At 34.8% G+C, this 121,896-nt stretch overlaps 1 protein-coding gene across 1 annotated transcript; it reads left to right on the top strand.

Moving 5' to 3' along the window:
• The first annotated feature begins 72,277 nt into the window (after window positions 1-72,277).
• LOC148950038 (uncharacterized) lies at window positions 72,278-120,697 on the top strand. Its single transcript, XM_089091769.1, has 3 exons — window positions 72,278-72,363; window positions 90,014-90,152; window positions 119,979-120,697. Exons 2-3 carry the CDS (start codon window positions 90,110-90,112, stop codon window positions 120,695-120,697), a joined length of 762 nt encoding a protein of 253 aa, XP_088947895.1. The 5' UTR covers window positions 72,278-72,363; window positions 90,014-90,109.
• The last annotated feature ends 1,199 nt before the right edge of the window (window positions 120,698-121,896 follow it).

Raw genomic sequence — 121,896 nt, forward strand, 5'->3', positions numbered from 1 at the left:
TAAATGTGGCCTCTTCTTTCATAAGCTATCTGGAGATCAGATTCCTTTGGAGCATTTACCTTGGAGACTCACGAACTAATTACCTATTATTGGGCTAGACGCAGACATATACATGAAAAAAACACAGATAAAAAGACAATAGATTTATTGAACTTACATGCTTAGTTGCACAGGAACGGGTCACTTCAATGACAATAACGGTGACCAAAATACAATAATTTCGTCTGAGTCTCTCTAGGTCTGATGTACTAATCGTTTCAGATCTGACTTAAGATTAAAATTAAAAAGGCACATTTACCCCACTCCCAAACGCAGTTCTTTCCAAACGCAGTTCTTTCGTCCTGCGCTGTAAGGACTGCCCGCCATTGGCCCAGAGGACAAAGGATGTAAATCTTTCGTCTAATGAATTCTTTAAGATTTTTCAGATGATTCAGGCGTTCACACAATTTTTTTGCCATTTAAACTTCCTTAGAAATATTGTACGTAGCGCTTTTTTTGATACTCATTACCTGAGCAAAATTCAAATAACCAGCGTCGTTGTTTTGTTTGATGCTTGACCGCAGGTTCTATTTTTTCTTTTTAAAAGATTAGACTCAATGAAACGGTATTTTTAATCAATTAGGGGACGTTTAATCTATACCCGAATAATCTTTAAAAGGAAAGAATCTTGTATTTTAAATATAAAGTATTCTACTGCTGGTGCAGTAGCGCACAGTCCCCCCATATAGCTATAATGACAAGTAGAGCACAGTCCCAGCATATAGCTATAATGATAAGTAGCGCACAGTACACCCGCCAATACAAGCAGACAGTGTAATGACCGGAATCCAACCACCGTGAAAATTAGTCGTGCGTGTTTTTCATGGTAGTGATTCGTTTCCTTTGGATGAAATTGTGAAATTCTTTCTGTAATTTAATTTGTTTCATTAATTTACATAAATTAAAATTATTATTAATTAATTTACATAGTTATATTAATTTTTTCTTTTTAATTTTAATAGCTTTTTTTTTATTGATGACATTTTATTGTACTCTAATGATGATATTTTTCTTTTCCAATGATACGATTTTTTACATTCTAAGTATCTTCCCATTGATTTATATGAAATTTGTGTTTGATGTAGGAATCGAACTTGAGACCCGTGATTTCCTAAGGTAAAAGAACGAAACGTTAATTGACTGAACCAACAAGTCATTGAACATATTATGATTTTAGAAATACATCCAATGAATTGTTTCTGGGACATTGCCCAACTGATGTTAAGCGTCACAATATCGTAGCAGGTTCATTCCATTGAACTGGAACAAGTATAAGCACATTCGATTTATCAATTAGATTTTTGATAGGTGTTAAGTGACATTTTTCGGGGCATTTTTATGACATCATCATGAGAATATGCATACCACGATGATTTGAGATGCATAATAGACAAACAATTTCTTCTGATACTTGGGCCCCAAGTCCTACCCCTATCCCTCAACCATATCCCTCCACCATCCCTCCAACCCCTATCCCTCCATCCTCCCTCCAACCCCCCACCCCCCAACATTTTTTTTTACTATTAGAAAAATAATGTTTGTAGTGACCAATTTTTGTTTTAACTTTTTTTTAACTTTTTTTCAACTTTTTTTACATCTCTAAATCATATCAGAGTAATAGACTGAAACTTTTGATTTAAGTGTTTAAACATATTCTTGTGCATACTGTTGATGAGAACAGATTGTTCTCTTTCAAGATTTTTTTTCATGAAAAACAAATTATTTTTTCTTCTTTTTTTAAGGTCAATTATGAAGAATGGGTTATAAAAGAATAAAACACACAAACACACACACAAACAAAAACTTAAACACATAAAAAAACTTACACACACACAAAAAATAACACAAACACAAAAACTTACACACACACAAAAACTTACAAACAAAAAAAAAATTAAACACACAAAAAAATTAAAAACACAAAAAAACTTACAAACAAACAAAATTACACAAACACAAAATTACACACAAACAAAAACTTACAAACACACACAAAAACTTACACACATACAAAAACTTACACACACACAAAAACTTACACACACATACACAAACTTACAAACACACAAGAACTTACACACACAAAAAAACTTACACACACAAAAAAACTTACAAACGCACAAAAACTTACACACACACACAAAAAAACTTACACACACACAAAAAATAATACACACACAAAAAAACTTACAAACACAAAAAAAATAAGACACACACAAAAAATTACACACACAAAAAAACTTACACACACACAAAAAATCACACACACACAAAAACTTACACACACACAAAAACTTACACACACACATAAACTTACACACACACAAAAAATTACACACACACAAAAACTTACACACACACAAAAACTTACACACATACAAAAAAATACACACACACAAAAAAAATAACACAAACAAAAAAAAAAACACACACAAAAACATAAACACAAACAAAAAATTACACACAAACAAAAAATTACACACACACACAAAAAATGAAAAACACACAAAAACAAACACACATACAAAAACTTACACACAAGAAAAAACTTACAAAAAAAAAATTACAAACAAAAAAAAACTTACACACACACAAAAAATTACACACACAAAAAAACTTCCACACAAACAAAAAATAACACACAAAAAAACTTACACACACATAAAAACTTACACACACACACAAAAAAACTTACACACACAAAAAAAACATACACACACGACAAAACGTACACACACACAAAAACTTACACACAAAAACATACTTACACACACACAAAAACATACACACACACACAAAAACTTACACACACACAAAAACGTACACACGTACCCGAGCTTACACAAATACAAAAACTTACAGACACACGAAAACTAACAGACAAAAACTTAAACACACACAAAAACTTACACACACACACACAAAAACTTACACAAACAAAAAAACTTAAACACACACAAAAACATACACACATAAACTTACACACACACAAAAACATAAACAAACAAAAAAAATTACACACACACACAAACAAATACACACACACAAAAACTTACACACACACACAAATACAGAAACACACAAAAAAACTTACACACACAAAAAAACTTACACACACACAATAACACGCAAAAAGAAACAGACACACAAAAACAACATAACACACATACAAAAAAACATACAAAAACAAAAAAGAAATTACACGTAAAAAAACAATTCAAAAAACTCAAAAACTGCCAAAAAAAAAAAAATCCAAACAAATAAAAAAAATTACACACACACAAAACTTACAAAAACACAAAATCTTACACACACATAACAACTTACACACACACACAAAAACCTAAACACAAGACAAAACTTACACACACACAAAAACATAAACACAAACGATTACACACACACAAAACATTACACACACACAAAAACTTACACACAAAAACTTACACACACACACAAATACTAAAACACACAAAAAAACTTATACACACACAAAAACTTACACACAAACAAAAAACTTACACGGATAAAAAAATATACACACACACAAAAAATAAAACACACACAAACAAACAAACACTCACAAACAGAAACTTACATACACACACAAAAACTTACACACACACACTAAAACTTTCACGCACACAAACACAAACATACACACACACACAAATTAACACACACACAAAAACTCACACAAACACAAACACAAAAACTTACACACACAAAAAAAATTACACACACAAAAAAAACTTACACACACACAAAAAAACTTACACACACACACAAAAACTTACACACACACACACAAAAACTTACACACACACAGAAATTTACACACACACACACACAAAAGCTTACACACACAAACACACACAAACTTGCACACACACACACACACACACTTACACACAAAAAAAAGAAACTTACACACACAAAAAACTTACACACACACACAAACTTACACACACACAGAAACTTACACACACACAAAAACTTACACACACACACACAAAACTTACAGACACACAAAAACTTACACACACACAAAAAACTTACACACACACACACAAGAAACTTACACACACACAAAAAGCTTACACACACACAAAAAAACTTACACACACACAAAGAACTTACACACACACACAAAAGCTTACACACACAAACAAAACATACACACACACACAAAAACTTACACACACACAAAAAAACTTACACACACACACACACACAGACACACACACAAAAAAACTAACACACAAAAAAAAACTTACACACACACACACAAAACTTACACACACACACACAAAAACTTACACACACACAAAAACTTACACACACACACACAAAGCTTACACACACACACACAAACTTACACACACACAAAAAAAACTTACACACACAAACAAAACTTACACACACACAAAAAACTTACACACACACAAAAACTTACACACACACAAAAGACTTACACACACACACAAAGACTATACACACACACAAAAACTTACACACACACACAAAAACTAAACACACACACCAAAAAACAAACACACACAAAAAAACTAAGACGCACAGAAACACTTACACACACACACACAAAAACTTACACACACATAAAAACTTACACACACACACAAAACTTGACACACACACACAAAAACTTACACACACATAAAAACTTACACTAACACACACACACAAAAAAACTTACACGCAAACATAAAATTACACACACACAAAAAAATGACACACACACAAAAACTAACACACACAAAAAACTTACACACATACAAAAACTTACACACACACACAAACACACACTAAAGCACAAACACACACACAAAACTTACACACACACATAAAAATTTCACACACACACAGACTTACACACACACAAAAACTTACAAACACACACAAAAAATCACACACACACACAAAAAAATGCACACACACACACAAAACTTACACACACACAAAAAATTGCGCACACACACGAAACTTACACACACACAAAAATTTCACACACACACAAACTTACAAACACACAAAAACTTACACACACACAAAAACTTACACACACAAAAAAAACTTACGCACACACAAAAACTTACACACACACAAAAAACTTACACACACAAAAAAACTTACACACACACAAAAACTTACACACACAAAAAAACTTACACACACACAAAAACTTTCACACACACACAAAACTTACACACACACAAAAAAACTTACACAAACACAAAAAAACTTACACACACAAAAAAACTTAAACACACACAAAACCTTACACACACAAAAAAACCTACACACACACGCACAAACGTACACGCACACAAAAACTTACACACACACAAAAACTTACACACACACACACACAAAACTTACACACACACAAAGACACACACACACACACACAAAACTTACACACACACAAAAACTTACACACACACACAAAAACTTACACACACACAAAGAAAATTACACACACAAAAAAAAACTTACACAAAAAAAAAAAACTTACACACACACAAAAAAAATTACAAACACACAAAAAAACTTACACACACACACACACACAAAAACTTACAAACACATAAAATCTTACACACACACACAAAAACTTACAAACACATAAAAACTTACACACACACAAAAACTTACACACACACAAAAACTTACACACAACACAAAATCTTACACACACACAAAAACTTACACACGCACAAAAACTTACACACATTCAAAAAAACTTACACACACAAAAAAAACTTACACACACACAAAAACTTACACAAACACAAAAAATGTTTTTGTGTGTGTGTAAGTTTGTGTGTGTGTGTAAGTTTTTGTGTGTGTGTGTGTGTGTTAGTTTTTGTGTGTGTGTGTGTGTCAGTTTTTGTGTGTGTGTAAGGTTTTGTGTGTGTGTAAGTATTTGTGTGTGTGTAGTATTTGTGTGTGTGTAAGTTTTTGTATGCGTGTAAGTTTTTGTGTGTGTGTGTGTGTGTGTGTGTGTGTAGATTTTGTTTTTTTGTGTGTGTAAGTTTTTGTGTGTGTGTAAGTTTTTGTGTGTGTGATTTTGTATGTGGTGTGTTGTGTGTGTGTGTGTGTGTGTGTGTGTGTGTGTGTAAGTTTTTGTGTGTGTGTGTAAGTTTTTTTTGTGTTTTTAATTATTTTTGTGTGTGTGTAAGTTTTTGTGTGTGTGTGTGTGTGTGTAATTTTTTTTGTGTGTGTGTAAGTTTGTTTGTGTTTTTAAGTTTTTTTGTTTGTTTAATTTTTTGTCTGTGTGTGTGAGTTTTTGTGTGTGTGTGTGTGTGTGTAAGTTTTTGTGTGTATGTGTGTAAGTTTTTGTGTGTGTGTGTGTGTAATGTTTTTGTGTGTGTTTTAGTTTTTTTGTGTCTTTTAGTTTTTTCGTTCGTGTTAGTTTTTGTTTGTATGAAAGTTTTTGTGTGTGTGCGTTTGATTGTTTGTGCGTTTAAGTGTGTTTGTGTATTTAAGTTTTGGTGTATGTTTTAGTTTTTGTGTGTGTGTGTGTAATAGTATATATGTTTGTAAGTTTTTGTGTGTGTGTGTAAGTTTTTGTGTGTGTGTATGTGTTTTTTAGCTTGTGTGAAAATTTGTGTATGTGTTTGTAAGTTTTGTGTGTGTGTAAGTTTCTGTGTGTGTGTCAATTTTTTGGTGTGTTTAAGTTTTTGTGTGTGTGTAAGTTTTTGTGTGTGTGTAAGTTTTTGTGTGTGTGTAAGTTTGAGTGTGTGTGTGAGTTTTTGTGTTTGTGTAAGTTTTTGTGTGTGTGTGTAAGTTTTTTGTGTTTGTAAGTTTTTTTGTGTGTGTGTAGTTTTTGTGTGTGTGTAAGTTTTTGTGTGTGTGTTAGTTTTTGTGTGTGTGTAAGTTTGTGTGTGTGTGTTAGTTTTTTGTGTATTTATAAGTTTTTGTGTGTGTGTAATGTTGTATGTGTTTGTGAGCTTATTTATTTGTGTAAGTTTTTTGTGTGTGTAAGTTTTTGTGTGTGTGTAAGTTTTTGTGTGTGTGTAAGTTTTTGTGTGTGTGTAAGTTTTTGTGTGTGTGTAAGTTTTTGTGTGTGTGTAAGTTTTGTGTGTGTGTGTGTATGTTTGTGTTGTAGTTTAAGTTTTTGTGTGTTTGTATTTTATTGTTTTGTTTTATGTGTGTTTTTGCTTTTTTAATTTTTTGTGTTTTTGTAAGTTTTTGTGTGTGTGTGTAAGTTTTGTGTGTGTGTGTAAGTTTTTGTGTGTGTGTGTAAGTTTTTGTGTGTGTGTAAGTTTGGTGTTGTGTGAAAGTTTTTGTGTGTGTGTAAGTTTTTGTGTGTGTGTGTATTCTTTTTTTTGTGTGTAAGTTTTTGTGTGTGTGTATGTTTTTGTGTTTTTTTAAGTTTTTGTGTGTGTGTGTAATTTTTTTTTTTTTTTTGTAATTTTTTGTTTGTGTATAATTTTTTGTGTGTGTGTATATTTTTGCGTTATTGTAAGTTTTTGTGTGTGTAAGTTCCTGTGTTTGTGTCAGTTTGTGTGTGTGTGTGTAATTTTATATGCGTGTGTTAGTTTGGGTGTGTGTGGGTGTAAGTTTTTGTATGTGTGTAAGTTTTTTTGTGTGTATAAGTTTTTGAGTGTGTGTAAGTTTTTGTGTGTTTGTTCGTTTTTGTTTGTGTGTAAGTTTTTGTGTTTTTTTTAGTTTTTGTGTGTGTGTGTGGAAGTTTTGTGTGTATGTGTAAGTTATTGTGTGTTTGTAAATTTTTGTGTTTTTGTGAGTTTCTGCGTGTGGTTAAGTTTTTGTGTGTGTGTAAATTTGTGTGTGTGTGTGTAAGTTTTTGTGTGTGTGTAAGTTTTTGTGTGTGTGTGTGAGTTTTTGTGTGTGTGTAAGTGTTTGTGTGTGTGTTATTATGTTTGTGTGTGTTTTTTTTTGTGTTTGTGTTTGTTTTTGTTTGTGTGTAAGTTAGTGCTTTTTTTTGTAAGTTTTTTTGATCTTTTAAGTTTTTGCGTGTGTTGGTAAGTTTTTGTGTGTGTGTAAGTTTGTGTGTTTGTGTAAGTTTGTGTGTGTGTGTAAGTTTTTGTGTGTGTGTAAGTTTTTGTGTGTGTGTAAGTTTTTGTGTGTGTGTAAGTTTTTGTGTGTGTGTAAGTTTTTGTGTGTGTGTAAGTTTTTGTGTGTGTGTAAGTTTTTTCGGTTTCTTAATTTTTTTTGTGTGTGTAAGTTTTTTTTTGTGCGTTTGTAAGTTTTTTTGTGTGTGTGTAAGTTTTTGTGTGTGTGTATGTATGTGTGTGTGTTTAAGTTTTTGTGTGTGTGTAAGTTTTTGTGTGTGTGTAAGTTTTTGTGTGTGTGTAATTTTCTGTGTGTGTGTGTGTAAGTTTTTTTGTGTGTGTAAGTTTTGTATTGTTTTGTGTAAGTTTTTGTGTGTGTTTGGGTAATTTTTGGTTTTTTTTTAAGTTTGTGTGTGTGTGTGTGTGTGTAAGTTTTTTGTGTGTGTGTAAGATTTTTTGTGTGTGTGTGTGTGTTTGTGTGTGTGTGTAAGTTTTTGTGTGTGTGTAAGTTTTGTGTGTCTGTGTAAGTTTTTTTGTGTGTGTAAGTTTTTTTGTTTGTGTAAGTTTTTGTGTGTGTTTTATTTTTTGTGTGTGTGTATGTTTGTGTGTGTTTTCAAGTTTTTTTTGTGTTGTGAATTTTTTGATTGCTGGAATGTTTCTGGGTGCTTGTAAGTTATTTGTGTGTGTGTAATATTGGTTTTGTGTATAAGGGTGTTAGGGCGCATAAGTTTTTTGTGTGTGTGTAAGTTTTTTGTGTGTGTGTATATTGGTTTTGGTTTGTTCGTAGTTGTGGTTTTTTAAGTTTTTTGTGTGTGTGAGTTTTTGGGTGTGTGATAGTATTTTTGTGTTTATGTGTGAGTTTTTTTGTGTGTGTAACTTTTTCTTTGTGTTTAAGTTGTTGTGTGCGTGTAAGTTTTTGTGTGTGTTTAAGTTTTTGTGTGTGTGTGTAAGTTTTTGTGTGTGTGTAAGTTTTATGCGTGTGTGCAAGTTTTTGTGTGTGTGTAAGTTTTTTTGTGTGTGTGTAAGTTTTTGTGTGTGTGTAAGTTTTTATGTGTGTGTAAGTTTTTGTGTGTGTGTTAGTTCTTGCGTGTGTTTCAGTTTTTGTGTGTGTTTTAGTTTTTTTGTGTGTGTGTAAGTTTTTGTGTGTGTGTAAGTTTGTTTGTTTGTGTAAGTTTTTGTGTGTGTCTAAGTTCTTGTGTGTGTGTGTAAGTTTTTATGTGTGTGTAAGTTTCTGTGTGTGTGTAAGTTTGTGTGTGTGTGTGTGTAAGTTTTTTTGTGTGTGTAAGTTTTTGTGAGTGTGTAATTTTTTTTTTGTGTGTTATTTTTTATGTGTGTTTAAGTTTTTTTTTGCGTGTGTAAGATTTTGTGTTTGTGTAAGGTTTTGTGTGTGTGTGTAAGTTTTTTTGTGTGTGTTAGTTTTTGTGTTTGTAAAAGTTTTTGTGTGTGTGTAAGTTTTTGTGTGTGTGTAAGTTTTTGTGTGTGTGTAAGTTTTTGTGTTTTTGTAAGTTTTTGTGTGTGTGTAAGTTTTTGGTTTTGTGTGAGTTTTTGTGTGTGTGTATGTCTTTTTGTGTGTGTATGTTTTTGTGTGTGTGTAAGTTTTGTGTGTGTGTGTCAGTTTTTGTGTGTGTGTAAGTTTTTTTGTGTGTGTAAGTTTTTGTGTGTGTGTAAGTTTTTTTTTTTGTGTAAGTTTTTTTTGTGTGTAATTTTTTGTTTGTGTTTAAGTTTTTGTGTGTTTGTAAGTTTTTTTTTGTATGTCAGTTTTTGTGTGTGTTTATTGTTGACTATGTTATTAATTTTTTGTGTGTGTAAGTTTTGGGGAGTTTTAAGTTTTTGTGTGTGTGTATTTTTTTCTTTGTTTGCTAGTTTGTTTTAATGTGTGTAAGTTTGTATGTTTTTGTAAGTTGTATATTGGGTTTAATTGTTAGTGTGGTATGAAGTTTTTGTGTGTGTGTAAGTTTTTGTGTGTGTGTGTAAGTTTTTGTGTGTGTTTGTTTGTAAGTTCTTGTAGTTTTGTGATTTTTTTTGTGTGCGTGTAAGTTTTTGTGTGTGTGTAAGTTTTTGTGTGTGTGAAAGTTTTTGTGTGTATGTAAGTTTATGTGTGTGTGTAAGTTTTTATGTGTGTTTCAGTTTTTGTGTTGGTGCAAGTTTTTGTGTTTTTTGTAGGTTATGTGGGTTTGCAAGTTTTTGTTTGTGTGTGTAAGTTTTTGTATGTCTATAAGTTTTTCTGTGTCTCTTAATTTGTGTGTGTTTGTAAGTTTTTGTGTTTATTTGTTTTTTTTTGTATTTGTGTTAGTTTTTGTGTGTGTAAGTTTTTTTGTGTTTGTAAGTTTTTTGTGTTTATAAGTTTTTGTGTGTTTGTTAGTTTTTGTGTGTGTGTAAGTTTTAGTGTGTGTGTAAGTTTTTGTGTGTGTGTTAGTTTTTTTGTGTGTGTGTAAGTTTTTTTGTTTGTGTAAGTTTTTGTGTGTGTAATGTTTTTTTTTTTGTTTTAGTTTTTGTGTTTATTTATGTTTTTGTGTGTGTTCTAGTTTTTGTGTGTGTGTGTAAGTTTTTTTATCTATGTAAGTTTTTTTGTGTGAGTTTGTTTTTGTGTCTTTCTAAGTTTATGTGTGTGTGTGTGTTATCTTTCTTGTATGTTTATAATTTTTTGTTTGTTTGTTAGTTTGTGTGTGTGTGTGTGTAAGTTTTTTGTGTGTGTGTGAGTTTTGTGTGTGTGTGTGTGTAAGTTTTTGTGTGTGTGTGTCAGTTTTTTTGTGTTTGTATGTTTTTGTGTGTGTGTGTTAGTTTTTGTTTGTGTGTAAGTTTGTGTATTTATTTAAGTTTTTGTGTGTGTGTAAGTTTTTGTGTGTGTGTAAGTTTTTGTGTGTGTGTAATTATTTTTGTGCGTATGTAAGTTTTTGTGTGTGTGTGTAATTTTATTTGTTTTTTTAAGTTTTTGTGTGTAATTTTCTTTGTGTGTTTTATTTTTTGTGTGTGTGTAAGTTTTTGTGTGTGTAAGTTTTGTTTGTGTGTAAGTTTTTTTATGCGTGTGTAAGTTTTTGTGTGTGTAAGTTTTTGTGTGTGTGTGTAAGTTTTTGTGTGTGTGTAAGTTTTTGTGTTTGTGCAATTTTTTTGTGTGTGTGTAAGTTGTTGTGTGTGTGTAAGTTTTTGTGTGTGTTTAAGTTTTTTTGTGTGTGTAAGTTTGTTTTGTGTGTGTGTAAGTTTTTTTGTGCGTTTTAGTTTTTGTGTGTGTGTAAGTTTTTGTGTGTGTGTAATTTTTTGTGTGTTTGTAAATTTATGCGTGTGTGTTAGTTTTTGTGTTTTGTTCTGTATTTGTTTTTTTTTAAGTTTGTTTTTTTGCTTTTTTTTTTTTGTGTGTGTTTAAGTTTTTGTGTGTTTGTAAGTTTTTTGTTTGTGTGTAAGTTTTTGTTTGTGTGTAAGTTTTTTTGTGTGTGTGTGTAAGTTTGTGTATGTGTGTGTGTAAGTTTTTGTGTTTTTGTAAGTTTTTGTGTTTGTGTGTAACTTTTTGTGTGTGTTTGTCAGTTTTTGTGTGTGTGTAAGATTGTTCTTTCTTTTAAGTTTTTTTGTTTGTTTAATTTTTTTTTTGTTTGTTCGAATTATTTTGTGTGCCAGTTTTTTTGTGTGTGTGTAAGTTTTTGTGTGTGTGTAAGTTGTTGTGTCTGTATAAGTTTTTATGTTTTTGTAATTTTTTGTGTGTGTGTAAGTTTTTGTGTGTGTAAGTTTTTTGTGTGTGTAAGTTTTTTTGTGTGTATGTGTGTAAGTTTTTGTGTGTGTGTAAGTTTTTTTGTGTGTGTAAGTTTCTTTGTGTGTTTGTAAGTTTTTTTGTGTGTGTGTAAGTTTTTTTTTGTGTGTGTAAGTTTATGTATGTGTGTTAGTTTTTTTGTGTATGTGTAAGTTTTTGTGTGTGTGTAAGTTTTTGTGTGTGTAAGTTTGTGTGTGTGTGTATGTTTGTTTGTGTTTGTAAATTTGTGAGTGCTTGTAAGATTTTGTGTTTGTGTGTGTGAGTTTTTGTGTGTTTGTGTAAGTATTTGTGTGTGTGTAAGTCTTTGTGTGTGTGTGTGTGTGTAAGTTTTTTTTTTTGTGTTAGTTTTTTTGTGTGTATGTGTAAGTTTTTGTGTGTTTGTGTTAGTTTTTATGTGTGTGTGAGTTTGTATGTGTGTGTAAGTTTTTGTATGTTTTGAGTTTTTGTGTGTGTGTGTAAGTTTTTTTGTGTGTGTGAGTTTTTGTGTGTTTGTGTGTGTGTGTAAATTTTTTTGTGTGTTTAAGTTTTTGTGTGTAAATTTTTTTGTATGTGTCAGTTTTTGTGTGTTTGTAAGATTTTGTGTGTTTTTTATTTTTTGTGTGTAAGTTATTGTGTGTGTGTAAGTTTTGTATGTGTGTAAGATTTTATGTGTTTTTTAGTTTTTTTGTGTGTGTAAGTTTTTGTTTGTTTTTAAGTTTTTGTGTGTGTGTGTAAGTTTTTGTTTATGTGTGTAAGTTTTGTGTGTGTGTGTTAGTTTTTATGTGTGGGTAAGTTTTTGTGTGCGTGTTAGTTTTTGTGTGTCTTGCTTTGTTTTTGTGTGTGTTTTAGTTTTTGTGTGTGTGTGTAAGTTTGTTTTTTTGTTTGTAAGTATGTTTATGCGTGCATTTTTTTGTATGTGTTTGAGTTTTTGTGTTTGTGTAAGTTTTTGTATGTGTGTAAGTTTCTTTATATTTGTAATTTTTTTGTGTTTTTAAGTTTTTTTGTGTGTTTGTTATTTTTTTTTTTTGTGTAAGTTTTTGTGTGTGTGTAAGTGTTTGTGTGTGTAAGTTTTTTGTGTGTGTGTAAGTTTGTGTGTGTGTGTTTGTTTTTGTGTGTGTGTAAGTTTTTGTGTGTGTGTGTGTGTAAGTTTGTGTGTGTGTGTGTGTATGTAAGTTTTTGTGTTTTTGTAAGTTTGTGTGTGTGTGTGTAACTTTTTGTGTGTGTTTGTAAGTTTTTGTGTGTGTGTAAGTTTTTGTGTGTGTGTAAGTTTTTTTTGTGTGTGTAAGTTTTTGTGTGTGTGTAAGTTTTTTAGTGTGTTTAAATTTTTTTTTATTTTTAAGTTTCTGTTTGTGTTCAAGTTATTTTGATTTTTTTTGTTTGTTTTTTTTTTATTGTATTTTTTTGTTTGTAATTGCGTGTTTGGGTGGAAGTTTGTGTGTGTGTGTGTAATTTTGAGTGTGTTTTTATTTTTGTTTGTGTGTTTTAGTTTTTGTGTTCGTGTTTGTTTGTTTGTGTGTGTGTATGTGTAAGTTTTTTGTGTGTGTGTAAGTTTTTGTGTGTGTGTAAGTTTTTGAGTGTGTTTAAGTTTTTGTTTGTTTGTAAGTTTTTGTGTGTGTGTAAGTTGTTTTGTGTGTGTGTAAGTTTGTGTATGTCTGTAAGTTTTTGTGTGTGTTTGTAAGTTTTTTTGTGTGTGTAAATTTATGTGTGTGTGCAGTTTTTTTGTGTGTGTGTAAGTTTTGTGTGTGTGTGTGCAATTTTGTGTGTGTGTGTAAGTTTTTGTGTGTGTAAAATTTTTGTGTGTGTAAGTTTTTGTGTGTGTGTAAGTTTTTTTGTGTGTGTGTGTGTAAGTTTTTTTGTGTGTGTAAGTTTTTTTGTGTGTGTTACAGTTTTTTTGTGTGTTTTAGTTTTTTGGGTGTGTTTAATTTTTTTTGTGTGTTTGTAAGTTTTTTTGTGTGTGTAAGTTTTTTTTGTGTGTGTAATTTTTTTTTTGTGTGTGTAAGTTTTTGTGTGTGTGTGTAAGTTTTTGTTTGTGTGTAAGTTTTTTGTGTGTGTGTGTAAGTTTTTTTTGTGTGTGTAATTTTTTGTGTGTGTATAAGTTTTTTTGTTTGTGTAAGTTTTTGTGTGTGTGTAAGTTTTTGTGTGTGTTAGTTTTTGTGTGTGCGTAAGCTTTTTTGTGTGTGTGTGTAAATTTTTGTGTGTGAGTGAGTGTTTGTGTGTGTGTGTAAGTTTTTGTGTGTGTGTAAGTTTTTATGTCTGTGTAAGTTTTTGTGTGTGTGTAAGTTTTTTGTGTGTGTTTAAGTTTTTTGTGTGTGTAAGTTTTTTTGTGTGTATGTGTAAGTTTTTGTGTGTGTAAGTTTTTTTTGTGTTTATGTGTAAGTTTGTGTGTGTGTGTGAGTTTTTGTGTGTGTGTAAGTATTTTTGTGTTTGCGTAATTTTTTTTGTGTGTGTTAGTTTTTTTGTGTGTGTAAGTATTTGTGTTTGTTTATAAGTTTTTTTGTGTGGTTTAGTTTTGTTGTGTGTGTTTGCAAGTTTTTTTTGTGTGTGTAATTTGTTTTTCGTGTGTGTGAGTTTATATTTGTGTGCAATTGTTTTTTTGTTTTTAAGTTTTTTTTTGTTTGTTATTTTCTTTTTGTGTGTGTTATTTTTTTTGTGTGTGTAAGTTTTTGTGTGTGTGTGTTAGTTTTTGTGTGTGTGTGTGTGTAAGTTTCTGTGTGTGTGTGTAAGTTTTATTTTGTGTGTAAGTTTTGTGTGTGTGTGTAAGTTTTTGTGTGTGTGTAAGTTTTTGTGTGTGTGTTAGTTTTTGTGTGTGTGTGTGTGTGTAAGTCTTTTTGTGTGTGTAAGTTTTTGTGTGTGTGTGTGTAAGTTTTTATGTGTGTGTATGTTTTTATGTGTGTATAAGTTTTTGTGTGTGTGTGTAAGTTTTTTGTGTGTGTGTGTGTAAGTTTTTGTGTGTGTGTAAGTTTTTGTTTGTGTGTTAGTTCTTTTTTGTGTGTGTTTAAGTTTCTGTGTGTGTGTGTAATTTTTTGTGTGTTTGTAAGTTTTGTGTGTGTGTGTATGTTTTTGTGTTTGTATAAGTTTTTGTGTGTTTTTAATTTTGTGTGTGTGTGTTTGTGTGTGTGTCTGTAAGTTTTTTTGTTTTTGTAAGTTTTTGTGTGTGTGTAAGTTTTTGTGTGTAAGTTCTTGTGTGTGTAAGTTTTTTTGTGTGTGTAAGTTTTTGTGTGTGTGTGTGTGTAAGTTTTTGTGGGTGTGTAATTTTTTGTGTGTTTGTAAGTTTTTGTGTGTGTGTTTCAGTTTATGCGTATTTGTTATTTTTTTTGTTTGTGTTATTTTTTTTGTGTGTGTGTTATTAGGTGTATTTTTATAGTTTCTTGTGTGTGTGTAAGTTTTTGTGTGTGTGTAAGTTTTTGCTTTTTTGTTAGTGTTTTTTTTTTTTTTATTTTTTGTGTGTGTGTAAGTATTTTTGTGTGTTCTTTTTTTTGTGTGTAAGTTTTTGCGTGTCTGTATTCAGTTTTATGTTTGTAAGTTTTTGTGTGTGTGTAATTTTGTGTTTTTTTTTTAGTTTTTGTTTTTTTTTAAGTTTTTTTGTGTTTGTAAGTTTTTTGTTTGTGTGTAAGTTTTTGTATGCGTGTAAGTTTTTGTGTGTGTGTAAGTTTTTGTATTTGTTTAAGTTTTTGTGTGTGTTTAAGTTTATGTTTGTGTGTGTAAGTTTTTGTATGTTTTTTGTAAGTTTTTGTGTGTGTGTAAGTTTTTTTTGTGTGTGTAAGTTTTTGTGTGTGTTTAAGTTTTTTTGTGTGTGTAATTTTATTTTTTTGTTTAATTTTTTTTGTGTGTGTTAGTTTTTGTATGTTTAAGTTTTTGTGTGTGTTTTATTTTTTGTATGTGTGTAAGTTTTTTTGTGTGTTTTAGTTTTTTTGTGTGTGTAAGTTATTGTTTGTTTTTTATTTTTTTTTTTGTTTTTAGTTTTTTTTTGGTTTTTAAGTTTTTTTATGCTTGTAAGTTTTTTTGTGTTTGTAAGTTTTTTTTTGTTTGTAAGTTTTTTTGTGTGTAAGTTTTTGTATGTGTGTAAGTTTTTGTATGTGTGTAAGTTTTTGTGTGTGTGTAAGTTTTTGTGTGTGTGTAAGTTTTTGCGTGTGTGCAATTTTTTTTTGTGTGTGTGTAAGTTTTTGTGTGTGTGTAAGTTTTTGTGTGTGTGTAAGTTTTTGTGTTTGTGTAAGTTTTTGTGTGTGTGTAAGATTTTGTGTGTAAGTATTTTGTGTGTGTAAGTTTTTTTTTGTGTGTGTAAGTTTTTGTGTGTGTGTAAGTTTTTTGTTTGTGTGTTATTTTTTTCCTGTTTGTTATTTTTTGTGTTTGTGTAAGTTTTTGTGTGTGTGTATTATTGTTATTTTTTGTAAGTTTTTTTGTGTGTGTGTACTTTTTTTTTTGTATGTTAGTTTTTGTTTTTTTTTTATTTTTTTTGTGTTTGTGTATTATTTTGGAGTGCGTGTAAGTTTTTGTGTATGTGTAAGTTTTTGTGTTTATGTAAGTTTTTGTTTGTGTAATTTTTTGCGTGTGTGTATTTTTTTTTTTGTGTGTAAGTTTTTTTTTGTGTGTAAGTTTTTGTGTGTTTGTTTGTTTTTTTGTTTTTGTAATTTTTTTTGTGTGTTTTAGTTTTGTGTGTGTGTGTAAGTTTTTTTTTGTGTGTAAGTTTTTGTAGTGCGTGTAAGTTTTTGTGTGTGTGTAAGTTTTTGTATGTGTGTAAGTTTTTGTGTGTGTAAGTTTATGAGTGTGTGTAAGTTTTTGTGTGTGTGTAAGTTTTTTTTTGTGTGTAAGTTTTTGTGTTTATTTTTGTTTTTTTGTGTGTTTTAGTTTTTGTGTGTGTGTTTGTAAGTTTTTGTGTGTGTGTTTTTAAGTTTTTGTGTGTTTTTTAGTTTGTGTGTGTGTGTGTGTGTTTGTAAGTTTTTTTTGTGTGTGTTAGTTTTTGTGTGTGTGTATGTTTTTGTTTGTGTGTGTTTGTTATTGTGTGTGTGTTTGTTTTTTTTTGTGTGTTTGTAAGTTTTTTTGTGTGTGTGTTAGTTTCTTTTTGTTTGTTAGTTTTTGTGTGTTTGTTAGTTTTTTTGTTTGTGTAAGTTTTTGTGTGTGTGTAAGTTTTTTTTTGTTTGTGTATAAAATTTTTTTTGTGTTTACGTTTTTGTGTGTTTGTAAGTTTTTTTGTGTTTGTAATTTTTTTGTGTGTTTAAGTTTTTGTGTGTGTGTAAGTTTTTGTATGTGTGTAAGTTTTTGTGTGTGTGTAAGTTTTTGTGTGTGTGTAAGTTTTTGTGTGTGTGTAAGTTTTTGTATGTGTGCAATTTTTTTTTATGTGTGTTAAATTTTTTTTTTGTGTGTAAGTTTTTGTGTGTGTGTTAGTTTTTGTGTGTTTGTAATTTCTTTTGTGTGTGTAAGTTTTTGTGTGTGTTTAAGCTTTTGTGTGTAAGTATTTTTTGTGTGTTAGTATTTTGTGTTTGTAAGTTTTTGTGTGTGTGTATTTTTTTGTTTGTTTGTAAGTTTTTGTGTGTGTGTAAGTTTTTGTGTGTGTGTAAGTTTTTTTTGTGTGTGTGTATTTTTCTTCAGGCTTTTTATTTAGTTGTTTTTTTTTAGTTTTTGTGTGTTTGTAAGTTTTTGTGTGTGTGTAATTTTATGCGTGTGTGTAATTTTTTGTGTGTGTTTAAGTTTTTGTGTGTGTTTAAGTTTTTGTGTGTGTGTGTAATTTATTTTGTGTGTTTAAGTTTTTGTGTGTTTGTATGTTTTTGTGTGTGTGTAAGTTTTTGTGTGTGTGTGTAAGTTTTTGTGTGTGTGTGTAAGTTTTTGTGTTTTTGTTAGTTTTTGTGTTTGTTTGTGTGTATCTTTGTATGTGTGTGTGTAATTTATTTTGTCTGTTTTAGTTTTTGTGTGTGTGTGTAATTTTTTTTGTTCTTTTATTTTTTTTGTGTGTGTACTTATTTTTGTATTTGTAATTTTTTTGTTTGTTTTATTTTTGTGTTTGTCAATTTTCTTTTTTTTGTGTAAGTTTTTGTATGTGTGTAAGTTTTTATGTGTGTGTAAGTTTTTGTGTGTGTGTAAGTTTTTTTTTGTGTGTAAGCTTTTGTGTGTGTGTAAGTTTTTTTTTGTGTTTGTAATTATTTTTGTGTGTGTGTAAGTTTTTTTGTGTGTGTGTTAGTTTTTGTGTGTGTGTGTGTTAGTTTTTATTTTTGTGTAAGTTTTTATGTGTGTTTAAGTTTCTGTGTGTCTAAGTTTTTTGTGTGTGTGTGTAATTTTTTGTGTGTGTGTAAGTTTTTGTGTGTGTGTAAGTTTTTGTGTATGTGTGTGTAAGTTTTTGTGTGTGTAAGTTTTTGTGTGTGTGTAAGTTTTTGTGTGTGTTAGTCTTGTGTGTGTGGTTAAGTTTTTTTGTGTGTGTTAGTTTGTGTGTGTGTGTGCGTGTAATAGTGTGTTTGTTTTTAAGTTTTGTGTTCTAGTTAGTTTTTGTGTTTGTAAGTTTTTGTGTGTGTGTAAGTTTTTTGTGTGTGTGCAAGTTTTTGTGTGTGTGTAAGTTTTTGTGTGTGTGTAAGTGTTTTTGTGTGTGTAAGTTTTTGTTTGTGTGTAAGTTTTTTTGTGTCTGTGTAAGCTTTTGTATGAGTGTAAGTTTTTTGTGTCTGTGTAAGTTTTTGTATGCGTGTAAGTTTTTGTGTGTGTGTAAGTTTTTGTATGTGTGTAAGTTTTTGTGTGTGTTCAAGTTTATGTGTGTGTGTAAGTTTGTGTGTGTGTGTAAGTTTTTGTGTAAGTTTTTGTGTGTGTGCAATTTTTGTGTGTGTGTGTGTAAGTTTTTGTATGCGTGTAAGTTTTTGTGTGTGTTTTATTTATTATGTGTGTGTTAGTATTTTTTTGTGTGCGTATAATTTTTTGTGTGTGTGTTAGTTTTTTTTTGTTTTTAAGTTTTGTTTTTTTTCTAAGTTTCTTTTTGTGTGTGTAATTATTTTTGTGTGTGTGTGCAAGTTTTTTTTGTGTGTTTTATTTTTTTTTTTGTGTGTTAGTATTTGTTTTTGTGCAAGTTTTTATGTGTGTGTAAGTTTTTGTGTGTGTCTAAGTTTTTTGTGTGTGTGTGTAAGTTTTTGTGAGTGTGTAAGTTTTTGTTTGTGTGTAAGTTCTTGTGTGTGTGTGTTTAAGTTTCTGTGTGTGTATGTAAGTTTTTGTGTGTTTGTAAGTTTTTTGTGTGTGTGTAATTTTTTGTGTGTTTGTAATTTTTTTTTTGTGTGTAAGTTTTTGTTTGTGTGTGTGTGTTTAAGCTTTTTTGTGTGAGTTTGTTTTTATGTTTGTGTTAGTTTTTATTTGTGTGTAAGTTTTTGTGTGTGTGTGTAAGTTTTTTTGTGTGTTTGAGTTTTTGTAGGTTTGTAATTTATTGTTTGTGTGTAAGTTTTCGTGTGTGTTTAATTTTTTATGTCTGTGTAAGTTTTTTTTTTGTGTGTAAATTTTTGTGTGTGTTTAAGTTTTTGTGTGTGTGTAAGTTTTTTTGTGTCTGTTTAAGTTTTTGTCTGAGTTTAAGTTTTTGTGTCTGTGTAAGTTTTTTTATGTGTGTAAGTTTTTTTGTGTGTTTATGTTTATTTGTGTGTTTAAGTTTGTGTTTTTGTGTAAGTTTTTTTGTGTGTGTAAGTTTTTGTGTAAGTTTTTGTGTGTGTGCAATTTTTTTTTGTGTGTGTAAGTTTTTGTATGCGTGTAAGTTTTTGTGTGTGTAAGTTTTTGTGTGTGTTAGTTTTTGTTTGTGTTTAAGTTTTTGTGTTTATATTTTTGTTTGCGTGTTAGTTTTTGTTTTTGTCTAAGTTTTTTTGTGTGTGTATGTTTATGTGTGTTTGTTTATGTTTTTTTTCTGTGTGTGTTTAAGTTTTTGTTTGTGTTTTATTTTTTTTTTGTTTGCAATTTTTTGTTTTTTGTTTTTTAGTTTTTTTATTTGTGTAAGCTTTTGTGTGTGTGTAAGTTTTTGTTTGTTTGTATTTTTTTTTGTGTGTGTAAATTTTTTGTGTGCGTGTTAGTTTTTGTGTGTGTGTGTAAGTTTTTTTTTGTGTGTTAGTTTTTCTGTTTAAGTTTTTGTGTGCGTGTAAGTTTTTGTGTGTGTAAGTTTTTGTCTGTGTGTAAGTTTATGTGTGTGTTTAAGTTTATGTGTGTGTGTGTGTAAGTTTCTGTGTGTGTGTAAGTTTCTTTGTGTGTGTAAGTTTTTGTGCGTGTTTAAGTTTATGTGTGTGTGAAGTTGTTGTTTGTGTTTTTGTAATTTTTTGTATGTTTTTAAGTTTTTGTGTGTGTGTAAGCGCTTATGTGTTTGTTATTTTGTGTGTGGGTGTAAGTTTTTGTGTATGTGTAAGTTTTTATGTGTGTTTAAGTTTTTGTGTGTGTGTAAGTTTTTTTTGTGTGTGGGTAATTTTTTTTGGGCGTGTAAGTTTTTGTGTGTGTGTAAGTTTTTGTTTGTGTGTAAGTTTGTTTGTGTTTTTTTTTTTGTTTTTTTTTGTTTTTTTTTGTGTGTGTGTTAGTTTTTGTTTGTGTTTTAGTTTTGTATGGTTTTTAGTTTTTGTGTGTAAGTTTGTGTGTGTGTGTTAGTTTTTGTGTGTGTGTTTGTTTTTTTTTGTGTGTTTTAGTTTTTGTGTGTTTTTTTGTTTTTGTGTGTGTGTATTTTTTTTTGTGTGTGTGTTAGTTTTTGTGTGTTTGTAAGTTTGTGTGTGTGTGTAAGTTTTGTGTGTGTTTGTGTGTGTAAGTTTTTGTGTGTGTGTGTAAGTTTTTATGTGTGTGTCAGTTTTTGTGTGTGTGTGAGTTTTTGTGTGTGTGTAAGTTTTTGTGTGGGTGTCTAAGTTTTTGTGTGTGTGTGTAAGTTTTTGTGTGTGTGTAAGTTTGTTTGTGTTTGTGTATAAGTTTTTGTGTGTGTGTAAGTTTTTTTTTGTGTGTAAGTTTTTGTGTGTGTGTAAGTTTTTTTTTGTGTGTGTTAGTTTTTATGTGTGTGTGAAAGTTTTTTTGTGTGTGTGTAAGTTTTTGTGTGTGTGTGTGTAAGTTTTTATGTGTGTGTAAGTTTTTATGTGTGTGTAAGTTTTTGTGTGTGTGTAAGTTTTTTGTGTGTGTGTGTGTAAGTTTTTGTGAGTGTGTAAGTTTTTGTTTGTGTGTAAGTTTTTGTGTGTGTGTGTTTAAGTTTCTGTGTGTGTATTTTAGTTTTTGTGTGTGTGTAAGTTTTTTTTGTGTGTGTAAGTCTTTTGTGTGTGTGTAAGTTTTTGTGTGTGTGTTATTTTTTTTGTGGGTGTGTTAGTTTTTTTGTTTGTGTAAGTTTTTTTGTGTGTGTAGGTTTATGTGGGTAAGTTTTTTTGTGTGTGTAAAGTTTGTTTGTGTGTGTAAGTTTTTGTATGTGTGTAAGTTTTTGTGTGTTTGTAATTTTTTTTGTGTGTGTGTAAGTTTTTGTGTCTGTGTAATTTTTTTTTTGTGTGTAAGTTTTTTTGTGTGTGTAAGTTTTTGTGTGTGTGTAAGTTTTTTTTTGTGTTTGTAAGTTTTTGCATGCGTGTAAGTTTTTGTGTGTTTGTAAGTTTTTGTGTGTGTGTAAGTTTTTGTGTGTGTGTTAGTTTATGTGTGTGTGTAAGTTTTTGTGTGTGTGTAAGTTTTTTTGTGTGTGTAAGTTTTTGTGTAAGTTTTTGTGTGTGTGCAATTTTTTGTGTGTGTGTGTGTAAGTTTTTGTATGCGTGTAAGTTTTTGTGCGTGTGTAAGTTTTTCTGTGTGTGTATGTTTTTGTTTGTGTGTAATTTTTTGTGTTTTAGTTTTTGTTTGCGTGTATGTTTTTTTGTGTGTGTAAGTTTTTGTATGTGTGTTATTTTTTTTGTGTGTGTTATTTTATGTGTGTGTGTGTGTAATTTTTTTTGTGTGTTTAATTTTCTTTGTGTGTAAGTTTTTTTTTGTTTTTAATTTTTTTTGTTTGTGCAATTTTTTGTTTTTTTTTTTTCAGTTTTTTTATGTGTGTAAGCTTTTTTTTGTGTGTAAGTTTTTGTGTGTGTGTAAGTTTTTGTGTGTGTGTAAGCTTTTTTGTGTGTGTAAGTTTTTGTGTGTGTTTAAGTTTTTGTGTGTGTGTAAGTTTTTTGTGTGTGTGTAAGTTTTTGTATGCGTGTAAGTTTTTGTGTGTGTTTAAGTTTTTGTGTGTGTGTAAGTTTTTGTGTGTGTGTAAGTTTTTGTGCGTAAGTTTTTGTGTGTGTGTAAGTTTTTTTGTGTGTGTAAGTGTTTGTGTGTGTGTGTGTAAGTTTTTGTGTGTGTGTAAGTTTTTGTGTGTGTGTAAGATTTTGTATGTGTGTGTAATATTTTGTGTGTGTGTAAGTTTTTTTTATTGTTTTATTTTTTGTGTGTGTGTGTGTAATTTGTTGTGTTTGTATAAGTTTTTTTTTGTGTGTAAGTTTTTTTTGTGTGTGTAAGTTTTTTTGTGTGTGTGTAGGTTTTTTTGTGCGTTTATGATTTTTTGTTTGTGTCTGTTTTTTTTTGTTCCTAAATTTTTGTTTGTGTGTAAGTTTGTTTATGTTCGTTTAAGTTTTTGTGTGTGTGTAAGTTTTTGTGTGTGTGTAATTAATCTTGTGTGTGTATGTAAGTTTGTTGTGTGTGTATAAGTTTTTTGTATGTATGTAAGTTTTTGCGTGTGTATAAGTTTGTGTGTTTGTGTAAGTTTGTGTGTGTGTGTAAGTTTTTTTGTGTTTGTGTGATTTTGTGTGTGGTCGTAATTTTTTTTGTGTGTGTGTGTAAGTTTTTGTGTGTGTGTAAGTTTTTGTTTGTTTAAGTTTTTTTGTGTGTGTAAGTTTTTTCGTGTGTGTTAGTTTTTGTATGTGTGTAAGTTTTTGTGTGTGTTTAATTTTATGTGTGTGTGTGTAAGTTTTTGTGTGTGTGTAAGTTTCTGTGTGTGTTTTAGTTTTTTTTGTTTGTGTGTAAGTTTTTGTGTGTGTGTTAGTTTTTTTTTTGGTTTTTGTTTTTTTGCGTTAGTTTTTGTGTGTGTGTAAGTTTTTTGTGTGTGTTAGTTTTTTTGTGTGTGTGTGTATTTTTGTGTGTGTGTTTTAGTTTTTGTGTGTGTTTTATTTTTTTTATGTGTGTGTAAGATTTTGTATGTGTGTGTTAGTTTTTGTGTGTGTTTAAGTTTTCGTGTGTGTGTGTGTAAGTTTTTGTGTGTGTATAATTTTTTTTATGTGTGTAATTTTTTTGTGTGTGTATAATTTTTTGTGTGTGTGTAAGTTTTTGTGTGTTTTTTATTTTTTGTGTTTGTGTAATTTTTTGTGTGTGTGTTTGTGTTTGTGTGTGTTTGTGTAAGTTTTTGTTTGTGTGTTAGTTTTTGTGTTTAAGTTTTTTTGTGTGTGTAAGTTTTTATGTTTGTGTAAGTTTTTGTGTGTGTGTAATTTTTTGTGTGTGTGTAATTTTATGTATGTGTGTGTGTAAGTTTTTGTGTGTGTGTAAGTTTTTTTGTGTGTGTAATTTTTTGTGTGTGTTTAAGTTTTTTTTTGTGTGCAATTTTTTTTTTTGTGTGTTTAATTTTTTGTATTTGTGTAAGTTTTTTTGTTTTTTTAAGTGTGTTCGTTTTTTTAAGTTTTTGTGTGTGTGTTATTTTTTTTTTTTTTTTAAGTTTTTGTTTTTGTTTAATTTTTTGTTTTTTTTTAAGTTTCTGTGTTTTTTTATGTTTTTGTTTGTGTTTAAGTTTTTGTGTGTGTTCAATTTTTTGGTGTGTTTGTGTATGTTTTTGTTTGTGTGTAAGCTTTTGTGTTTGTGTAAGTTTTTTTGTGTGTGTAAGTTTTTGTGTGTGTTTAAGTTTTTTTGTGTTTTTAATTTTTTGTGTGTGTGTAATTTTTTTTGTGTCACACAAACACACAAACACTTACACACACACAAACACACACATACAAACACACACACAAAAACACGCACACACACAAGCGCACGCAAAGCGCACACACACAAACACACACACAAAGCACTGCGCACACAACAGCACACACACACAAACACACACACAAAACTACACACACACAAAACATACACACACAAAACACACACACAAACTATGCACACACAGCAGCACGCGCACACACACAGCGCGCACGCACACACACACGAACACACACACACAAACACGCACACACAAACTCGCACGCGCACACAAACAAACACACACAAAAGCACGCGCATGCAGCGCACACACACACAAAACACACACACACACAAACAAACACACACAAGCACACACACACAAGACGCACACACAACACACGCACACACAAAGCTGCGCGCGCAAACACACACACAAAGCGCGCACACAGAGCACGCACGTACAAGAGCTTGCGCAGACACGCAAAGGTGCACGCACGAAGCTGCGCGCACACAAACACAGACGCGCGGGACTGCGCGCACAAAGACTTGCGCGCACGCAAGCAGACGCACACAGAGGCTGCGCGCACGCGGCCGCGCGCGCGCAGAGTGCGCGCGCGCGAAGCACGCACGTGCAGAGACTGCACAGACACACAAGGGTGCGCGCGCAGGGGCTCGCGCGCGCAAGGGCTCGCGCACCTGAGGCTGCGCGCGCGCGAGCGCGCGCGCGCGCACATGGACCGGAGCGCGCACAGAGAGCTCGCACATGCAGAGGCGCGCGCACCTGAAAGACGCGCGCGCAAGATAGACCTGGGGCTTGCGCACAGACAGAGGCTCGCGCACACACTACCTAAGACGGACACGCGGAGACGCGCACACGAAACTGCGCGCACAAGACTGCACCGGACGCTAGAGCTGTGCACAGAAGACTTGCGCACGTATAAAGACTTATGCGCGCACGAGTGGCTGCGCGCGCGCACAAGGCTTGCGCGCGCAAGGACTTGCGCGCACACAGGGCTTGCGCGCACGTGCAAGGCTTGCGCGCGCATAAGCTTACACGCGCGCAGAACACGCGCACACAAAGCGCACGCAAGTTGCGCACACACACAAATGCGCGCACAAGATATGCGCACGCAGAGCACACGCGCACAAAACAGACACACGCAAGACTTACGCGCGTACTAAAGAGTTGCGCGCGCGAAAGATAGACACGCGCAAGACATAGACTACGCACAAGACACGCGCACACGCATAGATAGACACACGCAAGACTACGCACGTACAAGACTGCGCGCACACAAGACTACGCGCACAGAGTACAAGCCTGGGCTGCACACAGATAAAGACTTGCGCGCACACACAAAGACTTGCGCGCACAAAGACTTACACACACGCAAGGTTACACACACAAGACTGCGCGTGGCACAAAAACTTATGCACACACAAAACTTACACACACAAAACTATGCACACACAACACACACACACACACACACAAAAGTTGCGCACACACAAAACTTACACACACACAAGACTGCACACACATACAAGGCACACACACACAAACACACACACACAAGACTTACACACACACACAAACTTACTAACATAAAGCTTAAACACACACAAAAGCTTACACACACACAAGACTTACACACACAAAAAACTTACACAAACACAAAAGCTTATGCACACACAAAAACTTACACACACAAAGACTTATACACACGACAACTTCACACACACACAAAGACTTACACACACACAAAACTTACACACACATACAAAATCTTGCACACACACAAAACTTACACACACACAAACCACACACACAAACTTGCACACACACAAAGCTTGCACACACACAAAACAAACACACACACACACATACAAAAACTTACACACACACAAAACTTACACACACACAAAAACTTACACACACACAAAAACTTACACACACAAGCACACACACACATTACACACACACAAAGCTTACACACACACAAAGCACACACACACAAACTTACACACACAAGAAACACACACACACAACAACACACACACAAACACACACACAAAAGCTTACACACATACAAAAACTTACACAAACACACAACAAAATTGCACACACACAAAAACTTACACACACAAAAAACTTACACACACAAAAAAACTTATACACACACAACAACTTACACACACACACACAAAAATTTACACACACACAAGTTTTTGTGTGTGTGTAAGTTTTTTTGTGTGTGTAACTTTTTGTATGCGTGTAAGTTTTTGTGTGTGTTTAAGTTTTTGTGTGTGTGTAAGTTTTTGTGTGTGTGTAAGTTTTTGTGTGTAAGTTTTTGTGTGTGTGTAAGTTTTTTGTGTGTGTAAGTTTTTGTGTGTGTGTGTGTGTGTATTTTTGTTTTGGTGTTTTAGTTTTTGTGTGTGTGTAAGTTTTGTATGTGTGTTTAAGTGTTTGTTTGTTTGTCCTTTTTTGTGTTTGTGTAAGTTTTTGTGTGTGTGTGTAATTTTTTTTGTGTTTCTAAGTTTTTGTGTGTGTTTAAGTTTTTTTTGTTTTTATAATTTTTTGTGTGTGTGTAAGTTTTTTTGTGTGTGTTAATTTTTGTGTTTTTGTATGTTTTTGTGTGTTTGTTATTTTTTGTGTGTGTGTGTGTATTTTTTTTTTTGTTTTTTATTTTGTGTGTTTTATTTTGTTTGTGAGTGTAAGTTTTTGTGTGTGTAAGTTTTTTTTTGTGTGTAATTTTATTTTTGTGTGTTATTTTATGTGTGTGTGTGTGTATTTTTCTTTGTGTGTTTTATTTTCTTTGTGTGGTTAAGTTTTTGTGTGTTTGTAATTTTTTTTTTGTGTGCAATTTTTTTGTATGTGTGTTTAAGTTTTTGTATTTGTGTAAGTTTGTTTATTTTTGTATGTTTGTTTGTTTGTTTAAGTTTTTGTGTGTGTGTTAGTTTTTTTGTGTTTTTTATTTTTTTTGTGTGTTTATTTTTTTGTGTTCGTTTGCTTTTTTGTATTTTTGTAAGTTTTTGTGTGTGTGTAATTTTTTTTGTGTGTGCAATTTTTTTGTGTGTTTGTGTAAGTTTTTGTGTGTGTGTAAGTTTTTGTGTGTGTGTAAGTTTTTGTGTGTGTGTAAGTTTTTGTGTGTGTGTAAGTTTTTTTGTGTGTGTAAGTTTTTGTGTGTGTGTGTATTTTTTTGTGTTTGTGTTATTTTTTGTGTGTGTTTATGTTTTTGTTTGTGGGTAAGTTTTTTGTTTCTTTGTAATTTTTTGTTTGAGTGTAAGTTTGTGTGTGTGTTTAAGTTTTTGTGTGTGTGTAAGTTTTTGTGTGTATTTAAGTTTTTGTTAGTAAGTTTTTGTGTGTGTGTGTAAGTTTTTGTGTGTATTTTAGTTTTTGTATGTGCGTATTATTTTTTGTGTGTGTGTAAGTTTTTGTGTGTGTTTAAGTTTTTGTGTGTGTGTAAGTTTTTGTGTGTGTGTATTTTGTTTTTTTTTTGTAATTTTTTGTGTTTTTGTTAGTTTTTGTTTGTTTATAATTTTTTTTGTTTGTTTAAGTTTTTTTTTGTGTGTAAGTTTTTTTGTGTGTTTAAGTTTTTTTGTGTGTGTGTGTAAGTTTTTTTTGTGTTTGTAATTTTTTGTTTGTGTTTAATTTTTTGTTTGTAATTTTTTGTGTGTGTGTAAGTTTTTGTGTGTTTAAGTTTTTGTAGGTGTGTAAGTTTTTGTGTGTGTGTAAGTGTTTTTGTGTGTGTAAGTTTTTGTGTGTGTGTAAGTTTTTTTTGTGTGTAAGTTTTTTTGCGTGTTTAAGTTTTTGTGTGTGTTTAAGTTTTTTGTGTCTGTGTAAGTTTTTGTATGTGTGTAAGTTTTTGTGTGTGTTTTTGTTTATGTGTGTGTGTAAGTTTGTGTGTGTGTGTAAGTTTTTTTGTGTGTGTAAGTTTTTGTGTAAGTTTTTTTGTGTGTGAAATTTTTTTGTGTGTGTTTGTAAGTTTTTGTATGAGTGTAAGTTTTTGTGTGTGTAAGTTTTTCTGTGTGTGTTAGTTTTTTTGTGTTTGTTAGTTTTTGTGTGTTAGTTTTTGCGTGCGTGTTTGTTTTTTTTTGTATGTAAGTTTTTGTGTGTGTGTGTGTGTAAGTTTTTGTGTGTGTTTTATTGTGTGTGTTTTAGTTTTTGTGTGCGTTTTAGTTTTTGTGTTTGTGTTAGTTTTTGTCTGTGTGTAATTTTATGTGTGTGTTTCAGTTTATGTGTGTGTGTGTGTAATTTTTTGTGTGTGTGTAATTTTTTTTGTGTGTGTAATTTTTTTTTTGTGTTTAATTTTTTGTGTTTATGAAATTTTTTTTTTTGTTTTTTTTAGTTTTTGTGTGTGTGTAAGATTTTGTGTGTGTGTAAGTTTTTTTGTGTTTGTAAGTTTTTGTGTGTGTGTAAGTTTTTGTGTGTGTGTAAGTTTTTGTGTGTGTTTAAGTTTTTGTGTGTGTGTAAGTTTTTTTGTGTGTGTGTAAGTTTTTGTATGCGTGTAAGTTTTTGTGTGTGTGTAAGTTTTTGTGTGTGTGTAAGTTTTTGTGTGTGTGTTAGTTTTTGTGCGTATGTTTTTGTGTGTGTGTAAGTTTTTTTGTGTGTGTCAGTTTTTGTGTGTGTGTGTGTAAGTTTTTGTGTGTGTGTAAGTTTTTTTTTGTTTGTAAGATTTTTTTTGTGTGTGTTATTTTTTGTGTGTGTTTTTTTTTTTGTGTGTGTGTAAGTTTTTGTGTGTGTGTGTGTAAGTTGTTGTGTGTGTATTAGTTTTTTTAGGTGTGTAAGTTTTTTTTGTGTTTAGAAGTTTTTGTTTTTTTGTAAGTTTCTTTTTGTGTGTAAGTTTTCGTGTTTGTGTAAGTTTTTTTGTGTATCTAAGTTTTTGTTAGTAAGTTTTTGTGTGTGTGTGTAAGTTTTTGTGTGTGTGTAAGTTTTTGTGTGTGTGTAAGTTTTTTTGTGTGTGTGTAAGTTTTTGTGTGTGTGTAAGTTTTTGTGTGTGTGTAAGTTTTTGTGTGTGTGTGTGTAAGTTGTTGTGTGTGTATAATTTTTTTTTTGTGTGTAAGTTTTTTTTTTTTTTATTAGTTTTTGTGTGTGTGTAATTTTTTGTGTGTGTGTATAGTTTTTTTGGTTTGTATTTTTTTTTTTCTGTGTATTTTTTTTTTTGTGTGTTTAAGTTTTTGTGTGTGTATAAGTTTTTGTGTTTAAGTTTTTGTGTGCGTGTAAGTTTTTGTGTGTGTGTAAGTTTTTGTATGTGTGTAAGTTTTTGTGTGTGTTTAAGTTTATGTGTGTGTGTGTAAGTTTTTGTGTGTGTTTAAGTTTTTGTTTGTGTTTAAGTTTTTTTGTGTGTGTGTTAGTTTTTTTGTGTGTGAAATTTTTTTGTGTGTTTGTGTAATTTTTTGTATGTGTGTAATCTTTTGTGTGTGTAAGTTTTTGTGTGTGTGTAAGTTTTTTTGTGTTTTTTTTTTTTTTTTTGTTTGTTTTTTTTTGTGTGTGTGTAAGTTTTTTTTTGTGTGTTTATTTTTTTGTATGAGTTTAAGTTTGTTTGTGTGTGTAAGTTTGTTTATGTGTTTTTGTTTTTTTGTGTTTTTAAGTTTTTGTGTGTGTCTAAGTGTTTGTGTGTGTGTGTGTGTAAGTTTTTTTGTGTTTGTTAGTTTTTGTGTGTGTGTAAGTTTGTTTTTGTGTGTTTTATTTTTTGTGTGTGTTTAAGTTTTTGTGTGTGTGTGAGTTATTGTGTGTGTGTGTGTAAGTTGTTGTGTGTGTATAAGTTTTTTTGTGTGTGTAAGTTTTTTGTGTGTGTATAAGTTTTTGTGTTTGTGTAAGTTTTTTTTGTGTGTAAATTTTTGTGTGTTTGTAAGCTTTTGTGTGTTTTTAAGTTTTTGTGTGTGTGTGTGTAAGTTTTTGTGTTTGTGTAAGTTTTTGTGTGTAATTTTTTTTTTGTGTGTAATTTTTTGTGTGTGTGTTAGTTTTTGTGTGTGTTTATGTTTTTTTGTGTGTGTGTGTAAGTTTTTGTTCTTTGTGTGTGTAAGTTTTTGTGTGTGTGTAAGTTTTTGTGTGTGTGAAATTTTTTTGTGTGTTTGTGTAAGATTTTTTATGTTTGTAATTTTGTTTGTTTGTTTTGGTTTCTTTGTTTTTGATTGATTTTGTTTTTTTGTAATATTTTTTTTGGGTTTTATTTTTTGTTTTTTTTTAAGTTATTGTGTTAGTGTTTTTATTTGTTTTTTTGTAATTTTTTTTGTGTCTGTTAGTTTGTTTGTGCGTGAAATTTTTTTGTGTGTGTGTGTTAGTTTTTGTTTGTGTGTAAGCTTTTGTGTGTGTGTAAGATTGTTTATCTGTGTATGTTTTGTTGTTTGTTTACGTTTGTTTGTGTTTGTTTGTTTTTGCTTAGTTTTAATATTTTTTGTGTGTGTAAGTTTTTGTGTGTGTTTAAGTTTTTGTGTGTGTGTAATTTTTTTTGTGTGTGTGTAACTTTTTGTATGCGTGTAAGTTTTTGTGTGTGTTTAAGTTTTTGTGTGTGTGTAAGTTTTTGTGTGTATGTAAGTTTTTGTTAGTAAGTTTTTGTGTGTGTGTGTGTGTGTTGTAGAAATTTCAAAAAGGGCTCATTTGATTGGAAATTGAAATTGCCCTTTTGAATAGTCGAAAGTGAGTGCAGAGTAATTAACCCCCCTCTCACGCCCACCCTTTCCCAAAAAAACATTCAATCAAAGTTTAGAGATAGCCATTTTGTTGAACGTAGTAGAAAGCTATGGGAATTATGTATTTAAGAATGAAAAAAAACCCAGAGCCCCCAAGGCAAACGTTGTAAGTTATGACCTTGGGGTGTAGAGGGTTCTTATAAATAGAGCTGTCTTAAAAACGGCAAAAAGGGCTCATTCAATTGGAAATTGAGAGAGTTATTGCCATTTTTAATAGTTGAGTGATTGGAGGGTAACTAACCCCCCTCTCACGCCCAACATTCCTCCAAACGCATTAAATCAAAATTTTCAGATAGCCATTTTGTTCAACGTAGTAGAAAGTTCTGGAAATTAGGTCTTTGAGGATGACACCCCCCCCCCCCCCCAGCCCTCATGGCAAGGGTTGTAAGTTATGCCCTGGGGGATATAACGTTTTTATTGAAAGTATTGTCGTAGAAACTTCAAAAGGAATCATTTGATTTAGGTCTAGTGCCTTTTTTAATATTTGAAGGTGACTGGAGAGTGACTAACGCCCCTCTCACGCCCACCATTTCCCCAAAAACATCCAATCGAAATTTTGAGAGAGCTATTTTGGTCCCCGCAGTTTAAAGTTCAGGAAATTATACCTTTGAGCAGAACACTCCCCCACAGTCTTCAGGACAAGGCTTATAAGTTATGCCCTGGGGTAATATAAGATTTTTATTGAAATCTTTGTCCTAGAAACTTGAAAAATGGCTCATTCCACTGGAAATTCAAAGGGCTAGTGTCCTTTTTAATAGTCAAAATTGATTTGAGGGCAACTAACCCTCCTCTCACTCCCAATCAAAATTTTTAGATACCCATTTTATTCAACGTAGTTGAAAGTCTTGGATTAGGTCTTTAAGGATGACAACCCCCCCCCACAGCCCTCAGGGCAGGGGTTTCAAGTTATGCCCTGGAGACATATAAGGCTTTTATAGAAAGAGATGGTGTAGAAACTTCAAGAAGTGCTCATTCTATTGGGAACTTAAAGGGCTAGTGACCTTTTTAATAGTTCGAAAGTGATTGAAGGGCAACTAACCCCCCTCTCACGCCCACCATTTTCCCAAACCCATCCAATAAAAATTTAGAGATAACCATTTTGTTCAACGTAGTTGAAAGCTCTGGCAATTATGTCTTTTTGGATGAAAACCCCCTCAGAACCATCAGTGCAAGGGTTATAAGTTATTCCCTGGGTGTATATAAGGTTTATAAAAAAAGTTGTTGTAAAAATCTCAAAAGGGCTCATTTGATTGGAAATTAAAATAGCTCTTTTTAATATTCGAAAGTGAGTGCAGAGTAATTAACCCACCTCTCACGCCCACCATTTCCCCAAAAACATTCAATCAAAGTTTAGAGATAGCCATTTTGTTCAACATAGTTGAAAGTTCTGGAAATTATGTATTTAAGAATGAAAAAAAGCCCAGAGCCCCCAGGGCAAACGTTGTAATTTATGGCCTTGGGCCATATAGGGTTCTTATAAATAGAGTTGTCGTAAAAATGGCAAAAAGGGCTCATTCATTTGGAAATTGAGAGAGCTATTGCCCTTGTTAATAGTGGAGTAATTGGAGAGTAACTAACCCCCCTCTCACGCCCACCATTCTTCCAAACGCATTCAATCAAAATTTTCAGATAGCCATTTTGTTTGACGTAGTAGAAAGTTCTGGAAATGAGGTCTTTGAGGATGACAACCCCCCCAGCCCTCAGCCCTAAGGCAAGGGTTGTAAGTTATGCCCTGGGGGCATATAAGGTTTTTATTGAAAGCGTTGTCTTAGAAACTTCAAAAGGAATCATTTGATTTAGGGCTATCGCCCTTTTTAATATTTGAAGGTGACCGGAGGGTGACTAACGCCCCTCTCATGCCCACCATTTCCCCAAACACATCCAATCAAAATTTCGAGATAGCCATAATGTTTGACGTAGTTGAAAGTTCTGGAAATTAGGTCTTAGAGGATGACAACCACCCTAACAGCCCATAGGGTAAGGGTTGTAATTTATGCCCTGGAGGCATATTAGGTGTTCATAGAAAGTGTTGGTGTAGAAACTCAAAAAGGGCTCATTCAAATGGAAATCGAAAGGCCTAGTGCCCTTTTTAATAGTCAAAAGTGATTGGAAGGCTTGACATTTTTATAGTAAAGATCGATGTGTGTATAAGGTATTATTTTTTGTTGTTATTGTTGTTTAGACCAGGGCACTTCGTATCGAAGGAGTTGTCGTAGGAAGTTTGAAAAGGGCTCATTCGATTGAAAATAGTTGGCTGGCCGCGTACCACCTGAAAATTTTTGTGTACACCCAAGGGGTGTGTAAGGGATCTCATAAGAGAGGACAGGGCGGAAAAGAGTTCCGTGCCATTGACAATAAGAGAGGACAAGGCAAAAAAGAGTTTCATTCTATGGACGATGAGAGAGAATGACAGAGAGAGAGAGAGATTTGTGTTTAAGAAAAATTATTTTGCGTCTTGGGTGTTAAACGTTTTTGACGTCCTGTTTCTAAAGGAATATGTTCTTTATTGTTAGCTTCTAGGAGGCGTTGGCAAGGACAAAGAGATCCCTATAACAGCTAAGTTAGTCTTGCCAAGTGTCCTAGTAGATTCGGCAATAAAATTGTTTCATGATCACTTACTCATTGATGAACACATGTCTATGGAGAAGAGATTAGACCGAGTAAGCCGTAACTTTAAATTTGATGGAATGAGTACAAAAGTTTGAAAGTATTGCAAAAATAGTAATTTGTGCTTGCGCAGAAATAAAATGCATCAGAATATTAAACCTGCGTTAGGAAATAATGAAGAGCCATAATACCCGTTTCGCAATTTTTTGGTAGGTTCTGCTGGTCCTAGGGGGGAGGGTGCATTAGGTGGACCTACTAAAAACAGAAATTTTCATATTTTAATTTTGGTTGACCATTCTTCAAAACTTTGTATCCTGAAAGCTGTGCCAAGGATAACAGCAGAAGCTATGTGTAACTTTTTTTGGCGAGTCAGTGATAGTATACTTTAGTCTTTTGAAGTTTTGATCAATGATTCCAACCAGTCTTTCTGTTCAAATTTCGTTTCACAGATGTGCACAAAATTAAAAATTATTCATCATTTTTCGTCGAATTACAATTTCAATCGAATAGGTCATGTGAGAATCGTGTAAAGGCAATAAAATCCATATTAAAAACTTATTGTCAGGATCATCCCGGTTCTTGGGATACTTATTTTCCTTTCGTTCAGAATGTATTGACTTCTAGTATTTCTCCCACAACTAGATATAGTATTTGTCCCACCACATCATATAATTTTTAGTAGGCAGCCTCTTTTATTTTGGATATTCAACTGCTTTTGCCTTCCATTGATTATTTTGACAGTTATGAGGATTATATGGTTAATTTAGTTAGAAATTTGTTCACGATTTAGAGAATTGGTTACGAACAAATAGGAAGACAGAGAAAGTGTGGTAGAGAAAATACTGATCTATGTGCTTAACCAAAGTAGCACTCAAACCTAAAATACAACTTAGGTGCGAAGCATTTGAAACACACTTAAAATGTCTTTTCAAACAGCGTGAGATTATCTTGAAAAATAAAAAGTTAAATCTAATTACAATTTTTTAAATCTGAACCTGGTTGTACTTCAAGAAATATATGGGATTACTGTGGAATCTGTTATAAAAAACACAAAATACTTATTTATTTATTAAAGAAGGTTAAAGCAGTTCTTGGAGAATTAGTTCAGGGGTGGGTCTAGAACAAAATCTTGGAAGAGAGGGGGAGCAACGTGACAAGGGTGCTAATGAGCAAAATGTTCTGAAGGGGGGGGGGGGCAATTTTACGAAGGTGCTAATAATTGACCAAATTGAAAAAATTCTTCTAAAAAAAGAGTGAAAAAAAGAAAAAAACACGGAAAAAAGGCTCCAAGAAAAATCTGGGGGGGGGGCGCCCCCCCCCACTTTATCCACTAGTGAATTAAGTAACATTAAAACTCGAAAACGATCTTTGTTGAACTATTCAATTCAGAGATGCATTTATGAAGCACCAATTGATGGGGTAAATTAAAATTTAAAGGTAAACTCCATCTTCTCTTTTCAACCTGATTTCCCTTTTGCTTTTTGTCATACAATATAATCAATCAGGCTAAGCTCCATGTATAAACAAGGGAAGGGGTTATGTGGCTAGACTGCTGCTCTTTCCCTGGAACAGTGCTCTGAATCATTAATTGATTTTGAAAATGATTTTCAAAATTATGTTTCTCCTTCGAAATATGGTATAAAAGATTTTGGATCCCGGCAATGGCTTTCAGAATTGAGAAAAAACTTATCTCTGATTAGATTACTGCGGAATGCCTGATACGAAATGAAGTACGTGTGTTCAAGAACATAGAATGTGTTATATTTGTGGGTAATATTCGGTTTTGTTTTCAGAAATTAAGGATGAGTTCCCACCGGTATCAAGTTCTGTTTTATCCAAAGACAACGAAGATACACATGAACCTCTACCTTTCAACTTAATTCAGCCCAAACTCGAACATTACCTTTATCAACCGATTTCAGAAAACGGGCCTGATCAAGGTAAGAGCATTTAGTCACAGTGTATGAGAACGAACGTTTTATCATCAAACAGTTCGTAGTAACGAACTTTAAGCAAGGAGCGATGCGGCTCAGTAGTAACCGAAATTCTAGGAGTAGCAAGGAGTAAAGAATAGCACTAAAACTTAAAACAAATAGAAATTATTATGTATATTAGGGGGTCCCGTCCCTCCATGTGTTCTTTATTGTTAGCTGCTAGAAGGCGTTGGCAACGACCGAGAGATTCCTGGAACAGCTAAGTTAGTTTTGCCAAGTGTTCTAGTAGATTCGACAATGAAATTGTTTCATGATCACTTATTCATCGATGGACACATGTCTATGGAGAAGAAATTAGACCAAGTAAGCCGTAACTTTATATTTGATGGAATGAGTATAAAAGATTGAAAGCATTGCAAAAATAGTAATTTGTGCTTGCGCAGAAATAAAATGCATCCGAATATTAAACCTAGGTTAGGAAATAATGAAGAGCCATAATACCCTTTTCGTAATTTTTTGGTAGACTCTGCTGGTCCCAGGGGGGAGGGGGTCATTAGGTGGACCTACTAAAAAAAGAAATTTTTATATTTTAGTTTTGGTTGACCATTTTTCAAAATTTTGTGTCCTGATAGCTGTGCCAAGGATAACAGCAGAAGCTATTTGTAACTTTCTTGACAAGTGAGTGATAGTATACTTTAGTCTTTTAAAGTTTTGATTACTGATTCCAACCAGTCTTTCCGTTCAAATCTCGTTTCACAGATTTGTACAAAATTAAAAATTACTCATCATTTTTCGTCGAGTTATAGTTCTCAATCGAATGGGTTATGTGAGAATCGTGTAAAAGTAACAAAATCCATATTAAAAGCTTATTGTCAGGATCATCCCTGTTCTTGGGATACTTATTTTCCTTTCGTTCAGAATTTATTAAATTCTGCTATTTCTCCCACAACTAAATATTCACCACATCACATAATTTTTGGTAAGCAGCCTCTTTTATTTTTGGATATTCAACTGCCTTTGCCATCCATTGATTATTTTAACAGTTATGAGGACTATATGGTTAATTTAGTTAGAAATTTGTTCACGATTTAGAGAATTGGTGACAAACAAACAGGAAGACAGAGAAAGTGTGAAAGAGTAAAATATAACAAAAAGGCTGTAGAATTACCAGTTTTGCGAGAAGGAGACTTAGTTTATGTCCAAGATAAAGCTCAGAATCCGAGAGAAATCAAGGGTTTAAAGTTTAAATTTCGTGGACCCAGTTTAATTTTAAAAATCTTAAAGGATTCCCTATTCTTAGTACAAGAACTTTCGGGGGTGTTTGTAAGAAGAACAGTAAACAGTCGTCTGATAAAGCCTGTAAAGGATGGGACCAGATTGGACAGGTTTATACCAAACTAAACCATCCAAAGTTGAAAACGATTGAGCTTGAGTTTTTCCAGGAGTATGCCAAGGTAACTTAGCCTGTCACCTGGACGCTTGAAATACTACAGGAGGACAAGAACTGTTTTCTGGGAACGCTTTTGCCCACGTTGATTGCACTTATAATGAAAATGATTGACATGAAACAAAACGCTCTATCAAGCACGTATAAGCTATATAAGCTATATAAAAGGGGGTGTCCCCTCCTCAACGCCCAGCTGTTTGCGCTTAAGTTTGACTCTTTTTAACAACTCTACTTTTTATAACAATAACAAACTTTAAAAACAGAGGGAGGCGTTGAGGACGGGACAGTCCCTTTCATATACAAAATAATTTCTGTTCGTTTGAAGTTCTAATGTCACTCCTTACTTTCAGTTAAAATTAGCTTGTTTTTTCTATTTAGCTTCTGAACATTTTTGAATTAATGCAGGTTTTGATTTTGGCTCACCGTACATGAATAATTAAAACTAAATTTGCATATATATTTTGCTTTTTTCTTTGGCTGAATGGGTTTCTCGAAATTTTTACCAGACAATTTTGAGAAAAAAAGAGTCTGGGGAGGGGGCCTGGTTGCCCTCCAATTTTTTTGGCTACTTAAAAAGGGCACTAGACCTATTAATTTTGTTAATTAAAAAAAACTTTTTCCACAAAACAAGTTTTTCAGAGAAAAGTAAAGAACTCCGTTAAAACAAATTGTGCAAAAATAAAATAAAATAATCTACCAAGCGTGAAACTACCATTAATTAGCATCGATAAATAAATGAAACCCAAAACGAACAGAAATTACAATAAATAATCGAGTCAAACTCAAAACAAGCAGAAATTAGCATGAGTAGGGCTCAAAACCCTTATGACCTCCCAAGGCAAGAACATAATTTGCACTTTATTGAAAAATATAAATGTTTTTACTTTTATAACTTTAATAAATCAAATAATATTAACATTTTGATTACTAAATATCAGTATATGTATACTAAACTGACAATGCAGATTCATTTGTATTTTTTTTAGTAAAGTGCAAATTATGTTCTGGCCTTCTGAAGGCATAGGGGTTTTGAGCCCTACTCATGTTAATTTTTGCTCGTTTTAAGATTGAAACGGTTATATATTGTCATTTCTGTTCGTTTTGGGTTTCATTTATTTATCGAAGGTGATTTATAATAGTTTTACGCTTGTTAGATTACTTGATTTTATTTTTGCTCATGTTTGGTTTAATGGAGTTCTTTACTTTTCTCTGAAAAACTCATTTTGTGAAAAAAGTTTTTTTTTAATTAATTTCTGTTGGTTTTATGTTGAAATAGTCTTTTCAGGGAAAAAGAAAATAACACTTCAAGTATTTTCATTTTTTTAAGACTTTATAGTTTGGCCGTCTAATTGTATGCTGGAGAACATTTTTCAGCAATTTATAACAACATAAGCCCTTTTAAAATCTGGACTCAAATAGTAGTGTTTAATTTAGTTTCATACCTCCTCTAGATGACCTAAAATAGAACACTTGAAACCGTTGGCAAAAAAAAATCTGTTTACTTTCTTTGATAGCTTGGATACGCTTACGCTATTTTGATTTGGTTAAATTTTAAGAGCAGAAGTAGCCCCGAAAGTTTGAACATAAGACCTTCAGTCTTTCTTGGGATACTGCTGAGATGCCTTATTGAGAAATAGCATTAACACAGTGCATTTTGATTTAATCTTAAGGCAACATTTAGTTTTTAAACATATTGGGCAAATGGGAGGTTGGGCATAGGAGGGGGACTAGTTGTCCTCCAATAACTTTTGACTACTAAAAAGGGCTTTAGCGCTTTCTATTTTCAATCGAATGAGCCCTTTTCAAAGTTCATAAGACAACTTCTTCGATACGAAGTGCCCTGGTCTAAAAAAAAAATAAATAAATACATTGTACCCACACCGATCTTTACTATAAAAATGTCCAGCCTTTCAATCACTTTTTAGTATTAAAAAGGGCACTAGCCCTTTTAATTTTCAATCGAATGAGCCCTTTTTGAGTTTCTACGACAACGCTTTCATTTAACACCTTATATGCCCCCAGGGCATAAATTACAGCCCTAGCCCCGAGGGCTGTGAGAGGGTTGTCATCCTGAAGGACCTAATTTCCAGAACTTTCAACTGCGTTAAACAAAGTAGCTGTCTCAAAATTTTGATTGGATGTGTTTGGGGAAATGGTAGGCGTGAGAGGGTCGTTAGTTGCTCTCCAATCACTTTCAAGTATTAAAAAAGGCCCTAGCCCTTTCAATTTCTAATCGAATGAGCCCTTTTGAAGTTTCTACGACAACGTTTTCATTAAAAACCTTATATGCGCCCAGGGTATAACTTACAACCCTTGCCTTGAGGGCTGGGGGTTGTCATCCTCGAAGATATAATTTCCAGAACTTTCAACTACGTTTAACTAAATAGCTCTCTCAAAATTTTGATTGGATGTGTTTGGGGAAATGGTGGGCGTGAGAGCGGGTCTAGTTGCCCTCCAATCACTTCTTACTATTAAAAGGGGCACTAGCCCTCTCAATTTCAGATCGAATGAGCCCTTTTTGAAGTTTCTATGACAACACTTTCTATAAGAGCTTATATGCCCCTGGGCATAACTTACAACCCATGCCCTGAGGGCAGTGAGGGGGTGGTCATCCTCAATGACATAATTTCCGGACCGGTCCACTACGTTGAACAAAATGGCTATCTCAAAATTTTGATTGGATGTGTTTGGGTAAATGTGGGCGTGAAAGGGTGTTACTTGCCCTCCAATCACTTTGGACTATTAAAAAGGGCACTAGCCGTTTCAATTTCCAATCGAATGATTCCTTTTTGAAGTTTCTACGACAACGCTTTCTATAACAAAAACCTTATATACCCCCAGGGCATACAACCCTTGCCCTGAGGGCTTAAAACCTTGCCCTACTCTTACCTTACAACCCTTGCCCTGAGGGCTATGGGAGGAATGTCATCTTCAAAAAAATAATTACCGGATATTTTAACTACGTCGAACAAAATGGATATATCAAAATTTTGATTGGAAGTGTTAGGGGAAATGGTCGGTGTTAGAGGGGTGTTATTTATCCTCCAATCATTTTCTACTATTAAAACGGGCACAAAACCTTCTAATTTACCATCGAATGAGCCCTTTTTGAATTTTCTACAACATCACTATCTATAAAAACATTATATGCCCCAGGGTATAACTTATAACCCTTGCCCCGATGACTCTGAGGGGTTTACCATCCTCAAAGATCTAATTTCTAAAACTTTTAACTACGTTGAACAAAATTGCTATCTAAAAATTTTGATTGGATGTGTTTGGGGAAATGGTGGGCGTGAAAGGGTGTTACTTGCCCTCCAATCACTTTGGACTATTAAAAAGGGCACTAGCCGTTTCAATTTCCAATCGAATGATTCCTTTTTGAAGTTTCTACGACAACGCTTTCTATAACAAAAACCTTATATACCCCCAGGGCATACAACCCTTGCCCTGAGGGCTTAAAACACTTGCCCTACTCTTGCCTTACAACCCTTGCCCTGAGGGCTGTGGTAGGAGGGTCATCTTCAAAAATATAATTACGGGGTATTTTAACTACGTCGAACAAAATGAATATATATCAAAATTTTGATTGGAAGTGTTAGGGGAAATGGTGGGTGTTAGAGGGGTGTTAGTTATCCTCCAATCACTTTCTACTATTAAAACGGGCACAAAACCTTCTAATTTACCATCGAATGAGCCCTTTTTGAATTTTCTACAACATCACTATCTATAAAAACATTATATGCCCCAGGGTATAACTTATAACCCTTGCCCCGAGGGCTCTGAGGGGGTAATCATCCTCAAAGACCTAATTTCTCAATTTTTTAACTACGTTGAACAAAATGGCTATCTAAAATTTTGATTGGATGTGTTTGGTGAAAAGGTGGGCGTGAGAGGGGGGGGGGTGGTTGCCCTCCAATCACTTTCGACTATTAAAAAGGGCACTAGCCCTTTGAATTTCCAATCGAATGAGCCATTTTTCAACTTTCTACGACAAAGTTTTCAATAAAAATCTTATATGCCCCAGGGCATAACTTAGAACCCTTACCCTGAGGGCTTTGGGGGGAATTTCATCCTCAAAGATATAATATCGGGACCTTTCAACTACTTTGAACAAAATGGCTATCTCAAAATTTTGTTTGGATGTGTTTGGATAAATGGTGGGCGTGGATGGGGTGTTAATTGCCTTCCAATCAGTTTTGACTATTAAAAAGGGCACTAGCTATTTCGACTTCCAATCAAATGAACCCTTTTTGAGGTTTCTACGACAACGCTTTCTATAAGAACCTTATATGCCCCCAGGGCACAACTTACAACCCTTGCCATGAGGACTGTGGGGGGAAGGGGTTGTCATCCTCAAAGACCTAATTTCCAGAACTTTCAACTACGTTGAACATAATGGCTAAGCTTTCTATTTCTAAACGACAAAGCTTTCTATGAAAACCTAATATGCCCCCAGGGCATAACTTACAACCCTTGCCCTGAGGGTTGCAGGGGAGTGTCCTCCTCAAAAACATAATTTTTATTTGGAAATCAACTACTCTGAACAAAATGGCTATCTCAAAATTTTGACTGGATGTATTTCGGGAAATGGTGGGCGTGGAAGGGGTGTTAGTTGCCTTCCAATCAGGCTATTAAAAAGGGTACTAGCCATTCCAATTTCCAATTGGGTGAGGTTTTTTCCAAGTTTCTACGACAACTTCCTCGATACGAAGTGCCCTGGTCTAAAGAAAAAAATAATAATAATAATAAATAATACATTGTACCAAGGGGGCCAGTTACTTAGGCAGCGCGATTGTGGTGCCTATAATTTACGAACGTTTTTATTAGTAATAAATATGCGCAACTTACGACTTAACTTAAATTGAATGAGACCTTTTCCAAGTTTCTACGACCACTCGTTCGATGCAAAGTGCCCCGGTCTAAAGAAAAAAAATAATAATCTATTCACCTGTTTAAGTCACAGGCAATCCTGTAGTGTTGCCCAGAATAAAGAGCCATAAGGGTTCAATGTATCAATTTTTTTTTTTTTTGAGTTGTTACATCGAGTTTAGATGTAAAAGAACACCGACTCGGGTACTGAAGGCCCAATTTTAATAAGAGTCCAATAAATTTATTTATTTTGTACGCACTTATATTACATTAAACAAAAACCTATTTTCTCCTCCACCTATGTTTTTTATAGGGGTATCGCCAGTTTCTTTTACTTTTTAATAACAGTCAATAGTTACTTGTAACTAGTGCAAGTGAGTATGGGTACTTTAGCAGCTGATCCCCTATTTGATTTTTAGTAACTGCGTTTATTTAAATTTGACATGTATATTTTGAAAAAGTATTAGGGATATTTTCTGGGGAGAGGGGGTATTTTCCGCAGGGATATTTTCAGGGGGGCCCTTCCGGGTAATTTTTCTACGGGGTGATATTTTCGAGGGAGGGGGTAGATGTCGGCCACGCTGTAAATAAGTAAAACTGTAAGTAAGGAGCGACTTAACAAAATCTGTAATAATACTTTGACGTATCCAGTATTTTTGATTTTGCTTTATGGGGTCCACTGATATCAATGGTAATTGTCAATATAAATCAGCTAACCCACTGCCAAATCAAATTAATATTAAGTCATAAATAATATTGAAATAAATTGCTAAGAATACCAGTTTTGCACAACAAGTTAAATCTCACTGAGCCTAAATCTACTAAAAATAACGTGCAACTGAATCACGCGATAAACGGGACTTTTAGAATAGGAGTTGGTTCAACTATGAGATTGAGCATCATCTGCTGGGCTATAGATACTGCAACATTAAAGGTGAAATTTGCTATAAAAAAAAAAAAAAAAAAAAACTAAAAAAAAGAAAAAAAGTATATGACATTCACCTTCGCCCACCTTAAAGACACTTGAACTGTTGTCTTCAACTTCTAATTGATGGTAAATTTAGTAAAATCTAATCATAATTACTTAATTTTATGTTTGTTGAGTGTTCCTTTATCTATTGTTATAAAAAAATTTGCTATTGAAGACTTCGGGTAGGCACATGAAACATTTACTTTTTTTCATTGGTTATTCAGTATATATTATAAAATAATTTCAAAGAACAAGTATTAATAAATTTAAATTTACACTGAATTTGGACCCCCAATAAAAATGCCAGAGCTACACTTCTCTATTTTGAAGGTTTTACTTTAACTTTTTACTTTTTACTTTTTACTTTTTACTTTTTACTTTTAAATTATGTAGTTTGTTGAAAACGACTCTTGGATATAAAGCTGAAATATTCTCGAGGTTTAAACAAATATCACTATCTTATGTAAATTCTTGTGATTTTACTTGTATTTGTTTCTATTCATCATCATTCTTAGGCAAAAATACGCAATTCTAAATATTTGAAGATGATAGCTTTAAGCCTCTATAGTAGGGTTTTCTGATTGTTTTCAGTGTGGGAGAGGATACAAGCCCCAAGAGTGCATTTTAATTCCAAAACATCCTACCTTCCATTCATCCTGCAGATAAATGCAGAATTAGTTCTAAGGAACGGGGTGGTGGTAGAAATTGATATATAATTTCTCTTGATTTGTGGGAATATATTTTGGTCTATGGTGTTATTATGAAGATAAAGAATAATACCAAACCCCAAAATGAGAAGAATTCAGTCCATATAAGAGTGGTACTGTCCCTTCTAGATCTCCGACCTTCCACTCATGGTCGTAGAAACTTTGGAGGATAATTAGTCGATCGGACAGCTAGACGTCGAGTCCTTTTAATCAAGTTTACAGTGATTGATGACATACCAGCCCTTATACTAGATATGTTTCTAATATATGGTGATTGTATTTTTTTAGGACCCGGGCTGTTTACTTCTTGAAATTTTTTTGAAGATAAGGTCTTCTGTCAAGGCAGAGGCAGTATTGGTCGGGTGTATAATTGGTAATTCGAGGCAGGGAATGCGCCGGGTTACCCGCGCGCCGGGAGTGTGAGTGCGCGTGTGTCTGAGTGGATTCAGTTGACACCACAGGTGTCTGCTAACGGGGGTGTTGACGAGTACTTATACGATAGCCAATCATAATTGCCATTCTTAGATAGCCTACCCTACCCTTCCATCAGTGAGGAGGGCAAAATTTTGATTAGTGCCCTCCCCCATCCTGTCTCTCAAAATTTTCAGGACAAATTTCAACAAAATGTTCATTCATTAACAAAGTTCTTATCATTTATTTCAATCTGACTGCCCTTACTTTATATGAGACAATATATGGGAACGATAAAAATGTTTGGATGCAATATACTATAACTTTCTACCAACTACACCCTCTATTTTATTTTAATAAAAATAAAACTTCAAAAATTATTAAATGATTATAAATATTAGATTAGTTATCCGAATTTCTCCGACCCTAAAGTTTCTTCACCCGGGGTATGTGTCTCCTTTACCCCCTAAGACCGCCTCTGTATTTAAAATAGTCAAAAGGACTGATACTATGTCTCTGGGGATACCATGACCCCCACAGTTTCAGTCCGTGAGTTTAAGCTACAGACTCTGCTCAGTGTGTACATTCAACGTTTATCGCACGTAACTTGAATTATTGACTCTGGGTGCATTCCAAAAGGCTAGGGATATACAGTCTAAACTTTTGTGACTATGAAAGAATATATGACACTAAATCAAAAAAAACTTTTTGCATCACAATTTATCAAAAGCGCGTATCTGCGATACTTTAAGAGCGGCTTTTGGCAATTTTAAGAGCCCGCTCCCACCCATTCTATGTTTCTTGCTTTCCCTTGAATAGATCAGATACTCATTTTTAAATACTTTTAGTTCTAAAAAATAGTCTACTTTTATTCGACTAAGTGATGATACACTAGACCACAGCCCCTTGAACAAGGGTTTAATTTAGGCCGGCTTCACGGCTCATAGCTTTCCCTAGGGCTATTCGATCCAGTTGTCCCTTGTGATACTTTGTCTCAAAACAGGCTGCTATTATTTAGAGTAAATATGCAGAATATGTTTAGGCAAACATCAAAAAAATCAAAACATACTTTAAGGGGGTCGGCTGTTAAACGGCGCAACATCAATATGCAAGGAACAGCTGAGTATATTCAGTTAAAACTCTCAGTATATGTTTAATGGGAGGGTATCTAGTCCCCTTCTTTTGTCTTTTTAGGTGCCCTTCCTTAACACTGGTAAACGTTTGAAACTGAATTTTGTTCAAAACAGTCAAAAGGTCAGATTTCCAATTGACTGATTCTCCTCCATAGTTTATCTGACTAATCCTTCTATATGAAGTGCCTTTTTTTTAAACAAAGAAATAATAAATTGCTTTAAGACTTTTGGCTCTTAATTATAGGACACGCTATAGCGTTGCCTCTGATTCTGTTTGCATACTGCAACACATGTGGTTTTGGGGTTGCGTAGTTGTTTTATTACACCCAATAAAACAATTGTATTTCCAAATGCTTTAAACATGTGTTGGGTCATCAACTTTTGGATTATTCACTAGCTAGGACCTAACGGATGCAAATAACCTCTTTCTGTATGTAATTCTTTAATTCTTGATGATAGTATCAATATGGATAGATTTCACACCCAGTCATTATAATTTGTATGCCTCGGTCAAGAATTTAAAGCGCTGAAACCCATAATGTTCCGTTTGTGTTTCTTTGATGACCTTTAATTGATGGTTAACACCTGGGAATAACTCATTTGATAATAGGTTCTTTTTTTACTTTATGCTGGCATCCTTTTTTTTATTTACAGAAACATACATACCTCGTATTTGGTTTAATTGGTCGTTGGTGTAATGCTAGTAATAGTTATGTTGATGGAATACCACCAGATGGCTAATTTGACAGTGTATACATATACAAATCTTTAAATTAGCCAACCGGCCAACCAGTATTTTAAGCCTAGGAGTCCAGCTGGACCAAAGCAAACGTATTAAGAAAACAATTCTTACTCCATAATATATAGAATAATCCTAGTTAACACATTTTGCAGGTGGAGAGCCTTTATCTTTACTTCTTTGCTTGTTTTTCCAGTTTTTCTAAGAAATTCATGAATTTCTTAGAGCCTATATATTCACAGAATATATACCCCAACCCCCTAATGTGTAAATATATACCTAGGATTGCATCATCAATCTAAATATAACATCCATTTGCATCACAAATGAACTTTAGTCTCATATTAGCCATGTGGTGGATGTCCGTTAGATGGGTGAAAAAGCCATGGCCTTGGTTAAAAGTTATTTGTTAAATTTACTAGTATATGAAAACTTTTTCTCACTTTAAAACATTCTAGGCTATACTAACAAGTAAATTCTAAAACGAGTAGAAATTGAAAAGGATAGTAAATTTAAACCTTAAAATGAACAGCTCTTACTATCCTAATTAACAAACATACGGCCCCCTTTCCCATAGACCAAATAAAGTCTGGTGAAGAGTACAGTTTAGTAAAAAGTGCTGTTTAGTCAAATCATTGTCATATCAATCGTCAAATCATTGACGAAAAACAGAAAATGAAATAAAATCACTTTATTGGTTAGTATGACTACTTAGTTAATATTATGATGAATAATGTTTAAGTGGGATAACCTGAGGTGTTATACATAATGATTTTAAGTTATTGACAAAGTTTAAGGTTATAGAAAAAATTTATAACGTATCTGGATTTCAATAAAGTATAAATGATAGAATAGCCTTTATATATGATATAATATGATATCATATATTTATATATGATAGAATAGCCTTTATATAATGATAGGTGTTATACATAATGATTTTAAGTTATTGACAAAGTTTAAGGTTATAGAAAAAATTTATAACGTATCTGGATTTCAATAAAGTATAAATGATAGAATAGCCATTAAAGTCAAAAATATAGGGGTAGTTGTTTTGTTTTCTTTTCACTTTTCCAAAATTTCTGCCAATTCTATTTTGATTTCTATTTAAAACACAAAAAAAAGAAAAATTTTCAAACAATTCTCATGATTAACATTAGTATCAGGCTGGGTTAGTACCTTCCCCCACCTATGTTGATATATTTATCATTTTACTTAAAGGCATTTTGAGCCTTTTCTTTATTTCCTTGGAGAAAAGAGAAAGATCGAGTGCCCTTTTTCAATAATTAATCTGTTTTGAAAAGATTTCTGAAAAAAGTACTGGTTTTGGAAAACTAGCTTAAATAAACTGTGATTGCTTGTGACGTTTCCCCATATTTTTAGAATTAGGAGGAAAAAATACTTTTTAGCACTCAATGGCAAGGGCGGATCCAGGATTTTTTTTCTTGGGGGGGGGGGTTACTAATTTTTGAATCAGTTTTCGACTAATTTTACTGATTTTTACCTAGGTTTTACTAATTTTTGACTTATTTTCGACTCGGTCAAAAATTTGGGAGGGCGGTTCAAACCGGGTAACCCCCCCCCTGGATACGGCCTTGCTCAATAGCATGGACCTTTGAGGGTGAGAGAGCCAAGATTTTGTTAAAAAATGATTTGTTAAATTAACAGAATTTTTGGAGAAAAAAACATTTGTAATTGAGGGTTTCATACAATATTTGAAGAAAGTTTGCAATAATTCTAAATCCCTTTTCATTCATTATTTTTGGAGCTGTAATATCGAAGTATGGCAAGTCCAATTTATCTAAAATCGGACTACCAAAAGGCTGGTTCATCCTGATTGACACATTAATGAATTTTGGTACAGATACGGGGGTAAAGGGATAGTTTGATGGGACATATGTCTCTTTATTAAGAATGTTGTTCCTGACATACCGAACAGCTCGCTGTAACGAACTGTATAGTAAGGAGTAACTCACCCAAATAGTAACCACTCTAAAAAACGGAATTTTGATAACAATAGATGCATCAAAAGGAATTGACTTTTTATGCTAATTCCAAATATTTAAAATTCATTAAATGTTATGTTACCCACCAAAAACTACAATCCTGGGAAAATTTTCCTGATTTTTAAGAATACAGGGAAACACCCCCCCCCACAAATTCGGGATATCCTAATGAAAATCACACCATCAGTTTCAACGTATTCGAAAACGCTCGTCTAGAAGTTTTCAGCTCAAAAATGCAAAAATTTTTGTTCGATTTTTTTTTGCCAGAAGAAAGATGGTATGTTTATTTGTGTGCGGCTTGTTTCTTATTGTTTTCTGTTTTTTTTTGTTTTTTTTTCATTTTTTTTTCATGAATGATCATAACAAAAGTATACAAGCTCCTAAAAGATAGAAAAGTGGTTTATTTAAGCGGAAATTAAAAGTTATCATGTTCTTTTTAAGCGGCCAAATAGATCGGAGAACAGCTAGCCTACTTCCACGCTCCCCTTTTCCCCGTATTAATCCGATCAAAGTTTCGGGATAACCATTTTGTGTAGCAGAGTTGAAAGGTCTGGTAAACCTCAACTTAGGGCTGGCATGAGCCCCCGAGCCCCTGAGGAAAGGGCTGTAAGTTATGCAATTTGCCCATTGTTTATCCATAATATTTGTTATTGGAAAATGTACTAAAATTTACCGGGAGAATTTTTAGTAGGGGGGGGGGACTTCCATGAGGGAAAAGTTTCGTGGGGGAGTTTTTGTGGGGAATAAAGTGCCCTGGTGACTTTTCAATAATTACAGTGCCGACGTAATTTCTTTTATGATTTAAATATTGTTAAATATGAAAAAAAAATCTGTTGAATACTGTTGATAAAGCTTTTTTTTCTAATCCAACAGCTCTCGTGTTTCAGGGGGCACTCGAAAGATTTGGGACAACGAGTAAAACTTTAAAATAACGGGCGAGTTATTGAAGAGGGCGCCATTCCCCCTCCTATACGGAATGATTTCTGTTCGTTTTAAGTTTTATGGTAGGTCCTTACTTTCAGCTGAAAAAATAATTTTCATTTTCGATGATTTCCGATGATTTTTCAAATAATTGCTCTTCCACAATAGTCTATTCAGAACAGCAGTTTTCTATTTTAACAGCAGTTTTCTTTTTCAGCACGGTGGCCTAGTTCTTTATTAAATAAAAAAAACAATTATTTTTAAACTGAAAGTAAAGAGCGACATTAAAACTTAAAATGAACAGAAACTATTGTTTATATGAACGGGGCTGTCCCCTCCGCAACGCCCCCAACTTTGCGCGAATGTTTGACTATTTTTAGCAACTCTACTTTTTACAACATTAAAAAACTTTAGCGCAAAGACGTAGATAATTTCGAAGACCCCACTGCCTTTCCATGACGATAAATAAAAGTTCAAATAGGGATAAAATCCTTTTAATAGACAGTGTTGATGATAACAGTGATAGAAATTCACAAAAATACCAGATATTTCGGTCACATATACAGTGACCGTCATCAGTAGTAAAACTTTTTTTTTTATTGAGTTTTAGTGAAGGTAGCACAATTCTCATCTTCTTACATCGTAGAAGAAAATCCTGTTGGTTGATAACATTTGCATGTTTTTTCTGAGTGTTTATATATTTATACACAATTTTGATCAAATCATCCCCATAAATATGACGTAGATAATTTCGAAGACCACACTGGCTTTCCATGACGATAAATAAAAGTTCAAATAGGGATAAAATCCTTTTAATAGACAGTGATGATGATAACAGTGATGGAAATTCACAAAAATACCAGATATTTTGGTCACATATACAGTGACCGAAATATCTGATATTTTTGTGAATTTCTATCACTGTTATCATCATCACCGTCTATTAAAAGGATTTTATCCCTATTTGAACTTTTATTTATAGCGCAAAGAGCGGGGCGTTGAGGAGGAGACAGCCCCTTTCACATACAAAATAATTTCTGTTCGTTTTAAGTTTCAATGTTGCTCCTTACTTTCAGTTAAAACAAAGATTTTTTTTTTTTTTTTAATTAGCTTCTGAACGTTTTTGAATTTTTGAAATCTAAATATGAATGCTTTTACTTTTATAACTTTATTAAATCAAATAGTATTAAAATTTTGATTGCTAAATATCAGCATATGTATATTAAACTGACAATTCACATTCATTTGTATTTTTTCAGTAAAGTGCAAATTATGTTCTGGCCTTGAAAAGGCATAGGGGTTATGAGCCCTGCTCATGTTAATTTCTGCTCGTTTTTAGTTTGACACGGTTATTTATTGTAGTTTCTGTTCGTTTTGGGTTTCATTTATTTATCGATGCTGATTTGTGGTAGTTTTACGCCTGACAGATTATTTGATTTTATTTTTGCTCATGTTTGGTTTAATGGAGTTCTTTACTTTTCTCTGTAAAACTTATTTTGTGGAAAAGTTTTTTTTTAATTAATTTCTGTTTGTTTTTTGTATTGACATACTCTTTTCAGGGAAAAAGAAAATAATACTTGAAATCTTGTCGTTTTTTAAGACTTTATAGTTTCGCCTGCTATTTGTATACTGGAGAAATATTTTCAGCAATTTATAACAAAATGCATGCTTTTAAAAATCTGGACTCAAATAGTAGTGTTTAATTTAGTTTCATACCCCCTCTAGTTGACCTGAAATGGAAAACTTGATAACCATTCGCAAAAAACTCTGTCTACTTTGTTTGATAGCTTGGATACACTTACGCTATTTTGATTTGGTTAAATTTTAAGAGCAGAAGTAGCCCCGAAAGTGTGAACAAAATACCCTCAGTCGTTCTTGGGATACTGCTGAGATGCCTTATTGGGAATTTGCATTAACAACGTGCAGTTTGATTTAATCTTAAGGCAACATTTTGTTTTTAAACATAATGGGCAAATGGGAGGATGGACGCGGAAGGGGGATTAGTTGCCCTCCAGTCACTTTTATAAAAATTTCAAACTTCCAATCACTTTTGACTATTAAAAAAGGTTTCAATTTTCAATCGAATGACCCTTTTTGAAGTTTCTACGACAACACTTTCTATAAAAACCTTATATACGCCTTAAAACCTTATATAGTCATGCCCCAGGGCATAACTTACAACTCTTGCCCTGAAGGCTGTGAGGGGTTTGTCATCCTCAAAAAAATGATTTCCGGACCTTTCAACTATGTTGAACAAAATGGCTATCTCAAAATTTTGATTGGATGTGTTTTGGGGAATGGTGGACGTGAGAAGGGGGTTACTTGCCCTCCAATCAATTTTGACTATTAAAAAGGGCGCTATCCGTTTCAATTTAAAATCGAATGATTCCTTTTTAAAGTTTCTAAGACAACACTTTCAATAAAAAAAAACCTTATATACCCCCATGGCATAACTTACAGCCCTTGGCCTGAGGGCTGTGGGAGGTGTGTCAGCTTCAAATACATAATTTCCGAACATTCTAAGTACGTCCAACAAAATAGCTATCTCAAAATTTTGATTAGAAGTTTTAGGGGAAATAGTGAGCGTTAGAGGGCTGTTAGTTATCCTCCAATCACTTTCGACTATTAAAACGGGCACAAACCCTTCTAATTTCCAATCGAATGAGCCCCTTTTGAAGTTTCTACAACATCACTATCTATAAAAACCTTATATTCCCCCAGGGCATAACTTACCACCCTTGCCCTGAGAGCTGTGAGGGGTTTATCCTCAAAGACACAATTCCTGAAACTTTTAACTACGTTGAACAAAATGGTTATCTAAAAATTTTGATTGGATGTGTTTGGTAAAAGGTGGGCGGGAGAGGGGGGTTAGTTGCACTCCAATCACTTTCGACTATTAAAAAGGGCACTAGCCCTTTGAATTTCGAATCGACTAAGCCTTTTTTCACATTTCTACAACAAAGTTTTCAATAAATACCTTATATGCCCCCCCAGGGCATAACTTTACAACCCTTACCCTAAGGGCTTTGGGGGGAGTGTCATCCTCAAAGATATAATTTTTGGACCTTTCAGCTACTTTGAACAAAATGACTATCTTAAAATTTTGATTGGATGTGTTTGGATAAATGGTGGGCGTGGAAAGGGAGTTAGTTGCCTTCCAATCACTTTTGACTATTAAAAAGGGCACTTGCAATTTCAGTTTCCAATCAAATGAGCACTTTTTGAACTTTCTACCACAATACTTTCTATAAAAACCTTATACTCCCCCAGGGCATAACTTACAACCCTTGCCCTGAAGACTCTGAGGGGGGGGTTGTCATGCTCAAATACATAATTTCCAGAACTTTCAACTAAGTTGAACAAAATGGATATCTCAAAATTTTGATTGGATGTGTTGGGGGAAATAGTGGGCGTGAGAGGGGGGTTAGTTGCCCTCCAATTACTTTCGACTATTAAAAATGCCACTACCTTTGAATTTTCAATCGAATGAGCCCTTTTTGAAGTTTCTACGACAAAGTTTTCTATAATAAATCTTATATGCTCCTAGGGCATAACTTACATCCCTTGCCGTGAGGACTGTGGGGGGAGTGTCCTCCTCAAAAACATGATTTTTCTCTGGAAGTCAATTACGCTGAAAAATGGCTATCTCAAAATTTTGATTGGATGTGTTTGGGGAAATGGTGGGCGTGGAAGGGGTGTTAGTTGCCTTCTAATTACTTTCGACTATTAAAAAGCGTACTAGCTATTCCAATTTCCAAATGAATGAGCCCTTTTACAAGTTTCTACGACAACTCCTTCGATACAAAGTGCCCTGGTCTAAAGAAAAAAAACAATAATAATAAATAATACGTACATTGTGCCAACATCCATCTTTACTTAGGCAGCGCGATTGAGGTGCCTATGATTTGTAAACGTTTTTATTAGTAATAAATATACGTAACTAACGACTTAACTTACGTTTCAAACTTCTCGCGCCAATACCTCGCTCTTTACGCTACAGTTCTATTTTGTTCGAATTCTTTGAGAATGATCTCTGAATCACAAAGGCCGTTTAATTAGAATAAGTAGCTCTTTTGAAATTACTAAAAATAGTTTAGCGTAAAGAGCAATGTATTGAGAAGGGGACGAACCCCCTCATATAATTGATAATTTCTGTTTGTTTGAAGTTTCAATGTTGCTCTATACTTTCAATTGAAAAAACTTGTTCAGGAAAACTATGCTTTTTTAAATTAATCTTTGTTCGTTTTTGATTGAACCTTAATGCAGAAACAGCGCTGCCATGATCTTTTTTATTTATACGGAATACTGTATGCTCGTTTTAAGTTTTAATGTTACTTCTTAGTTTCAGTTGAAAACTTGTTTTTAATATAATTTATAATTATCACCGATTTAGGCGACATAAGACAGCTCTATAAAATACTGCAAACAACCTTGACAGCAAAAAAAATTCAGCATAAATAATGGATTTTGTTGTTCCGTATGTTTAAAGGTTGTTTTTTTTTTGCGATAAGTCACTCTTTATTTACATTTTATTGCTATGAACTGTTTGATCCAAGGCTACCTTAAATATGAGTGCCGATAAGCACATTAGTATGGTGCTTTATTTTGCACTTACTTGCACTTATAATTTTACCTATGTGCACCGCTATCACCCACATCACCTATATTATAGAAGTAGCTCAAAACGTTCCCGAGAATAAATTTAGATTGGAAGTCTAAACCGCGTTCAACAAACGTAATTACAATTTATTGCATTAGCCTGTCAAATAAGCACAATTACTCTGCTCTATTTAATACAGTTTGTAATATCAATGAATTTTTAACAAAAATGAATAGCAGAAACATAGAACATACAAAACTAACCAGAAATATTAGTATTGTAGGTAAGTGTACCATGAGTTTCTTATATATGGTAAAACGAATTCAAAAATGCTTGAAACATTTATTGCAACTACTTTATGGATTGTGGTGTATTATCTTGAAAAGGAGAACTATTATTAAAGCTAAAGTTTACGACACATAGTCCCAAAAATGTGTCATATAATAACTCTATTTTATATTTATCTAAAATTTGAGGCCAAAAATGTTTATATTCTGGATACACTTAAAAAACGGTAAAAGATACACGAAATACATGGAAAACTGAGAAACTGCCAAGGGATTGTTTTTTTTTTTTTATCTTTTTACAGCGCCATATCAAAAATACAAGTTCTGGTTACCGACTTCTATTTTGTAGAATTGTTGCATGCTCAAAATATGTTTGAAAAACATCTTTTTTTACTTCGTTTGACGTCCCTCTTACTTTGTTTGACATTCTCGCGGAGACTCCAAAAATCCCCATTTAAGTGGATATATTCATTATTTTACTTTTATAGATATTTTCAGCTTTTTGCTCATTATGAGTATGATTAGTTTATTGATCCCCCTTTTTTCTAAAATCAACCAAATTTTTCTCAGGCGCGTAACTTTTGATGGGTAAGACTAAACTTGATGAAACTTATATATTTAATATCAGCATTAAAAAATGATTCTTTTGATGTATCTATTGGTATCAAAATCTCGTTTTCTAGAATTTCGGTTACCATTGAGCCGGGTCGCTCCTTACTTACAGTTCGTTACCACGAGCTGTTTGAAAGAACTTCAATATACTGTTAAGACATGGCCTGAGTAACATAGGCCTATATTTCTTCCTCAGGTTTTATTTGATGCTACTCGGCTCTGAGAAAACTGAAGTTTGTTTCTAATCCATTCATTCAGGAGTCATACTGGAAGCGCCTTTGCCTTCATAAAGATGACTGGAAAGACCCCTCTTCAGTTTTCAAATATCAAGGAAGGTAGGTTCAATATTCTCAAATATTATTGGGTAACGTTCATGAATTTCAGCCCTCCCCCCGGGGAGTTCGGGGGATTAAGTCATCCTAAAAGACATAGTTATCATATTTTCGACCATGCTGAACGAAATGGCTATCTCAAAATTTTGATCAGGTGACTTTGGGAAAAAATGAGTGTGGGAGGGGTTCTAGTTGCCCTATATTTTTTTTTGTCACTAAAAAGGGCACTAGAACTTTTAATTTCCGTTCTAATGAGCCTTCCCACGATATTCTAGGACCACTGGGTCGATACGATCACCCCTGGGAAAAAAAAAAACAAAAACAAATAAATACCCATCCGTGATCTTTCTTCTGGCAAAAAATGCAAAATTCCACTTTTTTGTTGACAGGTGCTTGAGACCTCTACAGTAGGGTTCTCTTATACGCTGAATATGATGGTGTGATTTTCATTAAGGTTCTATAACTTTTAGGGGGTCTTTCCCATTTCTTCTAAAATCAGCTAAAAATTCTCAGGTACGTAACTTTTGATAAGTATGATTAAACGTGATGAAACTTATATATTTGAAATCAGCATTAAAATTTGATCCTTTTGATGCATCTATTGGTATCAAAATTCCGTTTTTTAGAGTTTCGGTTACCATTGAGCCGGGTCGCTCCTTGTTTGCAGTTCGTTACTGTTTTATTAAATAAAAAAAAGTTTTTTTTTAACTGAAAGTAAGGAACGACGTTAAAAATTAAAACCAACATAACTTATTCCTTACATGAAAGCGGCTGTCCCCTCCTCAACGCCTCGCTCTTTAAGCTAAAGTTTTTTATTGTTTAAAAAAATAGAGCTGTGAGAAAGTCAACCTTTAGCGTAAAGAGCGAGGCGTTAAGGAGGGGACTGCCGCTTTCATATAAGGAATAATTTCTGTTCGTTTTAAGTTTAAACGTCGTTCCTTTCTTTCAGTTAAAAAAAACTTGTTTTTTTTAATTAATTTTTGAAAGTTTTTGAATTAATACAGGTTTTGATTTTGGCTCACCGTATATGAATAACTAAAACAAAATTTGCATTTTAATTTTACTTTTATTTGGTTAATTGGCTTTCTCGAAACATGTTTAATTTTAATTTACGAACGTTTTTATTAGTATAAATAACCTATACGTAACTTACGAATTAACTTATGTAACGAAATTCTATATTCGCATATTTTTAATACGTATATTAGGGGGTTCGCCTTCTAGTCAATTCCTCGCTCTTTATGCTAAAGTTCGAATTTTATTCCAATTCTTTAAAAATGACCCCTTAATCACAAAGGCCGTTATTTAGAATAAATAGTTCTTATGAAAGTACTAAAAATATTTGGCTTAAAGAGCAATGTACTGACTAGGGGGTGAACCCAATCATATACGTAGTATTTTCTGTATGTTTTAAGTTTTGATGTTGCTCCTTACTTTCAGTTGAAAAACTTGTTTTTTTTATATTTAATTTCTGATCTTTTTTTAAATAATGCCAGGAAATCCGGCGCCTTCTTCATAGCAATGTCCCTTCTCCCATGAAAATCTCTGTCATGGATAGATCCTCCCACATAACCCCGGACCCGCCCAACCCCCCACTACCAGAAAAAATCCCCCCTGAATACGTCTGTACACTTTCCAATAACCAATACTGTATGTTGACATTGGGTAAAGTTCATAAATTTCAGCCCTCCCCCCGGGGAATTTGGGGGATTAAGTATTCCTAAAAGATATAATTATCATATTTTCGACTATGCTGAACAAAATGGCTATCTCAAAATTTTGATGGGCTGACTTTGGGAAAAAAATGAGCGTGGGAGGGGGCCTAGTTTCCTTCCATTTTTTCGGTCACTTAAAAAGGGCACTAGAACTTTTAATTTCCGTTCCAATGAACCCTCTCACGATATTCTAGGACGACAAGGTCGATACGATTACCCCTGTAGAAAAAAAAACAAATACACCCACATCCGTGATCTTTCTTCTGGCAAAAAATGCAAAATTCCACATTTTTGTAGATAGGTGCTTGAAACCTCTACAGTGGGGTTCTCTGATGCTCTGAATATGATGGTGTGATTTTCATTAGGGTTCTATAACTTTTAGGGGGTCTTTCCCCCTTTTTTCAAAAATCAGCCAATGTTTCTCAGGCGCGTAACTATTGATGGGTAGGACTAAACTTGATGAAACTTATATATTTGAAATCAGCATTAAAATTTGATTCCTTTGATGTATCTATTTGTATCAAAATCCCGTTTTCTAGAGTTTCAGTTACCATTGAGCCGGGTCGCTCCTTACTTACAGTTCGTTACCACGAACTGTTTGATCGATGTGACTGAAGATTGAAGTTCATAATGCAGTGAAAGAAGCAATGTATTGACGCTATTTGTCCACCTCAGTTTTCTCTAGGGTTTAGATCTATAGTTTTTGTCAACATTGTTGACCAACATGAACTCCTCAACAACGGTTTAAATAATTTATTTCACATTTACGTATAAATCTAAACCGTATTAATAAACTAATTTTTTTTTAATACCTGAGAGAAGCTACGAAATTCTTAAAATTTTTCGTAGTTATAAAGCGTTTGACGGTAGTTCGTAACACGATCGTAGAAGCTACACTGCACAGCGGAGTAGACTTTTGACTGGGAGATTTTATTTACTTAGCAGTTTTAGGAAATGAATATATTGGTCGTCTAACTGATCTTTATCCCAAACTTCAAACACATAGAAACGAGAGGTGTTTTAATTTCTTGGGAAAGATGGGATAAAATGAAGATGGATGCCAGAACTAGAGTTACAGTGGCTGCTTTATAATTACCAGTTTTCTAATTTCATAACACCAACTAAAACAAAAATAGTTCGCACGATTGTTGCTCGTTTTAACCGACAGTATGTACCAAAAAATTCTTGCTCAATAAGAGAAGAGGATTATTGATATACCAAGGTATGCAAGAATAGATCGTTGGAAAACTATGGTGTTTTTCTTTTCCACTTCCTTCTGATGTCTTAGTTTATTGCCCTTCTTTTTTTATACCAAGCCTTTTCTCTTAAGGGTTGCAAAAGAAGAGAAAGGCGACTCCGAGGTCAGTTCTCCTATGTCCTCTTGGAAGTAGCCTACCATTAAAATAAAATAAAATATAAAACATTGCTGATATGACAATTATGATATCATGAGGTTAAGATTTGAGGTTAAGAAATACAGTTAAATTTCAATAAAACGTAAGAATATGAATTAGGTTTTTTGATCATACTTTGAGAAAAAGGCGCCAGAACTCCCGTGTTAAAAAGAAACAACAACAAAAAACTTGTCCCTTCCATTTATAAGCATTGTGCTTTAATTTCTTTAAACCTTGCCCTGGCGCAGGCTTCCAGACCGGACCTAATTCAAATGCTTAATGGATACTTGTAAGTAATTGTAGTGTTTTTCCTATTTCCCCAAACGCATGGAATAATTAACTTCTGTTCAAAAGCATACAAAAAAGCAAAATTTCTTCACTTTTATGACACATGGTGGTTTGAAAGGCATGATGGTGCTGTCAATTTTCTGGAGCTTTTCCCTGGTGTTGTCGGATTACGGGAGAGCTTTGTTGACAACCATCCCGATTCAAGTCCAATGATGAAAGCCAACTCCTTAGTAAAAGCTTTTACCAAGTTACACTTTGTTTTTCCTCTGTTTCTTGTTAGAAAAGTAAGTTCGATTCCGTTTTCAATTTCCTTGTCTCTACAGAAAGAATATTTAGATCGACCTGCCTACTGTGAACATATTGTTTTACGCCAGTATATAGTAAAATAGCTAATAGAAGTGGATTTTCTTTCTTTTTATGGAAAATTAGTTCAGACAGCTGAAAGTGTTGGGACTCCCGTTGTGAAAAGCAAGATACAAACGTCGGTGATTCGTTTCTTCATACCCTTCTCATTCCCCATTCCTCAAACAGCTATGTGAAGAACTCGATTCGAGATCCCTTAACTACCAAGCTATTTTCCTTAACTACCAAGGTTTCTCGCAGTAATCTAATCAAAGATTTGTTTTTTCTCAATTCTGAAAGCCATTGCCGGGATCCAAAATCTTTTATATCATATTTCGAAGGAGAAACATAATTTTGAAAATCATTTTCAAAATCAATTAATGAATCAGAGCAGTGTTCCAGGAAAAGAGCAGCAGTCTAGCCACATAACCCCTTCCCTTGTTTATACATGGAGCTTAGACTAATTGATTATATTGTATGACAAAAAGCAAAAGGGAAATCAGGTTGAAAAGAGAAGACAGAGGTTACCTTTAAATTTTACTTTACCCCATCAATTGGTGCTTCAGAAATGCATCTCTGAATTGAGTAGTTGGACAAAGATCGTTTTCGAGTTTTAATGTTACTTAATTCACTAATGGATAAAGAGGCCCCCCCCAGATTTTTCTTGGAGCTTTTTCCCCTGTTTTTTTCTTTTTTTCACTCTTTTTTCAGAAGAATTTTGTCAATTTGGTCAATTATTAGCACCTTCGTCACATTGCCCCCCCCTTCAGAACATTTTGCTCATTAGCACCCTTGTCACGTTGCTCCCCCCCCCTTCCAAGATTTTTTTCTAGACCCACCCCAGAAAAAATTCTCCAAGAATTGCTTTAACCTTCTTTAATAAATAAATAAGTATTTTGTGTTTTTATAACAGCTTCCACAATAATCCCATATATTTCTTGAAGTACAACCAGGTTCGGATTTAAAAAAATTGTAATTAGATTTAACTTTTTATTTTCTAAGATAATCTCATGCTGTTTGAAAAGACATTTTAAGTGTGTTTGAAATGCTTCGCACCTAAGTTGTATTTTAGGTTTGAGTGCCACTTTGGTTAAGCACATAGATCAGTATTTTCTCTGACACACATTCTCTGTCTTCCTATTTGTTCGTCACCAATTCTCTAAATCGTGAACAAATTTTTAACTAAATTAACCATATAATCCTCATAACTGTCAAAATAATCAACGGAAGAATGAGCCCTTTTTGAAGTTTCTACAACATTGCTTTCTATAAAAACCTTATATACCCCCAGGGCATAACTTACAACCCCTGCCCTGAGGGCTGTGGGGGGGGGGGTTGTCATCATAATTTCCAAGACTTTCAACTACGTTGAATAAAATGGCTATCTAAAAATTTTGATTGAATGTGTTTGGGGAGAAGGTGGGCGTGAGAGGGGGGTTAGTTGCCCTCAAATCAATTTTGACTATTAAAAAGGACACTAGCCCTTTGAATTTCCAGTCAAATGAGCCATTTTTCAAGTTTCTACGACAAAGATTTCAATAAAAATCTCATATTCCCCCAGGGCATAATTTATAATCCTTGTCCTGACGACTGTGGGCAAGTGTTCTGCTCAAAGGTATAATTTCCTGAACTTTAAACTGCGTGGAACAAAATGGCTATCTCAAAATTTTGATTGGATGTGTTTGGGGATATGGTGGGCGTGAGAGGGGCGTGAGTCACTCTCCAGTCACCTTCAAATATTAAAAAAGGTTCTAGTCCTATATCAAAGGATTCCTTTTGAAGTTTCTACGACAACGTTTTCAATAAGAACCTTATATACCCATAGGGCATAACTTACAACCCTTGCCTTGAGGGCTGGGGGGGGTCGTCATCCTCAAAGACCTAATTTCCAGAACTTTCTACTACGTTGAACAAAATGCCTATCTGAAAATTTTGATTGGATGCGTTTGGAAGAATGTTGGGCGTGAGAGGGGGGTTAGTTCCCTCCAATCACTCAACTATTAAAAAGGGCAATAGCTCTCTCAATTTCCAATTGAATGAGCCCTTTTTGCCGTTTTTTACGACAACTCTATTTATAAGAACCCTATATGCCCCAAGATCATAACTTACAACGTCTGCCTTGGGGGCTCTGTTTTTTTTTCATTCTTAAATACATAATTTCCCGAGCTTTCAAGTAAGTGGAACAAATGGCTATCTCTAAACTTTGATTGAATGTTTATGGGGAAATGGTTGGCGAGAGAGGGGGTTAATTACTCTGCACTCATTTTCGACTATTCAAAAGGGCAATTTCAATTTTCAATCAAATGAGACCTTTTTGAAATTACTACAACAACTTTCTATACAAATCTTATATGCCCTCAGGACATAACTTACAACCCTTGCACGCAGGGCTTTGAGGGGGTTATCATCCTAAAATACCTAATTTCCAGAACTTTCAACTACATTGAACAAAATGTATATCTCAAAATTTGGATTGGATGTGTTTGGGAAAATGGTGGGCGTGAGAGGGGGGTTAGTTGCCCTTCAATCACTTTCGAACTATTAAAAAGGGCACTAGCCCTTTCAGTAGAATGAGCCCTTTTTAAAGTTTCTACAACATCGCTTTCTATAAACTTCGAAAATGGCTCATTCAGTTGGAAATTGGAGTGGCTTGTGCACTTTTTAATAGTAGAAAGTGAGTGGAAGGAAACTAACACCCCTTCCACGCCCACCATTTCCCGAAACACATCCAATCAAAATTTTGCGATATCCATTTTGTTCAGCGTAGTTGATTTCCAGATCGAACTTATATTTTTAGGAGGACACAGCCCTCAGGGCAAGGGTTTTAAGTTAAGCCCTGGGAGCATATAAGTTGTTTATAGAAGGCGTTGTCGTACAAACTTCAAAAAAGACTCATTTGATAGGAAATTCAAAGGGCTAGTGTCCTTTTCAATAGTCGAAAGTGATTGGATGGTAACTAACCCCCCTCTCACGCCCACCTTTTCCCCAAACACAATCAATCAACATTTTAAGATAGCCATTTTGTTCTACGTAGTTTTAAGTTCTGGAAATTAGGTCTTCGAGGATGACAACCCCCCCAAAAGCCCTCGGGGCAAGGGTCGTATGTTATGCCCTGGGGCATTATGGTTTTTATAGAACGTGTTGTCAAAGAAATTTCAAAAAGGGCTCATTCGATTTGAAATTGAAATGGCTACTGATCTATTTAATAGTCGAAAGTGATTGGAAGGCAACTAACACCCCTTCCACGCCCACGATTTCCCCAAACACATCCAATCAAAATTTTGAAATAACCATTTTGTTCCACGCAGTTTAAAGTTCAGGAAATTATGCCTTTGAGCAGGACACTCCCCCAGTCTTTAAGACAAGGGTTATAAGTTATGCCCTGGGGGAATAAAAGATTATTATTGAAAATTTTGTCGTAGAAACTTGAAAAATGGCTCATTCGACTGGAAATTCAAAGGGCTAGTGTCCTTTTTAATAGTCAAAAGTGATTTGAGGGCAACTAAACCCCCTCTCACTCCCACCCAACGTACTTGAAAGTTCTTGAAGTTAGGTCTTTTAGGATGATAGCCCCCTCAGAGCCCTGAATGCAAGGATTTTAAACTATGCACTGGGGGCATATGAGGCCTATGTAAAAAGCTGTCGCAGAAAATTCAAACGGAGATCATTGGTATAGATATTGGAACTGCCCTTTTGAAAGGTAACAACTCAACTCACAGCGATTAACCCCCCTCTTATGTCAACCATGTAAAACAGCACTATTAAACATGAAGGATAGACATCCGTTTTGTTAAACGTAGTTTTAAGTTCTAGGAATTATGTCTTTAAGGATGAAAAACACGCCAGAGCCCCAAAGGCAAACGTTGTAAGTTATGACCTTGGGGTGTAGAGGGTTCTTATAAATAGAGCTGTCTTAAAAACGGCAAAAAGGGCTCATTCAATTGGAAATTGAGAGAGTTATTGCCATTTTTAATAGTTGAGTGATTGGAGGGTAACTAACCCCCCTCTCACGCCCAACATTCCTCCAAACGCATTCAATCAAAATTTTCAGATAGCCATTTTGTTCAACGTAGTAGAAAGTTCTGGTAATTAGGTCTTTGAGGATGACACCCCCCCCAGCCCTCATGGCAAGGGTTGTAAGTTATGCCCTAAGGGATATAACGTTTTTATTGAAAGTATTGTCGTAGAAACTTCAAAAGGAATCATTTGATTTAGGTCTAGTGCCTTTTTTAATATTTGAAGGTGACTGGAGAGTGACTAACGCCCCTCTCACGCCCACCATTCCCCCAAACACATCCAATCAAAATTTTGAGATAGCCATTTTGTTCCACGCAGTCTAAAGTTCAAGAAATTATACCTTTGAGCAGGACACTCCCCCAACAGTCTTCAGGACAAGGTTTATAAGTTATACCCTGGGGGAATATAAGATTTTTATTGAAATCTGTGCCGTACACACTTGAATAAGGACTCATTCCATTGGAAATTCAAAGGGCTAGTGCCCTTTTTAATAGTCAAAATTGATTTGAGGGCAACTAACCCTCCTCTCACTCCCACCTTCTCCCCAAACACAGCCAATCAAAATTTTTAGATACCCATTTTATTCAACGTAGTTGAAAGTCTTGGATTAGGTCTTTAAGGATGACAACCCCCCCCCACAGCCCTCAGGGCAGGGGTTTCAAGTTATGCCCTGGGGACATATAAGGCTTTTATAGAAAGAGATGTTGTAGAAACTTCAAGAAGGGCTCATTCTATTGGGAACTGAAAGGGCTAGTGACCTTTTTAATAGTTCTAAAGTGATTGGAGGGCAAATAACCCCCTCTCACGCCCACCATTTTCCCAAACACATCCAATAAAAATTTTGAGATACCCATTTTGTTCAGCGTAGTTGAAAGCTCTTTCAATTATGTCTTTTTGGATGAAAACCCCCTCAGAGCCCTCAGTGCAAGGATTGTAAGTTATTCCCTGGGTGCATATAAAGTTTATCAAGAAAGTTGTTGTAGAAACCTCAAAAGGGCTCATTTGATTGGAAATTAAAATTGGCCTTTTTAATAGTTGAAAGTGAGTGCAGAGTAATTAACCCCCCTCTCACGCCCACCATTTCCCCAAAAACATTCAATCAAAGTTTAGAGATAGCCATTTTGTTCAACATAGTTGAAAGTTCTGGAAATTATGTATTTAAGAATGAAAAAAAGCCCAGAGCCCCCAGGGCAAACGTTGTAATTTATGGCCTTGGGCCATATAGGGTTCTTATAAATAGAGTTGTCGTAAAAATGGCAAAAAGGGCTCATTCATTTGGAAATTGAGAGAGCTATTGCCCTTGTTAATAGTGGAGTAATTGGAGAGTAACTAACCCCCCTCTCACGCCCACCATTCTTCCAAACGCATTCAATCAAAATTTTCAGATAGCCATTTTGTTTGACGTAGTAGAAAGTTCTGGAAATTAGGTCTTTGAGGATTACAACCCCCCCAGCCCTCAGGGCAAGGGTTGTAAGTTATGCCCTGGGGGCACATAAGGTATTTATTGAAAGCGTTGTCTTAGAAACTTCAAAAGGAATCATTTGATTTAGGGCTATCGCCCTTTTTAATATTTGAAGGTGACCGGAGGGTGACTAACGCCCCTCTCATGCCCACCATTTCCCCAAACACATCCAATCAAAATTTCGAGATAGCCATAATGTTTGACGTAGTTGAAAGTTCTGGAAATTAGGTCTTAGAGGATGACAACCACCCTAACAGCCCATAGGGTAAGGGTTGTAATTTATGCCCTGGAGGCATATTAGGTGTTCATAGAAAGTGTTGGTGTAGAAACTCAAAAAGGGCTCATTCAATTGGAAATTGAAAGGCCTAGTGCCCTTTTTAATAGTCGAAAGTGATTGTAAGGCTTGATATTTTTATAGTAAAGATTGATTTGTGCATAATGTATTACTTTTTTTGTTGTTGTTGTTGTTTAGACCAGGGCACTTCGTATCGAAGGAGTTGTCGTGGGAAGTTTGAAAAGGGCTCATTCGATTGAAAATAGTTGGCTGGCCGCGTACCACCTGAAAATTTTTGTGTACACCCAAGGGGTGTGTAAGGGATCTCATAAGAGAGGACAGGGCGGAAAAGAGTTCCGTGCCATTGACAATAAGAGAGGACAAGGCAAAAAAGAGTTTCATTCTATGGACGATGAGAGAGAATGACAGAGAGAGAGAGAGAGATTTGTGTTTAAGAAAAATTATTTTGCGTCTTGGGTGTTAAACGTTTTTGACGTCCTGTTTCTAAAGGAATATGTTCTTTATTGTTAGCTTCTAGGAGGCGTTGGCAAGGACAAAGGGATCCCTATAACAGCTAAGTTAGTCTTGCCAAGTGTCCTAGTAGATTCGGCAATAAAATTGTTTCATGATCACTTACTCATTGATGAACACATGTCTATGGAGAAGAGATTAGACCGAGTAAGCCGTAACTTTAAATTTGATGGAATGAGTACAAAAGTTTGAAAGTATTGCAAAAATAGTAATTTGTGCTTGCGCAGAAATAAAATGCATCAGAATATTAAACCTGCGTTAGGAAATAATGAAGAGCCATAATACCCGTTTCGCAATTTTTTGGTAGGTTCTTCTGGTCCTAGGGGGGAGGGTGCATTAGGTGGACCTACTAAAAACAGAAATTTTCATATTTTAATTTTGGTTGACCATTCTTCAAAACTTTGTATCCTGAAAGCTGTGCCAAGGATAACAGCAGAAGCTATGTGTAACTTTTTTTGGCGAGTCAGTGATAGTATACTTTAGTCTTTTGAAGTTTTGATCAATGATTCCAACCAGTCTTTCTGTTCAAATTTCGTTTCACAGATGTGCACAAAATTAAAAATTATTCATCATTTTTCGTCGAATTACAATTTCAATCGAATAGGTCATGTGAGAATCGTGTAAAGGCAATAAAATCCATATTAAAAACTTATTGTCAGGATCATCCCGGTTCTTGGGATACTTATTTTCCTTTCGTTCAGAATGTATTGACTTCTAGTATTTCTCCCACAACTAGATATAGTATTTGTCCCACCACATCATATAATTTTTAGTAGGCAGCCTCTTTTATTTTGGATATTCAACTGCTTTTGCCTTCCATTGATTATTTTGACAGTTATGAGGATTATATGGTTAATTTAGTTAGAAATTTGTTCACGATTTAGAGAATTGGTTACGAACAAATAGGAAGACAGAGAAAGTGTGGTAGAGAAAATACTGATCTATGTGCTTAACCAAAGTAGCACTCAAACCTAAAATACAACTTAGGTGCGAAGCATTTGAAACACACTTAAAATGTCTTTTCAAACAGCGTGAGATTATCTTGAAAAATAAAAAGTTAAATCTAATTACAATTTTTTAAATCTGAACCTGGTTGTACTTCAAGAAATATATGGGATTACTGTGGAATCTGTTATAAAAAACACAAAATACTTATTTATTTATTAAAGAAGGTTAAAGCAGTTCTTGGAGAATTAGTTCAGGGGTGGGTCTAGAACAAAATCTTGGAAGGGAGGGGGAGCAACGTGACAAGGGTGCTAATGAGCAAAATGTTCTGAAGGGGGGGGGGCAATTTGACGAAGGTGCTAATAATTGACCAAATTGAAAAAATTCTTCTAAAAAAAGAGTGAAAAAAAGAAAAAAACACGGAAAAAAGGCTCCAAGAAAAATCTGGGGGGGCTCCCCCCTCTTTATCCACTAGTGAATTAAGTAACATTAAAACTCGAAAACGATCTTTGTTGAACTATTCAATTCAGAGATGCATTTCTGAAGCACCAATTGATGGGGTAAAGTAAAATTTAAAGGTAACCTCCATCTTCTCTTTTCAACCTGATTTCCCTTTTGCTTTTTGTCATACAATATAATCAATCAGGCTAAGCTCCATGTATAAACAAGGGAAGGGGTTATGTGGCTAGACTGCTGCTCTTTTCCTGGAACAGTGCTCTGAATCATTAATTGATTTTGAAAATGATTTTCAAAATTATGTTTCTCCTTCGAAATATGGTATAAAAGATTTTGGATCCCGGCAATGGCTTTCAGAATTGAGAAAAAACTTATCTCTGATTAGATTACTGCGGAAAACCTGATACGAAATGAAGTACGTGTGTTCAAGAACATAGAATGTGTTATATTTGTGGGTAATATTCGGTTTTGTTTTCAGAAATTAAGGATGAGTTCCCACCGATATCAAGTTCTGTTTTATCCAAAGACAACGAAGATACACATGAACCTCTACCTTTCAACTTAATTCAGCCCAAACTCGAACATTACCTTTATCAACCGATTTCAGAAAACGGGCCTGATCAAGGTAAGAGCATTTAGTCACAGTGTATGAGAACGAACGTTTTATCATCAAACAGTTCGTAGTAACGAACTTTAAGCAAGGAGCGATGCGGCTCAGTAGTAACCGAAATTCTAGGAGTAGCAAGGAGTAAAGAATAGCACTAAAACTTAAAACAAATAGAAATTATTATGTATATTAGGGGGTCCCGTCCCTCCATGTGTTCTTTATTGTTAGCTGCTAGGAGGCGTTGGCAACGACCGAGAGATTCCTGGAACAGCTAAGTTAGTTTTGCCAAGTGTTCCAGTAGATTCGACAATAAAATTGTTTCATGATCACTTATTCATCGATGGACACATGTCTATGGAGAAGAAATTAGACCAAGTAAGCCGTAACTTTATATTTGATGGAATGAGTATAAAAGATTGAAAGCATTGCAAAAATAGTAATTTGTGCTTGCGCAGAAATAAAATGCATCCGAATATTAAACCTAGGTTAGGAAATAATGAAGAGCCATAATACCCTTTTCGTAATTTTTTGGTAGACTCTGCTGGTCCCAGGGGGGAGGGGGTCATTAGGTGGACCTACTAAAAAAAGAAATTTTTATATTTTAGTTTTGGTTGACCATTTTTCAAAATTTTGTGTCCTGATAGCTGTGCCAAGGATAACAGCAGAAGCTATTTGTAACTTTCTTGACAAGTGAGTGATAGTATACTTTAGTCTTTTAAAGTTTTGATTACTGATTCCAACCAGTCTTTCCGTTCAAATCTCGTTTCACAGATTTGTACAAAATTAAAAATTACTCATCATTTTTCGTCGAGTTATAGTTCTCAATCGAATGGGTTATGTGAGAATCGTGTAAAAGTAACAAAATCCATATTAAAAGCTTATTGTCAGGATCATCCCTGTTCTTGGGATACTTATTTTCCTTTCGTTCAGAATTTATCAAATTCTACTATTTCTCCCACAACTAAATATTCACCACATCACATAATTTTTGGTAAGCAGCCTCTTTTATTTTTGGATATTCAACTGCCTTTGCCATCCATTGATTATTTTAACAGTTATGAGGACTATATGGTTAATTTAGTTAGAAATTTGTTCACGATTTAGAGAATTGGTGACAAACAAACAGGAAGACAGAGAAAGTGTGAAAGAGTAAAATATAACAAAAAGGCTGTAGAATTACCAGTTTTGCGAGAAGGAGACTTAGTTTATGTCCAAGATAAAGCTCAGAATCCGAGAGAAATCAAGGGTTTAAAGTTTAAATTTCGTGGACCCAGTTTAATTTTAAAAATCTTAAAGGATTCCCTATTCTTGGTACAAGAACTTTCGGGGGTGTTTGTAAGAAGAACAGTAAACAGTCGTCTGATAAAGCCTGTAAAGGATGGGACCAGATTGGACAGGTTTATACCAAACTAAACCATCCAAAGTTGAAAACGATTGAGCTTGAGTTTTTCCAGGAGTATGCCAAGGTAACTTAGCCTGTCACCTGGACGCTTGAAATACTACAGGAGGACAAGAACTGTTTTCTGGGAACGCTTTTGCCCACGTTGATTGCACTTATAATGAAAATGATTGACATGAAACAAAACGCTCTATCAAGCACGTATAAGCTATTGCGGAAGAGAGCTTGATTGGTTTAGAGACGTGGTTTATGCATGATTTCACAATGCGGCTAAGTGAATCTAGTTTTATGGAGCTAGCAATAGCAAGGGGAAGCCACCCTGGTTTCAATTGAATATTGATGCTAGGAGATATCCATGACCGGATCATTGATGTCATTTATGACGAAATGAAACATATTTTGATAGCCATAGCTGATGATCAGTTGACTGATTGTGATGCCGAACACAGCAAAGCGACGTTGAATGATTTTGATGACTTTTTTACTTTCGACAGTGATGGTGTGGGGACGAGCACGGATTCTTCTGTTAGCTGTAACATGTAAATTAAGCTATTGAGGCTCGTGGGCGATAAAAACCGTTCGATTGAGTCCTTGATAGAAAATCCAGACATTCCAAAAGTTTTCCAGAAGGTCAATACTGCCATATCATTGCCTGCTCCGGTAGAACGTCTTTTTTCTGTTTGGGGGTTGGTTTTAACCTCCATCTTCTCTTTTCAACCCGATTTCCCTTTTGCTTTTTGTCATACAATATAATCAATCAGTTTAAGCTCCATGTATAAACAAGGGAAAGGGTTACCTTGCTAGACTGCTGCTCTCTCCTGGAACAGTGCTCTGTTTCATAAATTGATTTTGAAAATGATTTTTAAAATGATGTTTCTCCTATGAAATATGATATAAAAGATTTTGGATCCCGGCAATGGCTTTCAGAATTGAGAAAAAACTAAACTTTGATCTTACGAAATGAAATATGTGTGTTCAAGAACATAGAATGTGTTATTTTTGTAGGTAATATTCGGTTTTGTTTCAGAAATTAAGGATGAGTTCCCAGCGGTAGCAAGTTCTGTTTTATCCAAAGACAACGAAGATGCACATGAATCTCTACCTTTCAACTTCATTCAGCCCAAACTCGAACATTACCTTTATCAACCGATTTCAGAAAACGGCCCTGATCAAGGTAAGAGCTATTAGCCACAGTGTATGAGAACGAACGTTTTAGCATCAAACAGTTCGTAGTAACGAACTTTCAGCAAGGAACGATGCGGCTCAGTAGTAACCGAAAATCTAGGAGTAGCAAGGAGTAAGGAGTAGCATCAAAACTTAAAAGTAATAGAAATTGTTACGTAGATGAGGGGGTTCGTCCCTCCTCAATACCTCGCTCTTGACGCTAAAGTATTCCTAGCAATTTCAACAGAGCTATTTATTCTAATTAAACAGCCTTTGTGATTCAGGGGCTATTTTTAAAGAATTGAAACAAAATTTGAACTTTAGTGTAAAGAGCGAGGTGTTTAGGCCGTCACATATGTAATAATTATTGTTTATTTTAAGTTTTATTGTTGTTAATGTTGTTTTATTTTTTTTGTTGGCCGGCCGCGTGCGACCTTAAAATTTTTATGTACCTCCAAGGGGCTTATAAGGGATCTCACAAACGAGGACAGGGCGGAAAAGAATTCCGTGCCATGGACAATAAGAGAGGACAGGGCGAAAAAGAGTTCCATGCTATGGACAATGAGAGAGAATGACACAGAGAGAGAGAGAGAGATTTATGTCTAAGAAAAATTATTTTGTGTCTTGGCTGTTAAATATTTTTGACGGCCTGTTTCTAATGGAATGTGTTCTTTATTGTTAGCTGCTAGGAGGCGTTGGCAACGACCGAGGGATTCCTGAAACAGCTAAGTTAGTCTTGTCAAGTGTCCTAGTAGATTCGGTAATAAAATTGTTTAATGATCACTTACTCATTGATGGACACATGTTTATGGAGAAGACATTAGACCGAGTAAGCTGTAACTTTATATTTGATGGAATGAGTACAAAGGTTTGAAAGTATTGCGAAAATAGTAATTTTTACTTGTGCAGAAATAAAATGCAGAAATAAAATGAAATAATGAAGAGTCATAATAACCGTTTCGCAATTTTTCAGTAGACTCTGCTGGTCCCAGGGGGGGGGCATTAGGTGGACCTACTAAAAAAAGAAATTTTCATATTTTACTTTTGGTTGATCATTTTTCAAAATTTTGTATCCTGAAAGCTGTGCCAAGGATAGCAGCAGAAACTATGTGTAACTTTCTTGGCGAGTCAGTGATATCATACTTTAGTCTTTTGAAGTTTTGATCACTGATTCCAACCAGTCTTTCCGTTCAAATCTCGTTTCACAGATGTGTGCAAAATTAAAATTTTTTTTAAAAATTAATCATTTTTCGTCGAGATATAATTCTCAATCGAATGGGTTATGTCAGAATAGTGTAAAGGTAACAAAATCCATATTAAAAGCTTATTGTCAGGATCATCCCTGTTCTTGGGATACTTATTTTCCTTTCGTTCAGAATGTATTGAATTCTACTATTTCTCCCACAACTAAATATTCACCTCATCACATAAATTTTGGTAAGCAGCCTTTTTTATTTTTGGATATTCAACTGCCTTTGCCTTCCATTGATTATTTTGACAGTTATGAGATTATATGGCTAATTTAGTTAGAAATTTGTTCTAATTTAGTTTAGAAATTAATTTACATACGTATTTAATTACTTTTTTCTGTATTTAAATGCACATTAACTTTTTCTAATATTAATAAATACTTTTCTCTATCAGAAACAATTTTCTAGAGTATTCACTGTGTTTAGGACTGTATTTTGTATAATTTGCTTTTTAAGATGTTTATATAGAAGAAGACCCATGAGAACACTATACTGGAGGCAAGCTATATTTGTAGGGTAGGTATCAGAGGCAACGCTATAGCGTTGCCCATAGTAAAGGCTATACGTCTCCAATGTTTTATTGTTTATTTATTTATTTTTTTCCCCAGAGGTACTTCATATGGAAGGCGTCGTCGTAAAAACTTCAAAGGGGACTCATTTGGCTGGAAACTGAGAGTTCTAGTGCCGTTTTAAGGGTCAAAAGTGATTGGAAGGCAACGAACACCCCTTCCACGCCTACCATTTCCCCGAACACATCCAATCCAAATTTTTAAATAGCCATTTTTTCTACGTAGTTGATTCCCAGATAGGAATTATGTTTTTGTGGAAGACACTCCCCCACAGCCCTCAGGCAAAGGGTTGTAAGTTATGCCCTGGGGGCATATAAGCTTTCTATAGAAATCTTAGTCGTAATAACTTCAAAAAGGGCTTATTTGATTGGAAATTCAAAGGGCTAGTGCCCTTTTTAATAGTCAAAAGTTATTGGATGGCAAATAACCCCCCTCTCGCGCCCACCTTTCCCTCAAAGCCATCCAGTCAAAATTTTGAGATTGGCATTTTGTTCAACATTGTTGAAAATTCTGGAAATTAGGTCTTTGAGGATGGAAACACCCCTCCCCCCCACAGCCCTCAGGGTAAGGGTCGTAAGTTATGCCCTAGGGGCATATATGGTGTTTATAGAAAACTTTGTCGTAGAAACTTCAAAAAGGCTCATTAGTAGCATCGATATACACAGTCCAGGACGAGATTAGGGACGAGATCGCCGAGCAAACACATTATATTGTTGGACCTATAATATCACCAAGCAACCAGACAGGTTTTTCTAGATTCAATAGACATAACTAAAGACCTTGGGATAACGTACTCAAAGGTTTAATGCACTTTTCTGTAGAAATACTACTTTCGGCCGGATGTCATATAATCGTTATTTTTTTGTATAGATTAAAGATGCAATTAGTTTTTCTAGATCAGTTTGAAAAAACAACTTGAATAGATAGCCATTCTTGTTAAATTTATTTGTATTGAAATGGAGAATTCCAAAAGGATCTTGGTAAGTGGATATTTTTTATTATTTTTATTCGAGACTTTTTTCGTATAGTTACCTTTAACTATCTGTCATCTGGTTTTCTCACAGACAGCAAACTGGTGTAATTATCTAGCGTAAATTCACATATTTTGTTACAGCTGTTCAGGTATATGGGTATTTTGGCTAAAAGTTGATCAATGCGTGTCCGTTTCAACATGTACAATATCTTTAATGGGTTGGGGTGGCGTTGATATTGCGGAGGGGGAGGTGAGGATTATTAATATTCTGAATAAAAACCTGACAAAAGTAATATGCAAAATTGTGTTATTTTTTTATGCATCGTATTTAGAATATATCTAGCTTAGGCTCCACCTAGGACTGATGTTCTTTTTTATGAGTTTTAAGCAGATTTAAATTTAAGCCTATAAGTTTTAAAATCGTGACGTTCATAATTGAAAAAGACGTGTAATTTTTTTTTAATCCTGCGTGGGCTTTGGTATTGTGGAGGGGGAACGGTGCTCTCCATTAATATTCTGAATAAATAACAAACAGACCTAATAGTCAAAATTGTGTTATTTGTCTTATGCATTGTATTTAAAATATAGATTAGGCTCCACCTAGGACTGGCGTTCTTTTTTATGAGTTTTAATTAGATTGATATTTAAGCCTATAAGTTTTAGAATCGTAACGTTCATAATTGAAAAAGCCATAAAAATTTTTTTAGTAATGTCCTAATATAAAATTAATAGAGGATTATTAATATTCCGAATAAAAACGTAATGGAGCGAATACGCAAAATTGTGTTATTTTTCATGTATATCCTATTTTAAAAAATGATAGCTTAGGCTCCACCTAGGACAAGTAGAATTCTTTAATACCTGAAAAAAAAAGACTGAAAATTAATTCCTATTCAAGGAGATTTCTGGTCAAAGTCTTCCTGAGAAAAAGCGATCAAAGCTCGATGCCGGGTCTGGCACCACTGATATTGGCCTAGTCATATCTTGGAACATGCCGAGGGGAAGTGTAGTCGCCTACGTGCCGCCATCTGATAGACAGGGCATTTATGATGAGTTACCTGCAATTATTGACGTAAGTGCCTTTATCAGATAGTTATGTATATTAGGTAATGGAGTAATTGAGAGTGAAAAGGAAAGAGGTGGTTAGCGTGCAAACAAAACAACCCTTTTTCTATTCTACTTAAATGGAAATCCATAATAACCCCATATTTTTTTTATTCAAATTTATAATACACTTACAATTTTGCATTGCAAATTCCCTATTAACCTTGTTTGTTTGTTGTTGTTTAACTTTTAGTTTCGGCTGAGATACATTAAAATGTCCTTTTTTTAACTCGCTAGGAACCGTGCGGGGGAGTCCGCCTCTTTGCGCCTCGGCCAATCAGACATGGAGCACTGTAGCAGTGATTTGCTTGCGTTCGGATACCCGTATTTTTCTTTTTTTGATCTTGCATTGTTGTAAACGAGACATTTATTTGTCGACGAATTAAGCCAAGTCGAAAAATATCTATTTTTCGTTTGCGACTGTTTAAAAATCTTCAAAGCTATAGTTCTCCAATTACGAGACAAGAAGGGTAGATATCTATATCCTGAAACTCTTATTTTTAAAATTTCGTAAATCAAGAGTAAACTCATTTCTTTCTGTGGTTGTAGCAAAAGAAGTCTTTCGAGATTGTAGTCATTCTAATTAACATGCAAAATAATACATTACGCAGCAAAACCTGGTCTAGGCACTTGGCGTGAAATGTGAAATCAATGCATAATTTGTGGTTATCTTAATTAAGCAAACTCCACGAGACGAATGCCGTGTCTTTTGGCTTAACATTCTTACGCTACATATTCTTTTTTTTTTTTCCTTAATAATTTTTAATCAGCTAGCAGTATGTATGTGTATTAACTCATGGGCTAGTTGTTGAAGAAGAAGAAGAAGAGGGATACAAAAAAATCCTTTTCTATTTTACATAAATGACCATAGAGCTTATTAATAATTTATTTTTTGACTTTATAAAATAGTGGATATAGCACATGGAAAATAAATCCTGATTTTATAGATTAACATCGATGAATTATCATCTCCAGCAACATCAGCTCAAGGAACATTTATTTTCAATGAGCCTTCACCAATCCTAACACCGCCAATGGATTTTCTGGATGGTGCTGTAACTGATAGTGACTTAGAGTGGCAGAAGGGTTTCTTAAGCAATCTTTTTGGTGACATTGATAGTCTAGATGATTTAAGCTGTGATAAAGATATTACTGAGGACCCAGAATGGTCAAATAGGTTTATAAATGAATATTTAGGTGCTAACCCCCAAGTTCATCTAAACCGAGTTCGCATGGTAATAGTCATAAAAATCAAATTATGTCACATGACAATGCTGTGTGGCCTGATCAGCTATCCCCAAACATATGTATTATTTTGGACGATTTCACTCGCGGGTTAGTTGAAAACCCACCCCCCATATTTTAATGAATAATTATGAAATTCAGGATAAATTCGCAATAGCTGATAAGCTATCCCTAAATACACTGGAATGTATGCTTAGTGATTCGGGGGATTTCAGCCCGTGCCCCACTAATGCAACTGAACAGGCTGGTGATGGTGGTGCTATTGAAGATTTTATGCCACCCCCACTATTGAGGTTGATCCGAGTAGTGACAATGAGTCATTAGTGTCACTAGCATTTACACTACCAGATTTTTTCTTGTCTAACTGCCTTGCATCATACTAATGCCTACACGACCGTTTTCGATTACCCCTTTAATTCTTTAATGTTAGGGGGTATAGTAACAGACCCCTGGCTATTACTCATTCCTATGTTAACGAGATTAGAGTCCTCCTTGAACAGCAGAAGCGGGTGTGGGGAGGGAGGGACAGTTTAAAAGTGTCAATAGCACTAAAACTATATTTTTTAAATGTAAATGCGAGCGAACTTTATTCAAAATACTTAAATATAGAGATGTGAGCAATTCGCCCGCATTTGGCAAATTATGATGAGTTTTTTTTTTGAATTGGGTCAATAGCGTCATAACTAAACTGGACAATTATAATGAGGAGGGTGGTGGGTCGGTTGTTTTATTTATTGAGAATTTAAGCGTTAATATTTGTAGAATTTAAAAGGATTTTATTTCAAGAGGTGGTGCTGGGGGAGCGGGCTATAGTTGTAAGACATCATTTAGATTTAGATGGTTGTCAGGGAATACAACGAATCTGTTTTGATGCAAGGCTAGTGTTTTAAGTATGCATTTTTAATTGACGCCTTTAGACCTCTGCAAAAGGATGCTTCTAAGAAAAAGTTGGACAAATTGACAGCTAATGGGAATGGGTTAAAGTTTCCTAACCTAGGTTTCAATTGTTTAAATGGTCAATTTCCCGTAACACTAAAAGGGATAGATATTTTTGAGCGGGCTAGTGAACATTTAAAGATTGGTGTTACGTCGTTACAGTACGAAACTGAATTTGAAGAGGGTCAGCGTTCTGATAATAAAAAGGTGTATTATTTCCAGTCAGGGCTCTGTCTATTGAATCAGTGAAGCATTGGTTCTTGCTTCTATACACGCCTCCTTCAGAGCCTTATTCAATAGGGTATTTTAATCCAATAGCCGATATTAGTAGGGTTTTAAGTGAGGGTAAACATTGAGGGGGGGGGGGGGGTGTATACTACTATTTTCCAACATGCCTCTCAAGATTTCGTATTAATTTAAAGTTAAAGTATCACATGAAACAGCTCAAACGTCATGGATACCAGGCTTTGGAAACGGTTACCGGGGATAGAGAGATCTTGCGTTCTAAGAACTATCAAAACTCGGTCCGGCTGAGCAAAAGGATCGCTTGGGATTATACAACTAAACTTTCATGCTCATGCAATTTGCCAATTCCGAATCGTTGTAAGATACATTATATCATAGGATATTCATATACACACGCTCAATGAGACTCAAGTAATATCATGTAAGTGCTGGATGTAGTTGAGTCGTTGGGTGGGGAAGACTGCATGCGCATGGCATTCATCAGTCTGATTAAAACAGCAAATGGTGCAATTTCTCTCCTACGCTACACAAACTATCCTATGGTTCTATCACCAGATGATATATTGGCCATTGAAAATCGTAAATATGTTGGGTTGTTAAAATGGAATTTGATGATGGTACTGCGAATGCGAGAAAGAAAAAGGTGATCGAGAATGACCATTTATGGCAGGAAGTTACATCTGGATGGAGTACCTTTAGTGAGGTTGCGAATCAATCTTGCAATGTAAACTTTAGTCGTCAATATTTGGTACCTGTTTTTATATACAATTCTAATTATGATTTAAAGTTTATTTTACCGGCGTTGGGCTGCATTGCCAAGGGGGGAGTTATAGATAATGCATGGGTAGATGGTTCTCTTTCTTATAATATCATACCCAAATCATCGGAGAAGCTGCTGCTGCTAGAATTTCTGTGGAAACAGTTGACAAGGGTAACACATGCCTGAATAAAATCTATTTTTTAGACTCTTTCAGTTTCTTTCCCAAGTCTTTAAGTCAATTGATTCAGGTACAGAAAAGCGATAATTTTGATAGTTTCCCCCTCCTTAAACAGCGCTTCCCCGATGATGAAATGTATGATTTATTAATGTGTAAGGGCATATACGCATATGATTACTACATCTCTACCTCGAGGCTATATGAGGTTTTATTACCGCCTATCGAAGCATTTTACAATTCCCATGCGGACAGTCAATGCACCACTGGTGACTGGCGACAAGGATGGTTTTTTTTGAAATTGACGGTGAAATACCCATGGAAATCCATGACTCAGTAAAATATTTTGTTTTCCGCCATAAATAGACCGGTGGGTAAGGACTCTTTGAGTCCCTACAATTTATTTTTAGTAGAGGATGGGAGTATGCACTGGGTGCCTTCAAATCAAAAACTTATTTCTGACTTTGACCAGAAACAGAATATCGTTCTTCATCACGTCCTATTGAGATGTATGGGGTCCAATGGCTTCAAAGTCACAAAGGTTCATAGAGCCCTCCAGATTGATCAAAAGCCCTACATGAAAACGTTTATTGACACCTTTGTCAGTAAACGTTCACAAGCAAAAACAAAGGTTGAAAAGAAAATCTATGAACTCATTTTGAACTCAGCCTTCGGTAAAATGTGCGAAAGCATACGAAACAGAAGTCAATCTGACATTGTAATCAATCCCAAAGATTGTGCTCGAATCATCGCGGATCGAAACTTCAGATCGTTCACAATCATAGGCTCTGACGTGGTGCTCCTACATCGCAAGAAAACAAACATTATTTTAAATAAAATATTGCAGGCGGGAGTACAATAACGGAAATATAAAAAAAAACTCATGTTTTCATATTATTATGCTGTATGCAAGGTACAATGGCCGATTAAGCGACAAGTTCAAGTGTAGTGAGACACTAATTCACTCCTGTTCAAGTGTAGTGAGACACTAATTCACTCCTGTTGAAAGTTAAAACTGAAAATTTGTTGAATGATTTGGAAAATGGAGAAAAAATTAGCTCATGGATGGACTACGCTAACTGGAATGAATCTGTCTATCCAGAGCTAATGAAACGCCAGACCCCAAACCAATTGTTAATGCTAAAATCTGAAACGGGAAATGATCTTGTATCCAGTGGTGTGTTTCCTGGGCCGAATGTACACTGTGTGGAAATACACAACAAGGTTATCAAACAAGTTTGCAAGGGGGTGCCTACACACTTTGTAAAAAATAATTTAAATATGAGTGTTTATAGAAACTGTGTGGAACTTAGTTTAGTCCCAAGAGCGCAAGTCATCGCGATTCGCTCCTTACAATTTAAAAACTACACAGTTAGTGTTGAGAAAAACGCCATGTTTGCCATATCAGACAAAGTTTATGTACTTGAGGATGGTGTGAAGGTACTACCACACGGCCACTATCTAATTTCAGACCGAGTTGAATGTACAGAGTATAGAAAACAACTCGGTCTGGATAAATTAACTTAAATTCATTTATAGTACAAGGTGGGCGGTGGGTGGTTTGGGGATTTTTTTTTCTTTTTTATTAAAGTTACTAAATTTTTACAATCTGCGAGGCCGGGATATTTCTTCATAATTTAATTTTCCATATGCAAAGCAGAGTTATTTCATCATAATGATCCCCGCCCAGCCCCCGGCCTGCCGCAGCGGGCCCCCCGTGCTTTCCGGTTCGGCCTTCGGCCACTGCAGCTGCCACCCCCGGGGGGGGGGAGCCACATTTCAAATTGAAAGTGATGTTGTAATTTTTTATAAATAAAAAATGATACTATTTTAAGTGTATTTATTGTTTATCAAAAAAGTGTTTTTCCTAATGTCTATTTCACATAAATGTTGGATTTTTTGTTATAAATAAATAAATAGAAAAAAAGTGTGATATTAAGTGTTTTACTTAATAAAAAAAAGTGTTTTTTTCCTAGTGCCTATTTCAAATAAAAGTTTTTTTGGTTTTTTTATGAATAAATGAATAAAAAAATCTTTATTATGTGTATTTTTTGGTTTAAAGTGTTTTTTCTAATTGCACTATTTGTAAAGTGCTGCTTTTATGTTAATAAGATAAGAAAATATGATTCTTTATTGGTTTTGTATATGATTCTTTAGTGCTCAGGGTCCCACACCCGGGTCCCTGAAGGGCAATCCTCAAAGAAAAAACACCTGCAACTGAAACGCCTACAACAACTTTGGATGCATCACCTCCCCCCCCCAGATAACGAACCCCGCATGCCCCCGGAACTGATTTTTGAGTGCGAAACAACACCTAAAGATGGATTTTTGGAATGTGAGAAGGATGAACCAGATATCCAAGACAAAACAAGTTATTAAAGAGATGAGACAATACCTCATCGATATAATTTGGACTGGAAATAAGGTGGAACTAAATAAGGTGGACTGGAAATGGATTAGAGAAATTCGATGATGGGTTTGCTTTGGCATTTAGCGGTCACCCTTCCGTCCACCGCACTGGTGTAGGAATTATGATGTCGCCACTTGCACTCAAAGCAATGGCGAACTGGAAACCAGTTAGCGAACGTATATTGACAACTCGTTTCGTATCTAATCATACAAAAATGATCATTATCGCCTGCTATGCTTCGACAAATGAATCTGATGATGAGGAAAAAGATGCTTTCTACAACATGCTACATTCGGTCACCAAAGACGTTCCCAGGCACGATATAATCTGTGTTGTTGGCGATCTAAATGCTAAAGTCAATGCAGATCGTCAGTACTGCCCTGAAGTTCTGGGCCCACATGACATCGGAGACACGAGTTAAAACGGTGCACTCCTAATTGACTATGTCCTAAGCAATGACTTGGTGATAGGTGGCAGTGTGTTCGAACATAAAACGATTCACAAGTACTCGTGGGTGTCCCCTGACGGCCGGACAAAAAACCAAATCGATCATTTCCTCATATCAAGACGCAGGAGAAGTAGCCTTCTCAACGTGAGGGGCTTTCGAAGAGCGGACGTGAATTCAGATCACATCTTGGTGATATCCGAATTAAGAGTTAAACTGAAAGCTAAGACACCGAAAACCAACGCCAAAACACACAAACAGTTCAAAACTAATAAGCTGAAAGATCGTGATATCCGCAGAAGCTTCTGCATATCACTACATAACAAATTTGAAGCGTTAATTCGCTCGATGAAGCTGAATACTCTTATGCTGAAACCATATGGACCTCCGTGAAATGTGCATACCATGACGTTGCGAAGGCCAGCCTTGGCTTCAAGAAAAGAAAGAAAGAAAAATGGATATCGGACGACACCTGGAAATGTATCAGTAAACGCAAGAAGACCCAGACGCTTATCCTAAACACGTTGTGCCCTGAAGAAAAAGCCCAGTTACAGCTCTGTTACAAAGAAGAGGATAAGGCGATTAAAAGAAGTGCAAGGAAATACAAAAGAAACGTTATCGAGGAAAAAGCAGCACTTGCAGAAGAAGCTGATAAGAAAGGATCTTCAAAAATGGTGTATCAACTAACGAATGAGATAGTCGGAAAGAATACAATCCGAACATCCCTTGTAAAAGATGAAAATGAGGACGTAATCTCGGATCCACAGAAAGCTGACGAGAGATGGGCCTCGTATTTCGAGAAAGTCTTAAATAGACCCAGAACTGACGATCCAGATACAGTACCTGACAAATCGTTTTTACAAATTGACGTAAGTGCTGACTCCCTAAGCACCGAAGATGTGATGACAGCTGTGAAAAAGCTGAAAAATGGACGGACATCTGGAGTAGATGGGAACACGGCAGAGATGCTGAAGGCGTCCCTTCGTGCCTGCATGACCGTTTGGACTGCTCTCCTGATGGTCATCTGGAATAGCAAAAAAGTTCCAAAAGACTGGACGAAAGTTATATTACTACAACTCTTCAAGAATGGCGATGCGCTAGTCTGTGACAACTGTAGGGGCATCAACCTAACGTCTGTGCCTAGCAAAATACTAGCCACAGTCATACTAGAACGGCTAAGCGCAGCCCTAGCTTCACACCTCAGAGAAGAGCAACACGGTTTCTGACCTGGTAGGTCTTGCTATGACCTTATTTTCATTCTAAGGCTGATGATGGAAGAGTCAAGAGAATGGAACAAAAAGATGTACCTGCTCTCCATTGATTTTGAAAAGGCGTTCGATTCTATCGACCGAGATACTTTATGAAGATTCTAAATTATTACGGAGTACCTAATAAACTAGTCAAAATTATAATGGTACTTTATGAAGATAGTGAATGCTGCGTTCGCACAGAAATGGGGATACGCGTTTCTTCAAGATAATTTCTGGAGTCAAACAAGGTTGTATACTATCCCCTTTCCTGTTTGTCATTGTAATGGACTATATTCTACGCCAGTCTTCAGGCTGTGGAGTGAAGATTAGCAGCCGGCAGGTCTCGGATCTGGATTTCACAGATGACGTTGTTCTTCTCGGAGAAGCGAAACAGCAACTGCAGCTGCTACTCGATGCCATAGATGAACAGGCCGAAAAAGGGGGACTGGTGGTGAATGTCAATTAGACAAATAGCATGGCCACATCTAACTCCCCGCTGATACTAAAATTTGAAGTTAAAGCAATTGACCAGGTCGAAGAATTTAAGTATCTTGGGAGGTGGATGAAATAGGATGGCGAAATAGCTAATGAAATTAAGAGGAGAATTGGACAGTCGACATCGGCTTTTAATAAATTGAAACCGGTTTGGCGCAGTAGTAAATAGTCTCTGCGCTTAAAGCTAAGACTCCTAAACAGCAATGTGATGTCCATCCTCCTTTATGCTACTAGCGAATGCTGGAAATTAAACATCAAACTGGAGAAACGTGTCCTACTTTTGAGAACGTGTGCCGTAGAAGGATCCTGAACATATCGTTGCAGGAAAAGGTCACCAACATAGAAGTTCGTCGGCGAACCGGTCATCCATTAGTTACTGACCTCTTGATGCGTAGGAGATGGACGTATCTTGGTCATGTCCTTCTTATGCCAGAGGATCGACTCCCAAAAACAATATACGAGTGACGCTCTGAGAGGAGGCAGAAAAGAGGTTGACAAAGACACACCTTACGACGGCAGTACGAACGGGACCTTAGATGTTCGGAGCTGTCTCTTCAACCACACTGGGAGTCTATAACGGCTGCAACTCAGTTCCGAGATGTGTGGCAAGGCTTCGTAGACGCCCTCTGAGCCATTCCTGGCTCTGGAGGATCTAAGGTCTAAGGTAAGGAGTAATAACAGGTAAATTATTTAGTCATTAGACATCTATAGTTTACAGTTAGTTGTAGGTGAGCTGTTGAAGCGAACAGCAATATGTATCAATTTAAAACACCATTCAGATCGTTTCTGTATGGTCCATCAATGTCAGGCAAAACGACACTCTTAACTAAAATAATTAAAAATTGTGATAAAATGTTTATGGAAAGGCAGAAAAAATCTACTATTGCTACATTATTTGGCAGGAGTCATACGATAAAATAAAAGCTATTGCTACATTGGTGCAGGTACAACTCATACAGGGACTTGATGTTTTCGACATCATTGAACCAAACTCTTGGCTGATTATTGACGATTTAGCTGAATCCATTGAACAGTGGTCCCAGGAAATGCTACAATTGTTTACTGCTCACTCACATCATGAACAGATATCCGTTACTCTAGTTTTACATAATCTCTTTCATCAGAGCAAATGTAAGCGAACACTTGCTTTGAACTGTACCTACTATATCATCTACAGAGTTTTTTGTTATTCTAGCTCACTAATAACTCTTAAAAAACAAATATACCCCGGTGCCCCAAAATTTTTACTTTCAGCGTACAATCAGGCAACTAATAAACCCCACGACTACATTCTATTGGATCTTAATCAAAACACACCCGAGGATTTGCGGGTAGTCACAGATATTTTTGACAATGAAATTTCAGTTTATCCTCCAGTGAACAGTAAAAAAGTTTATTAGTTGGCATCATGACACTGAAGAAACTGTATGAAAATAGACATTTATTTTCCCTTTTAAGCACTTCAAAACCACCACAGAAAAGCCATACTCAAACATGGTATTGACAACGATTTTATTAATCTAATATCTGAACTTTGTTTCAATTTAACCGAGGGCAATGTTATACTGCCAGAAGTAGTTAAGCAGCAGGCAAAGCAACATTGTTCCATTGTAAGTGCATTGGCTTGTAAAAAGAAAGAAACAAATTTTAAAACAAAACGTATTCTTCAGGCGGGCGGTAGCTTTTTTACACTTTTACTGCCAATAATTGCAGGACTTCTAAACAATTTTCCCTAGATGGTTAAACCTTATAAATTGACTCCAATAGAACTCACTCTTTCACCAGTGGAACACTTTGAGGACCATCTGAGTAAATTCATTGACATTGAGATTATTGACGATTATAAAAACTACTTTTACTTCAAGATGTATTTCGCCGAGTGGACAAACATAATCCCTATCATGTCAGATCAGTCAATGTGAGTTTCATTGATCACAAAAAAGAAACATCTCAGGATTCTTCTGTTGCTGCTGCTGGAATACAGTTGAAAAAGAAGGAACTGAATTCAATAGTCTCGAGCGTTGGAAATCTAATGCCACACTCATATCGTGAACAAAGTAAATGACTCATAACATATCTCATGGAAAGTGGTCAAGATCATATTCAAGTCGATAGTAATGGGAAACGAATTTTAATTCAAGGGAAGAGTTATAATCTACTTGATTTAATCTATGGTATGGTTAAAAACCGTAAAGGACTTTTATCATTTGACACTCATCGATACAACTCTCTTAATACATTAAACTTCCCCAAAGGCCTTATTATCAAAAGGCGAATTATAAAAAAAAATTAAATGAACATGTTCCATCATCATCATCAATATTAAAACATGAAGAAGAGGAAGAAGAAGATTTAAAATCAATTTAGTATAATAACAGAATACATAGTGGAAACAGTGATTTGATGATGAGGAGCACACCGCTGATAGCTAGACAAAAGTGAAGACGTATTAATATCAACTCAACGTCACCATCATCGCCCACTCGTATACAAAAGGGTAGTGGACGTTACACTACGTGTTTACGTTCAAAATGGTTGAAGTTCTAAAACATGCTTATGAAAATATTGGTGAAGTGGGGTGGTTCCCCCACCACTCTTTCCAAAGTCACTGGCGTTCACACTAAAAGTGTACAAGACTATCTACAAAATGAATCAAGTTACACTCTGCATAGAAACCATACGCTTTCTTGCTAATCAATATTGAAAAACTAAAGACTTTTTCCCACTGCATATAATGAAAGCAGATCTCTTAACTCTAGATGAGATTCAAAGATATCATAGATATCATACTTGCAATCAGTGTTTTTAATCGCTATGCGTATGCCATTCTATTTCGGACAAAGAGAGGTGTTGAAGTCGCTCAGGCTATAGAAAGTATTCTCGAACAAGATTCGTATAAAAGATTCAAACAGATCGGGGTAGTGAATTTGTTAATCCACATACCGAAAAAGTACTAATGAAATATAATACAATGCTCGATAGTCCTATAAAGGCTGCATTGGCTGAACGATTGATAAGAACTATTCAACTTCTAATTTCAAAATATTGTACATTGAAATATACACCAGCTTTTATTCGCGATTTAGATGAAATCATGTTGGTTTATAATCAACGACCCCATCGATCATTGTCCAACTCAACCCAAACAGAAGTCCATCATTCTGATCAAGATAAATTTGATACTTTTCTTAAAATATATTCCAATGAAATGATTGTAAAGAAAAAATTCAACGTTGGTGATACTGTTCGAATTAATAGAACAACTAATGTTTTTGAAATGGGCAATTACTTGTGGTCCACTGAACTTTTTAAAGTGGCAGAAATCCTAGACACCAACATATACCTTATCGTCTCCGAGACACCAAAGATGAAGAGATATTCGGTGGTTTTTATGACTATGAACTACAAAAAGTTCGACAAACTAGTGAATCCAATTAAAAAGATACTAATTACCCGTAGTTGCCGGGCCAAGAAAACAGTTACTTGTTCGGTGGCTAGGATACAACTCTGATTTTGATTCTTGGATCGGTGTTGAAGACATTACCAATGCCCAATGACTTTTATGTAACATGTATGTCCAACGTAGCCGACCCTCTCTACAATGATTTGAATAAAACAAGTAATTTTTGGATGAAACTCTCTCCCACCATCAAATTCGATGACGGAAAGTATGAAGTCTCTCTTGTCGACTGTATTCTCAAAAATGCATATGATATACTGAGAAAGGATCGTGTGCATGAGATAAAAGTTATACCATTCGATTGGTCACTCTGTGTCAAGTATGAATAGGTTGAAGCTTTTAAATCTAGGGAATATCCACATATCACTTTGAAACATATAAAGAATATGGTACTATGACAGATTTGTGTCGTACAATCAATAGAAAAATCTCTTATCGTAGGAATGGTTGATTTCATTTTAATTATTCAATGGAACGCGATAGGATTTACATTACCTCACCTATCGACACTGAAATGATTCATCTCAATGATAATTTGAGAGGTGTTCTTGGCTTTAAACAGAATATGATCAGTGGTAAAAATGCTGGCACTGTTATCGGGATGGATCATGTTATTTTTGCTGATTATCCACCTGGTTTTGCCTCGGACTCTTGCATTTTTCTGTATGCATTCTTTGTGGGAACATCATGAACAAGTTCACCACTATAATATAAAGCATCTTCAGTATGTCTCTGTAAACACTTCATATCTACAACTCTGTCAGTTAACACTAAGAAGTGAATTGGGTGATCCTCTAGCAATAACAAAAGGTTTAGATGTGATAACATGTCATTTTCACTGCCTAAAATGAACAATAGAAGAATTCTATTTGGATGTCCTGATATTTACTGCTATGTCGGTGCTCTGAGTCCACGTGAAATAGGTCATGGATTGGACAATTACAAGTGGCGTACTATAATGTCTGGCTATGGTCTTGGTAGCTCGTTTGCTAGGCTATTTCATTCTGCACTACCCCTTGCCAGAAAATATCTTGCACCTGCTGCATTATATTTTGAGGCCTCAAAACTATAAGACTGAGGATCCGGTAAAAATTTCAACTAGAGTGTGAAAGAAATATTGTTGTGAAGTGTATTTTATGGTATTTGGGGGTTGTAGTCGTAGATGCCTTTATTCTTCCTTTCAGGGGAGATAAACTCTGGCCCTAAGGTAATTAAATTTTGGTAGCGTGCCTTAGGCTATGACCGAACTAAGGAGGCGTACCAGCTGGATATGCTCGAGGGGCTAAAGGTAGATTGAAGAGAGGTTGTCTAAAATACAATACTTTTATTCATTTAACATATAATAATAATCAGATATATACTTTCTACTGGGACTGGTTGTCCCAAGTAGACCACAAGTCTCAGAAACTACAATAATATATAATAAGGTATTTAGACACTTACAATGATAAGACAAAATTCCATGATATTTCTAAAAACAACGGACCAGAGGTCAGTCCAGCATAAAGTTAGTATCGATCCCTCCTTCCGATAAAATGTATCTTTTATACATTTTTATCAACCACACCTTCCCACGTAATCGCTAGGAAGTGGTAATTTCTCAATTTCCGGTTAAACAGAACTTTGCAGGATATGTTCCTTATCTTAACAAAAAGTGGTACTTCAAAACTTCATATTTGCGTCTTATATATTTTTACTAAATTAATAATTAACTAAATTAGAAAGCTTTACCACAATACTCCGCATTTAAAGAAGAATTGTCCCAATTCTCAATATTTTACTTTTAAAACAATTTAATATCGTTTACAGCTATTATGCTGCCATCTTTGGGTCATTATGTGCATCTACCCTCAATGGGTTTCTTTAGGGTTATGTTTCAGATCCAATATAGGCCATGTTTTTTTTTTTTTTCAAAGGATTTCAATTTGAAATAAATCCTTGTTCCTCTTTTTCTCTGTCTCTATGACTGACAATTACTCTTTTACCCTCTTCATATGCATCTTCTGTTTTAACTTTACCCCAAGCGGCTTAAACATAATATTAGTGGTTTTGCTTAAATTAGATTTCAAGTTATATTAGACAAGCTTATGAATTATTTGAGTTTAAATTTAATTCCCCTTAATAATTTAATTTATCTGTATGATGTGGTTGATCTACCGTTTATTTTTCGTTTTAGAATTACCTTGGATAAATTACATATAACATTATTGATTTTTAAATTTTCACATATTTTTCAAGTACAAAGCATTTTCACATATTTCAATAACATAAGCCATTTGGCTATGTAGCACAATATCTAGGCCTAAAGTAAGTTCGAATTTTATTTCACTTTTGATAAAACTGTAGTAAAGTCTCTATTTCTGCTATTGTTTCCAAATATCAGTTGATCAAGAATGGTTTGTTTTTTGATGGTGTGAGACTATGGTTTCAGGATATATTTGAAGTGGCTTCAAAATTTGTTACTTTCCAAAAATGTGTCAAAATATGATTGAAAGAAAAATGGATCCAAAAGGATGCTACGAAAAATTTGATTTCCAAAAAAAAGCTAAGGCTGTATCTAAAATAAATATTCACACTAGAATACATATAAAGCATAAAATTCTATATATATAGTAGAAAGAAACACTCAATTTCGTAAAGTTTAATTACTTTTATTTACTTTTCTCTCTTTTAATTACTCCAAAAATAATATCCCGCTTAAACCGAAACATTATGTTTCTTGCCGGATTATTCTTTCCAACTTAATACTACACGGATTATTTCACAATAAAAATTATTAATACGTTGACTCGAGGTCAAACATTTACATATAACATTAAATCACTAGTTAAAACAAAGTTGATAAAAACATAGTATATATACATATATATAAGCATTGTGTAATAGCTTATATAAGTATTTTTTTTTAATTCGCAAAACTAGATAGGATATTTAACTACTGTTTAAAACTTAAAGCATTAAAAAAATAATACACGGTATAGATAAGCATTGGAATTAATTCCAATTATTGTTTTGTTAATTGTTTATGAAGTATTAATGTAGAATACTTCTTGAATGATATAAAAATAAAAAACACAAATGCTCAACATTCAATTCACTATATTTACATGGATAGTTTAGGATATACATATGTATATATATATATTAACAAAATTTATGTTGATACATAACTTAATTGTTAAAAACAAATAATAATTATGTACTTTAATAATTTATTTAAACATTGCAATATTTATTCTTTGTACAACTTTCAAATAAGTCCGTCAAGACTTTTATATGATAAGTCCTAACTGTAATTAAAATATTTACAAAACCAAAGCAACTCCAACAAATAGATTTATGCTTGGCAATATTTCATATAACATAACTTTTATATTTACATTTCTATAAAAAAAATTTTAAATACAATTCTCTGTTTATAAAAAGGTTTTCGAAATATATTTATAACAATAGATATTTTCTGAACTACATTTGTTACAACTATATAACTTTTCCCATATACGGCTATATACATTTTGTTTTAAAACTTTGGTTCTATTTCGAATCCACTTGTGTCATTAACTGTCATTAGCTTATAAGCCTGTTTGTTTATTCAGACTTTTAAGCTTTCCAATTCTTTTCGAATTATTTTTGGTACTTGAGACAGTTTTATAGCGTTTTTGTCTGTAATCTCTCTTTTTTTCAGCTTTAATGTCCTTTTGGTTTAAGGCTTTATTTACAGCTTATATCTGATAAGCTAAAAAATTTTGCTGTTCCACTTTATACCTATTATGCCATTATCAAATGACTTTACATGTACTCTGAAGGTTCGCTTACCATGACTTCCTTCTGGTAGCTCCTTATAACGTTTCCAGGTCCTCTTGTCATGGCCACAGCTAAAAGGACAATTATGAACCTGCACACACAATAATTAATTATTTATATTATTGTCACACTTTTTATTTGTTGTCACAATTTTCTCTTGGGCCATTCTTTTTTTCAGAAAAGTGGCACTTCTGCAGAAAATACCTGGCCTTCATGGCACACAGTAATTTAGTTTTCGACATACAAGTGACAATGACTATTTTCACTTTAACTTCCCAACTTTTAGTGGTCTTGTCTTAGGTTTCAACTTCAAGTTTTTGTGACTTACTTTCAATTTTCTATGCTATGCTAGTCATTTTTTTTAAGTGGTTTTCCGCTTTTTCATTAAAATAGATCTTTTTTTTAAGCCTATTTTTTTATATTTCATGTTCTTTTTCAATAACCTTAATAAGTTTTTATGCTGATTGCCCTTCTATGGTCAAATTCATTATCTCCATATTTTTAAGAGTTGGGGGGGGGGTGTCTAATTTTTGCAATCTGTATTTTTTGAAATTATTTAATTTTTTTCTTCCGAAAGTTTTTGGTGTTATAAAAGTACTGTAGTTTTTCAGCTAATTTTTTTTTGAACACTTTTAATTAAGTTTTTCTCCAAAATTTCTAGTTCTCATTTATTCATAAAAATGTACGTTTTTACGATATCCTGATTCCCACAAAATTGTGTGGTTTTCATCGCAGACACATATTCCTTATCTGTGGTATTTCACCAAAAATTAGGGCCTATTTCGTGCCAAAAGTTGTTTAGAGATAGGGGTTATGTGGTTTCCCTATAAATTTTTATATTATTCGCGTTTGGTATTTTCCTCAGTTTAATTTGCGCCTTAGTTTTATACAGTCACTGAGTGCAATTTGTCCCTTTCGTGATACTTTGACTATTACCCTGTTCTACAAGTTTATGGGTTTAGTGCCTTGGAAGCGTGACTACGTCCTATTTATTTATTTTTTCTAGGACGTAGGACCCTTCCAGAACATTCAGCTCAAATCACCTCCAAAGTTTGACTTTTATTCCTGATATACATTTGATTAGCTTGGTGGATCCCCCCAATGACAAGACGCTTAGCAGTTTTCGTTTTTAAATGCAAATGGTCCGGTCATTGGTGTTTTTCACCTGTAATGTCCTCGCCCTGTCATTTTTGTTAATGGTGTGTTGTGAATTTATTTAATATGTGAAATTAATTACACCCGAGAAAACTTTGTTTTACACGGTGCTATACTTTTTAAATTGTGACCCATTTTATCTACGGTTTCTTGTTTATATACACCGTCCTTATAGGTAAGTGTTTAATTTATCATATCTTCTACTATTTATAACAAGATTACAGCTAGCTTGTACATGTAGTGGCCACCTAATGTAAACTCTTGCTGCCTTTCCCATTATAATTATTTTTAAATTTCTCCAAAACAATTTTTTTTCGAATTCGACTGAAAGTGTCAGGATTATTGATATACCAAGGTATGCAAGAATAGATCGTTGGAAAACTATGGTGTTTTTCTTTTCCACTTCCTTCTGATGTCTTAGTTTATTGCCCTTCTTTTTTTATACCAAGCCCTTTCTCTTAAGGGTTGCAAAAGAAGAGAAAGGCGACTCCGAGGTCAGTTCTCCTATGTCCTCTTGGAAGTAGCCTACCATTAAAATAAAATAAAATATAAAACATTGCTGATATGACAATTATGATATCATGAGGTTAAGATTTGAGGTTAAGAAATACAGTTAAATTTCAATAAAACGTAAGAATATGAATTAGGTTTTTTGATCATACTTTGAGAAAAAGGCGCCAGAACTCTTTTATCTTTTTCTTTTAGAAAAAGAATTTTTTTATCTTTTTACAGCGCCATATCAAAAATACAAGTTCTGGTTACCGACTTCTATTTTGTAGAATTGTTGCATGCTCAAAATATGTTTGAAAAACATCTTTTTTTACTTCGTTTGACGTTCCTCTTACTTTGTTTGACATTCCCGTGGAGACTCCAAACATCCCCATTTAAGTAGATATATTCATTATTTTACTTGTATAGATATTTTCAGCTTTTTGCTCATTATGAGTATGATTAGTTTATTGATCCCCCTTTTTTCTAAAATCAACCAAATTTTCTCAGGCGCGTAACTTTTGATGGGTAAGAATAAACTTGATGAAACTTATATATTTGAAATCAGCAATAAAATATGATTCATTTGATGTATCTATTGGTATCAAAATTTCGTTTTCTAGAGTTTCGGTTACCATTGAGCCGGGTCGCTCCTTACTTACAGTTCGTTACCACGAGCTGTTTGAAAGAACTTCAATATACTGTTAAGACATGTCCTGAGTAACATAGGCCTATATTTCTTACTCAGGTTTTATTTGATGCTACTCGGCTCTGAGAAAACTGAAGTTTGTTTCTAATCCATTCATTCAGGAGTCATACTGGAAGCGCCTTTGCCTTCATAAAGATGACTGGAAAGAGCCCTCTTCAGTTTTCAAATATCAAGGAAGGTAGGTTCAATATTCTCAAATATTATTGGGTAACGTTCATGAATTTCAGCCCTCCCCCCGGGGAGTTCGGGGGATTAAGTCATCCTAAAAGACATAGTTATCATATTTTCGACCATGCTGAACGAAATGGCTATCTCAAAATTTTGATCAGGTGACTTTGGGAAAAAATGAGTGTGGGAGGGGTTCTAGTTGCCCTATATTTTTTTTTGTCACTAAAAAGGGCACTAGAACTTTTAATTTCCGTTCTAATGAGCCTTCCCACGATATTCTAGGACCACTGGGTCGATACGATCACCCCTGGGAAAAAACAAAAACAAATAAATACGCATCCGTGATCTTTCTTCTGGCAAAAAATGCAAAATTCCACTTTTTTGTTGACAGGTGCTTGAGACCTCTACAGTAGGGTTCTCTTATACGCTGAATATGATGGTGTGATTTTCATTAAGGTTCTATAACTTTTAGGGGGTCTTTCCCATTTCTTCTAAAATCAGCTAAAAATTCTCAGGTACGTAACTTTTGATAAGTATGATTAAACGTGATGAAACTTATATATTTGAAATCAGCATTAAAATTTGATCCTTTTGATGCATCTATTGGTATCAAAATTCCGTTTTTTAGAGTTTCGGTTACCATTGAGCCGGGTCGCTCCTTGTTTGCAGTTCGTTACTGTTTGATTAAATAAAAAAAAGTTTTTTTTTTAACTTAAATTAAGGAACGACGTTAAAACTTAAAACTAACAGAAATTATTCCTTACATGAACGCGGCTGTCCCCTCCTCAACGCCTCGCTATTTAAGCTAATGTTTTTTATTTTTTAAAAAAATTGAGCTGTGAGAAAGTCAAACTTTAGCGTAACGTGCGAGGCTTTAAGGAGGGGACTGCCGCTTTCATATAAGTAATAATTTCTGTTCTTTTTAATTTTTAACGTCGTTCCTTTCTTTCAGTTAAAAAAAACTTGTTTTTTTTACTTAATTTTTGAACGTTTTTGAATTAATACAGGTTTTGATTTTGGCTCACCGTATATGAATAAATAAAACAAAATTTGCATTTTAATTTTACTTTTATTTGGTTAATTGGCTTTCTCGAAACATGTTTAATTTTAATTTACGAACGTTTTTATTAGTATAAATAACCTATACGTAACTTACGAATTAACTTATGTAACGAAATTCTATATTCGCATATTTTTAATACGTATATTAGGGGGTTCGCCTTCTAGTCAATTCCTCGCTCTTTATGCTAAAGTTCGAATTTTATTCCAATTCTTTAAAAATGACTCCTTAATCACAAAGGCCGTTATTTAGAATAAATAGTTCTTATGAAAGTACTAAAAATATTTGGCTTAAAGAGCAATGTACTGACTAGGGGGTGAACCCAATCATATACGTAGTATTTTCTGTATGTTTTAAGTTTTGATGTTGCTCCTTACTTTCAGTTGAAAAACTTGTTTTTTTTATATTTAATTTCTGATCTTTTTTTAAATAATGCCAGGAAATCCGGCGCCTTCTTCATAGCAATGTCCCTTCTCCCATGAAAATCTCTGTCATGGATAGATCCTCCCACATAACCCCGGACCCGCCCAACCCCCCACTACCAGAAAAAATCCCCCTGAATACGTTTGTACACTTTCCAATAACCAATACTGTATGTTGACATTGGGTAAAGTTCATAAATTTCAGCCCTCCCCCGGGGAATTTGGGGGATTAAGTATTCCTAAAAGATATAATTATCATATTTTCGACTATGCTGAACAAAATGGCTATCTCAAAATTTTGATGGGCTGACTTTGGGAAAAAAATGAGCGTGGGAGGGGGCCTAGTTTCCTTCCATTTTTTCGGTCACTTAAAAAGAGCACTAGAGCTTTTAATTTCCATTCCAATGAACCCTCCCACGATATTCTAGGACCATAAGGTCGATACAACTACCCCTGGGAAAAAAAACAAATAAACAGACATCCGTGATCTTTCTTCGGGCAAAAAATACAAAATTCCACATTTTTGCAGATAGGAGCTTGAAACCTCTACAGTAGGGTTCTCTGATGCCCTGAATATGATGGTGTGATTTTCATTAGGGTTCTATAACTTTTAGGGGGTCTTTCCCCCTTTTTTCAAAAATCAGCCAATGTTTCTCAGGCGCGTAACTATTGATGGGTAGGACTAAACTTGATGAAACTTATATATTTGAAATCAGCATTAAAATTTGATTCCTTTGATGTATCTATTTGTATCAAAATCCCGTTTTCTAGAGTTTCAGTTACCATTGAGCCGGGTCGCTCCTTACTTACAGTTCGTTACCACGAACTGTTTGATCGATGTGACTGAAGATTGAAGTTCATAATGCAGTGAAAGAAGCAATGTATTGACGCTATTTGTCCACCTCAGTTTTCTCTAGGGTTTAGATCTATAGTTTTTGTCAACATTGTTGACCAACATGAACTCCTCAACAACGGTTTAAATAATTTATTTCACATTTACGTATAAATCTAAACCGTATTAATAAACTAATTTTTTTTTAATACCTGAGAGAAGCTACGAAATTCTTAAAATTTTTCGTAGTTATAAAGCGTTTGACGGTAGTTCGTAACACGATCGTAGAAGCTACACTGCACAGCGGAGTAGACTTTTGACTGGGAGATTTTATTTACTTAGCAGTTTTAGGAAATGAATATATTGGTCGTCTAACTGATCTTTATCCCAAACTTCAAACACATAGAAACGAGAGGTGTTTTAATTTCTTGGGAAAGATGGGATAAAATGAAGATGGATGCCAGAACTAGAGTTACAGTGGCTGCTTTATAATTACCAGTTTTCTAATTTCATAACACCAACTAAAACAAAAATAGTTCGCACGATTGTTGCTCGTTTTAACCGACAGTATGTACCAAAAAATTCTTGCTCAATAAGAGAAGAGGATTATTGATATACCAAGGTATGCAAGAATAGATCGTTGGAAAACTATGGTGTTTTTCTTTTCCACTTCCTTCTGATGTCTTAGTTTATTGCCCTTCTTTTTTTATACCAAGCCTTTTCTCTTAAGGGTTGCAAAAGAAGAGAAAGGCGACTCCGAGGTCAGTTCTCCTATGTCCTCTTGGAAGTAGCCTACCATTAAAATAAAATAAAATATAAAACATTGCTGATATGACAATTATGATATCATGAGGTTAAGATTTGAGGTTAAGAAATACAGTTAAATTTCAATAAAACGTAAGAATATGAATTAGGTTTTTTGATCATACTTTGAGAAAAAGGCGCCAGAACTCCCGTGTTAAAAAGAAACAACAACAAAAAACTTGTCCCTTCCATTTATAAGCATTGTGCTTTAATTTCTTTAAACCTTGCCCTGGCGCAGGCTTCCAGACCGGACCTAATTCAAATGCTTAATGGATACTTGTAAGTAATTGTAGTGTTTTTCCTATTTCCCCAAACGCATGGAATAATTAACTTCTGTTCAAAAGCATACAAAAAAGCAAAATTTCTTCACTTTTATGACACATGGTGGTTTGAAAGGCATGATGGTGCTGTCAATTTTCTGGAGCTTTTCCCTGGTGTTGTCGGATTACGGGAGAGCTTTGTTGACAACCATCCCGATTCAAGTCCAATGATGAAAGCCAACTCCTTAGTAAAAGCTTTTACCAAGTTACACTTTGTTTTTCCTCTGTTTCTTGTTAGAAAAGTAAGTTCGATTCCGTTTTCAATTTCCTTGTCTCTACAGAAAGAATATTTAGATCGACCTGCCTACTGTGAACATATTGTTTTATGCCAGTATATAGTAAAAGAGCTAATAGAAGTGGATTTTCCTTCTTTTTATGGTAAAGTAGTTCAGACAGCTGAAAGTGTTGGGACTCCCGTTGTGAAAAGCAAGATACAAACGTCGGTGATTCGTTTCTTCATACCCTTCTCATTCCCCATTCCTCAAACAGCTATGTGAAGAACTCGATTCGAGATCCCTTAACTACCAAGCTATTTTCCTTAACTACCAAGGTTTCTCGCAGTAATCTAATCAAAGATTTGTTTTTTCTCAATTCTGAAAGCCATTGCCGGGATCCAAAATCTTTTATATCATATTTCGAAGGAGAAATATAATTTTGAAAATCATTTTCAAAATCAATTAATGAATCAGAGCAGTGTTCCAGGGAAAGAGCAGCAGTCTAGCCACATAACCCCTTCCCTTGTTTATACATGGAGCTTAGACTAATTGATTATATTGTATGACAAAAAGCAAAAGGGAAATCAGGTTGAAAAGAGAAGACAGAGGTTACCTTTAAATTTTACTTTACCCCATCAATTGGTGCTTCAGAAATGCATCTCTGAATTGAGTAGTTGGACAAAGATCGTTTTCGAGTTTTAATGTTACTTAATTCACTAATGGATAAAGAGGCCCCCCCCCAGATTTTTGTTGGAGCTTTTTCGCCGGTTTTTTTCTGTTTTTCACTCTTTTTTTTTGTTGTGTAGAGTTTGTAGCCAAGACTGGGCTAAATACTCCTTCCACTAATCCCAACTTTTGTGGTCATTAAAAAGGTCATAAAATTCGTATGGTCTTCTGATATATGCTGGTGAAATCGTGTCCTCTATTTCTTCTTCTGAAAGTATAGGCTCTGTTTTCCACTCTTTTGAAAAATATCCCTCTTTCATTCTATTATGGTGTACTGCTTCTTCCTTTCCCTTATACTGATGCTTTAGAACATACGTTAAGTTATTTGGTAGAATTTTTATAATCCTGTAGGGTCCATCCCATTTCGGTTTTAACTTTTTTGTTCCTTCCAGATTCGCTTTGTAAACATAAACCAAATCTCTTAAACAGTAACTCGTTTTGTTTTTGCTTGTTCTGTCATATTTTTCTTTTTGTTCTGTTTTCGCATCTTCCAGATTGTCTTTAACTTGTTCCATAGCTTTTTTCTTTCGCATCACCATCTCTTGCTTATATTGGTCTAGGTTGTAATATATTCTGTCATTTTGTATTTTATCTAAACAAATTCTGGGATCTCTTATATGTTGCAAAAAATGGCGTTTCTTTTAACGTACGTGAAAAACCCGTATTTATTGCAAAGACTACAAATGATAAATGTTCATCCCAATTTTCATTTTCCTCTCTTGCTTGTATTCCCAGCATGTAAGCTAATTCCCTATGCTTACGTTCAACCTTCCCATTAGCTGCTGCCATCTAAGACGAGGTAAACCATCGTTTAACATCCAGATATTCTGTAATTTCGTCTAATAATTTGGCTCTAAGACATGGCCCATTGTCGCTAAGTAAAACTCTAGGAAAAATTCCGTGTTCTAGAAATAGACGATTGACCAAAACTTTCGCAATGGTTTTTGTCTTTTCGTCTTGAATTGGAAAAGCGTATGAACATGAATTAAAATGGTCGACTACGGTTAGTACGCACCTGTTTCCTTTCCTGGAAACTGGTAAACTTCCTCCGGTTCCCCAAATGTCTATTGACATTAATTCTCCTACCCCTGAAGGGGTGGGGTATTGACCTAATTCAGCCCTAGGGGTCCTTGGTGGCGACTTTTGTTTGGCGTACTCTTGGCAGCTTTGTATACAAGCTTTTACTTTTGAGTACATTTTTGGAAAATAAAAATTTTCTTTCAGCTTCCACATAGTTTTTGCTTCTCCCATGTGACGGCCAATCGTTGCATGTGCCATCTGTAAAACTTCTCCTTCCAGAGATTTTGGAATTACTGGAATAACTTTTTAGTCATGTTTTCTATATTCTTGCGATGGTCTATGATATCTTACTAGAAGATATTTACTTTCGTCCAGATCCAAATTATCTAAGTCCTTTAAAAAATGTTTAAAGTGCTCTGGCAGTTCCGGTTCTTTTGAAAAAAAGGATTTCATCGCTACACAAAAATCGTCTTTATCTTGATGCTTCGAAACATTTTCATTAGACAGTATTTTTAGCCCTTCCAGTTCGTTCTGGATGGTTGTTATCAAATTTCCTTCCGTATCTTGATTTCGTGACAAATAGTCTGTTAAAATGTTTGTACGGCCCTTTATATATATTGGGGTATATGAATATGCTTGCAGACGTAGTATCCACCGTGTAAACCGGGCTGAAGTATTTTGCTTCGTATATAGCCAAACTAATGATTTTTGGTCTACGCGTAAAATAAATTTTTTTCCAAGTAAAAATTGTCGAAAATATTCTGTAAAAACTACAAGTGCCAAACACTCCCTTTCAACTGTCGAGTATTTTTTTTCTGCCTCCGACAGTGACCTGCTCACGTATTGGACTATTGATTATACTCCTTCAGATCTTATGTTTAATAATATGGCCCCTATACCGTACCCCGAAGCATCTGTTTGCAAACAGAAGTCATGTGACAAATCTGGTAGTTTTAGTTTTAACGCCAGTAATAATTGCCTTTTTACTTCATTTAGTGCTTTTTTTGCTTCTGCTGGACATTCGAATTTACCTGATTTCTTCAAAAGGTTTGTCAAAGGTTGTGCTATTGTGGCATAATTTTTAATATATTGTCTGAAATAGCTTAACAAACCACAAACTGATTTGCAGCTTTTTTTATCTTTAGGAGGCTGTAAGTTTTCTATAACTGTAAATTTTTCTGGATTTGGGGAAATAGTACCTTGGTTTATCAGGTGTCCAAGAAAAACTAATTTTGGTACTACTATTTTTAACTTTTTTAGTTTTAATTTTAAGCCTGCTTTTTCAAACTTTTCCAGTATTTTTCTAAGTCTGACCAAGTGGTCTTCCAGGTTTTCATTAAACAAAATTACATCATCTAAATAAGCCAAGGTATCTTTTTTCCTTCCTAGTTCGTTATCTTTTAACACCAAATTCAATAGTTGACTAAAACAATTTGGACTAAATGATAAGCCAAAAGGCATACGTTCAAATATGAACCATCTTCAATCGTCTAAGATTACTGTAGCCTTATGCTTTGTTTCTGCATATAAAGCGATTTGCCAATATCCTGCTATTAAATCAAAACTAGTGTAATATTTTGAGCCTCCTAACGCATCTAAAATCGTATCAATTCTTGGTAACTTCATCACGTCCTTAACCGTGACGGCATTTAGTGATCTAAAGTCTATACATAATCTCCAGGTGTTATCTTTTTTCCTAACTTTTACTAGTGGAAAACACCAATCACTCACACTTTCTTTAATTAGTCCCTGATCTTCCATTTCTTTTATTTGGGTTTCTAGCCATGGTTTTAAATGATAAGGTGTTTTATACGGTGATTTTTTGATTGGAGGGCCGTCTGTTGATATCTTGTGCGTGATTTAGAGAGTTAATCCGTAATCCGCTTTGTGTCTTGCAAAAGTCCATTTAAAATCCCAAAGAATATTTTCCACCCTAGTTCTTACGTTTTCCGGTAAATTTTTTAAATCAAATTGTTGCAAAAAATCCGTTTTCGACATTCCATACTTTTCTTGTGGTTGCGGTTTTAATGAGGATAAATGTTCGTGGCTAGTGAAGTTTACGCTTAATTCTGGACTGTTTATAAATTTTATTTCCGAATTTGAAATCTTTTCTACTGATCCAAGTTCTACCTGGCTCAGCTTTATTTTATTATTATTTAGATTTGATAGTTTTAAGTATGTTATACCATTTTCAATTTTTATAACTTGATTTTCCACGAAAATTATTGGGTATTCTTTTATGGTGTACCCTCCTATCATGGCATCCATTGTTTTAACCTTTCCTACTTTTGCATTTAATGTCGCTAGAACTTGAGCTGTCGTTCCCCCTTCTATGGTGATTTTTCCGCTTATTTTTAGGTTATAATTCGAATCTTCAATTTCGTTATCTGTTGTTACGCAAATTTGCCTATTATTTTCATTTGCCTGGTTTATGGCTATTGTATCGGATATGGGTTCCCATACAATCCCATATTTTCTGATGGCATCTACTCCTAGAATACAAGGAAATGGTAGCTGCTTGCATATTGTTAATGTTACTGTTATTTCTTTATCCCCTGCACTAAATTTCAGTGGACATTCTCCCAAAATTGTCAGCTTGTGCCCTGTCCCTGATATCAGGGTATTCTGGCATCTACTTATGCGATTTTTGACACTAGGAGGAAACCTCTTAAAAACTTCCGCCCGAATTAATGATTTAGATACGCCTGTATCTAGTAAACATGGTAAATTTTAAAACAACAAAGAATTGGTAGATTATTATTATTTGCATTTGTATCACAACATTCTAAACTATATAGGGGTCTTTGTAAGGAAACAGCTCTGTCGACCCTTACAGGCTGGTTTCTCCGTTTAAATGTCCACTGTTTGGCCAAAAGTTTCTGGGATTATCCCAGTTTTCTTCAGCGCTGCTACTTTGACCCTAGGTATTGTTAACCGTTGGCCTTCTAGGCCTAAATTCAGGAATATTATTAGGTGTTTGCCAGGTATTATTTGCTCCCTGTCTTCCTAAATTTCTGTCCTCCTGCGTTGTGAATTGGGGTCTTGCCATGTACGTATGGCCTTCTTTGCGTATTCTATGCCAGCAATCTGCTGCATAGTGGTTTGGTTTGCTGAAATAATAGCAATAAAATATTCTCTTAAATTGTTTGTTTGTTCCCTGGTTATTTCTAAATATTTTTGATCTGTCCTTGTTGGTTCCCCAGCTATCTGTCTTTGGTTGGGGAGGGTGTCCATAATTTCTATAGTTATTAGCTCGTAGTCTCTCAAGGTCGTGGAATCTGTCAGCTATTTTCCTAGACGGCGACCCTCGGCCTCCGTTGCGCCTTTTTGGTTCACGATTCGGCTCCTCAGCGCTCACCCTTTTCTGTCCCTTTTCATATTTTATACTTTCTTAGGCTCCTGTGTTATTTATTGACATCTGATCAATCTTTTTCGTAGCCTCGTCAATTTTTACCTCTGTTTCAACTAGTATTATAGTCTGCTCTAAATTTTTAGGTTTCCGTGATAATATTAGTCTTAATAACTTTTTTGGTAACCCTTGGGTAAAAGTATGTAGTTGTACTTTCTGTACTGTTTTGTCATTTTCGCCTTTCTCTAATTGTAAACACACGGATCTACAAATTCTGTCGGCATATTCCCTGATACTAGTTGAGTTATTGAATGCGACTACCTCTTTTCTTAGCCATTCAGAGATGCTTGTCTCTATGAATCTTGTTTTAAACAATTCAATTAGAGTTCTGATATCCTTGGGCTCTTTGTCCTTAATTGCCTCAAAATGTTTAAGTGCGTTTCCCTTTAATCTGGCTCCAACGCATTGCTCTTTGACCTTATCCTCAACCGATTCAGTTAATTCGTCGAAAATTTTTAATTTTTCGATAAACTCATCTACATCTGAATTTCCCACGTATTCTGGTATAATTTTTGCAATTTCAAGTACTGTTGATAGGGAAGTCATTTTTTCCTCTAGTAAAGCCATTTTATTTCAATTTACTATTTTTATCTAGCCTTCTCGACCCAGTTTTTCTAGCGACCACCAGTTGTTGTGAAGTGTCTTATGGTATTTGGGGGTTGTAGTCTTAGATGCCTTTATTCTCCCTTTCAGAGAAAAATTATGGAGAACAGTAAAGAAACCAAAGGGGCAGCAACAAGATCCTTTGTCAGCAGCACAAGTAGCTAAAACGCTTATGAAAAAGGCCAAACATCAAGAGAAACAAAGATTAAAGATATTTGACGAGGCAGCAAAACAGCACTCGGACTCAGAGCCTCATAAACCAAACCATAGAGACCACGGAAAAACTTGCAAATATTATAAAGAAGAAAAGCAAAAATTTGGGGTCCGAAATTCGGACCAGGAAACGGAGAAAGGCAGAACGAGCGTAGCCCCCAGCAGATTAATATTTGAATAAAACAATTATAACCAAAAAAAATATTAAATAAAAATAAAACGAGTAAAAAGCCTCTAAAGAAATATCTATATTTTATTTTTTAATCGGTATATAAAAAAACATCAAGTTTTCCTTCAAATATATATCGCCAGCAAAAAAAATTATTACCGTCACGTTCTAACGCTAAATTATTAGCTCCAATCTGAAGTGACATCATAGCTTCCTGCAAAAATTTTGTTTCCAATACGGGATATAACTTCGCGAACGGTGTAATGTCAAGACTTGTCAAAACGAATTAGGCTTCGTTTCATAAAAGAAATTAATAAGGCCACGTAACTTTTAAATAGGTGTTGTGAAACTAATTAAATTATAAACATTTAAAATCAGTATTAGAAGGCGATTTTTTTGAAATGTATATTGAAAAAAAAACATAATTTGGGGGGATAATATTAAAAAAAAACGAAGTAGGATGATTTACTGAAATATGATACCTGAAAGCTAGAAAATTTAGAACGAGCCGAATCACCACTGGTGTTTTCTTTTTAAGTAAATACTATATATCTTCCGACCTTTGCCTCACTGGGTTGGCACTTCCAGCTAAATTCCACAAAAAAGTGTTTTGGAGAAATTTAAAAATAATTATAAAGGGAAAGGTAGCAATAGTTTACATTAGGTGGCCACTACATGTACAATCTAGCTGTAGTCTTGTTATAAATAGTAGAAGATATGAGAAATAAAACACTTACCTATAAGGACGGTGTATATAAACAAGAAACCGTAGATAAAATGGGTCACAATTTAAAAAGTATAGCACCGTTTAAAACAAAGTTTTCTCGGGTATAATTAATTTCACATATTAAATAAATTCACAACACACCAAAAACAGAAATGACAGGGCGAGGACATTGCAGGTGATAAACACCAATGACAGGACCGTTTGCATTTGAAAACGAACACTGCTAAGCGTCTTGTCATTGGGGGGGATCCACCAAGCTAAACAAATGTATATCAGGAATAAAATTCAAACTTGGGAGGAGATTTGAGCTGAATGTTCTGGAAGGGTCCTACGTCCTAGAAAAAATAAATAAATAGGACGTAGTCACGCTTCCAGGGCACTAAACCCATAAACTCGTAGAACAGGGTAATAGTCAAAGTATCACGAAAGGAACAAATTTCACTCTGTGACTGTATAAAACTAAGGCGCAAATTAAACTGAGGATAATACCAGACGCGAATAATATAAATGATTATAAGGAAACCACATAACCCCTATCTCTAAACAACTTTTGGCACAAAATAGGCACTAATTCAGCAAGATCAAAATAGATCTTCAGCAAGAGCCGTTGGTCAGCAATTAAAATCTCAGCAAAATGGGAAAGGATTTAAAAGGATGCGTGGGTATCATTCACTCATCAGTCTACCCAGGCGGGAAGCAAAGGACATCAACAACGACTTTGAGGAATAAACCGAAGAAGACCAATAAGCAGAAAAAGAAAAAGATTGTTAGATCAAAGAAGGATTTCTTCTCCTAAGATGACCTATCTCCCCCACAAAGAATCGAATCCGTCGATCACCTCCTCATTGAATCAGCTAAACACTGAAAATATCGGGGTGACTGTGAGTTACATCTATTATCAGCAACCCCATCAAGAACAACCCGTCTCGTAAAACGTACAATTTCGGATATTTTCCATTGAAGACTGTCTCATCGATTTTTGATCAAAATTTATTGGTTTAAATATTGCGGTGAAGAGTCAGACAATACAACTCCAACTGTTGCCGATGGTCTGTCCAATGAAAACTGTATCCTACACAACTTGTTCAAAAAAAATTAATGTATTTATTAATGGAACATTAGTGACCACTAGCAATGATTTGTCCAACTATGCAAGCTACACACAATTTATGATGATGACTCCAAAGGCATATCAGGAGTTGAGAGGACAGTCATTGGGCTATGAATATAGATCAGGTGTTGATACTGACGGTGAGTTAACTGCTGCAGTGACCCAGGAGTATCATTTAGTTAGAAAATTAAATAATGAGATATTCAATATATCCCAATGGTTACGCCCCAATGAAAAGATTGACAGAAAGTTGCAACTAGCTGTATCGAATTTAATTTTGAGAAAAACACTTGCTGTAGTACCAGATGCAAATGTCATAATCACTTCAGCAACTCTTCATGTTCGAAAACAACAGGTTATGAGCTCTGTTGCATTGGCAGTGGAAAAGCTAAGAGCCAATGGTAACAATATTAAACTTCTTGTCCCCCATATGATCACCAATCAACTTCACATTGCCACTGGCTCTCGCAGTTATACCAATTCATCATTTATCAATGGAAAAATCCCATCAACACTCGCTTTGGCTTTTGTAAAGAATGCCAGTGCCGTTGGATCCTGGACTGCATCCACCCAGGATTTTAATTTTTTTGGTCTATCTAGCCTTGTGTGTGAAGTGAATGGAGTCCCACTGTACACTCTATCATTTGATAGAAAACCCTACAGAACTCTGTATGAGTTGACCATGCAATCCCTAGATCATGATTCCCAACTATTTGAAAAATGGAATAACTGATTCAATGTTTTCAAAAAATCATGGTGTAATTGTTTTGGACCTATCTGCACCCAGGATATGAGCATAGTGCGAACGGTAATGTACGTTTAGAGTGCACATTTGCCGAATCTTTGACTGAAAGTATCACGCTAATATCATTGAGTTAACTTGAAACCTATTGGGAAATCACACCCGACGGCAGTGTTCTACTAGACCTAGCACCATGAACACAAACCAAATAATCAGTGTATTTCATATGGATCTATACATGTCCCAGTACAAATCCTATTGCATACCATCGGACTTCATTGAAAATATTCCAAATGTTAACAATACCCTAATCATTGTTAATAGCAGTCCATCGACTTTGAAGACATGCCATTGGCTATGCGTCTTTCAAACAGCGAACAATGTTGAATTTTCTTATCCTCTTGGCCTATCATATAAATTCTACACTCCACACATCAACAAATTTATTGAGAGCAGTCGGAAAACTATTATTCAAAATCAGAGGAGACTACAGGATTTAACGACTAAGGCATGCAGCTTTCATGCACTACTGTTTTTCATGTTCAGGTGTCGTGGCTATACCTACAAGAAGTTTCTTAGCATTTACTTTGACTTTCCTCGATTGAACGACTTCCTAGTGGAAAATATATTTTCAAGCGTGTTTAATATTGATTTTAGTGCCATACGAATAAATTGTTATAAAAATGTATTTAAAACTTTTTCTTATTAAAAATAATGCAATTACATGATAAAAAACGACTTTTCTACTCTTTAGATTTCATCTTCTACTACGTATAGGTATTCATCGAGAACAACTAATGCAGGTAGATTATCTGAATTCACTGTATACTGATCCTGATGTCCTGCAATGTCAGGGTCAAATTTTCTACAGTATAGTATAACTTCACTTTTATCACATCTCTGTGTTTAGTCAATGATACTATTCTCAGTCATTTTACAAAATTTTCATGTTTCAGTTTACCTATTTGAAGCAGTGTCACCTACAGTGTTCTCAAGTGGCGAATCACATTCCGTAACAGCCAAATAAAAATCAATAGGCTTTTAATCATATTAGCCATTGTCTTCACAACGATGACGTAGAAACCAAATTCTTTTGTTGTTCCAACAGTTGAATCGTAGACCTGGCTCCTCCTCCCAAAACAATCTAAAGCCACGACGATACCAGTCTCCTATCAATAAACTAAATCACGTTTAGGATTTTTTCCAATCATACCAGGATATGTATTCTCCCACTGATTACATTTATCATAATGGCAATTAGAGCATGGCTGTCCTCTAGGATGAGAGTCCCACACCCCTTCAAGACAGGAATTACAACCTTTAATTTGTAGGGCATATCCTTTATGGAATTTACACGGGTCGCAAAAATCTGACTTTTCATCATACTCATCAATCATTGTACAATTCTCACATGATGACCAGCTGCCCAGTGTATATTTGCATAGTGTACATGTATGGAACATTTTTTCATGCGTTGACACTCTCGCCGCCAATGAAACTGAGGTGCGATCAACAAATTGAGTGGGATAGAGAGAGAGAGGAGTAAATCCTCCTTGAACAACATCTTTCTCATGAAAAAAGTCTTAAATTTCTAAGTTACTGTGCATAAAAGCAAATCCACAATATCATTTTGTCTTGTCGTGATTAATATGTCAATAAATTGTGTAAATGCCTTTAGCCCACGACGTAAAAGCCTCATGCAATAGTCTAATGACTGAGAATCAGTTTTCATTACATCGACAAGCATTTCATGAGAAAATATCTTCCTTTGAAAAGATAACTCCAGAAAATCATCATCTAGAATCAAACATTTTTCCATAAACACACGATTCCCCATGATTTTCTCCTTCTCAAATCAATCCATTTTTTAGAGACTTAACACTCTCACAATCAACTTCAGACTAACCATGATTCTTTTTTCATACTTTAAAAATATACGCTAACCTACTATAGAAAAAAATACCTTCGACTTAGAAACAGTTTTATTGAATATAATTACAACAATAATAATCACTGATTCAATTTATTCTCCTTGATATATTTCACTAGTTTATCTAATACAGCTTAAAGTCTATTTATATGCACAATGTTCAGTTTCGCTGCAAAGTATAATTGCTCCTCCAATTTAAATTTGCTCAATGATATCACATTTCTTGCATACATACCATCCCATTCAAGGCTTAGTCTACATCCTCGTGTAATTTCCACAGCCACATTTGGTACTCTCATCCTTGTATCATTGCTGCTACCTGCTCCACCATCAAGCTCCAATAGTGTAAACGTACCACTCATTTTCTTTGCTAATATCGTCTCAAATAATAATAAACTGTTCTCTCTTTGAATTCAATTCTCTTTCTAATATGAACCACAATGAAAATCACTCCTTATATTTGAATCCGATTACTAATCAGGTTATCGTATATGGAGTATCCTCTGTATCCACTCTCTCTGATTGGCCCAGAAAATAGATGTTCCTTCAGAAACCTGTCTGGTCGCATTACACAATCTTGTCCCTGGTTCCAAATATTATAACAATAATAATCACTGATTCAATTTATTTTCCTCAATTTATTTCACCAGTTTATTTAATGCAGCTTGAAGTCTATTTATGTGCACAATGTTCAGTTTTGCTGCAAAGCATATTTACTCTTCCAATTAAAATTTGCTCAAAGATATTACATATCTAGCATACATATCTTCCCATTCAAGGCTTAGTCTACATCCTCGTGTAATTTCTACAGCCACATTTGGTACTCTCGCCCCTTGTATCATTGCTGCTACCTGCTTCACCATCAAGCTCCAATAGTGTAAATGTACCACTCATTTTCTTTGCTAATACCGTCTCAAAAAATTATAAACTATTCTCTCTGAATTCAATTCTCTTACTAATATGAACCACAATGAAAATCACTCCTTATGTTTGAATCCGATTACTAATCAGTTTAACGTATACGGAGTATCCGCTATAAACACTCGCTTTATAGGTCCATAATATGGAAGGTTTGGTCGCCTTATGCAATCTACTCGTCAAACTGCATTGTATATCCTTGTGCTCGTGAAACCTTATACAAGCTTACTACTCTTTTGTCGGACCAAGAACAGCCAAATTTTCTAATTCATTACTGCAAAGTCGACAAAATCATCGGGCAAAGACAACGAAACTGACTTCTCCATCTACGCAAAGCTGACAGAAACCAATTAATCGCATAGAAAATGACTTGTCGGGCAGAGCCTTGCAAAACTTGATATTTTTCAGCATGTCAGTAAGCCAGGACAAATCCAGTGGCTCTACTGAGAAAGAATTTGTTGGGAAATATTGTTGCTTCTTTTTAAAATATTGAAGGCAGCTGGCATATTTTTCTAATACATGAACCCATAGAATTGTAAGGTTATACTAAGCTTATTTAGAACTTAACCCCTTTCTCTTTTACTCGAAAGCCCTATAACAAATCATATAACCGATGGGTGGCTGGTGTCTATCCCCCGGAAAATACTGCCCACAGAAAATACCGCTCATGGAAAATACTCCTCGTGGAAAATCACCCCTCAAAAATACCCCGTGGAAAATACCCCCCCCCCCCGCGGTTGGTTGATCCCCAATCGCTTTCAACTTATAAAAAAAGGACTTGAACTCTCAATTTCTGATCTAATGAGCACCCTCCGAAGTTTCTACGACCATCAGGTGGATGTGTGGATAAAGAATAAATTCTGCTCATTGTGAGGTTTAATGTTATTCTTTACTTTAATCAAACAGTTCGTGGTACCGAACTGTAAGTAAGGAGCGACCCGGCCTAATGGTAACCGAAACTCTAGAAAACAGGATTTTGATACCAATAGATACACCAAAAGAATCAGATTTTAATGCTGATTTCAAATATATAAGTTTAGTTTCATCAAGTTTAGTCCTACCCATCAAAAGTTAAGCGCCTGAGAAAATTTGGCTAATTTTCGAAAAAAGGGGGGAAAGACCCCATAAGAGCTATAGAACCTAAATGAAAATCACACCATCATATTCAGCGTATTAGAGAACCCTACTCTAGAGGGTTCTCTAAAACAAGCTTCGAAAAAGGCATTTAACCAAATAAAAGTAAAATTAATATGCAAATTTTGTTTTAATTATTCTTGTATGGTGAGTCAAAATCAAAACTTGCATTAATTCAAAAACGTTCAAAAATTAAATAAAAAAATTTTTTTTAACTGAAAATAAGGAACGACGTTAAAACTTAAAACGAACAGAAATTATTCCGTATATGAAGGGGGCTGTCCCCTCCTCAACGCCTCGCTCTTTACGCTATAGTTTGACTTTCTCACAACTCTATTTTTTTAACAATAAAAAACATTAGCGTAAAGAGCGAGGCGTTGAGGAGGGGACAGCCCCTTTCATATACGGAATAATTTATGTTCGTTTTACGTTTTAACGTCGTTCCTTACGTTCAGTTAAAAAAAAAACTTGTTTTTTTTTATTTAAAAGTAACAGCGGAGACCAGAAATATTCCCAGAAATCATAAGGGAGTAGATATCAATTGCACATTTTTGATACGTTTTTGACAGTTCCTTTTGTACCCCATATTGAGGTATTTCCGTTGAAGTATTTTCCACGGAGGGGGTATTTTCTGGGGGGTTAAACGCCTTGAACGAACCGAGGGTATGAAGAATTAAAACTGCAAGGGAAAGAAATAATTTCTAATACTACATTCAAAAAGTTTGCTGTTTTGTGACATTATACTTATTTTAAGACTTTATTAACATAAGGTTAAAAAACAGAAGACAGGAATCCTAGTAATTTGGGTTGTACTGCAACTTCAAATGATGATTCTGTAAATCATCAAACAGTTCGTGGTAATGAACTGTAAGTAAGGATCGACCCGGCTCGATAATAACCGAAACTCTAAAAAATATTTTTTTTTTAAATTCCGTTTTCAATATAAATACAACACAATACAACATTCAAATACAACATTCCAAAATGTTGTATTTGATATTCCAAAGTATTTACGGCCAGGAAGATCAAAGAAAACTGTAGAAGGTCCTCTCACAAGCGAACTTGACCTCAAACAGCAAGATTGCTTGTTGCAATTTAAGTCAAAAGAAAGCTTAGTCTGTCTTCAGTGACAGACTGTCCTCTTGTCCAGTGTTGCCACCCTTGCCTGGAAAAATTTACTAAATCTGAGAGGAATAATTTACTAAATTGCATCTGTTTTTTACTAAATGCTCCAAAAAAAATTTGGCGCGTACGGATACCACCGCACGTGCACTAACAAGCATCAATTTTTACTATAGTTGGATAATCAATTGGATTTTCACAATCTTTTTTCTCCTTTTTTTCTCTTTTTCTCTTTTCTCTGTCTAAAAAGGACACTAGCCCTTTCAATTCCCAATCGAATGAACCCTTTTTGAGTTTCTACGACAACGCTTTCTATAAACACCTTATATGCCCCATATGCATAAATTACAACCCTTGCCCTGAGGGTTCTGAGGGGATTGTCATCCTCAACGACCTAATTTCCAGAACTTTAAACTACGTTACACAAAAGGGCTATCTCAAAATTTTGATTGGATGTGTCTGGGGAAATGGTGGGCGTGAGAGGGGCATTAGTTGCTCCCCAATCACTTTTAACTATTAAAAAAGGCACTAGCCCTTTCAATTTCCAATCGAATGAGCCCTTTTGTAGTTTCTACGACAACGCTTGCAATAAAAACCTTACATGCCCTCAGGGCATAACTTACAACCCTTGACCGGGGGGGGGGCATCCTCAAAGACCTAATATCCATAACTTACAACTACGTTGAAGAAAATTGCTATCTCAAAATTTTGATTGGATGTGTTTGGGCAAATGGTGGGCGTGAGAGGGGGGTTAGTAGCCCTCCAATCACTTCCGACTATTTAAAAGGGCACTAGCCCTTTCAATTTCCAATCTAATGAGCCCTTTTCGAAGTTTCTACTACAACGCTTTCTATATGAACCTTATTTCCCCAAGGCCATGTCACCCTCAAAGACATAATTTTCGGACCTTCCAACTACGTTGAACAAAATGGCTATCTAAAAATTTTTATTGGATGGGTTGCGTGAAATGGTGGGCGTAAAAGGGGGATTAGTAGCACTCTAGTTACTTTTAACTATCATAAATAGCACAAGCCGTTCCAATTTCCCATCTAATGATTCCTTTTTGAAGTTTCTACGAAAACACTTTCTATAAAAAAAAAACTTATATGACCCCAGGGCATAAACTACAACCCGTTCCCTGAGGGCTGGGGGGGGTGACATCTTCAAAAACATACTTTTCGGATTTTTTAACTACGTCGAACAAAACGGCAATATGAAAATTTTGATTAGATGTTTTTAGAGAAATGGTGGATGTGAGAGGGTTTCTAGTTATCCTCTAATGACTTTCGATTATTAAAAAGGGCACAAGCCCTTCTAATTTCCAATCGAATTAGCTCTTTTTGAAGTTTTTACAACATTACTACCTATAAAAACCTTATATGCCCCCAGGGCAAAACTTACAACCCTTGCCTCGAGGGCTCTCAGGGGGTTATAATCCTCAAAGACCTAGTTTCTAATACTTTTAACTACGTTGAACAAAATAGCTATCTAAAAATATTGATTGGATGTGTTTGGGGAAAAGGTGGGCGTGAGAGGGGGGTTAGTTGCCCTCAAATTACTTTTGTCTATTAAAAAGGACTAGCCCTTGAATTTCCAATCGAATGAGCCCTTTTTCAAGTTTCAACGACAAATCTTTCAATATAAATCTTATATGCCCCCAGGGAATAACTTACAACCCTTGCCCTGAGGGCTGTGGGGGAGTGTCATGCTCAAAGACATAATTTCCGGACCTTTCAACTACTTTGAACAAAATGGCTATCTTAAAATTTTGATTGGATGTGTTTAGATAAATGGTGGGCGTGGAAGGGGTGTTAGTTGCTTCCAATCACTTTCGACTATTAAAAAGGGCACTAGACATTTCAATTTTAAATCAAATGAGCCTTTTTTAAGTTTCTACGACGGCGCTTTCTATAAAAACCTTATATGGCCCCAGGGCATAACTTACAACCCTTGCCCTGAGGGCTGTGGGGGCGGGGGAGGAGGGGGGTTGGTTGTCATCCTAAAAGACATAATTTCCCGAATTTTCAATTACGTTGAACAAAATAGCTATCTTAAATTTTGATTGGATGTGTTTGAGCAAAAGGTGGGCGTGAGAGGCGGGCTAGTTGCCCTCTAATCAGTTTTGACCATTAAAAAGGGCACTATCCCTTTGAATTTATCGAATGAGCGTTTTTTGAAATTTCTTTGACAACGCTTCCCATAAGAACATTATGTTCCCCCAGAGCATAGCTTACAACCCTTGCCCTGAGGGCTGTTGGGTAGTGTTCTCCTCAAAAACACAATTTCTATGCGGAAAACAATTGCGATGAACATAATGGCTATCTCAAAATTTTGATTGGATGTGTTTGGGGAAATTGGGGGCGTGGAAGGGGTGTTAGTTGCCTTCCAATTACTTTCGACTATTAAAAAATGCACAAGCCACTCCTATTTCCAATCGAATGAGCCCTTATTGAAGTTTCTACGGCAACTCCTTTGATACGAAGTGCCTTGGTCAAAGACCAAGAAAAAAAATAACACATTGTGCCAACCACGATCGAAGGGACACTACCCCCCCCCCCCCAACGCCATTTATCTTTAAATTTGTCTGATAAAAGTTTTTAGATAAACATTTTGTTCATCATAGTTGATAGACCCAATAACTATCCCTTTGGAGAAAACTTAACCCCCCACAGCCTCTGGGGAAAGGTCTCAAGTTATAAAATGTGCCCATTGTTTACGTATATTACTTGTTATGGGGAAGCATGCATACCTTTCTCGGTTGAGGAGGTAGGGTGAATTTTCTGATGGGGATTTTTCCAAGGGGAGAATTTCCATGGGGAGAGAAGTTTTCAGGGGGGTCGAGCTTTCTAGGGGAATTAGCCAGAATTCCTATGCGAAATTCTTTTTATTAGTCTTGCTTTCTCTTTGCCGACTCAATTTCACATGTGGAGATATTAAGGGTAAGTGTTCGAGGGGAAATTTTTACCGGGTTGGTGTTGTCTAGAGTATCATTTCGTAGGGAAGGGGTATTTTCCACGGGAGAAATTCTCCATGGGGGAGTTTTCCACGGGGTAAGTTCTCCAGACGGAATTTCCTGCGGGAGAAACTTTCTACTAGGGGACAGGGAATTTGTAGGGAAATTTTTCCACAGAGGAGGAGATTTTCAGCATGATTTAAAACAATCCGAAATTAAAATCTTTTTCAAATGAAAATGCGCCAAGAATTTTTTTTTCTACCCAGAATCTTCCGCAAGAAATTTTCCGGGGGGAATTTTCAGCAAGAATGGAATTGTCTGGGGGAATATTCCTGGCGGGGGAACTTTTAAGTGGGAACCACTTTCCATTGAGGGACTCCTTGGGGAGGAGGGTGTTCCATTAAGGGGAGCCAAATTTTCCAGTATTATTTAAAAAACAATCCGAAATTCAATTTAAAAAAACAATTTTTTTTCAACTGAAAGTAAATAGCAACATGAATACTTAAAAAGAACAAAAATAATTATATTTATTAAGGGAACCGACCCCTCCTCAATACTTTGCTATTTACGCTAAAGTTTGACTTTTTGTTCCAGTTCTTTAAGAACGACTTTTGAAAAACAAAGGCCGTTTAATTAAAATAATAAGTTTTTTGAATGTTCTAAAAAATAACTTTTGCGTAAAGAGCGAGATATTGGGTAAGGGGTATATCCTCTCGTATACATAACAATTGCTGTTCGTTATAGGTTTCGATGTTTCTCTTTACTTTAATTTTAAAAAAACTTTTTTTTATTATTTATCACTGAAAAAAACGAGCCATAAGGATTAAATGCAATATTTATCTGTTTTTTTTTTTTCTTGGAGCTTTCATATGGAAGGGGATGGTTCCGGACCTTTCAACTGCTTTGAACAAAATGGCTATCTCAAAATTTTGATTGGATGTGTTTGGATAAATGTTGGGAGTGGAAGGGGTGTTTGTTAGCCTTCCAACCACTTTCGACTATTAAAAAGGACACTAGCCATTTCAATTTCCAATCAAATGAGCCCTTTTTGAAGTTTCTCTTTACTTTAATTGAAAAAACTTGTTTTTTTATTTATTGCTGACAAAAACGAGTCATAAGGCTTAAATGCAATATTTATCTGTTGTTTTTTTTTTCGTGGAGCTTTCATATGGAAGAGGGTGGTTCTAAAAATTGCAGAAAGGACTCATTCAATTGAATATTTTTAAAGAGGGCGTATCATCAATATCTTAGGAACAGCTGAGGTAAGTATGAACTTTCTGGGTATATCAAGAAGACTGTTGAAAATGGATTGAAGGGCAATCAGCTCCCCTTTTTCCTTTTTAGCTACCCTCCTTTCAACACTGGCTGAAATCTTGAAAAGAAAAACGCTGCGTTACCTCAGCCTCCAGGATAAGGGTTGTAAATTATTCAATCTGTCCATTATTTACATGCAAGATCTCTCATTGGGCAAGGAGGGGTGTTCAATCCTAGGTGTTTTCAAAAAGGCTCAGGGCACTAAGATGAAACTTCAGAAAATACTGATAGAGATGTTGAACTAAATCAGAAGATATTATAGGCATGTAGGTCATCAAAAGGGTGCATCTGCAATATCTCGGGAATGGCTAAGAGTAATAGCTTAAAACTTTTATGGCTGCTACTAATGCTTATCCTTTATCTGAAACTACGCCTACTTGTCACCTCTACAGAAAAGGCTTTTTTCTCTGACTATGACTACTTTTGACTGCGATTCATTGCAACTGTGACTACTTGCGGCTTAGACACAACCAATTATGACTGGGGCTACTTCTGATCTTGGCTGGAACTAAAGGCGACTCCGACTATGTCCACTTGCAACTACTGTCAGGAAATGTTGAGGGGGGGAACAAAACTAAACACTACCTTTCAGGGCATGTTGAGAAGGATACTAAAAAGTGATCAGAGGGCAAGGATCTTACCCTCTCAACTTGTTAGATACCCCTCCTCTCAACACCAATAAAAATTTCGATATAACCATTTTATTTATAATACATAAAAAGCCTAGTAGCTAATCCTCTAGAGATGCCATGCCCCCCACAGCCCCCGCAGAAAAGGTATAAAATCAAACAGTTTGTTTTTTGTTTACAAATACAATTTATCATTTAGAAAGGAAGGGTGGGAATTTATGATCTTGGGTGTGCCTGAGGAGACTAAGGCAAGGCTATTAAGGTGAAACTTCAGGGTATGTTGAGGAAGATGGTGGGGTAAATAAGAACACACTACATACAAATTTCAGGGCAAAACTACCACTACTACTGCGACAACACGCAACTGCAACTATTCGCAACTTTGACTACTCGCAACTTTAACTAGGAATTCTTACGATTTTGACTACAACTACTAGTAACTGTGACTACTCGTCCCTACGACTGTGATTACTTGCAACGGATATTGTGACTGTTACTAATTGCTGCTTTGACTACTTTCGACTGCTTGTGCCAGGTGATTTTGCATTTTTGGTTAAATAAACGTTTTATTTAAGTTAACCATTACTAAGTTAAAACTTTCAAGGACTGGTAAGGGGAATGATGGATTAAATCAAAATATTCTATATTCATAAAAGCTGTAAAACTGCATATCTTCAATATCTCAAGATAACTCTTTCAATATAAATCTTATATGCCCCCAGGGAATAACTTACAACCCTTGCCCAGAGGGCTGTGTGGGGAGTGTCATCCTCAAAGATATAATTTCCGGACCTTTCAACTGCTTTGAACAAAATGGCTATCTCAGAATCTTGATTCGATGTGTTTGGATAAATGGTGGTTTAACTAAGTTAAAACTTTCAAGGACTGGTAAGGGGAATGATGGATTAAATCAAAATATTCTATATTCATAAAAGCTGTAAAACTGCATATCTTCAATATCTCAAGACAAATCTTTCAATATAAATCTTATATGCCCCCAGGGCATAACTTACAACCCTTGCCCTGAGGGCTGTGTGGGGAGTGTCATCCTCAAAGATATAATTTCCGGACCTTTCAACTGCTTTGAACAAAATGGCTATCTCAGAATCTTGATTCGATGTGTTTGGATAAATGGTGGGCGTGGAAGGGGTGTTTGTTGCCTTCCAATCACTTTTGACTATTAAAAAGGGCACTAACTTTCTCAATTTCCAATCAAATGAGCCCTTTTTTAGGGTTCTCCGACAGCGCTTTCTATAAAAAACCTTATATGCCCCCAGGGCATAACTTACAACCCTTGCCCTGAGGGCTGTGGGGGGGGGGGGGGGCGGGGGTGGATTTTAATCCTCAAAGACCTAATTTCCGGAACTTTCAATTACGTTGAACAAAATAGCTATCTTAAATTTTGATTGGATGTGTTTGAGCAAAAGGTGGGCGTGAGAGGCGGGCTAGTTGCCCTCTAATCACTTTCGACTATTAAAAAAGGCACTAGCCCTTTGAATTTCCAATCCAACGAGCCTTTTTTGAGGTTCTTTGACAACGCTTTCTATAAAAACCTTATATGCCCCCAGGGCATAATTTACAACCTTTGCCCTGAGGGCTGTGGGGGAGTGTCCTCCTCAAAAACACAATTTCTCTGTGAAAATCAACTACGCTGAACAAAATGGCTATGTCAAAATTTTGATTGGACGTGTTTGGGGAAATTGGGGGCGTGGAAGGGGTGTTAGTTGCCTTCCAATTACTTTCGACTATTAAAAAATGCACAAGCCACTCCTATTTCCAATCGAATGAGCCCTTATTGAAGTTTCTACGGCAACTCCTTTGATACGAAGTGCCTTGGTCAAAGACCAAGAAAAAAAATAACACATTGTGCCAAAAACGATCGACGGGAAACTACCCCCCCCCCCCCAACGCCATTTATCTTTAAATTTGTCTGATAAAAGTTTTTAGATAAACATTTTGTTCATCATAGTTGATAGACCCAATAACTATGCCTTTGGAGAAAACTTAACCCCCCACAGCCTCTGGGGAAAGGTCTCAAGTTATAAAATGTGCCCATTGTTTACGTATATTACTTGTTATGGGGAAGCATGCATACCTTTCTCGGTTGAGGAGGTAGGGTGAATTTTCTGATGGGGATTTTTCCAAGGGGAGAATTTCCATGGGGAGAGAAGTTTTCAGGGGGGTCGAGCTTTCTAGGGGAATTAGCCAGAATTCCTATGCGAAATTCTTTTTATTAGTCTTGCTTTCTCTTTGCCGACTCAATTTCACATGTGGAGATATTAAGGGTAAGTGTTCGAGGGGAAATTTTTACCGGGTTGGTGTTGTCTAGAGTATCATTTCGTAGGGAAGGGGTATTTTCCACGGGAGAAATTCTCCATGGGGGAGTTTTCCACGGGGTAAGTTCTCCAGACGGAATTTCCTGCGGGAGAAACTTTCTACTAGGGGACAGGGAATTTGTAGGGAAATTTTTCCACAGAGGAGGAGATTTTCAGCATGATTTAAAACAATCCGAAATTAAAATCTTTTTCAAATGAAAATGCGCCAAGAATTTTTTTTTTCTACCCAGAATCTTCCGCAAGAAATTTTCCGGGGGGAATTTTCAGCAAGAATGGAATTGTCTGGGGGAATATTCCTGGCGGGGGAACTTTTAAGTGGGAACCACTTTCCATTGAGGGACTCCTTGGGGAGGAGGGTGTTCCATTAAGGGGAGCCAAATTTTCCAGTATTATTTAAAAAACAATCCGAAATTCAATTTAAAAAAACAATTTTTTTTTCAACTGAAAGTAAATAGCAACATGAATACTTAAAAAGAACAAAAATAATTATATTTATTAAGGGAACCGACCCCTCCTCAATACTTTGCTATTTACGCTAAAGTTTGACTTTTTGTTCCAGTTCTTTAAGAACGACTTTTGAAAAACAAAGGCCGTTTAATTAAAATAATAAGTTTTTTGAATGTTCTAAAAAATAACTTTTGCGTAAAGAGCGAGATATTGGGTAAGGGGTATATCCTCTCGTATACATAACAATTGCTGTTCGTTATAGGTTTCGATGTTTCTCTTTACTTTAATTTGAAAAAAACTTGTTTTTCTTATTTATCACTGACAAAAACGAGCCATAAGGCTTAAATGCAATATTTATCTGTTTTTTTTTTTTTCTTGGAGCTTTCATATGGAAGGGGATGGTTCCGGACCTTTCAACTGCTTTGTACAAAATGGCTATCTCAAAATTTTGATTGGATGTGTTTGGATAAATGTTGGGAGTGGAAGGGGTGTTTGTTAGCCTTCCAACCACTTTCGACTATTAAAAAGGACACTAGCCATTTCAATTTCCAATCAAATGAGCCCTTTTTGAAGTTTCTCTTTACTTTAATTGAAAAAACTTGTTTTTTTATTTATTGCTGACAAAAACGAGTCATAAGGCTTAAATGCAATATTTATCTGTTGTTTTTTTTTTCGTGGAGCTTTCATATGGAAGAGGGTGGTTCTAAAAATTGCAGAAAGGACTCATTCAATTGAATATTTTTAAAGAGGGCGTATCATCAATATCTTAGGAACAGCTGAGGTAAGTATGAACTTTCTGGGTATATCAAGAAGACTGTTGAAAATGGATTGAAGGGCAATCAGCTCCCCTTTTTCCTTTTTAGCTACCCTCCTTTCAACACTGGCTGAAATCTTGAAAAGAAAAACGCTGCGTTACCTCAGCCTCCAGGATAAGGGTTGTAAATTATTCAATCTGTCCATTATTTACATGCAAGATCTCTCATTGGGCAAGGAGGGGTGTTCAATCCTAGGTGTTTTCAAAAAGGCTCAGGGCACTAAGATGAAACTTCAGAAAATACTGATAGAGATGTTGAACTAAATCAGAAGATATTATAGGCATGTAGGTCATCAAAAGGGTGCATCTGCAATATCTCGGGAATGGCTAAGAGTAATAGCTTAAAACTTTTATGGCTGCTACTAATGCTTATCCTTTATCTGAAACTACGCCTACTTGTCACCTCTACAGAAAAGGCTTTTTTCTCTGACTATGACTACTTTTGACTGCGATTCATTGCAACTGTGACTACTTGCGGCTTAGACACAACCAATTATGACTGGGGCTACTTCTGATCTTGGCTGGAACTAAAGGCGACTCCGACTATGTCCACTTGCAACTACTGTCAGGAAATGTTGAGGGGGGGAACACAACTAAACACTACCTTTCAGGGCATGTTGAGAAGGATACTAAAAAGTGATCAGAGGGCAAGGATCTTACCCTCTCAACTTGTTAGATACCCCTCCTCTCAACACCAATAAAAATTTCGATATAACCATTTTATTTATAATACATAAAAAGCCTAGTAGCTAATCCTCTAGAGATGCCATGCCCCCCACAGCCCCCGCAGAAAAGGTATAAAATCAAACAGTTTGTTTTTTGTTTACAAATACAATTTATCATTTAGAATGGAAGGGTGGGAATTTCTGATCTTGGGTGTGCCTGAGGAGACTAAGGCAAGGCTATTAAGGTGAAACTTCAGGGTATGTTGAGGAAGATGGTGGGGTAAATAAGAACACACTACATACAAATTTCAGGGCAAAACTACCACTACTACTGCGACAACACGCAACTGCAACTATTCGCAACTTTGACTACTCGCAACTTTAACTAGGAATTCTTAAGATTTTGACTACAACTACTAGTAACTGTGACTTTTGCTGCTTTTGCTGCTTTGACTACTTTCGACTGCTTGTGCCAGGTGATTTTGCATTTTTGGTTAAATAAACGTTTTATTTAAGTTAACCATTACTAAGTTAAAACTTTCAAGGACTGGTAAGGGGAATGATGGATTAAATCAAAATATTCTATATTCATAAAAGCTGTAAAACTGCATATCTTCAATATCTCAAGAACTATTAAGGACTATTAAGTTGAAACCTTCAGAGAATGTTAATTGGAATGCTGAACTTAAAAACAATATGGGCATCCCTGTTGTCAATATGGTTTATCTGCAATATCTAAGGCAGGGCTAAGAAAATTAGGCTGAAAATTTCAGGAAATATTGATTTGAATGTTGACCTAATTCAAAACAAAATGTGAATCCAGGTTGCAGAATCGGTATGTTTCTAATATTTTAGGAGATGTTAAGTTGAAAATTTCATGGAATATTGAGGGGGATCTCTACCTTGATCAAAATACATTATTTGCAGCAGGGTTTTCATGAGAATGAATGTGAAATGCTTTAAGACGGATTAGCGTATTAATTTCTGACTTCTAAGAGATTTTGAGAGAAATTTTGAACACAATATAAAATCATTACATACATCCAGGTTGTCGGGATGGCAAATTTTCCACAGCATCCTTGCATCCAGGTTGTCAAAATGAGGAATTTGAAATGCTTCAAGAATGAATAGGGTATTAAGTTTAAACTTTTGGGACATTTCGGGAGGAATTCTGAACAAAATAAAAAGTCATTATATGCATCAGAATGACATATTTTGTAAAACATCCTATCAAAGGCTCACATCAAAGTAAAAAATGAAGAAGTAAAATTGTCAGAAATAAAGGGACCTGAGTGATGCATCTATTATATATTTATTCTGTTATTCAATTTTCATATGAAATTTTATGAAAATTCTCCCAAAAGGAACTTTTCATTTATATTATTTTTAAATTACTGTTGAATAAAAACTTACATTAAGGACCGTTCCAAACCTTGATTTCAAGCTGGGTGAAACTTATAAAATAATCATACTGAAGACATAAAGAAAGAAAAACGAGCAAAAATGGGGTTTTTAAAGGCCAAATGAAAATACTAAAAAAACACAACAAAGCGAACATTTTGAGGGTAAAAACGACTCTCTTCTTCAGTGTGAAACGACAAAATATATTCAATGCGGGTGCCAAAGAACAACATTCATTCACTCAAACCAAAACGAAACAGCATTGAATGAGTTTGAGAGCTATGTCATCTGACTCCTGAATTTAATTAAATAAGAAAACAAGTTTTTTTTTAACTGAAAGTAAGGAACGACATTAAAACTTGAAACGAACAGAAATTATTCCGTGCATGAAAGGGGCTGTCCCCTCTTCAACGCCTCGCTCTTTACGCTAAAGTTTTTCATTGTTTAAAAAAAATAGAGTTGTGATAAAGTCAAACTATATTCAAAGCTCAAATCGTGATAAAGTCAAAGCTCAAATCGCCTTATGCAGCTTAAGAATTTAAATTAGAATCCGATATTCGAATTCTTAAGTCAGCAACCTAAAAACTAGAGAAGTATCATGACAGTAACCAAGAACAAATGTTTGGCAATCTAAATTAACATTCTTAAAACATTCTGAAAAAGAAGTATTTTTCAAAGAAAAGTAATTAAATATTAAAGTAATCAGAAATTACTTTTAAAGCATATTTGAACCCGAAAATGAACAGAAGCGAACCGAAATAACAGAATTGCATCAAATGGATAATCACATTCAATGTAAAGGTAACAGGTAGACTACTGATGTAGATGAATAGTTAATTTGTTATTATGAGTAAAAATTAAAATAAATAGTTCTTATAATTATAACATTGAAAAATAAAAAATTGCTGTCAAATAAATCTAATCTAGAATTGCTCGGATTTCCAGGATTTTATACCATTACATATTAAACAATCAGTTCATTTCATGAAGTTGTTTCCAGTCATCATGGATATTATAGTGATTTTATTTTTTGTCCGTTTTAGAAAATTTAAAGTACACTGTTAAAAATACGTATTTTTAAAATAATTATTACTCTGGAAAGCTTTTCACAGATATCATCCATTTTACCCAACAGGCTTCAGTATAGTAAGTAGAGCAAAGCGGAGTCATCGTTAACCCAATTATCCAGGCTGCTCATTACCCTGCTTCTGAAAACACTACAGAGACCATTCAAGTGAAATAATTTTTGATCTAAGAAGTTAATTAGTTTCACAACAAAAAACCGGTAGGTCTAAGCCATGTCAAGATTGAATGTCTTTGAATTGGACATTAATTTAACGTCTACTGCTTGCTTTTGGTATTATTTAAGTAGCATTGTCTTAGTTTGAAAAATAGCTTAATACCCCAAGAGTATAAAATAATTTAGCTTTTATTCTGAGCTTGGGGCAGAAAATTTCTAGGGTTAGGATTTTTGGGGGAAGAGGAAAGCATAAAAAACATAAGATCAAAACATCAGCTTTCGTAAAGTCTTTAGTAAGTTGACTTGTAAACACCACACTTGCCGTCGAGTTATGTAGCTGTGTGGATAGCTCTATAAGTAGGATATCGAATTTTTCCCCATAGCTAAAAAGTGTTAAATTGAATTTATAGGAAAACACATTTTCACACCGCTTTCATCTTTTTAATATTATATCAGCTCCAAAACTATGCAGACAATTCTATTGATTTTGAGACAGTACCTTTTCTCCCCAAAAATATCAATTTATGGACCATTTCTTTGAATATTTTTTTTATTTTCAGGCATAAAACATCAACAACAAGCGAGGGACAGTCATGCCCTGCAGCTGCAGGATCACTCGTCTCTGAAGAACATTTTAAATCAGCAGATGAGAGTTAATACTGGAGATGAACCGTTCGAATGCAAAATATGTAAGCAAAGGTTTTCTGACAAGAGAAACCTAAACAGGCATATGAAAACACATAATGGTGATAAGCCATATGAATGCAAAATATGCAAGAGAAGTTTTTCTCGGAACAGTACTTTAAATCAGCATATGAGAGTTCATACTGGGGATAAACCTTACGTATGCAAAATATGCAAGAAGAGATTTTCTCAGAATAGTTGCTTATACAGGCATATGAGAGCTCATACTGGGGATAAACCGTACGAATGCAAAATGTGCAAGAAGAGATTTTCTTATAAGAGCAACTTAAACAAGCATAGGAGAACTCATAATGGTGATAAACCATACGAGTGCAAAATATGCAAAAGAATTTTTTCTCAGAATAGTAATTTAAATCAGCATATGAGAATTCATAATGGGGATAAACCGTACGAATGCAAAATGTGCAAAAGAAGTTTTTCTCGGAAGGGTAATTTAAATCAGCATATGAGAGTTCATACTGGGGATAAACCGTACGAATGCAAAATGTGCAAAAGAAGTTTTTCTCGGAAGGGTAATTTAAATCAGCATATGAGAGCTCATACTGGGGATAAACCGTACGAATGCAAAATGTGAAAATAAGTTTTTTCTCAGAAAGGTACTTTGAATCAGCATATGAGAGTTCATACTGGGGATAAGCCATTCGAATGCAAAATATGCAAGACGAAGTTTACTCAGAAGAGTTACTTCAACTTCCATATGAGAACTCATAATGGTGATAAACTGTACGAATGCAAAATGTGTAAAAGAATTTTTTCTCGGAAGGGTACTTTGAATCAGCATATGAGAAGTCTTACTGAAGATAAACCGTATGAATCCAAGACAAACGAAAAGAATTTTTCTCAAAAGAACAGCTTAAACAGTCATTTGAGAACTCATAACGGCGATAAGCCGTAGAATGCGATATAAGCAAGAAGATGTTTTCCGAGATGAGAACCTTAAACAAGCATGCAGGAATTCATTAACAATTTGAATAAACGATTTGAATGCAAAATATACAAGAAGATATTTTCTCTGAATATCACCTTTTTGAAATCTTCAACTACATTGTCATATATTATCGGTTATCGAGATTTTTGAATCATAATAGTTTTTCATATGCTTTTGATAAAAGAACTATAAACAGAAGCCCAGTTATAACCACACTCTATGGGTAGTAGCATGTTTTACAATCAAGATTATGAACGTATTATCTAGTTTTTTTTTTTCTAGATTTCAGGGGTGATCAGTATTTTCATCTACTTTCAGTTATCTACGAAAGATTCTAATTAGTTATGCAATTAAAAAAACATGCAATTGGACACAAGTTTGACTTAGCTCGATGCAGAAGATCTCTAGTGCAACTCAGCCTCTGTTTAAATGAACTTCGTTTAACTCAATCACGTGCAACCCAGCTCCGTTTAACACAAACACCCTTTGACTGAACGCCTCTTCAATTAAACCCGATTCAGCTTGACCTCCGTGCCATTCAACTTGACCTCCGTGCCACTGAACCCTTGTTTAATAGGACCCCATGTAACTGAAGCAATTTTAATGAAGCTTCGTGGAAATCAGCCCCCATTTAACCCAAACCCCCAATAAACTCAACCTCTGTGCAATTCAACCGTCATTTGATCCAATACTCTTGCAACACTACCCCTCTTCCCTCGGCTCAACCCTGTTTCGCTAAACTCCTATTCAAATCAGTCCTATTCAACAACTACTTATCTTTGGGTATTACACATTTGAAATTAGCAAAACATTTCATGTCCTGGGCCCCATTTATACTTCAATAT

Source organism: Artemia sp. Qi Xiang Cuo, chromosome 7 (assembly GCF_049724085.1).
Source record: "Artemia sp. Qi Xiang Cuo chromosome 7, ASM4972408v1, whole genome shotgun sequence".
NCBI classification, from domain to species: Eukaryota; Metazoa; Arthropoda; class Branchiopoda; order Anostraca; family Artemiidae; genus Artemia; species Artemia sp. Qi Xiang Cuo.

Bases quoted from the DNA above. Each gene is read 5' to 3' on its own strand.
- LOC148950038 (XM_089091769.1), top strand. From the start codon at position 90,110: ATGACTGGAAAGAGCCCTCTTCAGTTTTCAAATATCAAGGAAG. The intron at 90,153-119,978 runs GTAGGTTCAATA...TTTTATTTTCAG, and splicing joins GTTTTCAAATATCAAGGAAG to GCATAAAACATCAACAACAA.